The 118,416-nt window shown below is 33.3% G+C and overlaps 16 protein-coding genes and 1 long non-coding RNA gene across 28 annotated transcripts; 9 read left to right on the forward strand and 8 right to left on the reverse strand.

Annotated features, from left to right (window-relative positions):
• The first annotated feature begins 6,396 nt into the window (after positions 1-6,396).
• Positions 6,397-13,179, forward strand: LOC110807126 (transcription factor MYB124). 2 transcript variants are annotated; one of them, XR_002538401.2, is made up of 13 exons: positions 6,397-7,276; positions 7,417-7,463; positions 7,577-7,633; positions 7,783-7,855; positions 8,221-8,276; positions 8,387-8,560; positions 8,645-8,829; positions 9,095-9,240; positions 9,661-9,803; positions 9,890-10,110; positions 10,224-10,372; positions 12,361-12,766; positions 12,906-13,179. XR_002538401.2 is itself a non-coding variant. In XM_022032159.2 (12 exons), the coding sequence occupies exons 1-12, from the start codon at positions 7,196-7,198 to the stop codon at positions 12,469-12,471; spliced, it is 1,443 nt and encodes a 480-aa protein (XP_021887851.2). In that variant the 5' UTR covers positions 6,397-7,195; the 3' UTR covers positions 12,472-13,179. The 2 variants fall into 2 exon arrangements, 1 of the variants encoding a protein (XP_021887851.2); XM_022032159.2 differs by having other exon boundaries at positions 12,361-13,179.
• LOC110807127 (uncharacterized) lies at positions 8,479-13,771 on the reverse strand. 3 transcript variants are annotated; one of them, XR_015816811.1, is made up of 5 exons: positions 13,555-13,771; positions 13,407-13,489; positions 10,237-10,337; positions 9,854-10,094; positions 8,479-8,838 (listed from the first exon to the last, which is right to left on the reverse strand). It is a non-coding gene; the product is annotated as an uncharacterized LOC110807127 (long non-coding RNA). The 3 variants fall into 3 exon arrangements; XR_015816812.1 differs by adding an exon at positions 9,071-9,390 and having other exon boundaries at positions 9,854-10,337; XR_015816810.1 differs by having other exon boundaries at positions 9,854-10,337.
• Positions 13,772-14,387: 616 nt separating this feature from the next.
• Positions 14,388-18,618, reverse strand: LOC110807144 (UDP-galactose/UDP-glucose transporter 3). Its single transcript, XM_022032178.2, has 7 exons — positions 18,350-18,618; positions 17,688-17,785; positions 17,441-17,571; positions 17,095-17,125; positions 16,084-16,187; positions 15,831-15,952; positions 14,388-14,999 (listed from the first exon to the last, which is right to left on the reverse strand). The coding sequence occupies exons 1-7, from the start codon at positions 18,451-18,453 to the stop codon at positions 14,588-14,590; spliced, it is 1,002 nt and encodes a 333-aa protein (XP_021887870.2). The 5' UTR covers positions 18,454-18,618; the 3' UTR covers positions 14,388-14,587.
• Positions 18,619-22,514: 3,896 nt separating this feature from the next.
• LOC110807114 (putative serine/threonine-protein kinase PBL3) lies at positions 22,515-26,651 on the forward strand. Its single transcript, XM_022032142.2, has 6 exons — positions 22,515-22,840; positions 23,885-24,228; positions 24,332-24,467; positions 24,932-25,068; positions 25,191-25,314; positions 26,027-26,651. Exons 1-6 carry the CDS (start codon positions 22,777-22,779, stop codon positions 26,473-26,475), a joined length of 1,254 nt encoding a protein of 417 aa, XP_021887834.1. The 5' UTR covers positions 22,515-22,776; the 3' UTR covers positions 26,476-26,651.
• Positions 26,652-26,793: 142 nt separating this feature from the next.
• On the forward strand, positions 26,794-33,319 carry LOC110807136 (uncharacterized). Its single transcript, XM_022032169.2, has 4 exons — positions 26,794-31,286; positions 31,415-31,860; positions 32,027-32,630; positions 32,754-33,319. Exons 1-4 carry the CDS (start codon positions 31,152-31,154, stop codon positions 32,973-32,975), a joined length of 1,407 nt encoding a protein of 468 aa, XP_021887861.1. The 5' UTR covers positions 26,794-31,151; the 3' UTR covers positions 32,976-33,319.
• Positions 33,320-36,559: 3,240 nt separating this feature from the next.
• LOC110807131 (uncharacterized) lies at positions 36,560-39,305 on the forward strand. Its single transcript, XM_088212609.1, has 4 exons — positions 36,560-37,160; positions 37,282-37,727; positions 37,972-38,575; positions 38,691-39,305. Exons 1-4 carry the CDS (start codon positions 37,092-37,094, stop codon positions 39,150-39,152), a joined length of 1,581 nt encoding a protein of 526 aa, XP_088068735.1. The 5' UTR covers positions 36,560-37,091; the 3' UTR covers positions 39,153-39,305.
• LOC110807130 (protein IQ-DOMAIN 29-like) lies at positions 39,175-47,160 on the reverse strand. 5 transcript variants are annotated; one of them, XM_088212605.1, is made up of 9 exons: positions 47,074-47,160; positions 46,906-46,947; positions 46,106-46,237; positions 45,648-45,923; positions 45,140-45,340; positions 44,855-44,935; positions 41,095-42,130; positions 40,411-40,482; positions 39,175-39,608 (listed from the first exon to the last, which is right to left on the reverse strand). In XM_088212605.1, exons 3-8 carry the CDS (start codon positions 46,190-46,192, stop codon positions 40,451-40,453), a joined length of 1,713 nt encoding a protein of 570 aa, XP_088068731.1. In that variant the 5' UTR covers positions 46,193-46,237; positions 46,906-46,947; positions 47,074-47,160; the 3' UTR covers positions 39,175-39,608; positions 40,411-40,450. The 5 variants fall into 5 exon arrangements, with proteins under 5 accessions (XP_088068731.1, XP_088068733.1, XP_088068730.1 ...); XM_088212607.1 differs by lacking the exon at positions 39,175-39,608 and adding an exon at positions 40,140-40,223; XM_088212604.1 differs by lacking the exon at positions 39,175-39,608 and having other exon boundaries at positions 40,140-40,482.
• A 2,858-nt stretch (positions 47,161-50,018) lies between these two features.
• On the forward strand, positions 50,019-53,686 carry LOC110807110 (Leucine-rich repeat protein kinase family protein). Of its 2 annotated transcripts, none has more exons than XM_022032137.2 (7): positions 50,019-51,752; positions 51,876-52,009; positions 52,089-52,332; positions 52,414-52,607; positions 52,689-52,738; positions 52,828-52,936; positions 53,187-53,686. In XM_022032137.2, the coding sequence occupies exons 1-7, from the start codon at positions 50,555-50,557 to the stop codon at positions 53,418-53,420; spliced, it is 2,163 nt and encodes a 720-aa protein (XP_021887829.2). In that variant the 5' UTR covers positions 50,019-50,554; the 3' UTR covers positions 53,421-53,686. The 2 variants fall into 2 exon arrangements, with proteins under 2 accessions (XP_021887829.2, XP_021887828.2); XM_022032136.2 differs by having other exon boundaries at positions 50,020-51,752; positions 52,825-52,936.
• A 116-nt stretch (positions 53,687-53,802) lies between these two features.
• On the reverse strand, positions 53,803-59,106 carry LOC110807111 (ubiquitin-conjugating enzyme E2 2-like). 2 transcript variants are annotated; one of them, XM_088212611.1, is made up of 6 exons: positions 58,905-59,106; positions 58,044-58,169; positions 57,894-57,919; positions 57,270-57,359; positions 54,816-54,904; positions 53,803-54,078 (listed from the first exon to the last, which is right to left on the reverse strand). In XM_088212611.1, exons 2-6 carry the CDS (start codon positions 58,166-58,168, stop codon positions 53,950-53,952), a joined length of 459 nt encoding a protein of 152 aa, XP_088068737.1. In that variant the 5' UTR covers position 58,169; positions 58,905-59,106; the 3' UTR covers positions 53,803-53,949. The 2 variants fall into 2 exon arrangements, with proteins under 2 accessions (XP_088068737.1, XP_088068736.1); XM_088212610.1 differs by having other exon boundaries at positions 58,044-58,174; positions 58,905-59,105.
• Positions 59,107-61,302: 2,196 nt separating this feature from the next.
• On the reverse strand, positions 61,303-63,851 carry LOC110807141 (Cystathionine beta-synthase (CBS) protein). Its single transcript, XM_022032176.2, has 6 exons — positions 63,811-63,851; positions 63,066-63,236; positions 62,444-62,886; positions 62,079-62,345; positions 61,815-61,987; positions 61,303-61,716 (listed from the first exon to the last, which is right to left on the reverse strand). Exons 2-6 carry the CDS (start codon positions 63,226-63,228, stop codon positions 61,431-61,433), a joined length of 1,332 nt encoding a protein of 443 aa, XP_021887868.2. The 5' UTR covers positions 63,229-63,236; positions 63,811-63,851; the 3' UTR covers positions 61,303-61,430.
• Positions 63,852-66,253: 2,402 nt separating this feature from the next.
• On the forward strand, positions 66,254-80,219 carry LOC110807129 (proline-, glutamic acid/leucine-rich protein). The gene is made up of 13 exons (XM_088212612.1): positions 66,254-66,614; positions 69,032-69,148; positions 71,076-71,140; positions 73,225-73,330; positions 73,869-73,940; positions 75,053-75,112; positions 75,218-75,347; positions 75,427-75,611; positions 75,728-75,912; positions 76,540-76,667; positions 77,250-77,533; positions 78,514-78,757; positions 79,208-80,219. The coding sequence occupies exons 1-13, from the start codon at positions 66,348-66,350 to the stop codon at positions 79,960-79,962; spliced, it is 2,598 nt and encodes an 865-aa protein (XP_088068738.1). The 5' UTR covers positions 66,254-66,347; the 3' UTR covers positions 79,963-80,219.
• Positions 80,220-80,700: 481 nt separating this feature from the next.
• On the forward strand, positions 80,701-83,041 carry LOC110807140 (large ribosomal subunit protein uL6z/uL6y-like). The gene is made up of 3 exons (XM_022032175.2): positions 80,701-81,194; positions 82,520-82,642; positions 82,724-83,041. The coding sequence occupies exons 1-3, from the start codon at positions 80,820-80,822 to the stop codon at positions 82,808-82,810; spliced, it is 585 nt and encodes a 194-aa protein (XP_021887867.1). The 5' UTR covers positions 80,701-80,819; the 3' UTR covers positions 82,811-83,041.
• Positions 83,042-84,023: 982 nt separating this feature from the next.
• LOC110807120 (large ribosomal subunit protein uL6x) lies at positions 84,024-85,979 on the forward strand. The gene is made up of 3 exons (XM_022032148.2): positions 84,024-84,562; positions 85,519-85,641; positions 85,738-85,979. The coding sequence occupies exons 1-3, from the start codon at positions 84,188-84,190 to the stop codon at positions 85,822-85,824; spliced, it is 585 nt and encodes a 194-aa protein (XP_021887840.1). The 5' UTR covers positions 84,024-84,187; the 3' UTR covers positions 85,825-85,979.
• Positions 85,980-87,337: 1,358 nt separating this feature from the next.
• Positions 87,338-93,211, forward strand: LOC110807119 (GHMP kinase family protein). Its single transcript, XM_022032147.2, has 11 exons — positions 87,338-87,355; positions 87,444-87,694; positions 88,771-88,969; positions 90,165-90,228; positions 90,522-90,585; positions 90,675-90,755; positions 91,477-91,563; positions 91,740-91,897; positions 91,979-92,027; positions 92,426-92,550; positions 92,655-93,211. The coding sequence occupies exons 1-11, from the start codon at positions 87,346-87,348 to the stop codon at positions 92,878-92,880; spliced, it is 1,314 nt and encodes a 437-aa protein (XP_021887839.1). The 5' UTR covers positions 87,338-87,345; the 3' UTR covers positions 92,881-93,211.
• Positions 93,212-93,447: 236 nt separating this feature from the next.
• On the reverse strand, positions 93,448-96,530 carry LOC110807139 (uncharacterized). Of its 2 annotated transcripts, XM_022032174.2 has the most exons (5): positions 95,490-96,530; positions 94,998-95,376; positions 94,655-94,866; positions 94,158-94,425; positions 93,448-93,955 (listed from the first exon to the last, which is right to left on the reverse strand). In XM_022032174.2, exons 2-5 carry the CDS (start codon positions 95,250-95,252, stop codon positions 93,659-93,661), a joined length of 1,032 nt encoding a protein of 343 aa, XP_021887866.1. In that variant the 5' UTR covers positions 95,253-95,376; positions 95,490-96,530; the 3' UTR covers positions 93,448-93,658. The 2 variants fall into 2 exon arrangements, with proteins under 2 accessions (XP_021887866.1, XP_088068740.1); XM_088212614.1 differs by lacking the exon at positions 95,490-96,530 and having other exon boundaries at positions 94,998-95,452.
• Positions 96,531-97,333: 803 nt separating this feature from the next.
• LOC110807138 (uncharacterized) lies at positions 97,334-99,442 on the reverse strand. The gene is made up of 4 exons (XM_022032173.2): positions 99,182-99,442; positions 98,521-98,732; positions 98,174-98,438; positions 97,334-97,797 (listed from the first exon to the last, which is right to left on the reverse strand). The coding sequence occupies exons 1-4, from the start codon at positions 99,440-99,442 to the stop codon at positions 97,501-97,503; spliced, it is 1,035 nt and encodes a 344-aa protein (XP_021887865.1). The 3' UTR covers positions 97,334-97,500.
• LOC110807137 (Sodium Bile acid symporter family) lies at positions 99,307-114,128 on the reverse strand. 2 transcript variants are annotated; one of them, XM_022032171.2, is made up of 16 exons: positions 113,823-114,128; positions 113,525-113,624; positions 111,906-112,013; positions 111,757-111,824; positions 111,441-111,519; positions 109,432-109,490; positions 109,182-109,250; positions 107,481-107,594; positions 105,739-105,760; positions 104,471-104,538; positions 102,386-102,471; positions 101,849-101,978; positions 101,617-101,718; positions 101,405-101,539; positions 101,255-101,291; positions 99,344-99,444 (listed from the first exon to the last, which is right to left on the reverse strand). In XM_022032171.2, exons 1-14 carry the CDS (start codon positions 113,997-113,999, stop codon positions 101,465-101,467), a joined length of 1,257 nt encoding a protein of 418 aa, XP_021887863.2. In that variant the 5' UTR covers positions 114,000-114,128; the 3' UTR covers positions 99,344-99,444; positions 101,255-101,291; positions 101,405-101,464. The 2 variants fall into 2 exon arrangements, with proteins under 2 accessions (XP_088068739.1, XP_021887863.2); XM_088212613.1 differs by lacking the exon at positions 101,255-101,291 and having other exon boundaries at positions 99,307-99,444.
• Between the last annotated feature and the right edge of the window lie 4,288 nt (positions 114,129-118,416).

Below are 118,416 nucleotides of genomic sequence, written 5' to 3' on the forward strand. Positions count from 1 at the left end.
CTTACACTAATTAAGTGAGATTAAACTACTAATCAAGCGGCTTCTAGACAACCAACCTTCTCTAATTCTTTCTATACATACATCTTTTGTTAATTTTTTTTTTTTTCTCTTTAATTGGTTTTTTAAATGAGAAACCAGAAGCGTGGATCGTGGACCCTTTAAATGGGGAAGAAGAAGTCATAAATTAACAGATTATAATTAAAGTGTGCATTAACTTTTTTGCTAATCAAAACCCACAAGAGGAATTGGGGGATGAATTTTGAATTACATTGAAGACAAAATGTAACGAAGCAAACAAAAAAAAAAAAGGAGAAAAGTTACATTAATTTTATGTATAGTATAGCAATGTGGTCGGCTAGCTAAAATTACTTTTGATATATCCATATATATATATATATACATATCTATATGCATATGATAAATTTGTAATTTGAACTTTTATATTTGCTCTTGTCATATTCATAGGACATTAACATTGATACTTTAAATTAGTAGTGGTGCTTGATAATTAGTCTAGATCATGCTTCCAATTAGATAATTTAAATTAGAACATACATAAAGTAATCATAATTTAATTTAATTAGATAGTTTTACAATCATAATCAATTAAATTAAATAATTTAAAATTCTTTTGTAATAGTTACCATTCAATCGAATAGTTGACATATCATTTTTTTTTTTTTTACAGAATTTTATAAATTTGAATCAAACTGTGTTTCGGTACGCATCATTGTTTTAAAAAATTTTTTATTATATTATGACTGACGTATACGTATTGCATAATTAACGAACATATATCTTCTTGTGTAATTAATTAATTATTGTATCATTAAATAGAGTTAATTATAGTGGGTAGGAAACAAATTAAGGGAATTAATGGCCTAGAGCCCAACAATTAAGATGTGTATTGCAAGTGAAAGTTAATTAAGCAAGTTATGATAAGATCATTGAATATTTAGAACCCTAAATATAGTCATCATTTCTTCTATAACTACACTTTTAGGAGTCCATAAAAATGGCCCACGTGCTTTTTTTTTTCTTCCAATTTTTGGATTAGGGTTTTTAATTTTTTTGCAGAGGGGACAGATGGCATGTGGTAATTGATTGGATAGGCGCTCTTGTAGGCACAATGAGTTGATATAAAAAGATGAAGATGAAGATGGAGATGAAGATGGAGATGAAAAAAGCTTCACTCTTTCTCATCAATTCATCAATCTCTTTGGGAACTTGGGCCTCTCTCAATTAATCCCATCATTTCTTTTTTTTTAATTTTTACTAATTACGTTTTAATTTTGTTAGCTTTTCACCCCATGAAGCTAATAATCATCTTATCCCATTGTGATAAAAAGTGTTTTCCCACTAATTATTTTTTGCAAATTTTCTCCTACTAATTTGTAAAACACAATCTTTCAATTAGATTTTAGTATGTATGTATGTATGTATATTTATCCTTTTGTTTATATATGTGTGTATGTATATATATATATATATGTAAAATAAGAAATCTCATGTTTTTAGTTCACCCATCTAGGATTTGGGTTTCTCTTTCTTAACATTGGGTTTAACTCGTGGATATAGTATGTGTGTATATATATGAACAAGATGATTAAAATGGTCATTTTTGTGGTAAATGCATGATTTAATTAAATGGGTAATTAAAAAACTTTAAAATTTTATTAGGGTTAGAGAATGATTATAATGGGTCATGAAAAATCTAAATTTTAATATATATATATATATATATATATATATATACATGTATCATATAATTAGCTTTTGTTTTTTCTTCTTTTCTATGTATTATAAAAATTTCATTGTGGAGAGTGGGGGTAAGCAAGCCAATATGCATGTCTAGTCAAAATCATTCCTGCAAAGTCCATGAGGGGTTGGCCATAGCAATTCGAAATTTTATCAATCAGTCTCTTTTGTTAGGGACCCCTATATACATACATACATACATACATACATACATATATATATTATTATTTTCATTATATGTCTAATTCACACTACTAATTATAATTAAACATTATCTTAATCAACATTGTTTAAATTAATATTTGGACCACCACTACACTATACATCGTGTAATGGGTTAAGACTTTGAAATTAGGGTTAGTAGCCATGGCCGAGTTAATTGATTGCTTCAGAATAATTAATTAAAACCTAATTTTAGTGGCAGATCACTCAACCATATTAATATATACATACATATATATATATATATATGTACACCAATATATTAATTAACATTAGTTTTGGAATGCAATTAACATTACTACTATCATAATATTGTCTGTGATGACTGATATGACAAAAATATGATTGCATACATATATATATATATAGAGAGAGAGAGAGAGAGTACAAGATATTTAGGTAAACTAGGACCATCCTGATGCTCACAATGAAGGCAAACTTATTAATTAAGGCCAAAGATTAAATTGTTTCAATTAATTTAATTAATCTAATCACATCATACGGCGACCCTAATTAAAATTAGTGGGTCCAATCATCTTGACAAATAAAAATGTCAAAGATTGCGATCAATTATATACATATATATATATATATATATCATCTTCTGTAATTCATTAGAGAGATATATAGAAACAAAATTATGAAGCAATTTAAAGGGTGGACAACTATAGGTAGGGTAGTATTGGCTTGTGATATAGTCAAATATTAATTGTTGTTTCATTCTCAATTAAAAGAAATAATTGGAGATTAGAAAATATTAATTGGAGATTAATTATGAAACAATTTATCTTTCTTCTCTTTTAAAAGTTTCAGCCCCTCTCGTGGGTGTACTATTTCTTTGTTCTTTGTTCTTTTTTTGAAAAAAAAAAAAAAAGAAAGTTGATTTTCAATTTTATTAAAAGTTGTTTCATTTAAAAAAGTCATATTATATATATATATATATATATGTATATAAAGCCATAAGCAATGGAACTTTTGTTTAGGGTTCCACAGGGTTGATCTTTTTCTGGGTCGATTGTTTTGATATTTGATGGCTGCTTCTGGTTGTGGGACATTTACCACCGACTCTCTCCCATCTCTTGTCTTTAACATTTTCTAGATTCCTTCTTTCAACCAACAAAAGAAAAGTATACATACATACATATATATATATATTTGTATCTATCATTCTTATTACTCTCATTTCTACTTTTATAATTTACATACTACATACTTCTTTCTTAATATCATGCCTAATCATATAATACAATATCTATCTATTAAGTTTAATTTAATGTTTTATAATTGACACACTATATTAAAGTTTCTTAACTCGAAGATTCTATATATCGTATCTATTAACTCAAGCATATATACATAACCTTGTCCTCTTATGAATGTTAAGTACTAGATTGCGACATCAATTCCACTTTATAGCTGTCTAAGCTAAATATATATAATTATATTGCAATAATTTTAGTATAAGTAATTATTTTTTAAACATATTAGTGTAGTATTAAAATAGTGATAAATCGTCATACAAACTTATATAAAATTACCGTAATAGTATGGTAATATCATGACTCTTTAACGTGATGTTAAAAAAGATAACAAATAGTGTTATTTATATGAACATTACTTATATAGAATATGATCATATATATCCCATAAAATGTTTTATACATTCATAAGATCTTCAAATATCAATCGTCTATTTATATAAAATTTCAGTACATTATAGTATATTTCACTCGAGTTGAATAATGAGTGTACAATTCTATTAGTTCAATAACTTTTATAGAAAGAACTCAGATTATATAATTTATTCATTATTATTTTTTATATTAAAATATCTTATTCATATAAAAGTATCTATCGGTCGTAAAGAAAATAAAGTAAATTATTACATAATATAACGAGTTATATTTGAATTAATTTTATGAACTCACTAAACTTAGTTTTATGTATACAAGTTCGAATCCGCTATTGGTCTGGAGCTAATTTACCAAATTATTATTTTTGATTTATTTAGTTTTTGATATACCTCGATTCGACTCGACATGGTCGTATATATATTATATATAAATCAAATTAAATATATTATATATTTTCAATTGAAATTCAAAACATATGTATTGTATATATAATGGTTTGATTTCGAACACATTTTTTGCTTCTAAATTTAAGATCGACCGTTAAATTTAATTAAAATTAACTTAATCTGACCTGACTAACTCCACTAAGTCATAAGTCTTGAGTAACAATTTTATCTCTCATATATATTATAATTATTTTAAAATAAATTATATAGTTTTATTTTTTTTTATATATAGTTTAGTGAATTGGGATTTTTAAATTATACAATAAGATGCAAAATAATTTAAATTAAACAAAAAAAAAATATTTATAAAAATACTTAAAATTAAAGGATCTTAATTAATTATTTTAAAATGTAATTAGTCAAAATCCTCTTTTGGCGGGAGATTTTGCAGAGACGAATGACGTGGGAGTTTTGTAATTAATTAATTATTTAATTATTTATTTTTAATTTTAGTTTTGGGCCCCACCATTTTATCAGCATCTTAAAAAGGTAAATAAGATTGCTTTCATTCATCCATGTCTTTTCAGTCCACGTGGCGTCTCCTCGTCTTGTCCACCTGGCACGCCCAACTGGTAGGTTAAATGTTTACTTAAGCACCTTCGTAAGTCTAAATTTATATGTATATATATATATATATGAATTAATATTTAATATACAATAAATTAATTTAAATTGATTTAAATTAAAAAGGAATTATTTGCATTTTCTAATGGTACACGAAGAAATTAGATTTTCATTACATACTATGTGAATATTATACATATATATGTATGTATGTATGTATGTATGTATGTGCATGGTATGGCCGGCTAGATTAGACCCACATGGCCGTTGATGAAAGTGATTTTTATTCATATTTTTTTGAAAAAGATTGTGAAGTTTATATGTAACAAAAAAAAAGTTTGAAATTAATGGAAGCCGATCGTATGAGGTAACGTTCAATAAGGTTAGGTTTGGGTCACTTTATTGGGAGAATATTTGCTTCGACCAATATTATACATATATATATTATATATTATATTATATATTATATATACACATATATTATATGATTTTCTTTTTATATTTATCATCTTGAATTAATATTATTAATTGGTTATTTGTAGTATGTAATTAATTTTAAGAATATTTAGTTACCAAAAGGGATTTTATTGTTTATTATTAATTTTATTACAATTTATTTATTCATATTTCATTATATTAATTATTAAATTACTTATACAATAACTAATTAATTAATTAATTATTATTAAGTGTTGTGAATTAGTATTAATCACTCTCTTCGGAGGGTATAAATTTTCATTGTATATAAGTCATAAAATTTGACTTTTTGGGACTAAAAAGTTGTGAATTTAATTTTTTAAATTTCTCTGTCTTAATATATATATATATATTTTTTTCAAGGTTCCACACAGTAGAAACCGTGTGATACAACAATGGAATGAAATACCCAAATTATAATATTTTTAATAATACATATGGAAATAAAATTAATTCATAACATATATATATATATATATACATATACATTTAATTTTACTGACAATATTAATAGGGTGGTGCCTACTAAATTTTTTTAAAAATTAAGATAAATGACCCAAAATAAAAAATAGAAAGGAGTAATTTGTACTTGGTACTTGGTACTTAGTACTTAGCCTTAATTTATTTTTGGAAGTTGGTTGAATCCATTAATCAAACATTTCAAATATAATATATTACCAAAATATGTATTTTTAAAAAAAAAAAAATTCCAAAAATTACATTTCAAAGCATTAAAAATTTTATTTTTCTAAATTTATATTTTACTAAAAACCAACTACTACAATACCCAAATATTTCATCTAAAAAATTTATACATGTTTATTTATAAAATTCGTATTTTTGCTTTTAAGTAAAAATTAAATTATAATGTCGACGTTATCAGAAAATATTTTAGATTCCGTTTAGAACTCTCTTGTTATTAGTATTTTTCCATTAAATTCTTACGACGCTTGAATTACAAAATTTAAGTTGGATCATAAAAATATCCAAAACATAAATTGAAGAAGAAAAATTATGAGCATTTAAAATTTAGTGAGTTGGGAAGGTTAGTATATATACATATACATATATATGTATATAGTTCACGAAGATGGTGTTGCACCCTTTTAAAGGAAATTACTTTCAAAAATTTTAAAATTATGGTTCTGTAAATTTTCATAAATATATATATATATAAAAAAATGGATTTTAATTAATAAAAGTTTTGAAGTAAAATATTAATTTGGTTATGATGGAGAGTGTGGGAACAGTCATGAAGAGCATTCATTGAGATGGGGAGGGTGGTGGCATGGAATTCAGCGTTTGGTTTTTCAAACTCGCCTTCATGCCCGCGCACTCAAGCATGAATCCGTTGATTTAAATTAATATATATATATATATATTTTTCCCAGATTAAAATTATTTTCTTTTCATGTGAAGAAAATGAAAATGAATTTAGAGAGAGAAAAGTTTTCAAAAAAAGTTTTCTTTATGAAGAAATTTTAAAATCGGATCATTACATACACTCTACTTTCACTCGTTTCGATTCATAAACTAACAAAAGAACAAAAGCCAAATCCCATTTTCTCCAAACCTTCCTTTCAATCTCTACATTTTTCCATCTCCGTTGAATCTGTATACCCAAAATCTTTAATACACAGATCTACGTCGCTTTTCTCGTCGACCCAGAACGCGGATATATACGCATTAGGTATACGAGATTTCTTGGATTTCGTGATCAGATAGAAAAACACCATCAAAGCTTTCCTGATACCGTCTCCATCGACGACCATTTTTGGGTTAAAAATTTAGAATCCGAGGAATTTTCTTTTGATTTTTTCTTCGTGGGTTTTAATGGGTACGGGGAGGGGGGAGCACGTCGTAGAGATCATGAGAGCAGCTCGTGATTCCGTTTGAACCAAACAGTGGGTTAGTGAGAAAAGTGAGGGGAAAAGATTTAAGCTCCCCCCTTTTTACTGGGTTTTGTTTAAATAATGAGATGAGCATAAAGAGGTGGGCATAGCATGCGAGACTTGGGTTTTAATAAAAGGGAAGGAGCGTCTTAGAAAACCCACAGAGAGCCGAAGGGAATAAGAATAAATAAGTTAGTGGAGGATGCAGGAAGCAAAGAAGAAGAACGGTTCTAGTGAAGATTCCAAGAAGAAGGAACGCCATATAGTTACCTGGACTCAGGAGGTCTCTTTCTCCCTCTATTTGTTTTTCAATGTTTCCTTCTCTTCTATCCGATAATCGATAATCAATAATCGATGATGGATAATCGATATCCGATGCTCTTTTATGAGCTTCTTATCTGATGGGTATATGTGATTCTGCAGGAAGATGATATACTCCGAGAGCAAATTAGTTTGCATGGAACAGACAAGTAAGATTCCGTTTTGATTAAGTTCTTTTATTTTGATTATCTTTGTTGGGTCAAATTTTCTTCTTCTTCTTCTTCTTCTTTCTGGTAGTTTGTTGATTTCATTCTGTATGCAGTTGGGCCATTATTGCTTCCAAATTCAAGGATAAAACAACAAGGCAGTGCAGAAGAAGGTTGGTGAACTGATGATACACAAATCCTTAAAGTTTAATGGTCCTCTGTTTTTAGTCCATTCAATCCTCTTGTTAACATTCAATTTGGCTATTTGGGTATTGGTTAAAACTTTAGTCCGATATGGATTCAACCATATATGATACTGCAGATGGTATACATATTTGAATTCTGACTTCAAGAAAGGTGGATGGTCACCGGAAGAAGACATGCTATTGTGTGAGGTAATTGATTTCACTTCCTTTTGTATATTTATTGATATAATGATTTTGGATAAGTAGCGAACTAGTTCAAAATCTCAATGAATTCATCTGTTTTTGTATTTTTTCTTCTGGAAGAGAATCTGGGTTTCTGTTTTCTTATCAAAAGTCTTATTGCCATTAACCTGTATAGTTTAGTTGCGGTGACAGTATGTGTTTGGGTCCTTGAAACAGTAAAAATGAAAGTAGGCCAGACCTAGAATTAATTGCCACACCCCTTGTCTCTCAAAAGTTCAACACCATAGCAGCCATTAATTTTGAGCTTGCATGAGTGTTTTTATCCCATTATTGAATCTTCTTGGAATATCATGAATTGAGACTCTGTGCAGGCTCAAAAAATATTTGGTAATAGATGGACAGAAATAGCAAAGGTGGTTTCAGGCAGGTACATAAAAGCTTTCCTCTTTTTATTTTTCCCCTCTATAATCTTCTATTTGCGGTATAAAATTTTTGGTAATCCTGAGAGTAACACGTATTTGTCTGCCTTTTACGCAGAACCGATAATGCTGTTAAGAACAGATTCTCAACGCTGTGCAAGAAGAGAGCAAGATATGAAGCCTTGGCAAAGGAAAACAAGAATGTGATCATGAATACAAATAACAAAAGAATTTTATTTCAAAACAATGTTGATGGAACAGCAGAAAATGATGCACCTCTTAAGAAAATGAGGTATCTATTTAATGCCTATTATACATCTGGAGAGGAGAACATTTTGTTTACATATAGTAAGAATCTTTTCTTGTTGCAATGCAGGAGAAGCCACATCTTGGACCTCACAGAAAATGGCGATTCCGGAGACAGATTGCATAAACAAAGTGCAAAGATAATGAATCAACACCCAAGACACCCCTTTGCTGTCATTGTTCAGAACTTTCCCAAGGTTAACAGCTTGGCAGCACAACATCATGCTGGCAATGTCAAGGATGTCACTAGTGATGGTAAATCAACTGAAACAAAGATATTTAAAGTTAGAACTCAGTACAGTGGCTGAAAAATCACGGAAGGAAATAAAAGAAAAAACATTTATAACTGAGGAAACAGATTATTGTTTCTTATTTTTAGTTTTGTATCTTTGGTTTTAATGTGAAAAATTTTAGTTTCTGCGAGTTATTGATCATTCTTTGTTAAGTTCACAGAAAATGCATTTCTTTGTAAAGTTCATATAAAATTTAATGCTACCTTTTCTTGTTGTCCTATTAACAGCTCAGAATAATAAAACTGAAGGAATATATCTCAAGAAAGATGATCCAAAGATAACTGCTTTGATGCAACAAGCAGAACTGCTCAGCTCACTGGCACTGAAAGTTAATACTGAGAACTCAGAGCAGAGTCTAGACAATGCTTGGAAGGTGATAAGAAATTTCCTTTTGTTTGTTTCTTTCGGCTAAGTGCATCCACTGTATTTGTCTGCTTGTGTTTTAACATGGTGATAATAGATAGTTACTTCATGTAAACCTGAAGTTCATTGAGATATTCCAACCATGCAGCGAGACAAAGATCTGTTCACAAGGGAACAAACTTACTCATTTACTAAAATTGATTTAACATTCATGTTTCTCAATTTTCTTGTCTGGCTAAACTGCTAGTCTATCTTCTACTGGAAGAGTGTATAGCTTTATTAATGTCTACATACAATTCCGGAAGTTTAGTACCCAATTTGCAGCACCCTCTCTTTTGAGTACCCAGAATTTTTTTTCCAGATAGAATAATCACAAAATAATCACTTAACAACTTTTGATGGTCTCCAACATTCATATATCTATATCCAGGTTCTCCAAGATTTCTTGAATCGAAACAAAGATAATGAAAGTCTCAAATATAGAATCTCTGGTATTGATTTTCAACTTGAAGATTTTAAGGACCTGATAGAGGACCTAAGGAGCAGTAATGAGGGAAGTCAACGATCTTGGAGGTAACTAAAACAAAGTTGAACAGTAATCTTATTCATTTGGGTTTTCTTACCGAACAATGTCTGAACGATGGACTACTACATTATAGGCAACCTGATCTATATGAGGAGTCCCCCGCTAGCTCTGAATATAGTACAGGATCAACGACAATGCCCCATATTTCTGGTGATAAAACAGAACAAACTCAAGATGAGACGGATCCACTGAATCAGCAAATTGGAACAGAACTACAGTCTGTTCACAGTGGCAAGGGAAATTGCATTGACGAGCAGGAGAGAGAGACTCTTTCCAACCTAAATACAAATGAAGGTACTGGAATTTATAGCATATCTAAAACTTATTTCATTTTCTTACCAATATGGTATAAAATCTCAAAATTATGGCATCTGTTTTTGCTGATGTAATTTCAAAACTTATTACAGTGGAGTTACTCACAACTTGTGATGGACAAGTAAATGAAAATGGAATTGTTTCTGCCTCCTCAAGTACGGAGTTCAGTTCCCCTCTTCATTGTACCCCACTTTTCAGGTCTTTAGCTGCAGGAATTCCAAGCCCAAAATTCTCAGAAAGTGTAAGTCATCTTAAAATATTGGTTTTTTTACTGAATACTGATTGTGTAGTGAAAGTGAAATGCTGTGGAACTGGTACTTGAGCTTACCAGTTACTATATCTCCTGAATACTGATAGTGATATCACTTATCAGTAAGCAGTAGACATGTTTAACAGCTGATTCAGCAGCAATAACAAGAATAGTAATATTGACCCATTTTCAAGACACTAGCACATTAATGAGGGCAAAGATCTAGTATTGAGTTTAGTTTAAATTTAATTTATGAAAATAGAAATGAGAATATAATACAAATGAGATTAAATTTGAATGAGAATAATTCAAGTTATTTCTTGTCTAATTCAATTAGGTGCTTCTGTGATTCTTTCATTAACAAGTGGAAACGCAAATTCATCATTTTGGAATTGAATATATGGATGAAGTGGTTCAATTGTATACATCAAATATGAAATCATAACTAATTATATATATTAAATAAATAAAATAAAATGAAAAGATAATAGAATTGAACTAAAGATACATAAGACTTCAAGAGGATTTGACAATTCTAAGTCTACTAATTATCAAATCTTATGTCATTTCTGCAGGAAGGTGGAATAGATGCCTTATTAATGATAGTTATGAAAATGAGAATACAATAGACTTGAATGATAGTTATGAAAATGAGAATATAATAGACACGAACCAAACATATCGTAGGATCGTGAGAGGGTTTTTGAGGATTCTAAGCCTGCCAATTATTAAGTCTTATGCTTTTCTTTTTGAGGTGGCTTAGATGCCTAATTAACGATAGTGGTGAAAATGAGAATCGAAACTTGAATTAGAAGCAAAATAAAATTTGGAGAGGGTTTTTGAGGATGCTAAGTTTGTTAATTATCAAATCCTCTGCCATTTTTGTAGAGGGTGGTGTTAGATACCTTATCAATGACACGGATGGAAGTTATCGTATTAAGTAGGCATTACCTAGTTATTACCTATTTAGGACTAACATTATGTCTAGCGCCTTTTTAAAGTAGCATATAAATTACCTGACTTATTTTTCTGTTTGGTTATCCAATAAGCATATCACTTAATGATTATTTATAAACAAGGGTAAGCAACAACAAATAAGCACATTTTTGTGAGTTTTTCTGTATTAACCCGAAGTGTTGATTTTATTAGTACTGTTACCCTTGATATTCAGGAATATAGATATTTAATTAACTTATTCAGGAATTAAATATTTAATTAACTTACTTATCAGCACCTATTACTTCTATATATTTTTTTAGAGCAATCCTAAACGTGCTCTCAATATATTCTCCAAGTATATGTCATTGTCAAGGAAAATGAAACCAGTGGTTTTTGGGCCATCAACATTTCAGTTGTAGGAAGACTAAGTTGTGAATTGTGAATGTGAATCCATATTAGTGTTTTTGAAGTTATACACCAGAAGTGGTAGCAATATTAGCCAGCAGTTTGGCTGTTTACTGGCTGAATGGCCATGTTTTTCCAGTTAAAAGCACCTGAAATTCTTTCTTGAACTGTCAAACTAGGGTGGTTTCTGCATTTGGAGTCAGCTGTTCACCCAAAATGTGAGTAATATCTTACAAAAGTAGGAAAATTTAAACCATGGCCTCCTCTGACTCCCTGCTGTAGAAGAAGTTTTTGAATAGTAAAGAAAAGAAAAAACAGCAAGACAAACAAGATGAGGGATTAGGTTGGAACTGCTTGTCTTATGTTATCGTAACTCATCCCATCAAGTGCAAAACATTAGAAATGAAAAATCAAAGCAAAGCAATTTTATATCAGTTCCAAGCGTCAAGAAACAAAGGGGAATTTTTGTTTTATATTTCTCTTTGTACTTTGATATAGGCATAAGAGGACAAAGATTACTGCAATTAGAGATGCTACTGTTTATTGCGTGTATCAAAACATCTATATACATTATATGTTCATTCTCATATTTGAATACAGACTGATGTTTCTTTTTCTTGTTGGTCTTTTTCCAGGAAAGGAACTTCCTATTGAAAACACTTGGGATCGAGTCCCCTTCTCCGAATCCAATTGCTAATCCTTCACAGCCACCACCCTGCAAAAGGGTTCTTCTTCAGAGCCTATAAACAACTTCTCTTATCGATTCACATACAGATTTTACAACCTCCAGACCAATTACATCCTATCTTTCAGTCCCTTGGGTCAATATACCTATATCAAGTTTTATCTTTCCTGTTTGAACATAGTTTCCTAGGTTTGCAGCCATTTCGGCCTGAAGTTTTATAAAGAGGCATGCCATGATCTGCATTCCGAGCTTACTGATCTAGAATGTTACGGTACATTCTAGCATCTCAGACACATCAAACCATGTGTCCTGGGTTCTACCTTTTCCTTCAAATTTCCCTTTCTCCTACTAAGAGGGTACGACCTCAATACTCACATCTAATAGCAGTGTGCTTGTTAATGTGTGTCATTCTTTTGTTTGTCTTCTCACAAGATTTTGGATTCAGATACTGCTTTTGATCCAGTTTTTGGTCTTGATTTTGACATTTTTGTACAGAACCTACTATTTAAATTCCCTAGTGAGATTGTAATTACACATCGGCAACTCGCCCAGTATATGATCAAAAGAAACAGAGATCTCCCCAGAAGAAAAAAACAAGGTTAAAGAGGATTAACCAGTTGATTGAATTCCTATTTATTGTCTTTAAGGTGTGCAAAGGGTATAGAATAAGTTTTCTATCCTTCATTATTTTTTTCTTTGTCCCTGATTTCTAATGTAATAGAACTTAATATGATTTGAGTGGAAATATGTTTTTGACTTGGTGTGGATATATTTCTTCTTTTTCTTTCTGTTTTCCCTTCATATTAAGTTCCAAAGCAGGACAATAAGAGAAATGCTAGAATTCTGCAGCAGTAAGCAGAGATACATAAGCATCGTGTACTTTCATAATCCGAATGGTTATTGCAGAACAAAAGGAGGGTGAAAAAAGAGAATGTCAACGCAGATTTTACTGCAAGTGAAAAAAGAAAGGGAGGAGAAGAAAAAACAAAGCTTTACCCTCTGAATTATATTGCAGTTTCTTCTCTTCCTCATTCCCCTGGATTCTGAAAACGGGATGAGATGCAGAGATGTGGGTTCTCCTGTAAAGTGAAAAGGTGAAGAATTTGGAGAATGTATAAGTGAAGAAGAAAGATAGTAAACTTACAAGGCAATTTCTTTAGCATTTGCAAAAATGACCCCTCTCCCCTCCCCACCCACACATCCTCCACCCCACTTCTCTCTCTTTCTCTCTGTGTTCTCTGATGAGGACAGAGTTGTGGGGAAGAAGGGTACTGGGAAGTGTGTTAAGAAGGGAGGGAAGGGGAGTGGGTGGTGGTGGACGGGCAATTATGAGGAAAGCAAAAAAGCTAATGGGAAAAGAGAAAGAGAGAAAGAGAGAGGGAAACTAATACAAAATAAAGTGCTATTTACTTTTATCTCTCGAGAGTGGTACGGTTTGACTCCCTTCACTATTGGGTTTTGAGTTTTGGTGATTTACAGTTTAAGAAATTTACCATTTTAACTCCCACCCAATTTCTCTTTTGACAAGTAAACACATTTTCCATTTGCCCGTATTAAAAGATTGTAAAACGAATCGTTTTGAGGGCATACCGTCTTAACATCTATTGAGCTGCTTATATATATATAATTTCATTAAAAAATTTACAAATTATAATATAATATCTTCATTTATGATTACGCTCGAAGGGAACTTTTAACTAGTTACTATGAACCCTGGAAGATTTTCTACCTGAAACTGGAAAAAATTTTAGATTTTTGATCAAATACCAAACTGAAATTGTTGGAAAGGTAGAAGGGCATAGATAAAAAACGAAGTGAAATTTTTTTTGTGAAATGTCATCAAATCTTCTTCCCCAAAAAACTTTGGAATTCAGATACAGAATCACAATCCTTTTCTTGAACCCTAACTAAGAAAGAAAAAGATTACAAGAACCATCACCTGAAAATATATAAAAGGAACCAGGAAGAAAAAGCACAAGCGAAGAAAATGCTCTCGTTATACTCAAAATTTACTACTCAATTTAAGGATCTATTCAATTACATTTACCAGTTTCTAAGTATTCCTAAAGTTGGAAACAGGAAGCCTTATGGCTCAGATGATAATAAAACAAGAAGGATGGAGAAACAGAGGGAGAAAATAACTATATAGTGAGGTTTTCTGTCAGAAGCCTCGTACTTTAGGTCTTTTTTTTCTTCTGCTGCTGCAACCTCTGCAGTTTCCTCCATTTGAGGAAGATCTGGTATGATAACCCAGAGAAGACCATGGCCACACATCCCCACTGCTTTGCTGACAGAGGATTGCCACTGAGCAACGAGGAAACCACAATGCTGACAAATTTGCGAGTAGTGGTGATGGTGGTGTTAGCAAGAGAGCCGAATCGACTAATAGTCAGAAAGATGAAATTCTGGCCCACTGCACCGCAGAGGCAATATAGGAAGATATCCCACGCTGCCTCCGGATGTTGCTTGCAGAACTGGACTGCCTCAAATCCGCTACCATGTGGCCAGCCAAACATGTAGATCATATTGTACATGGTACCCCATAAGTTCATTCCTAGCATTATATCCCATGCACTTGTCTTAGGATACCTGAGGATTAAAAAAAACAGAATTTGTTTGAGAAATACATACATAGAGGGTTGTGCAGACATCTACAAGTACTTAATAAAGAACCCTCTTTCAATATAGAAAAAGATAACGGAAAATACAAAATCCATATACCCTGCAAATATGATAAAATAAGAACGCAATTATTTTTAAGACAGAAAAAGAAGAACGTAGTTGAAGTTCAAAAACAGGTAGCATGCTTTAAAGACCTTCGTCAGTTGTATGATGATTGCATACTTATTTTGTGTTGACCATGTGCACTAAATAAAATTACACAGCAGTATTATTCATACATAATTTGGAGGCAAATGATGATTAAGGAATTCTTGAAAATTAGTTCCATACATAAATTAACTAGTGAAAAGTTAATAGAATGGAATGGATGGGGACAGAGATCTCATAATTCAGCTACCCCAGAGTAGCATAGGTATCATTTACAGGTTATCTAGAGAAGTCAGAGCATGAACAGAGGCCATGGCCAAGAAGGATGGGTTTTTATTTAATAGTGTTTACTTTGAGAACAGAATAAGTGGGAAACTGGGAATTTCCTTGTCATATACCTAAATATTACATATGAAAACTACCGAAGCACTCATTAAAAAGGATGGCATATTTTTAGCATGCTATGGCTCTACCCAAAAGTAGAATCTCTGTCAATTGCAAGTTATATTCCTAACATTGTGTACTTACTTTGGTAATAGAACAGAACAAGTGAAAATATTGGGAAATAAACAAATAATCTTAAGTATCAAACACCTAAACTATGCATATCAAACTCGTAAAAGAATTCATCAAGAAAAGGTTTATATTTACCTTGCAGTTATAGAGTCCTGAGTAGCATTTGTAAAGCCATCAAAAGCAAGGTTCAGAAAACAAAGCCCATAACCAAGGGGTGCATTCGGATGTGCTAGCTTGCTAATTGTTTTTGAGCTAGTCTGAGAACCATCAGTGAAAGCAAGAAGTAAACAAGAATCAGGACAACAGAATCTTGGACCTTTACAAGATTAAATGCAAATAATGGCGGAAATAAAAGCAAGGCAGAAAGTTACCATAAAATACATTTTACCTTCATAAGTGCAAATGTGGATACCCCCCCAGCAACAAGGAAAGTACAGACATATTCTGGAATAGTGTACCGAATACCATAAACGAGGGTGCCCATCAACATGACTGAACAACAATAAAACCAGCATGAGTTAATTTTGGAAACATCTGAACCGATAAACATCAAATGAACCACAGCTTGATGAATTCTTAATATTTTGTGAAAAGATAAAGACTTATCACATATATTATAGGTTTTACCACTTAACGAACAAGCTAATTCAATTAGAATTAGCCCAAGTTAGTGGAAGGAAGGGCCATGGTGATCGATGCACTATGCAAACACAACAAAACCATTTTCAACTTGCTCTTGACGAAATGCAACATATTACTCACAGCTTAGAATTCATTGCAAATGAAGATTTCTTGTCCATACTTCTCCATGCAAATCAATTCTCAATTACAAGGAAGAGAAGATAAACAAATAAGCTCTACCAAGGAAGAAAAGTAAAGGATTCTAGATGAAGTTTTCTTTTTGGAGAAAAGAGGTATTATTAGAACAAGAAAAAGGAACTACACGCGAAAGAATTACAAACTACCATCCTCCAACAAAAAGTAAAAACATAAAAACAGTAAAAGTAAGGAGCATGCAGCGGATAGAAGTATCAAAATCGACAATTGCCAGCCCATTTTGTAAAGCAAATTTTGAATGAAGCATCATCAACAATTCAAGGGCTAAAAAATATTATGGTACTGTATCCAAATAAACATCCTTATTTAGAGAACTTTCCACTCATAACCCTAATTCATAATACTATTCCATAAGCAACTTTTCCTTTTTACCACAAGAGATTCAGTCAAAAAGGAATTCCAAATAAGTAGAATTAACCCCGATATGGAATGCAATTCCAACAATAGAACCATGTATAAAAGGAAACAATAATGTCGGCCCATGATGTCAACGGTCATGCTTGGTAAAATGCATGACCCTTACGTAAAAAATGTAAAGCCCACAGACTAATGGCTCTCTCACCTGGAATCATCTTCGATGACTTTGCCAGGACCTGCAAGAAAAGAGAGGAAAATCAATATTAAAAAACTAGAGTAATTAAAAAAGGAACAAAGGACTACATAAAAAAGTCGATCACAACAGAAAAAAAACACTGGAACTTATCAACTACAACATATATAGGTGTTTCACCGACAAGAAAACAGGATTTGAATCACATCAATAATTAATGATCAGTGCAAGACAATGTCAATAAAATAGCTTTAACCATAAAAACGTATTCTTTTTCTCTTGATTTTTTCCTAATAATAAGCAACTAAAAAATGGACAAAAAACAAGCTATTTCAAGAGAATTGGAAGTAAGACATGCCTGGGCTGGGTAACTAATATACTTCAATGCTTCAATACCCATGGCTGGACCGATTGTATTTGTAATGCCTGCACTCCAAAATGTCCACCAGGGCGCACCACCTCCACTGCTTCTTGACCACATCTTTATCACTAGTCATTAATAAACAAAGTTTCAGCTCCATCATGTTCGTCGGCTGTTAAGTGTAGTTAGTTGCAGACAAAAACCAAGCAACAGATCACAACAAAGTGGGTATTATGAGACTCACTTATATACGACCATATTAAACAGACTACATTCTGTGCCAAGTTCAGGAACGCAAGGTGCTCAAACCTCTTCCCGTCTGGGCCAAATCGCTTTGTTGACCTTCAACAAAAGGAAAACGTTATTATTTTGAGAAGAAACAAGGCTAGTTCTGCGGATTCACATTTTAATTGACTAATCCAAGATAAGTATAATATGTTGCCAGGTAATCCTATCTTCAACTTCTGTCGGTTAAACAAAAGTAATAAGAATAATAAACAATTTCGTCTTTCCTCTGAAAATAGATGATAGTTTATCAATGCATTTGAATCAAACCTTGAAACAACAGTGCTCGGTACTCCAAGTACTTACATTTAAATGCATGTAACTCGGAAAAATATTTAGTAAATAAATAATAATCACTGGGATGTCCATTTTAATGGTTGTAGATTTCAGGATAGATAACTGTTAGAACTGTTTCCTAACCTAGATTCTCTTCATTTTCACTTGAACAAAAGTAGAAAACCATAAAATCAGAAAACAAGAATGAAGAATGATCCAGAAATGAAACAAATCACAGCAACCGAAAATGCTTTTTCAAATCAATAATGCTAATAACCAAATTAAACGCCAAAAATCTTTATTTAAGAAAAAAAAAAAAGAGAAGATAGAGATAACATTACTTACAGAGTCTCTTGGAGAACACCTTGATAGATGTAGGCAGCCCAGATTCCAGCGACGCAAAATGCTAAGACCAGCACTCGCCAGATTCCGGCGCCGTGAGCTTCCATCACTTACCCCGGCGACGATTCTCCGATCACAAATTCTCGCAGAATTTTCCAAAGATGGGAAATATAATGAAAGTAAAATTACGGAAAGGAGAGAGATCAAGAGAGGGAGCGAGAGAGAAGACTGGAAACGACGAAATGTTTTAACGGCCTTAACTGCGGTTTGGTCGTAAGTGAACGTCGTTATAACGGTGAAGAGGAGCGCGCCAAGCTACGTCGATTGTCGACGTGGCGAATTCTAATTGGGTAGGTGACATATATCGGTTCTCTGATTGGCGGAAGAAACGCGAAACGAGTATACGGACGTCCGTTTAAGCTTCCGGTTGTTCATCGAATTGGGCTGTCCAGTTTGACAGGGGCCCAACTAACGTTTTCTATATTTTAATTTAAAAGTAATAATATTAAGTATTTATATTATTCTTAAATATTTAAATTATTCTCTATATTAACTTTTTTATTTTTTTTCCCAGTTTAATTATATGCAACAATACCTTTAACAATATTAATGGTATTTAATTAATATAGATTAATACAAATATTTTTGAAAAAATAAATAAATAAAAAGATTAAAAAAATTAATATAAAAATTAATTTGAATATTTTAATATTTGGACCAATAATAAAGCCCAAACCCATGAACACAACTTCTAAAACAAAAGCTAATAATTGAAATGTCAAGCAAAGAAAGGATAAAGTGATTAATAATAAATAAATAAATAAACTCTTAAAGCTTAAAACCATTAGGCTTGGTGGCAATTAAAGTAATTGTTACTTGTCTCTTTGTGCTCTTAATATGTAACTAAGTCAAGAGATTCAAATTTGGTTTTATAAAAGTTCGGTAGAAACATCGACACGTGCTCCGTCTTACAAGTTGAGCTCTAGAACGTCCTCGATGACCTGAAGATGGCATGGAACATGGGCGTGCATAAAGTAATTTTTGAGACAGACATTGTATTTTTCGTTCAAGTTTTGAATAAATTTTTTTACAATGAGTCTCTCCACGTTAACATCAACCCAACCTGATTTAAGATATTAAAATTTAGTTGAATAAAAATTGGATATCGCAGATTTAACTTGTTTTTTTTTTAAAAAAAAACCTGTCGTAATCATACTTTCTCCGTCAATCCTTCGTACGAACTCATTAAAATTGTTAAAGATGATCTCGTCAAGATTCTTCGATTTATAATGTATAACAGGTAAGTCATGTTTTGCTTCTAATCTCTTGTAATTAAAAAAAAAAAAAAAAAAGGAGAGTAGGGTTAGCCAAGCTTCTCTTTTTGTGGTCTTGATAGTTAAATATTTGTGAAGCCCAATTTCAGCTTGAATTCAACTTGGAGAGAATCAATACAAGTTTTGACCATGTCAAGTTTAAATGTTCCAAAATTTGTAGTGTTACATTAAATTTTCAGTGGAAGAAAATGCCGACCCAAATCAATGTATGGAAACCGTGCAAGTGTCAACCCTGCAATTTTCTCCAATGAGAAATTTGAAGTGTGAGGAGACTTGGAGGAAAAGAAACTGAGAAGAGGTGATAGATAGAAGTTAATGGGGGGTGGGGTTTTGGTACACTTCAGTTAGTCAGGTTTCATATATACCCATTAAAGTCAAGGTGTTATATATCTATCTATCTCTATATATCTATATATATATATATATAGTTTCATGAGTGTTTTTGGGTTCAATATTGGGGAAACACCCTCTGAGTTTCTTTTCAGGTTTCTTACATACCCATTTCATAGATATGTAAATATATATATATATATAATTTTATATCAGAATTATTAAGTTTAATCTGAATTTAATTAAAAACAAATTTTCTACGTTGGAACTGCAAAATTCATTTTTTAAAAAAAAAAAAAAATTTCAATATTTAAATATAATAAAATTAAATATCGAATTTAACTTTTGTTTAGTAAAATAATAAATTAAATTAAAATTTACGTCACGTCACATCACTTGTGTTATGTGTGATACTTTTTTCTCTTTTCTTGAGAAAATTGACGAAGAAACCCTTTTCACATTGTATAGCAAATTTATGGTTTCATTTTTTTAGATTCCCATAATTCTAAAATGTAGATGTGCCCGAAATTACTTTTAACCATTAAAAGAAAAAAATTCTTACGTATATATATATATATATATACACACACACGTGTGTGTGTACCAAATTATATATTTAATTTTCAATAACATTTTTGTTTTTTTTTTTTAAAAAAGTTAGGTAAATATTCTCTTTAATCACGACATGATTACCCACTACGAAATGTATCATTTACACAAATATTCATAATTTATTAAAATAAAATTTAATTTAATTATTATAATTTCATCAATAAACTAATAAAATTAACATATAATTTTATTAAATCAAACGTTATAAGAACATTAATCGTTATTTTTTTATAAATTATTTTCAAAACTTTACTATATATATATATATATAAAAGTTTCCCAAATAGTAATATATGTATTAAAGATTAATAAATTAGTTGTAAGGAAAGGTGTTAATAATGACCTTCCATAAGTTTCTCCACATTCCAAATGCTTTCATTTCCGGGTATACACACACACACACACACACATATACATACATACATGCAGAAATATATATAGTTTTTATCTCTACTATTTTCTTTTCTATTAAATTTGGTACAATTTTTAATTTTACTTCTAATTAATTTTAATATTTTAAAAAATATTCAAATTAATTTCTCTCCTTAAGCTAAACGACAACTATTGAAATATAAATTAAATTGAATTAATGTGAAATATTTTTAATTATGTCTTAATGAGACATGAAAAAGTAATTAATTAAAATATAGTTGTCAAAATTTGTGATTATGGGCTAATTCAAATATTTTTGAAAATATGTAAATTAATGTAGAATCAAGATAATGACCAAATAGAAAAAAAAAAGAAAAAAATATACTATTTTAGCATGTGTATAATAGATATAAATATATATATGTATATTTATATGTATATGTATATGTATATGTATACGTGCACCTTTTTTATTTTGAAGAAAATACACATTCATGCACCTTGACTAAATAAAAGATTTTCTTTGAATTAGATAAGAATAATATCTTATACAAATTTCATAAGTAGTAGAAGTATTAGTAAAGACCCTTTCAACGTATAAATAAAAAAAATAATAAAAAAAAAGTTATCTTTTAATATAAAATTCTAAATTTTTTTTTTTAAAAAAAAGGCTTTTATTAAAACCTTTTAGGATTAAAAAATAATTAAATTTAAAATTAATTAATTATAGATATGATGAATCGTTGACCAAGACTACCCGTAGGAAGACAACAGAGAATGGAATTGGAAGCGAACAACGGGGAGGGGGGAGTGGGACCCACAAAAGATGCCCTCTTAATTTGTTTGTCTTTTGTCCACACATGTGCACGCTCTTGGGCCTGGGCCCACTTTACGTTCATTGCTTACCTAATCCTGACGTCTCCTCTTTTAATACCCAAAATCTCCCTACCCTTCCCTTGTTATTTATTATTTAAAAAAAAATTAATTAATTATCGATATTATACTATATAAAAAAAATCAAATAAAAAATAATTAAAATTATTTTATACGAAATATATTAAAATTTTAATAACCCATCACAAATATTATCTTCAACATATAAAAATTCAAGAATTTACTTTGAAGCTAAGAATAAGATTAATTTATTATTTGACTTGTTCTCCTAATTTTAAATAATGATATTATGAATTATGTTGAATTTTATTATAATTTTTTATTTTTATATTAATTTCATTATAGAACAAAATGTTCTCCGTTAATTTAATAAATTATAGAAGCCGTTATTGAATTTTTATAAATTATACGAGGTCGAACTAATTAAAATAAAAAAATAATTTTAATATGCAAAAATATTTGGATAAGAAACTATATTTATGATTAATCATTAAATTACGATAAATACGCGTGTTAAAAAAAACCTAAATTACATTAATAATATAAAACAGGGTGAAAAAAAGGTCAATACAGAGAATTCACTAACACCCATGAACTGAGAGAGTTCATAGATGTGAAAGGTGGTGTTGGTGCACACGTCAATGGTGATCCAAACTCCCAAACGCGTTTGTCTTAAAACGACAAGCAGTAGCAACAGACCTATGCCTGTTTCTCCTCAAATTCCCTGTTGCTTCTCCTCCTTTCTTTATATTATCAGCTCATTCTTCCATTTTTAATTCACTTTCTTCTTCAGTTTCTTTCTGCTTGGATTTATAATGAATTCTTCTTTGAACTAAACCGAGAACGAGAAAACCCGTTGTTTGTAGACCATACCCTTTTCACTGTTCGATGGGGAACTGCTTACATTCTTCCGCCAAAGTAGATAGTACCCAGAGCCTTAATGCTGCTTGTGGTAACCTTACTTGCCTACTACTTCCCTTCCATCAATTTTTCCCCTTTAGTTTTGGCTCTGCTCTTTCTTTATCTGTTTGTCTTTTGATAGCTGAATCTGTTGTTATTTCCTTCTGGGTCCTTCTTATTTTCTGATTATGGCTATATGGTGTTATAATTTAGAGCTGGATTTGCTAGTCTTCCATTGCTGCTGTTGCCTTGTTAGTCCTCGAGCTTGATTTTGTTTTGGGGATTTTAGGGAAGCAATTTTAGGGAAAGATGTTCTCCTCAATTTTCTCTCTGTTTTGTTCTTTGTCTATTACCCTACTTGTGTATAGCTGGTCATTTCCTGTTAAGGGGCTACTGTTTCTGGCTCTGTTATCTTCTTTTTGTCTTTGTATTTGGAAGTGGATTTATGATGGGCTAGATCTATATCATGTTGAATTCAATGATTGTACTTTGCAACCTAGGCTTGGATTGGACACTTGGATTTCAATTAAAAGAAATTTTTTATTTGAATCTTTGAGTTTCTTAATTTGGGTATTGACTGATTGACATCCGGAGAGACGCCATTAATTGTAAGTTCACTTTTCAGATTTTGTAATTAAAAGTGAATATGCTGTTTAAGTTTTATTTAAACCTCCCTTATGGTGGAGCAGAACTGAAAAATGCAGGAAAAAGTTTTGGTGTAAAATTATTGCTAAGTGAACATTATATAAAGTAATAATTGCAAGTAGTATGCTCTTCTGCTCTTCTTGATATTGTATTAGGAGTAAATTTTCAGTTGGGAAATCATTGTCATTGTGATGGAAAAGAGTGAGGAAAAATCAAAATTATTTTTGTGATTGAAGAGAGTAGCTGGTTAAGTTTGAATTCGATGAATTTGTTCATTCTTGTATGTTTCTTGAAAGTACCTGAGTTTAGTAGTAAATGTCTTCTTGCCACTTGTTTTTCTTCCTTTCTCTCCATGGGCTGACTTTGATTTTCAATAATTACTGGGTTAACCACTTTATTTATAATCAATGACTTCTGGTTTGAAACTAATTTTACTCTTCTCTTGCACTAGGGGGCTCCAGGATATCTAGCAAAACTAGCCGATCATGTGCTCCGTCCAGCCTGACCACCACATCATCATACAGTTTAGACAGCAGCTCTGAAAGTCTTTCTACACCAAGGACTGAAGGCGAAATATTGTCTTCCCCACATTTGAAACCTTTTTCCTTCAATGAACTAAGGAATGCAACTAGGAACTTCCGTCCAGATAGTCTTCTTGGTGAAGGTGGATTTGGTTATGTCTTTAAAGGATGGATTGATGAACACACATTGACTGCTTCAAGGCCTGGATCAGGAATGGTTATTGCTGTCAAGAAACTTAAACCTGAAGGTTTTCAAGGCCACAAGGAATGGTTGGTAAGTCCGGTTCCTTTCATCTTAGTCTCCTTTATTTCTTTCCCGTAAAGTTTTCTTCAGATTTTTGTGTCTGGTTCATCAACTGATAGCCCTTTTGTTTCAGACTGAAGTTAATTATCTTGGTCAACTTCATCATCCAAATCTGGTTAAACTAATTGGGTATTGCTTGGAGGGTGAGAATCGGCTTTTGGTCTATGAATTCATGCCAAAAGGGAGTTTGGAGAATCATCTATTCAGAAGTAAGCAATCACTACTTTAAAATGATATAAAGGCACTATCCTCTGTTATTGTCTTCTATATTTGGACTACTTGGAAATCAGTTGTTATGCCAAAAGGGTGGATTCATAAAATTCAGATATTTCTTACTCTGAAGCTCTGGTTTATGGAAACGTAAAATACTCAAATTGGGTTAATTGACTTGTGTGCCGCCAAGGAACTGCATAGCAAACTTAAGCACCTCTATATTGTTTCTCCATTATCCTGTAGGAAACGCATTTTAAGTATAATTTCCATTGCTACTCAGTATCGATGTTTCTATATCATAAAAACAGAAACTACTCCATCCCCCTTCCCCATGGCTATGATGATCAGTCCTCTCAGAGTTTTTCTGTTATTTCTCAGGCAAGATTTTAGATGTACCATCTCAATTTTACTGAAGTTGTAGGGTTCTTAGTCATGTTTGATGTTGTATTTTGGTTTTCAGGAGGACCGCAACCACTTTCTTGGGCAGTAAGGATTAAAGTAGCAATTGGTGCAGCTAGAGGGCTCGCATTCCTTCATGATGAAAAATCACAAGTGATATACCGTGACTTCAAAGCCTCTAATATTCTACTTGATGGGGTATGCTGAAAAAGGAAGATACTGTTTATCTAATCTGGAACTCTTTTCAGATTATATTACATATACTGCTCCTGGAAAAGAAAATTAAAACTTCTCTTATTGTAAATGCATTTTGGATGCAGGAATTCAATGCAAAACTTTCAGATTTTGGTTTAGCAAAAGCAGGGCCCACAGGCGACAATACTCATGTTTCAACTCAAGTGATGGGTACTCATGGCTATGCAGCACCTGAATATGTTGCTACAGGTTTGTTCAATGCCTGTGTTAGAAACATTAATGTCAGTGGCTTGTTTGTGTGTATTGGCTCTCTTGCCCTTGTTAATACTTTTTTTTTGCTTGATAAGTTTGGCTTATGATAGAACGGAGCCTTTTGTTCTGTCTAATAGGTATTTCAAGCTTTAAGTATTTGATTTACTCACATCTGGATTAAGTAGTGGTAGTTATATAAGAAGTATCTTTGTCTATTAATGTGTATAATTGTCAAAAGCCTTACTCATGGTTTCGGACCTGAGAGAAAAAAGAGAGAAAAGATAAAGAAAGAAGATAGATTTCTTGAGAAAATGCCTATTTATAGGCTACAAATGGAAGAGAAAATGAGTGGGAGAGGGGAGCGGGAACCGCCTGGAAATTGCAATGGCCGAACGGGCAGCAGTGTCATTTTAGATCGCTTTCAGTCTGCTTACAGCGAAAAACCATAACTCTAATTCGTTATAAGTGGAAGAGACCCTTTTGCCCCCATTTGCAAATTTACTCTTTTTTGCCTTCTGTTCTGTAGTAAACCGCCAGAGTGGCTTCTTGACAATAATCTTTTAATAGTTCTATTTGTTTCCATGGAACTTTTACATGAATTCATGTTCAAAAAAGTGGGGATCACTAGTTGAACTTGGAGTTGTCTTTTTTCTTTCTTTTTTTTTTTTTGGTGTTGCAATAACATCAAGGGATTCCCATTGCTTTACAGGAAGGTTAACTGCAAAAAGTGACGTCTACAGCTTCGGGGTAGTGTTGCTCGAACTGTTGTCTGGACGGCGTGCTGTTGATAACACAAAATCTGGCGTGGAGAAAAATCTAGTCGACTGGGCAAAACCATACCTGAGTGACAAACGAAAGCTATTCAGGATCATGGACACCAAATTGGAGGGCCAGTACCCTCAGAAAGGAGCCTACAAAGCTGCTACCCTTGCCTCACAGTGCCTAAACATCGAAGCCAAACTCAGGCCACGAATGTCACATGTTTTAGCAGAACTAGAGCAGCTTCAATCGCCCAGAACTGGAACCAGACATTCTGAATCCTTGACAATTTCTACCCCTATCCAGAGGTCCCCCATGAGACAGCAGCAATCTCCTCTGCATTTAACACCCGAAGCATCTCCGTTGCCTTCATATCGAAAATCTCCTCGGTTAAGGTAATCGATTGATGCATTCATTGATCTGGGTAAATTATTTTTGTATTATTCTGTATGCATTGTTGATATAATGTAGTTTTTATGTGTGTCGATGTAATTTGATTCGTACTCTTCATCATGTTATCATCACATCATATTTCATTTATTCCATATTAGCACCCACGTATTTTCTCCGATTCATACTTTGCTGGTCTATAGAGCTAATTGATTGCTATTAAGAATAAATTAAAATATACACAATCATGATTAATCATTTTGCGTGAACTAGATAATTTTATATCACCTATCTTTTTCCAGTTAAATACAGAAGAAGAAGCAAATATGGAACTACCTAAAACTTAAACCGAGTGAAATTCTAAATCCAATAAAGCAGCTATGTCGTTACTTAGAAGTGAACAGTTAAAAGGATGGATCAGACTTCGAACCCATTAGATATTAAGGTGTGAGTGTCAAGTTACAATGTAATTTACAACATGGTGGTTGTATAGATAATGTACTTATTAATTATATGAAGTAATCAGATAATGGAAAATGCTGAAGCAATAAATCATCTTGGAGTATCAAACGAGACTAAGATTTCCTCCAAATGAAGTGTTAATGGAAAATGCTGAAGCAATAAATCATCTTGGAGTATCAAACGAGACTAAGATTTCCTCCAAATGAAGTGTGTAACCAGTTGAGTGCATGTAAGTTCTGTAACAATGAAGAGTTAAGATTTAAGAAAAGAACAGAGAGAGAGAGAGAGAGAGAGAGAAAGGGTAAAAGAGAACGAGAAGAGAAAGGGATGGCTTTGGTAAGTCCTTCTGTCTCTAGCTCTCGTATGAAACTGTTCATCCTTCCAAAAACTTAGACCAGGTTCAATTACCAGCGTGGGAATATTTCAGTCATATGCTAGCTGGTGGTCCTAAAGGCAACTTCTCGCAATGCATGCCCACCATATTGAATTATCCCAAAGTTTACTCTCTCTCTCTCTCTCTCTCTCTCTCTCTCTCTCTCTCTCCCTCTCTCTCTCTCTTTACATGTATATATATATATATATATATATGTACACACATATATGCATATATATACGCCAAATCAAGACAATTGATGTATTAGCATACTGTACCCATGGACTTAGGATATACAAAAGAATTGTGTTTGGGTAACGAGTTGCATAAAAAGCCATGAATGTAATGTAAGTATTCACTGGAATCAAAAGCAAAAGGGTCTTTTTGTGAATTATTCACCTTTTTTTTTGAATAAATTTATTCATTCATTACTTACATGATATACATACACTATTCATAACATGTTATATCAAATGGAGCAAAAGCTAAAACAATTCTGAATAAATTATGATTATAAACACTCGGATAATACTCTAGATATTATCATATTGCTTATTTAGGTTCTTGGATGATCCATTTCCATGTAACCAGGACTTGAAATTTATTTTATTGTTTGAAAAAATTCGAAGTCGACTGCATGATTATGAGACTGAAAACTTTCATACATTTGATTTTGATTAGTCATCATATGATTTATTTGGACCATTCGTAGTTATATCTTAATATCGGTGAAGATAACAACTTAGTTCTTTATCAAGTTTTTAGTAAGTAGGGTTATTTTATTTATGTGACCCCGTAAATTCTTTATCAAATAACACTCGATTGTGATTGTTTGAGTTTTTGATCAACCGTGTAGGTTTAATTGGGTCCGTTTAAGTTATCTGATTCGATTAAAAGTATTTTGAGAACTAAAAATATAATTTTTTATTTTGTGATGGATAAAATTAAAAATAACGAAAAGTTACAGATATAAATAAATAGTTATGTTCCTCAAATAATACGTTAGAGTTTTTTCTATTTTGTCATTCTATCACCAGAAAAGAGTGTGTGTGAAAATTTTAAAGGACCAACGTATTGATTTGCAAGATCCACCGTATGACGTCCAGATTTTTTTCGTTATGAATTCAGTTGTACTTCCGTTTACATATCTAATCTTAATTATTCAATACGAACATGTTTTAGATTCAGTTCTAATTTATTTTGAAATTTCTACGACAACCTCTTATAAAGATGAAATAACTAGAAGCTATATCCAATTAACATTGATGGTTTGTGAGGTTGATTAATTTTGTCACAGTAAAAAATATGTACATATCAGAATTATTGCAAGCATATCCACTCTCCTTGCCTTTGAGGCCCATTACATTGGATTTCTCAAAGCCCATCAAGCCCATTAAGCCCATCAAGTCATCTTCACCATTCTCACTCTTGACTTCACATGTCAACCCATTTCCCCCCCCCCCCATTGACTTACCATTCTTGTTTACAAACCTACCGGCCACAAATTGCCATTAAAGGATAGAAAATGCTTGGAGCAAAATATGGTACTTCAGTATCGAATGACTTCAAGAGTTCCCCCAAACACTTCAGTGGAATGATAACATCCAGTGAAGTGTTTAAGGGAACTCCAGAAGAAACCCGATTCATATTCTTTTCTGCTCACTGAATTGTTTATGGTAGAAAATGAGAGTGCATAGAGGAGTATATAACCAGAGAAACTAAGAACTATGGAAGATGAAGATGATGGAGTGATGTTATATCAAATGACACCAAGAGTTCCCCCAAACACTTCAGTGGAATAATGAAATTCAGTGAAGTGTTTAAGGGAACTCCAGGGGAGACTTGATCTCTATGGCTTCTTTAAGTTTATTACTTGTAGGTCTGGCTTCCATGGCAGGGAATGGGCAAGGTTTTCTCTTTTTATAGTAGAAGATAGAAGAAGGTGTAAAGGATGTTTAGAGCAATAATGAATCTAGACGTAGCTGCTGGCCAGATTTGTTAAATGGGCGTTTAGAGAATTAAATCTTTTCAACTTTTTACATGCATCCAAATGATTCTCATACGTAACTTGATTCTCTCTTTATATATATATTTATGAGCATGTGTGTATATATATATATAGAGAGAGAGATACATACTGATCATCAGAAATGACATATTAAGTTTATGATGTAGTAATACAAAAGACTTTAGGTATTTGACAAAGAGAAAAAAGAAGATAAGGAGTGGCGACCACTTGTGTCTGTGTGTATGTATATATGGAAGTGTGTGTGTGTATACATATACATTTGAAAATTATTCTCTACCTTTCATATTTCCCACAATTCTGACTACGTTCAGTTTCTATAGAAGCTCATCGTCTCTTAAAATGGTCCCTCGTACAGAACCAAATCTTTCTCACACACACAGACATATATATATATATACACACACACACACACAGTAATTGTGCATGTATTGCCTAAGAATTAGTAATTAAGGGATATATACTGGAGGAGGTAGCAGGTGACGATGGTGAAAAAGAAGAAAGTGTAAGGTGTCCCCCGGAGTTTCCCTGACCACTTCATTGCATGAGGGCTGAATTTAGTCCTAATACTGAAGTGTTTGGGGGAACTCTGGTAGCTACCTTACTTGACCTCGATCCACCATTGAAGCTGATCTTAACACCCATGATGGTGGATATATATATATATATATATATTATATCATCATCATCATCATCATCATGAGCTGATCTTAACACCATGACCACTTCTTTTTTTTCCTTTTATTATCTTTGGTGATGCTATGTGTGTACTACGACGTCAGAATATAGAGTTGACAAAGTATATCAGTTCAGTATCATATATACAACTTATTTACAAACTATACATTATATATATAGTTATTTATTAAATTAATTAAAGGGTACTTACAAATCGGCTATATTGTTTATATATATATATATATATATGTATATATATAATTCAAAGCACAAGGATATTTTGTTAATATGATTAGCCTTCAATACCCTGCCATCTCAATCCTAATTCAGTATCATATATATATATATATATAAAATATTTTAATCAACATTGACATTTTTAGACTTTACAAAAGAATTGTTGCAAGAATCTATAAAATGCTTCAAATAATATAGAAGACACTGGTAAAGAGTTCATCACTGCTCATTGATGCTAAAATAATTTATTTCGAGAACACACATACACATACACATACACATACACACACATAGATGTACATATATATGTATGTATATATATATACAAATGCAAATAAAATGAAGTTTTCTCACTATTAATTAATGCTAAAGAAAATTTGAGTTCTAAATATTGCCCTGAAATGGAGGAAAGCCTCCTTGTCAGCTATACCCAGATTTCAAATATGTATCTGTTTTCTTGCCCCATCTAAAGTAGCTGAAAATCAGTCAACTTTAACGCTTCAATTTCTAGCTTGGACAATCTTGTCTTAAGCGTCACCCCATATATATATATATATATATGTATATGTATATGTATATGTGTATATATATTCTTACAAAGTTCCAAAAGAAAATTTATTAATTAAGACAAATATTATGATAAAACTTTATCAAATTCTCTCTTCTTTTTTTCGAATTCTAAAATAAATTAAAACAAATTTGAACTTCTAAGAGTATGTAACGTGTTCTTTAGTCTGTAATTTCATCCTCGGTTCATATATATTAAATCAGAATTTGTATTTCGTATACTACACAAAATTTATAATGAAAATTTACTTTGCAAACTAAAAAAAAGCCGAAATTTTCGAAAAAGAAAACGAAAAATTAAGACCTGTCTGACCAAGCTGCCTACATTTTACTTATAAATTGATGACAAGCGTGAATTGTGAAGAAATAAACTCAGTTAGCTATCTTGCCACAAACAGTTCCATCAAAATGCAGATCATCACAACTTTAGCAGCGATATTCTGTTTATTTGTATCTATAGATTACTCAGCAGCAGATGTAAGTAATTCCCACCTCACTGTTCCTTTGATCATCAACGTTTCTGAATGTATAAATGAACGTACATATATATATATATATAGAGGGCATGATGAAATTTTACTTTTGGTTTGCATGGAATATTCCAGTGGGTGAATCACGGAGGCGATTTAACAAACAGGAGGCATGCTGGCGGAGAACTGTTGCTGAACCCTTTCATGGTAAGAAACTTCTTGAGGCTAAGATGGAGATTCGAAGCCGGAAAAGACATCTCTGCAACTCCGGCGGTGGCGAACGGAGTAGTGTATTTTCCGTCATGGAATGGGTTCTTGTACGCAGTAAACGCGTTCAACGGAGATCTTATATGGCGGCAGAATCTGAGTGAGATAACGGGACTGAGAGGAACAGGGATAGTGGCGAACGTGACGGTGTCAAGATCAACGCCGACGGTCAGTAGTGATAGGCTGATAATCGGAATATATGGACCAGCTTTTGTGATTGCTGTTTCTAGATTGAACGGAAGGCTTCTTTGGTCAACGCAGATTGACGGTCGACCTCGAGCTGTTATTACTGCATCTGGAACTGTTCATTCTGGGTAATTAACCTCTTGTTTTCTCTTTTCTGTTAATGAGATTAAGCATATATATATATATATAAGTTTTGAAAATTCAGAAATACCCATGATTGTCTTTAAATTTCCATGAACTATCTGCATTTTTTATCTCTAATACAAAACTTAAGTTAATTTTTCTTGTTGGTAGGGCCTTCTACGTTGGGGTGTCATCCCTAGAGGTGGGATTGCCCGCAGGTGAATGCTGCACATTTAGAGGCAGTGTAGTCAAACTAAACCTCCAAACAGGTACAATCATCTGGCAAACCTACATGCTTCCCGACAATGGAGGCAAACTGGGAGGATACGCCGGAGCCGCCGTGTGGGGCAGCAGCCCTGCTATTGACATTTTCAGGGGACATGTGTATGTCGCCACGGGGAACCTCTACATAGCTCCCAAAGAAGTTTTGGAATGTCAAGAGAAACAAAACAATCAAACAACTAGACCAACTCATCCTGATCAGTGTATCGGCCCTGATGTCAACTTCAACTCCATTGTAGCTCTTGATCTTGATTCCGGGAGGATTCAATTGAACAGACAACTGGGTGGCTACGACGTTTTCTATTTTGTTTGTTTGATTCCTAACAATCCTGATTGCCCTCCGGGACCTAACTTGGATGCAGATTTTGGTGCGGCTCCTATGTTGCTTACCATCTCTGTTAATGGAACAAGTCGTGATGCTGTGGCTGCTGCACAGAAGAGTGGGTTTGTGTGGTGTTTAGATCGTGACAATGGTAGAATTCTCTGGTCCAAGGTGAGGGATCATCGACTATCTAACAAATCTACCTTAATTCTTTCTGTTGTAATTGGCTCAACATATCTCTTATTTTAATGACGCCAATAGCTCTGGTATGGCCAAAATATGTGGATTTTGCAGAAAGCAGGACCGGGTGGATTGGAGGGAGGAGGGCAATGGGGTGCCGCCACAGATGGGCGAAGAGTGTACACGAACATAGTTAATAGCAACCGCGAAAAGTTCACCCTCAAACCAATGACCCAAACAACAACAGCTGGGGCATGGGTTGCTTTAGATGCTAATTCAGGGGCAATATTATGGTCCACGGCCAACCCCACAACGACACCGCCCATGGCCCTGTGACTGTTGCTAATGGAGTATTATTTGCAGGGTCTGTAGCCCCAAATGGTCCTATTTATGCAATTGACACCAGCAACGGCAAGATTATTTGGGCCTACAACACCGGCGCAACTGTTTATGGGGGTGCCTCAGCCAATTACGGTTGCATTTACATTGGCCATGGATACACATTTGGGGCTGCTAGGTTCCATCCAACTTGGACTCCAGGAACCTCACTGTTTGCATTTTGCATTGTGTGAAGCCTGTACGAAGATCTCTCTGTGTTAAAATTTACATAATATAAGAAAAGAAAGACATAAGATTTGTATTTTGTACTTTTACTCTACATTATATAAAAACTCTATGAAGTTATCTCGTGCCAAAATTTACATAATATATATATAAAAGTTTTGAAGGTTTCTCATCTTAAAGTTTATATAATACGAGGAAAAAAAGACATCATATTTGTCTTTTATGCTTTTCTTTATTCTAATTATGTAAAAATTCTATGATGGTTTTTCGTATTAAAATTTATATAATATAAAAAAAGGACATCAAATTTATCTTTTGTGCTTTTATTTATTATGCATTGTGTGAAAACTTTTTAAAGATTTCTCGTCTTAAAGTTTACATAATATAAGGAAAAAAAGAACTTAGTTTATCTTTTATGCTTTATTCATGCATGTAACTTCCTTTCACATTATAACGTTTTTATTTTGCCACCATTCTCGAGTCTTCTTCTCTTCTTCCTCAGTCGTCAGTCGCCACTCTCTCTTCTCGAGATCCTCTGTTTTTAGCTTCTTTTTCTTCTTCTTTCGTTCACCGCCTAAAGGCTTCTCCAGATCCTTCTTCATTTCTCTATTTTTCATCGCTATACTAGCCGCCCATGCATCACTGCCAAAGAAAATGAACTAAATATTCCAACAAACTCTCCATTTAATTTAGTTTCTTTAGCACATAGGGTACGCCTGTTCTTAAATTCATTCTATGCAAAGTAATTATTTATTTGACTGTCACATGCTCTTGGTGCTTATGTTAAAACATACAAAACTTCATTTAGTTTGTATCATTGTTCTCTCTCCCTTTAACCAAAAATTCTTATGCCTTTCTTGATCCACTATAATTTTCACTAGTAGTTGAACATTAATGGCTCTTTTGCTTCTCCTGATTTATTTTGGGAAATAAACTCGGTCGATCATAGTCCAATCTGATTGTTATCTTTCATATTTTGATATTCTACTATTTTTCTTCAATCTCATCCACCTTTGCATTATCTTTTTCACCTAAAATTTTTCGTTGCTTCTTAACTTCTCTAAAGATTTGTAGGTCAACTAGGGTGAAATTACATGACTCATAAATTTTTAGTAAATTTTTTATCCTTTTTAGAGGTGACTCTGGAGCATTCGATTTTTCTCAAATATTTCTATTGAAACTTGGGCTCGAAGAACTAAACTCATCTTATCTTGAGATACTATTTGGATCATACTCGATTGTCGAAACTAGTAGTTAATTCACTAAAACAGTTGGTGATAACTATTTTTTTAGTCTTATCTTTTATTGCAATAATGCATGTATAAAAAATCTTTTTTGGATTTTCTTTTCATGGCATGTATGAAAAATATATTTTGTATTCTCCTTTCCTTCAGAAAAATTTACTCGATCATGATCTCTAGTTCAACAATGCTTCACAATATGTATGTACTTCTTACATTTGTTGCAATATTTAACGTTTCGACGTACTATATTCGATTTCTTATATATGTTATACTAGATATTTGAGCTACTTGATCCTATTTCTTTTTTAGTTTGATTCTACTGTTTTTGTACATCTTGTTTGCCTTTTTTCTGAAAATTCTTTTGATTTTTTGAAAACTTTTTTCTGTGCTGAAAGCACTTTCAACTAAGTTACTCTCACTCAACTATTCTCTCACCTTGTATGATTCTTAGGAACTAATTAATTATTGAATTGTAAAAGTGAACAAATTTTTTGACTCTTCAATTACAGCAACAATGTATTTATATATTTCAGACAAACTAATCAAAAAATTTTCAATTACTTTTTGGTAAAAAAATTTTTTACTGTAGTTCATCATCTAGTTTACAATCTCAATCACCTTCGAGAAATATTATTCTATTCTCTCTAACTCCTTCATTCGTAAAGTTTGAAATTATTTTCGTAACGTTTACAACTTTATATAATTATCTTTGTTGATCTCCAAAGATATCACTTCGATATGCTTTTTCAATCTTTATGAACATAAATTCACTACTTCAGTAACGTTCGTATTCAAATCAAACTCTAATATCTGTTGTTGGAACTAAGTTAAAAACTTTTATATTACAAAATTTTTAAAGTCTAACCAAATATGTTGCATGTAACAATCAGCATACATGTTGCATTCCAATGTTGTAGCAAGGGTAATTATAAGAGAGGAAGCAGTATGTACAGATCACCAGAAAGTTCATTAAGTAATATTTTAATTGAGGATGATGTGACGGTAGACTATGGAGGTATATATATACATATATGAAAGTGTGTGTGTGTGTGTGTGTACATATGAAAATGATTCTCTATCTTTCATATTTCCCACAATTCTGACTACGTTCAATCTCTATAGAAACTCATCGTCTCTTAAAATGGTCCCTCCCTCATACACAACCAAACCTTTTCCACTCTAAATCTATATATATATATATGTATATATATATGCATGTAAACACACGTACATACACACACACACACACATATATATATATATGTAGTCACTGTGCATGTTACTGGAGGAGGTAGCAGGTGATGGTGATGAAAAAGAAGGAAGTGTGAGGTTCTCCCTGGAGTTTCCCTGACCACTTCAATGCATGCGGGCTCATTTTAGGCCTAATACTGAAGTGTTTGGGGGAACTCTGGTAGCTACCTTACTTTACATCGATCCACCATTGAAGCTGATCTTAACACCATGATGATGGAAATATATATATCATCATCATCATCATCACAAGCTGTGTTTTTTTCCCTTTTATTATCTTTGGTTATGCTACGTATGTACTACGACGACGTCAGAATATAGGGTTGACAAAGTAGTATCAATTCAATCTCATATATATATATATATATATATATATATGTATATTCAACTTATTTATAAACTATATATTATGTATACAGATAACTATTTAATTAATTAGGGTACTTACAAAGTGGCTATTATGTTTGTATATATATATATATATATATATGTATAATTCAAAGCACAAGGATATATTGTTAAATATGCTTAGCCTTCAATACCTTGCCATCTCAATCCTAATTCAGTATCAAATATATATATATATATATATGTATATGTAATTTCTTAATCAAGGATTAATATGTATTTTTCGTTAAAAATTTGACATTTTTAGATTTTACAAAAAAAATTGTTGCAAGAATCTAGAAAATGCTTAAGATAATATAGGAAATACTGGTAGAGTTCATCATTACTCGTTGATGCTGAAATAATTTCTTTCAATAACATACACATACACACATATATGTACATATATATATATGTATATATATATCTTTATATATATAGAACTAGAAATAAAATGTTGTTTTCTCACCATTAATTAATGCAAAAGAAAATTTTAGTACTAACCATTGCCCTGAAATGGAGGACAACCTCCTCAGCCGTACCCAGATTTCAAATACGTATCTGTTTTCTTACCCTATCTAAAGTATCTGAAAATCAGTCAATTTCTAGCTTACACAATTTTGTAAAGCTCCCTTAGGCGTCACCATATATATATATATATATATATACTTTTCTATTTGGAATTTAAAAATTTTTTGTAATTTATCCTTGAAAAACTTTTGAAAATTAATATATCTTTTCTTACGAAGCGTAAAAGAAAATAATAACTTAATTGCTAACCGGATAGTTTGTCATTTCATCCACGACTCATTTATAAAATGTAGATTTAAATCGAAGTAAATCGAATTACGAACTGAAAAAAAGCTGAAATTTTTGAAAAAGAAGACCAAAAATTAGGACGTATATGACCAAACTGCCTACATTTTACCTATAAATTGATGACAAGCATGAGCTGTGAAGAAATTTACTCAGGTTAATTATCTTCCCATAACTAGCTTCAATCAAAATGCAGATCATCATCATTTTAGCAGCGATATTCTGTTTATTTGTATCTATAGATTACTCAGTAGGAGATGTAAGTAATTCCCACTTCCAACCTCACGGCTCCTTTCATCAACTTTCGTGTACATATAGATATATACACATCCGTATTGACATAGTGAAATTTTACTTTTGGTTTGCCTGGAATTTTCCAGTGGGTGAATCACGGACGCGATTTGACAAACAGGAGGCATGCTGGCGGAGAAGTGTTGCTCAACCCTTTTATGGTAAGAAACTTCTTAAGGCTAAGATGGAGATTCGAAGCTGGAAATGATATCTCTGCAACTCCGGCAGTGGTGAACGGAGTCGTGTACTTTCCATCGTGGAATGGGTTTTTGTACGCAGTGAATGCGTTCAATGGAGACCTTATATGGCGGCAGAACCTGAGCGAGATAACGGGACTGAGAGGGACGGGGTTGACGGTGAACGTGACGGTGTCAAGATCAACGCCCACGGTGAGTGGTGATAGGTTGATAGTTGGAATATATGGACCAGCTTTTGTGATTGCTGTTTCCCGATTCAATGGAAGGCTTCTTTGGTCAACGAAAATTGACGGTCGTCCTCGAGCTGTGATTACTGTATCTGGAACTGTTCACTCCGGGTAATTACCCTCTTGTTTTCTCTCTTCTGTTTGATGAGAATAAGCAATATATATTGTTCCAGTGGGACTAAATCAAAAGTATTCAGATACAAATGTACTGAAGATGCATAGCAAAACTAACTTGAACTGAAAATGGGTTTTGAAAATTCAGAAATACCAAATTATCGTCTTTAAATTTCCATGAACTATCTGCATTTTCTTTTCTCTAATGAAAAAACGTAAGTTAAATTTTTCTCGTTGGCAGGGCATTGTATGTGGGAGTGTCATCCCTAGAGGAGGAATTGCCCGCAGGTGAATGCTGCACATTTAGAGGCAGTGTAGTCAAACTAAACCTCCAAACAGGTGCAATCATCTGGCAAACCTACATGATTCCTGACAACGGAGGAAAACTGGGAGGATACCCAGGAGCAGGCGTGTGGGGCAGTAGCCCCGCCATTGACATTTCCAGGAGACACGTGTATGTTGCCACAGGCAACCTCTACATAGCTCCCAAAGACGTTCTGGAATGTCAAGAGAAGCAAAACAATCAAACAACAAGACCCACTCAGCCTGATCAATGTATTGGCCCTGATGTCAACTTCAACTCCATCCTAGCTATTGATCTTGATTCTGGGAGGATTCAATGGAACAGGCAATTGGGTGGCTACGATGTTTTTTATTTTGCTTGTTTAATTCCTAACAATCCTGATTGTCCTCCAGGACCCAACTTGAGTGCAGATTTTGGGGAGGCTCCTATGTTGCTTACCATCTCTGTTAATGGAACAACTCGTGATGCTGTGGCTGCTGTACAGAAGAGTGGATTTGTATGGTGTTTAGATCGTGACAATGGTAGAATTCTCTGGTCCAAGGTGAGGGATCACAACAAATCTATCTTAATTCTTTCTGTTATAATCGACTCAGACAAATCTCTTACTTAAACAATGTCAATAGCTTTACTATGACAAAAATATGTGAATTGTGCAGAAGGCAGGGCCGGGCGGAATTGAGGGAGGAGGACAATGGGGTGCTGCCACAGATGGGCGAAGGGTGTACACAAACATAGTCAACAGCAACCGTGAAAACTTCACCCTCAAACCAACGACCCAAACAACAACAGCTGGGGCATGGGTTGCTTTGGATGCTAATTCAGGGGCAATATTGTGGTCCACGGCCAACCCCAGCAACGACACTGCCCATGGCCCTGTGACGGTTGCCAATGGAGTACTATTTGCAGGGTCTGTAGCCCCAAATGGTCCTATTTATGCAATAGATACCAGCAACGGCAAGATTATTTGGGCCTACAACACTGGTGCAACTGTTTATGGGGGTGCCTCAGCCAACTACGGCTGCATTTACATTGGGCATGGATACAAGGTTGGCCCTGCTGCCCAGTTACATCCAACTTGGACTCCAGGAACCTCATTGTTTGCATTCTGTATTGTGTGAAGACTATGAAAGTTTACATAAATAAGGAAAGAAAGACATCAGAGATGTCTTTTATGGTTTTATTTATTCTGCATTAAGTGAAGACCCTATGAAGGTTTCTCATGTTAAAATTTACATAATACAAGGAAAGAAAGAGATCATATTTGTCTTTTATGCTTTTACTTATACTGGTAACTCCCTTTCATTATGAGTCTGTCCTCCCATCAGGTACTCCTGAACAACTCAAGATGTGGCCTAAATTGTGGAGCAAAATCAGCGTCATGTTATTCACCACATCAACCACGTTAGTCATGCTTCCTCAAAACAAAAGTTAATGTTAGTCATCAACCACACAGCATCAGTTCAGCTGGAAGTCGAAATTCAAAGGATTTGGGTGAACCACTGTCCAATCCAGATTGATAAAAACACAACCAAATCTGCTATGAAAAATCCATGAGATTCCTCCACAATCAACACCTAACCCAATAATTAAAAATGAGACAGCCGGTCGCATTTAAAATTTCAAGCATATCATAGATAAATGCTAAGTTTTTTGGGAATCATAATGCAAATAACCAGATAATCCCGGTGTATAGTTCAAAATGAGTAACCTTTCATATTTGAGTATCTTCTATATGAAAGCAAAGAAGTGCAAAACATAAATTTATACAGCAGACCTAAAAAAGAACCAACTCATTAAGTGAAAAGCCTAGATATATTTACTCACCTACATGCCCAAAGTACCAGGAAAACTAAAGAAAGCGGCTGTAGATGCCAACGACTGATTAGTTGACATAGCATCTAGTTATACAACTATCTTCTAATGAACATAAATAAAATTAAATTTGAAGACAAGCGTAGATATGTTTACTAATCTACATGCCCAAAGTACCAGGAAAATTGAAGAAAGCAGCTATAGATGCCAAAGATTAATTAGTTGACATAGCATCTAGTTATACAACTATCTTCTAATAAACATAAATAAAATTTGAAGATAATCACCATATATAGTTCAAAATGAGAAACCTTTCATATCTTAGTATCTTCTGTATGAAGGCAAAGAAGTACAAAACATAAATTTATACAGCAGACCTGAAAAAGAACCAACTCATTAAGTGAAAAGCCTAGATATATTTACTCACCTACATGCCCAAAGTACCAGGAAACTTAAAGAAAGCGGCTATAGATGCCAAAGACTTAGTTGATGTAGAATATAGTTATACAACAACTTTCTAATGAACATAAATAAAATTTGAAGATAAGTTGCATGTATTTTCACCTCTGAAGGAATGTTAAAAATTGCCTCTGCTACAGCGAAATCACCTCCTCCACTCAGCCCTGATTGTCTTATCTGAAAAATGTAAATTAAAAATGCTGGACAGTCAGAATGACAAACAAGCTTCCAATATTTTTAGTGCCCTCATCAGATTTACCAGTTCTATGTGGAGACAACCTCAATTCAGACGCGGAGGAAAAAACTAATCAACTTGAGGAAACACTACGCTTTCTAACCCATAGGGAAGGTTATTGACTTTCTAACCAAGAGTAAATACTTTGTACATGGGTGGAAAACCCCTTGGTGGCGTATACTTAATATATACTCTTTTTATCTCAAAAAAAAAAAAATTGTAGCGAAGGAGATTAATGCAAGATGATTTTCTGTCCCATCAAATATTCTAAGGTTAATATTCCAAGGCCTATAGCTCCAACATCATGCATACCATTTTCTCACAGTGAAATGAACTAAAAAAAGATTATGTATACATCTAAATGCAAAGAATTACATGCATATATCTATATGCATGCAAATGCAACTATCTGGTGTAACAACTAAACTCTTCCATATTAGTCTTTAGAAGATACCCAGAAAAATAAAAAGAATTATCATCTAGAGAAAAAATTGAAAAGCAGACAAATCCAGTAGAAAGATCAAGGTGCGTGAAAAACTTTATAATGCTCTTACCACAACCATCTCTAGAAGATGATAGTGATCTCTCACTGTTGATCAATCCTTTGCCAGAGCCTTGAACCAACCTCACAGCTCTTGGAGATGATGAACTGAATTTTCCATTGGCCAAAGATGGGAGAGAATGCCGCCGTGTTAAACCATTTTTCTCAAAACCATCTTCTGAAAACCTAGGGGAGTCTTGTCCTCTCAGCTTGGCCTTAGCAGATTCAGTTGGTGCCATATAACTAGGAACTTTCCGAGCGCTATGCAATCCACTGTCTTGATTATCCACCATCTTTGCGGGTAAAGAAGCTCTTCGTTCACTTGCTTGTGAGTTCTCATTGCTGATGCTATCACCTTTAGAGCATAACTCGGTATTTGTCCCTCTGATGCTTCCAATTTTACCAGTGATCTCGACAGTATGCAAGCCAATAGTGTGATTGTCATTTAACTCTTTCAATGAATTATCCGAAACTTCTAATTTCTTATCGGTCTCAACATCAGTCTGTTTTGCTGTTGCCACAATCATACCTTTCCTCTTCTCAGCAGATTCACCAGCAGCCTTCCCAGAAATATCTGAGACTGCAGATTTTGAAACACTCCTAAGACTATACTTTGGTTTCTCATTACTAACCTCAAATAAGTCAGAAGAAACTTCCCTTGTTGAATCTGTACTTTTTCTTGCATGTTGCTTAAGCTTGTAAGTGTCATTTTTAGGATGCTCGCGAACTGAATCTATGGGTTGTTCAGAAACCTTTCTCACATAGCGTTTAGGTTTTTCTTTCCCTGAAGTAGATTGATTTGGACTGCTTTCAGAATTCACACTGGACACCTTCCTAACACCTTGCTTCCGTCTTCCTGGTTGGGTTTCAACTGTCTTAGAATTTCCACTCTTTGTCTTGGAATTTGAACCAACATTCTTATTCACTGGCAAAGAAGGTTCCCAAAAGCGCAATCTTGTCCAACGTTGAAGCCATTCCCAGGCTGAGTTAGGTTCCCCTGGAGTGTATTGAAGCTGTAAAGGTAGTACAGTTGGTGCTGGAGCCAGAAACTGAAAGTGATGGATATACAAACATAATCACACGCTTAGTTTGGAAAACCAGAAAAGAAAAAAAATAATAACAGCATGCCATATAACATGACCTCCCTCCCTTGCGTGAAACTGTAAAGGAATCAGAATCACTTGGTGAGAAAAAGAAGGTTCTAGATAGTAGCTGGAAGGATGCATCAAACATTCATTATAACATGATTTCTACATATTTGGATATGCTATAAAATTTGCTTAATTGGTACAAAATCTCACGATATGTCACTGTCTCATAACATCTAGCTCCATCATGTATTATCTCTTACGATCAAGCAGCTACACAAGCATGTGCCATGCCATTTTGACTGAAATTTACTCCATCAAAAAGGGTAATGCAGAATGGATTTACTGAGATTTCCTAAATAGATCAGAAATTATATTTCTTTCAAATAAAAAATTAATGTGTTACTTAAGAGTCTACAATTATAAACTACTGCATATACATAGGAGTATCTTATTATAGTTTTAGCATTGATATCAATAAAGTACTCTATTGTTATTTGGAAAACATGTATAGGTGGGAAGACGTTGGAAATGTCATAGATACTACTACTACTCTGTAAATACATTGTACATGGGTGGCACCTACTTGGTGCCTATTAATATACTCTTACACTTTTTATTTTAAAAAAAAAAAATTGTTTGGAAAACATAGAAAGCACCATAAATATTTGTGTAAGCTCACTTTTGAGCACAGTCCAGTTATTCAATAAATAGTAGAGAATTTTCTCCATCATTCTGGTCTTGTGATGCAACAAACCTTAAGTATGATACTTAAAGATTCTGAAGTCTAATATCTAAGAAACTCTAAGTGATATGTCTAAGTGATGTTTTTATCCACAAAATTCTCAAGTAGACAAAATCCTTAACTTTTCCCACATCAAAGGGGCTCCTTTCAGGTATAAATGACCAAAGAAAATTGCTGACCATAAAGTAATTCACACACTGCATCTTGCAGATCCCAATGAATATCTAAATATCCTACAAAAATGATTAAAGATGTCTGTTGTGGTTTATTTCCAGGGAAAACAAAAGAAAGAAAGATGTTTGTTGTGGCAAAATTCCCTAAAAATCAGTTTCCAGACCTTTTAAGCATTTCCAGCCGGCAGAAGTATTGAAGGATGGGAGACAGTAGGGCTACAACAGGGCAATAAGAAATGTGGAAAGTTCATTTTGTTAGGAAGGTACCTTAAAAATTGATAGATGGGGACAGCAAGCCTCTTTTTTTGGGCCCTAGACAAGGAAAAAGCTTACCTAGGAACTAATCTCATTAAACCGGCATCCATATGAAGTATGCAGAAAACACCATAGCACAGCTGGATTTAATAGATTTTCCATAGAAAGATGTTTGGAAGAGGAAATGTCCTCCATCATTATCATTTTTGCTCGGGATGCTTCAATGGAAAGGATCCTCACCATCGAGACCTTAAAGAGAAGGAGATAAAAGTTCTTGTAAACAGGATGCAGAAAGGCCTTGCCGCACCCTTTTGCTGTGCTCTTGAACAAGGAGGCTTTAGCAATCATGGGAACAAATTGGGCAGTGGTTGGGATGTTGTTGATGAGCTTGGCACTTGCAATGGAACAGAGGTGGACACCATCAAGAAGAGGGATAGCTAATTCTACTGTATATTCCCCGGCTAACCTAGAGGTAGAGGGAGACAAGCACTTTTGAAGGGGAAAATAACCCCTTTCTATAGGGGTAGGGAATTTCGGCTTCAAAGTCTTTTTCTAAAACATGGTTTCAGACTTTCAAACCATTAGCCTATGCTTAAGTTGTCATAATAACTAGCAAATCTTTGTCTTGTTCCTAGTTATTTTTTAAAAAGAATAAAAAAGTGCGTCTCGTACCTAGTTATTATACTGGCAATAATCCCTCACCTCATACCCAGTAAATAATAAAACTATTTCTACTAAAAAAAGGCTATAGAAAGAGATAAACAGTTACCAGCACACAGATAAAGGTGTAATCTTTTACCCCCCAAAAAAATGAAGGCATAACCAAGTCATGATAATTTGTATTCCCTCTACCATAAGATCCATTAATATAATACGAGGTTAGATTTTTCCAACAGATACATCCTAAAATTTCAATTTCATCATGATCATCATTTTTATGTCAAACCTGCACTGTCACACAGCCCAAATTACAAAAGGATTTCTATATTCGCCAAACTAAATATCCAGGTATGAAAGCTAAGAATGGATCTGATAAGCATCAGAGAGCTAGCTTGACAAAGAATTTCAAAAAGTTGAGATCAATAAAAGTTGAGATCAATATACATATAGGATGGGATGCCATGTCTTGACAGATGAAGTGCTACAAATGGCAAGTCCTAACATCTAGAAATAGTGCAAGTTACGAATACAAGATTGTGAATCAAACTAAAACTAAGCTATCAACCAACATTAAACATTTAAATGCAATGAGTTGAATCCATATTAGAGAGCGAAAACAAATGTCCTACACAATTTCTTTTTTTTTTTTTTGAAATATCAATATCCTACACAAATTTTTGGAATGAAGTAACCTATTGTCATAGCATTAAACAGGAAGCATACTATAAGACTAAAATATCCTGGATTCTTTTACAACACAGATGAAAGATGAATTAGTTATCAGGAAGAGCCCCCCTATAAGGAGATTCTTGCATATGCATCTGTGCCAAGAAAGGAAAAGGCAGCTCATACCTTCTGAACAATGGCATATTTTGACAGCTTCTGCATTTGAGCATTCACATTCGCACCAAAAGGTTCAGAGCATTTACCAGCCTGGTAAAGGAACAAGAAAAAAAAAATCATCACTAAAAAGATGGGAGGAAAAAAAGTACATGAAAAACACAAAAAGCCAAAAACAACCATTTGAGAATTGACACCATCTGTACCATTCCCCACCCCTGGTTCCAAATCACTCCCATCAATTGAAAAACACAATTGAAGAGCTAAGGATCAGGTATCAGTGACCGGAAAAACTACCTGAAGTATTCCTGGATATTTTCTCTGGATCTCATTCCCAACATCTGAAGATCTGACCTTTCTACCTCGGGCAATTGCCTGAAACTTAACAATTCCCCAGATGCAGAATAACGTGGCAACAGCTTGTCTTCTAACCAAGTGACCACGAATAACAGCTTGCAGCCTTATGATACCCTTAAGAGTTTTAAATGCCCTACGAGCCTTTAAAATGATATGCCATTATTAGTGAAATACAAATGGAACAAAAAAGAAAAAGCACCACATATTTTGACGATTAAGAGAAGTATTATAAGGCTAAGGGAAAATGACCTCACATAACACTTCAAAGTGAAGTGAAAACCTGAAGCCACTATCCAAATAATTTTACCTTCAAAAAAGTTACATTTACTTCTCTTTGCAGAATTAACTAAAGATCAAAATCATAAATTCTTTAGCCCTTGCAGTTGCACCAGGTTCTGATTCATAAAAGCCCAAAACAGCAATAAGTCTTACAGCAAGAGGAAATTACCTGATGACCTCTAAAAGTAGCCTGCACTTTTCTTGCAGCTTGCTCATGCTTGGTACTCTCATAATCTTCTGGTGGACCCGAATTTATGTTCAGTTGATCATCTTCATTCTCTTTTGAGGACAAAGGATTTAAATGATCATTTGATAATTTGACAGTCATCCCCTTGTCTGAATCCACCACATCTCTTGCACTCGTCCCAGGAATTTGGGCTGAAACCAATGGAGGATCCACCATTACATGTGATGCGATCAGTGACTCCTCTTCATTTGCAGAATCCTTCATATGAATAATCAAATCACCAATTAAAAATTCACAGTTCCCAAAAATTGAACATCAGTTAAACAGGCAAAGCCCTATAATGATGCTTTGTCAGAGAAAAAGTATATATCTTCTACAATATTCTCTGATAAATAAAACTTAATGCACCTATATTTGGTAAGAAGTTTATGTTTTCTCACCAATTTTGCTCTTCCTTTTGACAAATTTGACTTTGATGACTTCTTCCCAAGTAGGGTCCTGATCCATTTTCCAGGGGTCTTTCCCATCTCAGCAAGACAATAAATAAGACCCCAGGTACTTGAATTAGAAACCTGCTTTTATACATAAAACATTTAACATCATGTAGTGCCAGCACAATTTACAAGAAAATAAACATTCTTAGCACATAGTAATAGGACCCCAAACTTAAATCTTATACCTTATATTGCAGCATTAAAGGAGTTATTACAAACTATGCCAGAATAGCTAACTTATTTGCCAATGTCTTTAAAAATCTCAAATCAAGATATTTTTAGTAGCGTTCTGAGTGTCAAACCCAACTTATGAACCTTATACTCCATCTCGACAATTGCTGCAGCACAAGAGAGGCTGCTTAAGCACCACTAAAATGAAAAATCAAATTCATTTTGGACACACTGAACCAGAAAATGAGCAGCATTGTAGCCGTGAAAAACGTAGACACCAACTTCATCATCGTAACAGCAACGAAAATGAATAGCAATGGGGAAGCTACGAGAAAAACCATCACTAACACCAAGCCGCAATGCGAAACCAACTCCAGCAAAATAAAAAGTTATAAAGAAATAAAAAAAGAAAGAGCCGGTTCAAGAGAAGAAAAGCAGCTAAAATCAGAGAATACCAGTAAACAAGTAAATACGCGAAGCGTGATAGAGATCTAATCCGTACTATATGAACGCATGAACTCTTCAACGCGAAAGGATTACAAAAATGAGATAAAATCAAGTTGAGATATTCTTACCTGAAGAAGCAGTCCTTTGAAAACCCTAATAGGCCGCCTTCACTGCATAACAAATAAAATTTCAAAAAAGAAATGAACAACCACTGTCCAGGACTGTTAACATCTCATTGTTTATCAACTGCAGAAGAGATAAAGAGTGTTGGAGAACTTTACTTCCTCGCTCCTTACCTTTGTCTTTGTTCCACTGGTAGCAGAGCGTGAAGATCTGAGAGGTTGAGTGAGAGGGACTGGAGTCTCTTGGAGAGGAGGAAGAAGGGTTAAAAAGGGAAAGAAGATAAATATCTCTTAAACGGCGCCGTTGAGAAACTAACGTTCTGGGCCTGAGGCCTTTAAAAGCGGGCCCATTTCTGCTCCCCGTAAGATTCAACATTTAAATAAAAACGGCCCCTCGTCCGGTGGGTTCGGTTGAGGATATTTTAGTTTTATCCTTTTTTTCTTAAATGAAAATATTTTGGTTATTATTCAAAATTTTATTATATAATAAAAAAAATATTCCACACAAAAAATGTAGTCAAATTTCAGTCTAAATAAAATTATATTAAATTAAATAATCTAAATCTAATTAAATTAAATAAAATTTGACTTATTTCTCGATCTAAACAAATAAATAAACGATTTATTTTAATTCGAATTATGTAAAATTTATTTAAAAACTTTTATTTTAATAATTGAAAAAAATAATAAAAAAATTTGAGTTGATATAAAATTTTATGTGAAATTAAAAAATATATATATTCAGAAAATAAAGTGAAAAAAATATATTACAGATTTAATTAAAATTAATAAAATTTAAACAATATTTTCTTTAATTAAATACTGCGGAAGGCAGTGTCCGGTTAATGAGGACAACCCTGATTTGACCCGCCACTCATTTAATTATTATCCTCCTAACTAACTTAATCATCATTATAATATCATACCAAACTGCAATTATTATAAAAATATGGTCCAAATGCTCACCCAAGTGGGAATACATATTTATATATATATATATATATATATATATATATATATATACACACAAAAACAAAACACCATTAGTTAATAAAAAAAAATTATTTTAAAATTATAAATTTAAATTTTATTATAGAACTATACTAATTTAATTAAATTAAAAAGTCACCTAATTAAATTAAATATCAATAAATTTTATATTTTTAAATAAAAATAATATTTTATAAAATATGGTCCAAATACTCATCTAAATGAAGATATATAAAATAAACTTATATACATATATAGATATCATGACATTATAAATATTAAGATTTTCGTATTATATTTAAAATTTATGAATTTAAATTTTACTAGTAAATAGTATATTTATATAATTATAATAATTAAATTATATTAAAACCTACTAAATTAAGCTAAATATCATTAAACTTATTACACTTTAAAACAATATATATATAATCACTTAGATTAAAAACTTAATCTATCATTGTTTATTTATAATGTATATATATATGTGTGTGTGTGTGTAGATGGTGACTAAATCAAGGTCTTTTATACTATAATTGTGCATGTATGTATGTATATGTATGTATATATATATATATATAATATATATGGTAAGAGATTATTGTAGGCTTAACAAGAAGATCTTAATTGGCTATATGTGCCAAAAGCAAACCCCTTCCTATAACACAAGATTAAATAAACTATCAAATTAATTCATGTGATCCAACAAATGCGACGACTTTTGTGTTATCATTTTCCATTTTTTGATTACCCATTTTCAATGCAATGCCATATGCAAAAGCCTTATATAAAATTGTAGATATCGTTTTCATATCGAGTTAACAGTAATTAATTTATAATATTTAATAATTAATTTATTAATAAAATTATACGATCAATTAAATTTTAGTATCAACAAATTTATTATATTTTTAGTTTTAATAAAAATATAAAATTTATCATTTTATATAAGTATTATGAATCAGTAATGATCAACTTATATCGTTTGATTTAATAAAATTCATTAGTAAATTTTTACTAGTGAATTAGTGAAACTGTAATATTTTTAGATAAAATGAACATTTTAAACAATCAAATATTGTTAGTCCCGATATAGATATAATAAATTATTCATTTAAACTTTTAATGATATATATATATATATAGTAATGATGTGTGTATTATTGTGGTGTGTGTTTGTGAGTGTGAAAAGCCCTTTTGCTTTTACTTTTTACTCTTTTGTGTGTACTTGGTGAGCAAAGATTCCTAAAAGATTAGGAATTATATCACAAAGAATTAAAATCAATTATGCTCCCACTTAAAATTATATAATAGAGGATTAGGTGAAACTAACACCTCAAAAAAAGCTTTTAATTATTTCCCAACTCGTCACCGACAAATAATCCAAACCCTTAATCCAATCTCGAGCCTTTAAACTTTTCTTAATTGAACATATTTTTGGGTTAATTATTCTAAATTAAAATTACTCTTTTTAATCTTAAATTAGTTTAATCTTTCAAAAAATAGAAATTTATTAAAGATTTTTTTTTTTTAAAAAAAAAGCATACACTCCCACGTAGTGCCAGCCGCCACCATTTGAATGTGTCGAGTCATCTTTTTCAAACATGGAATTTCAGGCCTGGCATTGCCCGGTGGCTTTCCTTTTCTGGGTTCCACCTATTTTAATGAATATAAAATATTATTATTTAAATTTTTGCTTATTTGAAATTTTTAAACACGACCCAATAATATAAATTAGTTTTAAAATATATATTTTATTTTTTAAAAACTTAGATTAACAGTTAAATATAGTGGAAAGTTATTTATAAATTCGATTAAAATCACTTATATGTATTAAAAAATTATATAAATAGAAAATAAAAAAAACGCGGGGACCAAAAGAGCACGTGGGTTATCTGGATTGCACCGCGGAGGCTCACGTGCTCATAGCACGTGCCTATTGCTGGGATACTCGAGGGTCCACAGTAACAAGCGTGGTCAACACCGGAGAGCTTGTAATCTCTGCTGTTCGATTCCGGTGAAGCCAAAAAGTTGACTTTGACTAGTCTGCTTTCTCTTCCCAAACCTGTCTTGTAATTTGATACTGTAGTTCACGTAGTACGCTATTAGGATTTCATAAAGCCATTTAGCACTTTCCTATTTTGTCCTGCATGTTGCTGCTGCTTCACTTTTAATGGAAAATTTTCACTGTGAGGCTGATCGGATCTATTGACTCTCTTCTCTGAAATGGCTTCTTCTCTTCTTCAACAAATGGTCTTATTTTTTGTATGATCTTGCTCACTTCCTCAGTTCTTGACCTTCCGTCACTTTCCCTGGAAAGTTATTTTTTTCTGTTAGTTTATTGTTTAGGCACTCAGACCAAGATATCTTGAACTCTAAAAATTCTGCTCCCTGTAAAGTTCTTTATTTCCTGCTGCTTTTTCTTGTATCCACCTAACCCCTTTTTTTTTTTTTTTTTCAGTTTCTCTTCGCTTAAAGTTTTATGCTTTCTTTCTTTTTTAATCTCTGATGAACAGAGGAAGCATTAATGGCTACTTTGTTCATAAATGGTATTAGGTGAAATTCTTGTCCTTTGTGCTAAACATTCATTTCTTTTTCACTGAACCTGCTTTAATCTGAAAGATACCAATATTACTGTATTTCATTCTCCTTTGAAGTTAAATCAATGGAGGTTTCATGGAGTTTCTTGGTTTCTTCTCTGGTTTTCACTCTGTTAGTTCCAGCTTCAACAGGGCAACTGAGCCCTACTGAAATCAGAATCCTTTTCCAAGTTCAAAAGCTTGTTGAATATCCTCAACCTCTTCAGGGATGGAACAACTGGACCAACTTCTGCTACCTTCCTTACTCTCCTTCTCTCAAGATTGTCTGCACAGATAACCACGTTACAGAGTTGAGTATCACTGGAAACAAGACTTCCCCTAGACTGTCTGATAAGTTCTCCATTGATGCCTTCTTCACCACCCTCACAAAGCTTTCCAGCTTGAAGGTATTATCTCTGGTTTCCTTAGGATTATGGGGTCCTTTACCAGCAAAGATCAACAGGTTTAGGTCACTTGAAGTTCTTAATATCAGCTCAAATTTCATCCATGGTGAGATTCCCCCACAAATTGGTTCCTTCAAGAGCCTAAAAAGCCTTGTTTTGGCTGATAACTTGTTTAATGGCAGTGTCCCAGATCTTCAAGGTTTGTCACTTTTACAAGAGCTAAACTTGGGTGGTAATCATCTGGGTCCTGAGCTTCCCTTGCTGACCCACAATCTTGTGATTCTCAATTTGAGAAACAATTCTTTTAGATCTGAAATTCCTTCACAGTTCAAGAACTTTAATCAGCTACAGCACCTAGACATCTCTTTGAACAAGTTTATAGGGCCAATCCCATCTTTCATCTTCTCTTCGCCTTCAATTCAATATCTGAATTTAGCCAAGAATCAATTGAATGGAGCTTTACCAGGAAACATATTTTGCAGTTCCAAGCTTCTATTTTTAGACATTTCCAGCAACCTTCTTACAGGAAAATTGCCTTCTTGCTTTTCTTCAAAGTCTTCAAATCGAACAGTGATTAGTTCATGGAATTGCTTGTCAAATGTCAACTCAAAGAACCAGCATCCACATTCTTTTTGCCAGAAAGAAGCCCTGGCTGTCAAGCCTCCTATTGAAACCCAGGGGGAGTCCAGCTCCACCGTCAAACTAGGCCTGATACTGGGTATAATTGGAGGTGTTGTTGGCACTGTGGTTCTTCTTGGATTGTTGATTTTAATCGTTGTCAGAAGATCAGACAAGAATAGAACTAAACTGAACAAGTTTAACAGATCTGTTCCAGATAAAATCCCTGTCCGTAGCTCCCCAAAACCCGTTCTTGACACAAGTAAGCCACCTTTCTTCTCTTAGGATATTTTAAAGTTCATTTTTTGAGATCAACCACTTACTCAAGTGTCCCACAGAAAGGGTTTGGAAGGATTAATCTATATGGGTTTTGTATGTACTGCAGGGCGTGTGCCCCACACAATGAGATCAGCAGTAATTGGCCTACCACCATATCGAGTTTTCACTATCGACGAAATCGAGGATGCTACCAACAACTTTGAACCAGAAAATTTGGTGAGGGAAGAGACCCAGGGACAGGTAAAAGATCCGATGATTGCTGTATAAATCACAAAGTGACCTATACAGTAAGGCATTTGCTTCATTTCAATGCTTACAGGTGTATAAAGGTTGGCTAAGAGATGGAACAATGGTGATGGTGAAGTGTGTAAATTTGAAGCAGAAGAATTTGCCTCAAACCATGGTGCAGCAAATGGAAGTATTATCAAAACTGAGGCATCTTCATTTGGTCAGTGTTCTTGGCCACTGCATCGTCACTTACCAGGACCACCCTCATACACCCACCACAATCTTTGTTGTTCTTGAACATATATCCAATGGATCACTACAAGACTATCTTGCTGGTAATAAAGCAAATTACTCCAGAAAGTTTCAATATTTTTTCAAGCTTTGTGCGATAGTAATTTTGATGTTTGGTTTGGCAGACTGGAGGAAGAAGGAGATCCTGAAATGGCCCCAGAGAATGGCAATAACCATTGGGGTTGCAAGGGGGATTCAGTTCTTGCACACAGGAGTGTCACCTGGGATTTTCGGAAATGATTTGAATATCGAAAAGATTTTGTTGGACGAGAGCCTTACTGCAAAAATTAGCGGCTGTAACATTCCCTTGCCATCTAAGGTATGAAGTGGCTATAAATCTTCACTTTATACAGGTTACTCAAGGCAGTCCTTTTATGTTGTTTGGTTTCAAATTTTGCAGACAGGCTCTGAAAGCCCACTTTCCAGACTGAACATGACCAATCATGGGAGGTATGCCATATCTTTTCCATCTTCTCTTCTCCTCCATGTCTTCAAATATACGAGCTAACAGATATCGTTGACATTTTTGTATGCAGCAGCGAGGGCGGAGAAAAGGAAGATGTTTATCAGTTTGGGTTGATCCTCCTTCAGGTTATAACAGGAAAACTGATTGCTTCTGCTACAGAATTGGATGAGCTTAAACTTCAGGTTAACTGTTTGCTTGTTTCTGTTACTAATAGTTTTTTTAATTTGATTGATATATTTTGTTAAATATTACAGCTTTATATATATATATATATATAGATTTTCTAAAATAAAAAATGAAATAGACAAGTAATTACAGATGTGTAACTTACCCTTACACTAAGATTTACTTCCTCTTTTTAACAGTTTCTTAATCAAGAATGAACTTCAGCATCTTTTCCAATTGTAACTGATAATCTGATCTAATTCACAGCTGGAAATAAGCTTAGCCGAAGGACCATCTAAATTACGGAGTGTCACAGATCCCTCCGTCAAGGGAACTTACGCGTATGAATCGCTAAGAACTGCAGTTGAATTCACCATCAACTGTCTCTGCAAAGATCCAAGCAAGCGTCCTTCGATAGAAGATGTTATTTGGAATTTGCAGTACACAATTCAAGTTCAGGACGGATGGACTAGTAGTGGAAACCTCGGTACACAAATGTGAATGTTTTTATTCAATCTTTACATACCCAACAGGTCTTCAAAGGTCTCTTTTGTATCATAGTTGATTTACACATTAACTTCCGTAATAAAACTTTGTATCTCAAATAATCATTTTCTTGTAATTGTAAGTATGTAGTTCATTACTCGTCCACAGAGCCTAGATTTTGCATTTTGGCAAAACCACTGGGATTCTTTCTTCCCCTTTGTCCTGTTTGGGCCAATTTTGTACTCAAATGACTGAAGGAAATGGATCTCGATTATGCACCACCATCGGACTCGCGGCCATGTTCTAATCCAACCATCTATTGAATCCATTGATCCCCAAAATCATTCCATCATTATTAGATTTACCCTAATTGCCCGATACTGTCGAAGCAAAAATATTGACAAACTGCGAATAAGCAGGTACAGCAAACATTTTGATATAAGAGGCCCAACCGTCCTAATAAAAGCAGCGAAGCATATCAAGTCAAAAGAGTTTCAACATAATGTGCAAGTTACATTGTTATTCAGACAGGCTATTGGACAAATCAATCAGCAGTCCAACTCTGCTCAACAATTTCGCGGACTCTCCGATTGTATTCACGCTTGTTCTCGCTAAACATTCTTGCAGCCTCTGAATTTGCAGGAGAGTTTGGATTCGGGTCACAGAGCAAGGACTGCAAATAAAGGCATCATTACCACGTGCAGTTATTCCAATTTTTTTTGAAATAAAAAATACAATTATTTCAATCTCTACATAAAGCATGCAAAGCTTGAGACAACTGGAAATACAAAGAGCAAGGTACTTAAAAACTATGTCTTAATTGTTTGAGGAATCCATTTTCTATCTTCTACAGTGCAATTAGGATTCAACATTATATCATACCGATAATCAACCCAACTAGATGGCCAGAAATGAAAGCTAGAGCATTACTAAACCAGAGTTTCAGTGCTATCCAAAATCTCTGGTCTGCCGGTTATACATGAGAAACACAAAGGCAATGAGACTTGGTAAGTGATTAGCTGCATGCCTCAAGGTGAACGATGAGAGTATTTAAGTTGGGAATAGATTGGAGAAAAAGAATCACAAGGTTATTAGAAATAATTGAGCCTATAATGAATTAATAACCACATGTAACTTGTCAACTACACTCTCATCATGAAGGCTTGGGTCCAAGCCACCCAGAGCTATGCGATTAGTTTAATCGGGTTCTTAGCAAAACAAAGAAACCAGTTACTTCTTCGCAGCACTTCCAGAAAGTGGGGGCAGAAACAAAAGGATGATGTAGGTGGTTTTTACCACAAATTTTCTATAAAAAATTTCTGATATCTAATCTCAGTAATAAAAAAAATTCCTTATAGGAATTTCTATACCTACTTTCAGTAATAAAAAATTCACTAAATAGTTAAGTACCTGGATCGATGTGAGTATAGCTGCAACATCATATATTGGACTCCATTGATTTTGTAGAATGTCCAGACAAATGCTTCCATCTGCATAAACTGGAGGACAGGAAAGGAAAATACAGTAGCTCAGAATCAGAAACTAAAACTAGCATCATCTTATCTTGCAAGCAAAATGGATAATAGTGAGCCAAATACATATACCAACCATGGCTGGGAATTTGTTTTCAGGGGTTACAAATGGGGCATGTCAACTTAAAAGTACAACACAACTACAATAACCTGAATAGAACATAATTAACCAATCATAGTAATCCTCAACCCGAAAGTTATATCAAATGAATATGTTAGACAATATAATACTGCTAAACTACTTAATTAAGCATATCATACTAAACCAAAAAAGAAAAAAATATGATTTAGTTAAACATGTTACTCATAAAAACAACCTGAATACTTTTATTAATAAGTAGGTGATTAGATTGTTCTGTCGGTATTGCTTTTATTTTTCACTAAAAATTACTAAGCAAAAAGAAATTATTTATACTTTGTTACCAGACCAATTTTTCCTATTGACTTTATGTTATCTTATCTCATACCATTCAGAGTTCACCATCACAAATCTTAACTATTGTATATACCATTCATATTAAAAAAAGAAAAAAAAAACTCACTAAATCATACAGAAGAAGTTTACAATATTAAGACATGTTGCCTTGGGGAACATAATGTGATCAAGTGAGCACTCAGCAATCAGTACAAAGAAATACATCAATCAATTCCTGTCTGAATTAAGTGGATCAAATTATTATCATGCCATTTTCAAGTTAATCCATCTATAACCTTGTTTCAGGAGATATGAAGAGAATGAAAATGATGGAAGTTTTTTTTTGAAATATAGAAAAGAATGGAAAATATAAAAGGTTAACAATTTAACCTCGTCTCGGAGAATATTAAATAACCTCATTTGAGAGAAGCTAATAATAGATCAGAAAAGATTCGGCCAAATGCTCCCGCTACCTTTCTAAATTCCACAATTATTCTCCCAAATTAGATAGAGAATAAATAGAAAGTTAATGTAAGTTATACGTTGTCCTTTTATGATCAATTTACTCTCAGTGTTTTCTTTAAACCCAACTATTCCCTGTAACAGCGAGAAGAATATTATTGTCCACTAAACCATAATAACTACCTGTTCGCCTTCCCATCCACCTCTAATCCAAATAAGAAATAACATTTTACTTTAATCTCCTCTTTACTCTTTCCAAGACAAAGTAACATATTTTCCCTTCTAGCAATTTGGATCACATAAAGGATGGGATTCAAACTACAATAACATAACTTCAAATGCAAAGCCTTCTCCCAATCCAGGCTTATGTAGAAGGTATCCTGCCTGTACCATCCCCAGTTAATATATGTTTTGATCATGTTTATTTGAAATATTTGGCTATTTAATGGCAACCAATTTTAAAACTTGGAAGTCTTGGTATTTAAGTAGTTAATTTCATTTTGAATATTTGAACTAAAGTGGTGACTATTCAACTTTAGCGGCGGTCCAATACTTAATATGTTTAAAAAATCTCAAGTACAAATGTTTTCTTCAGATAAAAAGGACTTAAAAAAAAGAAAACAAATCAAAGCCAGTTGAACATAAAATCCTTGTTTGGGAAATAGGGCAAAGTTTTATCCCTTTTCGAGGATGAGAACAAGGCTTTTCCTCATTCAAGAAACAGGAAAATGATAATAACTATTCTCCTATGCAGGAAACAGAGATAGGGAATGTGATTTTTCTCCTCTGAACCTACCCTCTAGCCTTCCTGTCCCTGAGATAGTACTATCCCCACCCTTTCTATGTTTTTTATTTCAAAATAATAATAATAAAAATACTATCCCCACCCTGTTTGTAGATTAGAAAAAAAAATGTACCAATCTCCAATGACGGCAATGACTCTCCATTGATGGTATTTTTATTGCTTAAAAACATTTTAGTATTACCAATTCAAAAATACTAGTTAAGTTTTAAATGTTCAAGAAGCTTTCTATTTAAAACAATTATTGATCGGGGAAAAGAATCCACCATAACAAGTATTACCCAATAGGGTTGGTGCAAATTACCATCCCTACCCATTGCCAGTCCTAACCCTATTCCATTCCCTTCCTTATTTCCTTCCATAATTACTCTACCCCCCTCCTTGCCCAAATAATTATGAAGTTTAATGGGCAGGTCATGTAAAGAAACGGCACCTTATCCACCATAAACCCAATGTGAACCCACCTGATAACCAACTGTGAACAAGTAGGATATATGTCAAATCTTAACTCATATTTTTTATAGCCAAAATTTAATCCATTTTTTACATCTTAAAAGCTCAGCCATACTGCAGGAGCAAATAGAAAGCATCAATTACTGAAAATGCTCATAACATCTTTTCCTTAGAAAAAAGAATTCTTATATGAAACTTACTGTTAGGGTGGAACATCCGAGAAACAAAATGGACAGTTGGCGGTTTATTTGGATAATCTTCCGTAAACTGAAGTGTCAATTTGAACGTACCTGAAGGATTAAAATTATCATAGGATACTTGAGTCTAAACAAGGAAACATATACAAGTATTTCTACAATTGATCATCTATACTTCAATTCTAGTCTTTATTATGACAGAGCAGTAATCAGCATAATAAGAAAACCATTGAAATCTCTCCCAACGGGTCCCCCAGTTACGTAAAATTCTCATGCAGAAAAGAAATATATGTTCCTCTATGAATATGAAGAACCATTTTTGTAAGATATTGTAGTGAAATCTCGTATACTAATATAAAAACTAATAAGTTAATATAAAATAAGATCTAATAAGTTTTTATTTCAATGCGGAATGAAAAGGACAACATATAGGATAGGTAGAAGAAGTTATGATACTTGGCTTGACTCATGAATCGAAACTCGAGATGTAAAAGAATATACCAATCCTAACAAGAATAAGATTACGATACCCTCCAAACATACATGGCTCACAAATTGCAGAACATAAAAATGAAAACATTACACTACATATTGTGCCCGTAGATAATGAACAGAAGTTGTTCTTACCTCCATCCCATGGGGTGTCATCAGGCCTGTAAGTTAATAATAAAAGGTGTAAGTAACATTCTGCTGGATCCTTATAAACCATCTGAGCATAAAATTCAACAAATATAAAGAACAAAGATATATCCAATATGATTTTCACTCTCCACATACCCAAATATAACTGCATTCCAGAGCATAATATTAGAGTCTTGAGGAGCACCACTAATTCCAGCAGGCGGGTCTTGCTGCAACCTCTTAAAATCTCTCATCAATCTCTTCCTTGCAGGAGTCGACATCCTTCACTTTCGTATATGTTCAACACGAGCCCAAAACAATAATAAACCAATCAGTACAGTCACATGCAAGCCTATGCGCATAGCACATGGTCAAAGATGAACGAATTAAAGTAAAATGAAATTGGAGGGACGTCTTGTTAAGTCGTTATAGAGAGAACAAGATTTAACACAAGAAGTAGTATTAGGTTGAAGTTCTGTAAGACAAGAAGTTGAAAGAACCCAATTGTAATTAGCCAACCTCTCATGGAGCCTAGATCAGCAGGTTGACAACTATAATGGAACAAAATACTGAGGGATGGGGAACAATATAATTGACGACACAAAGAAGTAAAAAATCTTGACCCCTAAAGAGAGTATACGAATTCATGCCTTTACTTTTGCCTCAATGCTCTAAGAGCAGATAACAAGGATTCGGTGCCAAACAATAAACGTATAAGCAACAATATGATTGCGAAACTGATTGGAGGAGATAACCAACAGTAAAAGCACTCTTCAAATTAAACCTAAAAGCAACAGAACTTGAAACCATAATTAAATTCTTGACGAAAAATCATAACCCTAGATCCATTTGAAAATGAACAAACCAGAAGCCTCTTTACATGTTTCGCAAGGAAAAGATAGGGTTCCACCATATACGATTCCAATAAACATAAATCGGAGAGCATGAACAAAAAATGATTCCCCAGTGCTAAAACGAAGAGAACAAAACAGCACCAGCGTAAGAGAGAATTCTCACCTGAAAATAAACGCAAACGAGTAGCTTCGACTCGGAAAAACTTTTATCGGCGCCCCAAGTTTTCTCAGGAAACAATCACGAAGAAAGAAAATATCAGAGAAGCATTATACCGAAATCAATCGCGAGTAGAGAGGAATTTTATTCTACTTCAAGAGATTATAGAGAAGGAAGGAGCCCGGGTGGACGTGGCTCAGGTCAGCCGACTCACACATATATATATATATATGTAACAAAAATTATATAATATATGTTTAATTAACATTATATTATATGAATAAAAAATGTATATTACCTTCCAAAAAATTAAATATGTATTAATATAATATAATAAGAATATGATATATATATATATATATAAATATTAAAATTCCAGTTGCAATCTTCTGTTTTATGCTTTATTTGCAAATTGCATGGCTGTCTTTATCCCCTATATTTATATAATATTAAAAATCATTTTAAAATAATATAATTTTTTTTCCTAAATTTTTTTTTTCGATTTTCAGTATAAAAATTAATTTAAAAATAAAAATTTGTCATAATAAAAAGTATTTACTAAAATATAAAGTGTAAATAATAGGGAATAAAGACGTTATTGTGTGACCCCTGCGTTATTTCACGAAGAAGTTGTGGGACAAATACATCCTTTAAAATTTAAACTACAAATATTTTAATTTTTATATTATAAAATTCAATTAAATAAAATTTTAGTCTAATTTTGTAACTTAAAAAAAAATTAAATTATAAATTAAGTGCGAAAACGAAATATTCTTTACACAATAATTCAGAATATCCAATAAGGTTACGTGAATTATCAATCTAAAAAAATAAAAATAAATAAAAAGTAAACAACTAAACATTATATTCGCAATCCCCTTGTGGATTGTGATTTAGATCTTGATTATATTGATCTGAAATGGTTAATGAAATAGTGAACTACACTATTCTAATAAGAATGTCAGACTACTCACCGATACAAAAATAAAGGTTGGTAAAAATTATAAAAATAACTAATTAATCTCTTAATTTAAGTAAATTTATTTATCATAAATAAAATCATTTATTGTACACTTAACGTAGCGAAATTTTTAAAATTGACCTATAGAGTCAATAGCACAAACAATATCATAATCTTATATTCAATTAACTAGAATAATAAATTTTCCTTTTTTATCTGCCTACTGGTATCCATGGGGGTTTATAGGAATGTCCCCACTACGTATGAACCCTTATTTAATATTTTCAAGTAATCGATCATCCCTATACTCCATCTGGTATGAGTGTCAAAATACCAATTCTCGATACCTCGTCTGGTATGAGGCAACATTCAAGGTAGGATTCTCTATGTATCCGGTCCGTCTACCATCTCTCATGATATATAGTAAGACTACCATTCATTCATTTACTAAATCAAACAATTCTCCGTTTACATTTAATTTATAGTTTCACAATTTAACTGTAAATGACACAGAACAATCAATATATGCATTAAGAAAACATCACTGAATCATCATACCAACTCCAGTGTAATATTATGCATTTGAAACAGTAAAATCATTCAAACAGGATCAACAGTGAATAATAACCGGTTCCGACTCTATTAGTAACCTGTTATCAATTATCGAGATTTTTTAAATCGTATAAAATACCACATTATTTATAATTAAACTTCAATTTCATAACAAATAATATGATGAGGGATTCTTATCCAAATCGGTGTCCGAACGCTAAACTTTTGGTTGCACTTACTGAAGGTCCCCAGATTCTTTAAATTTTTCTTTGGAAATTAAAACACGCTCAAAGTATCTAGAAATACCCCAAAAAAATCAAAAATCATTGTTAGAACTATTTTCTAGCAAATTTCGGGATTCCAGCATCACGACGCCGCTATGCTCTAGCAACGGCAGCGCCGCCTGTGGCGGTGGTTTACCTCACGTGGGCCGTTTTTGACCAGTTTTGTACTTATTCATGCAAGAAAACAAAACCTTACCTGCGGTTGGATTTTCCGGTGCAGTGACTCCGTCGGCTCACCTTTGCGGTTGGACATTTTTCTTCAGTCAACCTGTGAGAAACAAAATAGTGAATACAATGGTAGAAAAATTACACGAAACGAAAATCGAAAAAGGTCTCATCGGATGCAATTTTTAATTTTTTATATGATTCTATAAAATATCTATATTTACAAATAAAATTAATAAAAAAATATTTCACTATAATTAATAAAAATACATCCCCCATAAATTAATAAACCTATATATATTTCTATAATATACATAAAATTAATCGTTAAAATAATTGTAAAAATATCCTTATAATTAAAATTATCAAAATTTAAACTGCATCAACATTTATTTATTTTAGTTATAAAATATTTAAATTATTTTTGTGCACAAACATCTACTCACCAACAATTAAATTACAGTAATGAAATTATTGAATATAAATATTTTCTGGGGTACAATTTATTTCCAACTGGTCTTAATTTTTCTCTCCTTTATTCTTTACAATTTGAAAAGCACTGGAGAAATTTCAGTAATTCAACATTTCTCTAACCGAGAACCCTAGATAGTCATCAAAATAATTTGGAGGTTCAGATATAAAGCAAGATATTACATCTCTCAGGGTAATCACCCCTACAACTTCATCGTTATCACTCCCTGCAACGATGTAGATTCGATGAACCGAGTTCGAAGCAAGACTCGATATCACGCTGCCTAAACTCGAATCCAGCTTGCACGTTATTGGTGGTATCATTCTCCCGTAGTCTTCTCTTGTTGTAACAATCGTATCCATAAATTCTTTGACGGTTAGTTTCCTAACAATTAAAAATATTATTAAGAAAAGAAAATATTCTTAACGAGAAAATAATCAAACAGTACAAGAATTATTATTAGTAAGATCGTAAGATAATACCTAAAATTGGAGAATAATTCGGATTTGAGGAGCAAATGTCGAATGTCTCTCATGCTCAAGTTCCCAATGATCTTATTCTTTGGTCCCTCGACGACCGGGAGACCACCAATATCGTGTTCTTTCATTTGTTTAAAAGCTTCGAGAATTAATTCATCGCTTCGAATGCTAATCAACTAATCGAGAATACCAACAATTGTTTTTCAAATGTCAAGTTAGGAAATTTAAAAAAATAATTATCTCAATAGTGAAAATTTACTCAATTACCTTATCAGAAGACATGAAAGGAAGTCCTAAATCAGAAATTGGACGTGAAGAGATAGAATCAAACCAATCTCTTCCTCTACATCCATCAAGTCCATGAACAATTGCAGATTGAGTTATATAGTTTTTGATCTTCGGATTATGCGGTTCGATCACGGGCACATTTCTCAATCGATATTTTGATAGTAACAATAATACAGTAAGCATCGAACTGTCTGTTGCCACAGGAACAAAAGGAGCCCAACGAAACGATTTCAGGATCGATTTTACCTTAACAGGACAAGTAACTAAATTAGTCTCCAAGTATACTAAGTGTATAGTTCGAAAACTAAATAGTGTAAATATAAGTAAAGTGGGAGGTGAGTTACAGGGGTTGACTTGAATGGTTCTTCTTGCAAGAGTAGCTTGTAGAAATCCCTGCCTAAGTTGTCTGCAGCAGTGGGAGCATCTTTAGCTGCGCCTTCCTCTGCGACAACGCCTCCGGCCACAGCTGCGCCGACAGCAAATGCCGTAAGACCGGCTACGGCAGCAGGACCTGTGACACCTAATGCCAATGCTCCGAGAGCACCAACGGCTCCGGCACCGACACCGGCTGCAGCCGCTGAGCTAGCTGATAAGGCAACAGCAGCGAGTTGAGCATTTTCCAGCACCCATAGAACAATTGCTGAGTAATCTATGATTCCTAAGTAGCTTTCTCTCCAGTCTAGACTTTTTTCAGCTTCTGGGTTTCTCACCGGAGCTGACATAATATTGCATTCTGATAGAATCTTAACAGCATCTCCAATGGAGGTGTCTGCTAGGATTTCAATTACTGTACAAATAAACAAGTTATGTTTGTTCTAAAAGGGTTTGTATTCTGAATTCATAATTTTTTATTAAAAACAAAAAATGGCTCAAATACTGAATCTTAATTTGGTAAAGGACTGACTCTGTGTGTGTATATATATATATATATATATATGTGGATGTATATTATATTTGTTTAGTCACCTTGGGGAACTTGTTGGAAGGATGAAACTGGGATCTCTGAGAAGGCAGATGTTAGTCTCTCCTGCATGGCCTGGGGCAATTTCTTCCTGGTTTGAATTTCTTCAAAGTAGGCATCGCAGCTTGCAAGTGTTTGACTCTCTTTCAATTCTGTCGCTTGTGCCATGTCCAACACTGAAAAAATTTCAACTCTTAATTATAACCATACACATATACAATATATGTGTAATATATATTTACACGTGTCCACGAGTATTTTACAAAAATACCCTCTCAACTTACTCTCGATTACTAAAATACCCTCTTAACTATATACATATATATAAATATTTAAAATACAAAATTAGAATACAAGTATAATTATATTTTTATGTGATTTATTTTTACACAAAATTAGAATATAATAATCACATTATATCTTATATAATTATAGAAATTATATGAGAATCTAATTTTATAAATAATCATAATCAGCATTTTCCAACAAAAAAAAAATCAAAATTTTTTAAACACAATAAAACAAAGAATTACTAATCCAGAATAATAATAATTATTATTATTAAAAAAAAATCTAACAGAATATCAAATTTTCATTCTCACAGACTCATATAATTTTTAAATAAATCAATTCTATAATAATAATAATTAATTTCAACAATAATAAAAATAAAGCAAAGAAAAATAGGGAAGAAAATAAAAATTCAGATTTCAGGAATGAAAATGTGAAAAAATACAACTAACGGAGTACCTGAATCTTCAAGAACGTAGAACGGAATTCTCTTCCTTGTTTCAGCTTCAGAGATCGGTTACATCTATTTCTTTTATGCACCGAACTTACCTTTGCCACGTGTCCCGTAAACAAACGTGGCATTATTACAGGAAGACACGTGTCAGCGTCATATGTCGACTGCGTGTGGGCCTCTTAATTATTACCTAAAAATAGACTCATTACATTACTCTCCGTTCTACCACTAATTTTTTTTTAAACCTAAATTATTAATTAATTAATTTTAATTATAATTTAGTTTCTGAATTAAATAATTTAAAATGTAATTTATTTTGATATTTCTTTAAATTAAAAACCCGTAAATTTTCTTGGTGTATTGCTTAAAATGACATTAAATTTCTCAAATAAATTATTGTTCTATTTTAGTATTATAAATTTAAAAAAAAAAATTCATTTTAAATTTAAAAATAATTAAAAAGTAAAAAAATGTAATTTCCCTTTCTTTTTTATTTTTATTTTTAAAATTTAAAATGAACTGTTTTATAACCTAACTATTTTATTTTTTTTCCCTTAAAGAATTAATGAAAATTATATTTTTAAAACATATGCAAAACACTAAAAACAAAATTGTAACATAAAAAAAAATATTAACTATCAAACTATTACAAATATTAAATTTTAGAGACTAATATAAAAATTTATTCTAAATAATTTTAAATATATTATAAAAGTTATAATAAATTCTCTCTCGAATTCTGTTTACTTCTTTTATTTTAGATGATACTCTTTATTTTCATATTCTTATAACGTTCCGTATATTTTTTTTAGTTATTCTTTATATCGCTTAAACTATAACTAATTGTTCGAGATAAACTTAAATAAGATAAGTCCGGTATGAACTATAATTTAATATGTAAATTTACCTTCCATTGCATCACTCCACACATATAAGCTTTTTTAAAATGCTAACTCGATCAAAGTTTCGTTAAATAAAATAATTATATGTTGATTTCTATCGAGTCATAACATATTAATAAAATGATAAATTTTACGTTCATAAATAATATTTACTTTTATGATAATTATAATGATTAGGCTCGGTCGTACATATCGAATACAGTACTTACTGCAATTTATTGTTTTACGTTATATATTACTTGTATCAATGGTATTGAAATTAAATTATGATTTTATTACTTAATTAATTTATTTTTTCAATTGTTTAAATAAAATAAATTAATTATTTTTGTTAAATTTATTGTAGTTAATATCTAATTACTATATAACTTTCGTATGGATAAAAGAAAGTAAAATACAATGTAAAATCAATTTACTTTTTAGAGACAAGATGTGTGGTAAAATTTAAATTGAAATAATTAATTTATAATAAAAATATTATATCGGTCGAACTATATACTTTTTTATAAATTTTATTCTATTACTCAATAAAATCATCTACCTATAATATTACAACATAACTTTAATTGATAATATAAGATTATATTATTTTAGTTCTAAAATGTTATATACAACAAAAACAAATAGTATTATATTATTAATCCAATTTTATGATTAAATTTAGTTTTAAGTAAAATAGTATATTCCTTCACCGTGTAGAATGAAAAATAGAATGAGAATGATAATAAATTGGGTTCGAGATTAACGGAGTTTTGTTCTTTGCAAATTAAATAAATTTTGTCATTTTTAAAATTAAAATTATTTCAAATAAATAAGGTAAAAACTATTTTTATCTCATCATTATGCAATTAATTAATTGTTCAAATTAAGCTAGAAGAATTATTACCCATTTAGTATTAACTAAACTATTCCTTAAAAATGGGTAAAAATTGAGTTTATATATATATATATATATGTATAACAATTGTTTTTTAAATTAAGGTAATTTATTTCGAATTATATTCTATAAAAGATTATAATATTTAAGATGTATTATCTAAATTTTCATCACATGGAATTATCTAATAACTCAATTTTAATTATGTTGTAAGCAATTATTGATATTTTCATAGATTATATTTAAATATGATATATGATATATGAGTAAACAATTCATATTTGTAAGATATATCTACTTTTATTAAAAAGTAAATATTTATATTAAGAATAAATGATAATTTAGAATTTTTTTTTTCAAAATTTCAAGAATTTTAGTTTTATACCAAAATTGGAACAAATTTATTATCCAAAAACATAAAAATTATTTGCTAAATATTTTTTTAAAAATATTTAAAGAATTAATTAATACTTAATAAATTATGATAAAGTATAACTTAAAATAATATTTAAATATAATTAAAACTATAAACACTTTGTATTTCTACCAAATTTATAATTTTTTATTTATATTCGTCATATATTTTATTTATTATGTCTAATTTGAACTTTCCGGTTTAGTCCGGTTTGAATCCAATTTTCTTAAAATTGGTCCGGCCTGTTTTTGGACCAACGTCCCGGGAAACGTCAGCAGAGAAACCCTCCCTAAAACCCGTTTTCGTATCGTTCTCCAGTTCTGCAACTTGAGCTCGAACTCTGCTTCAATGGCTACCTTGGAGCGGCTCAAGGACATGCACGACGTCGTTTTGAAACCTCGCATGCTTCGGACTCTTCTTAGAGAATATGTTCCAGATGTGAAACAGCTTCCATCTAACCCTTTTGGATTATCAAAGATTGTCTCTGTTATCCAGACTCACAAACTCTTGTCAGAATCTTTCACGGAAGAGATGGACCAAAAGCTAGTGGAGAACTGGAAATCTGCGGTCAATGATTGGGTTAATCGGTTGTTGGCACTGGTTTCTACCAATATGGTAAACGCTAATGCTTTACATATAGTATTCATGCATTGGACCAATTTGTATGGTTTTCTTGGGATTTAGATTAATGGATGTTTTGCGTCTGGTGTTTTTGGATGTCCTGTGGAGGATAATTAGGCTATGTTTTTATTAATGTCCTGAACTGGAATAGATAATTTTTTCCTAGGAAACTTCTTAGAACTTTTGAGAAAGGTAAAACTGCAAATTTAGGTTAAAATCCTTTTCTGTCAAAGTACTTCTAGTGCTTACAGACCTGCTTTTCATCAATTAACTATGTCAGTTGGTTGCTTGTCCTCTTCTCTTCAATCAGTCCAAGAGAAAATAGAAGAAGGAAAGCCTTCAGCAAAACACCTTAGAGTTCAAAAGTTGATATGACTTACTTATGTGTTTTCTTGTAGAGAAGATATGAATTAAGTATGCATTGTTGCAGGATATTTTTCTTTTCATTTAAATTGATGTGCTAGATACTATCAACGTAAACTAAGCTGGAAGAGCAACATAGCAGGTCCTTGGAAGCTACTTTGATGAAAATGGCTCAGGATGTCTTAATCATTTGTAGCATGAGAGGAACTAAAGGTTTTCATAAAGAAACTTGTACCAATTTAGAAAAATGTGTAGGATGATATCATGGATGATCTCAGGGGACCAGATCGTAGCCTTTTGAAGCTTAGAGACAGATTTTTGCAGTAACTTCTCGGTGGATTGGGGGATTAGTTCTTAACTTATGGTACCTCTTTTGTTTAATGTGAAAAAGAAAAAATTATTCATATAGAAGGATCTCCATCCACATGGTGAAGTTAAAGGAATCTCCTGATGAAAGAGGAGACCATCCTCGTTTCCAAATAAGATAGGAGCACCTAAAGGACAATACTTGACTTGGATTCAACATAAGCTTAGGCCACATTCATTTTACTCATAGGAACTTGGCCATTGACGATCTGTCTATAATGGTGCAGTGTAGAAGGTTATATATATGATAATCCTAAGTGTCTAAACATCCTTTATTTCTTTTGTCTTTATTAATGTCCAAGGCTTAAGCACAACTAGTCCAACAACTTTTTGAATCCAAATCATTAGCCTTCAAAACCTTTAGTTCAAGTTATTAATAATATGTACCTTGAACTCTTTATATGGAGTTCACCAATCACATATTTTTTGATGTTGGATTTTGGGAGTCGCAATCTCCATTAGTCAATTTTTTGACGTTCTTATCAAGGCCACACATTACACATTCACCAATCACAATCCCAAAGCCCATAAGGTCCAAGATTGTACTAGCCGAAGTCATCAAACATGCTTTGACAATATTTGTTATGCCTCGGGCCCAAACACCACTAGCCCAACAATTTTTTGGAGTCAAACCACTCGCTCTTAAAATTTTAAGCTCAAGTTATTAATAGTATGTGATTTGAGATCTTAGATTAAGGTTAACACTCACATGTTTTTTTGCTGTGGAACTTGGATATCTCAGTTTAAGTGTAAATATTTTAATTTTTACTATAGATATGCACCTTTGTGATGCTTATTTGTAAAATTTTTTCATTTAATAGGTTAGATATCTAATAAAATAATGGTTCTGAACTATTTTAAGAAATTAAAAGATTTCACACTCATAGCTAGGTGTCATTTTTTTGAGACTCTTAGAGATGCTTGGCATTTGAGATGTTTGTAACTGCTGCTTCAACCTTCAGACATCAAGATGAGAGGAAGAGGTTAAACTCATTTTTGGAAGAGGTTGGTAGAGAAGTAGGAGATTTGAAGGTTTTGCTTAAAGTTTCCTATTTTGCTGCTGTTTTGGTCTTCTATAGCTTAGTTTTGTTTCTGGAAGACCATTGTATGGCATAGAATTTCAACCTCCCATGTTGAACTTTGGTTGTGGAAAAGATGTATGCGTCCACGTACGAGAAGGAATTTACATCAGATGTGAGTTAAAAAGTCTATAATGTCTCGTAAGTCTTTCACTAGAGATAGGATGACTGGAAACAAAGTACTCGAAGGGAAACCAACTAACTATTCTTGATTCTATTGAAAACACTCCTCCAATACCTGTATTCTATTGTTTTGGGTCAAATTATCGGGAAAGCTGTAAGAAGGGTGAGGAATAAACATCTGGTTTTAATTTCAAGCATTTGGGAGTTTCCTCATAACAGAGTTCCTGGTTATGTACTTGATTCATCTCAATTTTTTTTTTTGAGAATTACGTAAAGTCAGGGAATCGGAAGGAATTCATAGGACAAAATAAACAAACCTAAAATTTCTTTTGAGGTTGATTCTTATTGCAATTGAAACATTATGTGGAGGTATCATTCAGTATTATGTAATATTTAATGTTTTACACCGTCTATTTGACTTCAGAATTTTAGAATTCTCACTCCAATGTTTTTTAACTTGAAAATATTATTTTATTCTAGCCAGATAAATGCTGGGCAGGAATCTCTCTGCTTGGGTTGACTTGTCAAGATTGCAGTTCGGATCGTTTCTTGGCATCATACTCTAATTGGTTCCACAAGGTTCTGGCACACATTCAGGTGAATGGAACTAAACTTCTATTGTGTGTTAAGACTGTCAGCTTTAGGTTATGATCATTATGTACGATCAGTATTTTCTTCACATGGGTTCTTGTTGTTTGTTTTTATTTGATTGAATGGAATTTTGAATGTAACAGTGGATATCTTGATAAATTACTAGCTGTCCTGGAATTGAAATATTGCTGCACTCATACAATAATAAAATGATGAAAACTACCAGTCATCTTATCATCTCTTCATGACTGCTAATAGATGTCTATGGTTGATAGTTTTTTCTTTTTCCAGATTCTCATGTTTTAATAGTTGAACAGAAAATAATTAATGAAGCTTATTCAGTAGTCTGGTTTCATACTGCAAGCTGCTTCTGGAATGGTCTGAGTGACCTCATTATGACTGTCATTGGAGTGTAACAACTAAGATGGAATTTCAACTGGCTGGTTCGGAAGCTAAGGAAGTCTGCTAGTTGTGGACCACTACTTAGGCACCTAGGCTTTGAAGAATTTATTGAAAAAAGAAAGGTTTTTTATTCTTGTTTTTCCTCCGCCAGTAATAGTTTTCTCATTTAAAAACTTTTGATGCAATAGAAGACCAATAAGTGTTAGCAGTAAAAACATTAGAAGGTATTCAACCATTAGAAAAGCAACAACTTCGCGGACATAAAATAAACGGGAACAATATGTTCTGCTTGGGGACATCGATTGCTTGCTTCTTATAAATGGCACTAGATTCCCAGTGCAGTTATGCCTGAAGGATTTCCTCTTTCTTTAAGTTTGAAGATTTAAATTCTTCTCGGAACTGTTACTCATTGAATTTTCCTTTGAAGAGCATCTAAAACAGTGTCATTTTCCTTTCTTGCAGTTTAAATCTTTAGCCTGCATGTTGAGAGCTGACTCTCGAGTATATATATATTTTTTGAAATAAAAACTCTCCGGTAGATTAAATTTATACTAATTCTCTGTTTTAAATGTAGATTATCTAGTTTATATTTGTAATTGTTGCCCCAACTGGCTGTTTATAACTGTTTCCAATTCAATTTTTCTCATGGTACAAGAAGAAGATCAACATATTTGAGTTCATTTCATTCTCATAGTTGTGGCTGCAGCTGCCAGCTGTTGTTTTCATTGTTGAGTATAGTTTATTTGGGTCTTTTTCTAATGATTCTGTTATCTATATTTTTAATTGTTTTATCCCAAGAATTGCGAGAGCTAAATTTGGTCCAATGATATAATATAATACATAATGGTTATTTATGTTTTTGTTGTGATGGAAAACCTTCAACTTTAATCACTTTTTTCCTCTTTGGCCTAAAGCCATCAAGGGGATTTATATGCACAGATGTGATAAAAACTATAGATCTCAAGTTCTGTTGTCTGAACGGTGGATTGTATTGAGGATCAGTACCATTGCATCTTAGTATAAAACTATGACGTAAAAGAATGTGGCAGCTGCTCTGTATAATGTTGTTCAAAATTTTTCATTTTCTATTCTCTATCATTTAGTGCATGTTCTCTCACAAAGAAACATCTCTCAAAAAAATCTTTTAGTGCATCTTATCCAACTAAAATATTTTAATTAGATTTTCCAGTGTAAGTTGTACATCCCTTTTCTTTTGTTTCTTGTAAATAAAGGAGCCAGAGTGAAAGATCTAGTCCATCTATTCTGTAGGTTATCTGTTCTTCTGAATGTGGACAAGACCTTATGAGTTATTTTCTTTGTTGATCCAATCTCAAAATGCCATGTTATTTCAATTTTTTTTTTTAAATTCTATGATAGCATTTTTTGTTTAGAGATGCTATTCAGTTAAAGATGTAACGATGTTTTTGAATGTATTGCAAAATTAAGTTTCATCATAAGTTTGATGGTTCAGCTCTTTTTAGATGGTTATCTCCAATGTAACGTTGTTTTGTGGTATCGATGTTTCAAACAGCCTCCAGCAGATTCTCAAATTGTAAAGGTGGCTGCTTGTACCTCTTTATCAGATCTATTCACAAGGTTAGGTGCCTGTTGTTTTCAGCCTTGTGCATTTATATGGCATGCATATGCATATAACTTTTACATATAACTCTTTAAAGTATATGTCCATAGATACTAATATATGTACTTTTATTGTTATAGACATGAATTACGTATGTGAGCTTGATAAACTATAGGTGTATCTAATTATTATGTATCTTCCAACATTTCATTCAAATGTTCAATGTGTCAAGAAGTGGGTGTATTTCTTCTGATGCTTCCTTTTCGTTGGTCTGTGGGTTCTGTGATTGGGACGTAACATGAGGATCTTTAATTGGTGTTCCTAGTTCGTTGCAGGCTTTGGGTTAGTGATGTTGTTGCTTCTTTTTGGGCCAATGCTCATTGGTCTTTCAGGAGAATTTCTTTGTTCATCATGCATAGAGATTGTATTGTTTTATTATGTTGTTTTATCTATGTTTTTTTCTCTTCATTTCAGTACTTTTTTTATGTTGAAGGGAGAGATCATATCATTCCTTTTACACGTCCTATGTTTCTAATAAATCTTCTTTTCTTATACAATGGTATTCATTATGATGTTTCAACTTCAAAGGAGTTGAGATGGCGAGATGGGAGTGTATGCATGAACACATGGATTGGAAGCAATATATTTCATCTCTTCTTCCTCTTATTATGGATGGGAATCAATATTTATCTCTTTTTTGATATAAAAGGGAAAATATATATTAACAAGCACGGGTACCACCCATCTCCAAGGGATTAGAAGATATTAAAAACCAAGTATCTGATGTTATCCAAAATCGTCTCTGTGAAGAATAGGATCTCCTAAAGACAGAGAACACTCGGGTATAGGAGAAAACGTATCTAATTTTGTCACAAGAAAATCAAGTTCTCTAAAAACTCTCCTGTTTCTTTCTTTCTACATGACCCAAAAGATGAACATAGGAATGAGAAATGAGAACTTTTCTCAGTTTACATGGTCTAATCCCCAACCAAGCTCATAACAACAATGCTACTGACATGAAGACACCACAAGAGAAATTAGGAAGATCTAATGCAATTGCTACGTTCTCGCCTCTAAACACCAAAGAAGAAAATGGTTGGGGGAATTCATTCCCCGAAGGCACGTAGGACACACATTAACAATGATCTCTCCTCTCTTCCTCAAGTTTTCCATTGTCAATATTGTGCCGTAATAAAGATTCAGCAAACCAAAGATTTCAACTTGTAAACGGAGGAGGATAGTTTTGACGTTTAAAAACTTTGCTTTTATTCTTTAGCTAATGTTGTTTTACTATGTTTTTTTGTTGCATCACTTTGTGCGATATCCTAAATTTGGCAGCCATTTGTTTTTTTGTTTTTGAGAAAGAACGAAACACATAGTAAACAAAGGCCCCAAGAGGGTGCCACCCATGTTAATCACCATAAACAAAATTTACACAAGTGAGTTGGTCAAGATGTCAATGATATATACCCAAGATCTCCCCAAAAGAGTGCGGCACTTTTTAGCAAAATACATAAGGTTTTAAGCCAATGGCCTTAATGTAGCCAAGTTAGATCGAACATCCCCAAGCACTCTGCTGTTTCTTTCTTTTCAGATGGACCAGAATATGGCATTGGGGATGAGTGTGAGGAACTTATCTTTTTCCTCATCCCCATGGCATGGGGGATTAGTGTTAGGCCATTGCTTTTTCAGTTAAAGGCATCTTCTCAACTGCTGCTATGGCTTTGTTGGCATCGATGCCTCATTGCTTGGTTTTGTTAAAGTATAATGGTGCTAACTTCTAGGTAAAAAGGCATGTATAATTTGCAAGAGATAGGACATGGGTGTGGGACCATATGTGCATGCATCCTCCAAGTTGCTTGCTAAAAATCTATATTATCTACCCAAAAAAAGTCCATGGTGAATAGTTTTTTGAGTTAAATTTTCTATTGATAAGTACTGGTAAGTGGCTTTGATGGCAGTAATGGCTTTTATTTTGTTTTGTGCTGAAAAGTTATTGATGTAGTTTCAATTTGAGATTGTAGCCAATGCTTATATCAGCTATGAAACGTCAACTATAACATAATGATAATAATATCAGTGACTTTCTTTCCTGATGTAGATTGGGGAATTTTCCAAATATAAAGAAAGACTCATCTTCTCTCGCTGGGAAGCTCGTTCAGCCCATTTTGAAACTGTTGAATGAGGATACTTCAGAAGCTGTATGGGTAAGTGGTATCTCAATGGAGATCGTTTTTTTTTTGTTTTTGAGATAAATCTCGATGGAGATCGTAGGCTTGCTTTCCCCCTCCTCACGCCATAGTCAAATATTCTACTTTTTAATAGATTTGTTTCTTTTGTTTCGATAATTTAGTTGTATCATCTTTGGTGATCAAGACCACATCAAGGAAATTTTCAGGATCTGACCATGATAATTCTCATTTTTTTTAAATAGTTAATTTTGTGAACTTTTGATAACGAAATATAAGATGTATCAATTGATGAGATATACTTCAGTTATGTTACTTAATGCTCAATGTGGTGTAAAAAGGATCATCCAGTCATTTAAAGCAGGATATCTGTGAAGAAACCAGTGACAGCATTCAGTAGTGTCATTTTCATCCTCTCTCTCTCTTTGCATGCTGACTAACTCACATATGAAGACTGATTCCCTTAAACACCAAGCTTCACTAGGTCATGAAAAAGGATTGAATGGAAGAATTCTTTTCTTTCCAAGGTTAATTTGTTTCTCTGCTGGATGTGCAGGAAGGAGCAATTCATCTGTTATGTAGGATTATTACTTTATTTCCAGCTTCTCTTCATCGTTATTATGACAATGTAAGCTTCTTATTTTCTCATCAAAATTGGGGCTTCCTCTATTGGTGGAAATATTTTTGCATAATAATATGGCATAGTTATAACTTGTGTACAAAAGAAAATACTTGGAAGTTTAAGGAAAGAAGTAAAATAGGAATTCTTTAAGTAAGGGAAAAGAAAGTAGAAAAGAGTAGAGTAAAGATTGTAGTCAATCTTTGTTTAAGAGCTAATTATGATAAAGAAGGTAAAATGAAGTTTTCAATCCTTGTTGAAGGTAAATGTAAGACTGAGAATTTGCTGGGTGTGATAAAAATAACTTTCTATATCATAAAGAGAATGTCATAAATTATGGCAAAATCGATAATTAAATAGCAACATAATGTTAAGGGAAATGTGAAACTATCTTAATCCCCCAATTTGGGGGGTTGAATAATTGAGGTTCGGAAGGTTCAGTTGGCCTGTCTGTTGCTTGTGTTGCAGGTTACTAAAAGAGTCGTATAATTGCTGTCAATAAAATCAGTGTACTTTGAAAGACGTGTATTATTACCTTGTGGTGTTGGAACTCTAGAGCTTTTGAGGGGAAGGAAAACGATTTTGTCTCTATCAAGGATAAATAGTTTCATTTTTTTGGTTCTATTACGTTAGGACATAATCTTGATAGCATTGAAGGTTTTACATCTATTGCAGATACACTAATTGACATCTAAATCTTTTGTACATGGATGGCGCTCCCTTGGCGCCAACACTTAATACACTTACACTTTTATTTCAAAAAAATTATTACCTTGTGGTGTTCAGATATTACATTTTTGAAATTTGCAACTGATACAATATGATATAACACGGGTTACATCATAGACATACATGCTAATAACCATGATGTGAAAGCTATTCCAAACTAGACGTGTTATTACTGTTGTTTATCAAAGGATCTTACGTAAGTAGAAAACTAAATTTAGCAGTAACATATTAATGCAGTAGCAGGTTTTAGCAAAGTATAATACCTGAGAGCCAATAATATTGGTTGAGAGATATATCTTTTATGATATTGGTACCCGATGTTTGATTGATGCCTGGCAAAGATTAACCTCAACTTAATTTGATAGTTAACGCTTTTACTGATGTCATTGCAGATTGAAACTGCTATTGCTTCAAAGATTTTATCTGCAAAATGCAGTGATGATATTTTAAAGGTAATGAGTTTCTTTTCTGAATCAGTATGGTGGTTAGCTCTACAAGCAAGCTACGTCAGGAACAAAAACTGGCATTATAAACATCATGTTTTTGTTCTATTTCAGAAACTTGCTCATTGTCTGGCATTGCTCCCTAGATTAAGGGGAGATGAAGAAAGCTGGTCCTTAATGATACAGAAGGTTTTATTATCTATAAATTCACACTTGAATGATTTATTTCAAGGTCTAGAAGAAGGTATTTGTTAGCACTATCTATGCTATTCACTTTGCTAATCCAAGGGCTAAAAATGATACAATTAATACATGTCTTGCAGAGAACAAACGCAATGAGGCGATTAGATTATTGGTTCCACCTGGTAAGGATCCACCACCTTCCTTAGGAGGTCAAACTGGAGCTTCAGTTGATGCCACACTGAGGCCGGAGCGATTGGTCATATCAAGGGTCTCTATCCTCATGTTCTGCTGTTGTACAATGCTTACGAGCCCTTACCCTGTTCAGGTATTGTTGTATTATACAAGCCATGAAAATACTTCTTCTGTTGGAAGAGGAAGCCAGAATCCTTTATATATTTTGTCTCTTATTCTTCTAAAAGTATCTTATGTTTTGACTGGTAGGTAACTGTTCCCATTCAATCATTGTTAGCACTTGTTGAGAGAGTACTGATGGTGGATGGCTCTTTGCCTCGCACTATGTTTCCCTTCATGACCTCCACGCAACAAGAGTTTATTTGTTCAGAACTTCCAGTTTTGCACTTATGCAGCTTGGAGCTCCTAAGTGCAATCATAAAAAGTATCCGTAGGTAGACTATTTTTTTTTTCTTTTCTTCCTCATATTAATTTAAATGGAAACTGTTTTTTCAGAGACTTTTTCATTTGTAGTGCCAATCGGACTTCAATTCACCTGTCAATTGTTATGGATAATTTACCTGCAATCCAATTCAACATTTTTTAGTTAGACTCTCTGAAGCATGACAGGTGCAACTTATAAGTCATAAAATGTATCTGAAATTCAAGGTGAACAAAGTGGGCATGAAGTTTCACACAATTGATTTCATAAAGCCTCACATGGTGAGGGCAGTGATACAAGAATGAATTTGGAGATAAGCTTGAACTAAGTTCGAAAGTTAAATACCGAGGCTTTAACTCTAGGAGGGAAGGGGTAACAACATGAAAATATAGGTTTGGTATAGGTTTCAGTAATATAAAGGCAAAGCCCTTAAGGTCTAGGGTATATGAAGACCAACCTTAATAGTAAGAAATACAGTTAACTGTATTTTATATAGGTGTGCTAAGACAATATATTTGAAATTGGTCCCAGTTTTAATATCTAATTCCAACTGTGTGCCTGTGTTTTCTTGATTGTATGTCATTTCTGTTCTCTTGTCTTATCACATCCAGTCTTCCACTCATTTATGTTCTTTTTGCAGTCAGCTTCTTCCGTATGCTGCATGTATAGTAAGACTCATTACAAGGTACTTCAGGAAATGTGCACTTCCAGAGTTGAGGATAAGGGTCTACTCGATCACGAGGATGTTGCTGATATCCACGGGCGTTGGTAGTTCTTAGAATCTCTTATTTTTTCTTTTTTGAACTTTTGAAAATATCTGGCAAGCAATTATCTTCAAGCTTGTATGCATGCCTTTGTATCTATTGTTGTTGTTTCTCTTGATTGAATAGACCATTGAGAATATCCTTTGGCATTTTCATTTCTTTTTTAAATTCTTTGGCATGTTGCACTATGGAGTTCTTTCTGCCAAACTTCGGCAATAATATCTTCATGATACAATATTAAAATTGCAATATGGAGTTCTTCCTGCCAAAGTTATGTTTGGCTTGTTGTGAGGCTATTATGTCTTCTGTTTATTCTTCAATGTGTCAGATATTATCTTGTTTGTCCAACATAGGACCCAAAATGCAGTTGGAAGTTGGAAATACATCCTGGAATAATATTTGTGAGATTCCCTGTCAAAAAATGAAAGAGAAAAGTACAATTACATATTATGGGATCTTATTCTACATGCATACTTGAAATATGAGACTGTTGAGAGTATATTTTTTCGTTTTTCATTGCTTTCTTCGATTTATGTCACGGAAGCCTGATCTGTTAGTGTTACTAATTTAGTCACTTTCCGATCAGGAATGGCGATACATCTTGCACAGGAAGTTATTGACAATGCATCTGCAGATTTGAAGCTGATTAGTGATGATAGTTGTGGGAAGCCCTCTGGTGGAAGTTCCAAGACTTCTACTGGAACATTAGTGCAGTCTAGACGGAGAAAAAGAAAGCATCGTAATGACTCTGGACTTGAGTCACAACTAGATACAACTGCTTTGGAATCAGAAGCACCCAATAACAACCTAGCGAGTCCAATTTCTGTGAAGATAGCTGCGCTTGAGGCATTAGAAGCTGTTCTTACAGTGGTATGTATGTTGATTGTAGGTGTATAAAGATATTTTTCATCTCACTTGGTAATTCATGGAAATTGTTCTCTATCTGAAATTATGGTTGCCTTTTCCTTTCACTTATCGATCCACCAATTCTGTTGTTATTAGTTCATGGTTGCTATTAGTTAGAAGAATTTTGGTTATGGGGATTACTAGCCAAACAACTGAGTTTATATACAAGAATGCTAACGTCATATGCTATATCTCAGTATAGTTGAGCATTTGTTGTTGAGAAGTATATTAGAGTCAACTAACAACTACTTCCTATGATCATGGATTGTAAGTTCTGTTTTAATGATTTCTAGTAGTGCACTGGTCATCCATTCACATGCTGTGACATCACTTCTGTATATAACTGGAAATCCTGTTACATTGTTGATTACTGATTGATTTAATGTAAACTTGTTAGCTGCTAGTTGTTTAGCTCTAAGACAAATGAAATGGAGCCAATGTGCCAGACAGGCCAAGGATGTAATGGGCTCCCAAGGTCTAGTGTCTTAACAGGGTCATGATATTTGTGATGCTGCAAATAGCTTGTGCAACTTTTACCCTAGCCCGGCCCTTTTATTCACTTACGAGCTTAGCTCTTAAAACCCTGTATATTCTTGCCCTAGCTCACTACTACTGTATAGTCAGGGAAGCAAACAAATCATCCTTGAACTGTTATGGGATTTTTTTTTTTTGGAAATAAAAAGTATAAGTTATATATACTAATATTGGCACCAAAGGAATATCCGCCTATGTACAAAAAATTTCCTGAACTGTTATGGGATTAATCTTAACAGGAACAAATTTGCATTTATTTATGGATGGGCCTGGGTTACACCCTTAATTCTCAGATTCATGGAACTCCATCAATTCCTTGGTTGTTTGTGCTCATTTTTCTTTTAGTTAAAAGGTAATGATACTTTTAATTGAAATCAACTAACGAGTGCAATGCATTAATCTTTTTGCAGGGTGGTTCTCTGAGATCTGAGGGTTGGCGTTCAGACATTGATATTCTTCTGGTAAAAACAGCAATGAATTGTTGCAAAGGAGGATATGCAAATCAGGAAATTAGTCAATTCCTGCCATATGAATCAACCGCAATTTGGGCTGATTTTCAGCTTGCAGCATTTCGTGCACTTCTGGCATCTCTTCTTTCCCCATCTCGTGTTCGACCTGCATATTTAGCCCAATCTCTTGAGCTTTTCCGTAGAGGTAATCATTATTGCCAATTAGTTTTGTGTCTTCTGTTTTTCATTGTAATTTGAGGACAACAGCTGCAAGTGGAGGTGCCGTTAAACTAATAATGAGCTTAAACAATTTCTGTAATTTCTTCTAGTAAGCTTCAGATAGAGATCTTTTGCTGATTCTCTTGATTAATCTAGGAAACTAGGCAGGTTAAAGCATCATCTAAGAGGATATTCATTGAACAAACCTCACAGTGAACTATGAAGCATTTGCGTTGTATAAATATCAGATGCTAATTAGGAAAGAAAAGCCAGTTGAACATAATTTTAGGCCCGAGCTTGTCAAGTAAAGACAACTGTAACATCTGGCATTGGATGATCTTTGTCAAACTGATGCTGTTCAATAGCCTGCCCTTTAGATTTTTCATGTACTTTTTTCCCATTCTTCTTATAAACCACTGAAAATGGGTTACTGCAGGCAAACAAGAGACTGGAACAAAGCTGGCTGAATTCTGTGCACACGCTCTTTTAGCCTTGGAGCTCCTCATACATCCCAGGGCACTTCCAATTGATGATTTGCCTGCTGCAGATCAAAAGCCGGGTTATTTAGTTAGCCACAAATTCCCAGACAATATATATTCTAGTGATCAGCAAAATTCCACCCGATTTCCAAGTGGCATAAAAGGAACAGGATATATCCATCCTGATTCAGACGATGACGACCTGTACAATAGGTGGTTGGAAGATGGCAATGATCCAGGTATTCCTTTGAGTAGTGAGGATAAGAACACCCCAGAAGTGGCAGAGTCTTCTGAAGCTATAGAAGTTCATTATGCAGAAAAATCTTCAGTTCCCAGTTCATCCGGCACAATAGTTCCAGAGACAACCGAGCAGGAGGCAGCAGCAGCCAATGCAGTTGCAGAAACAAGTAAAGAAGATGAAACTATGGTTGACACCCAGCAAATTCAAGAATCCACGGTACCACTTCAGGAACTTGTTTCGGCCAAAGTTGCTTCCAGTAATGGGGACTTAAATCAAACAGGTCATGCAGTGGCATCAAGAAAGACCATCTTGGTAGAGAAAGGCAACGAGGTTACTTCTGCTGGTGGAAATGCTGAGGAAGTTAAGGCATCGGCATCTGTATCTGATGATGACTCATCGTTGGCTTCACTTCCTGACATATTAGATGATATGCAGACAGACTCTGATGATGAATTGAGTTCTGGTAACTAGCATTCCCATGTTGGGAGAGCATTATTGTATAACATATTTATAGAAAGGGCTTTGGTATCTATATCTATGTACAAACCATTGACAAACTAGGCATTTCATGAGGATTAGCTTCTACTTCTTAACCCACAACTGTAGGCTGCGGCTGATGTAGTTGGAGAATTGTTGCTATTTTTGGCTCCCTCTTCTTCTCTTCCAAAATTCTGGAGGACAAATTTTTTTTTTTATTTAATTATTAAGTTATATATCTTTTTATTTAATATTCATGGTACATTTTGTAGAGGCATAAATTATAAAGAAATTATAATGCATGTAAAATATAAGTGATCTTGTGTTATTATTCGCCATTCAAAAAACAAAAATTGAAAATAAAAAAATAGTAAGTTATATACGAATATAATCATATGCTAATTTTGAATATAATTACAGATAAAAGTTATTGATGAATATATTTATCAATTGGGTCTATTCTTCTAATAAAAATTAAGTATAATTTAATATGCTTCATGTTATAATTTTTTGACATTTTTTTAATTTATTAAGGTAAAATAATTTTTTTGGGAAAATACCAAAAAAAAAAAAAAAATTGGAGTTTTAATTTAAATTATTGAAAATATATAAAAAAAATAATAAATATTTTAATTTCTTAAATATTTTCTAATAATAAGATGAAAAAAATAAATAAATTGCTTTTTAGAAATACATATACAATTGGGCTTACAGCCCGATTCTACTAGTTTACATATAGAAGGAAAGGAGATTAGGGTTTGGGGTGGTGCAGATTCTACCTACAATACCTCTGAAACTGAAGCCGGAGCCGCTCTGCGCATTCGTATACAGGCGTTAGCAGAGATCTCGAAATGAAGACCATCCAGTCATCAGAGACGATGGATATCCCTGACGGGGTCACCATCAAAGTGCATGCCAAGCTGATACAGGTGGAAGGTCCCCGTGGGAAGCTGACTCGCAACTTCAAGCATCTGAACCTCGACTTCCAGCTGATCAAGGATGAGGCCACCGGCAAGCGCAAGCTCAAGATCGAGGCGTGGTTCGGGTCCAGGAAAACCAGTGCTGCCATCCGCACCGCCCTCAGCCACGTTGAGAATCTTATCACTGGCGTCACCAAGGGATACCGATACAAGATGCGATTTGTCTACGCTCATTTTCCTATTAACGCCTCCATTACCAACTCTAACAAGTCCATTGAGATCCGTAATTTCCTTGGCGAGAAAAAGGTGCGTTCTCTTTCCTTTTTAGGTTTACTTGTTGCTTATTTAGAACTTATTGGGAAGCATTATAAGTTTATTTTTCTGCGTATTATATTTTGAAATTTCGGTATTTACCGTTTTAGTGTTTAATTCTTTAACTGTTTGGAATTTTGGGTATTTAATCGCTGAAACTCATTCAAAATTTGTGTCGTTAATTGTTGAAACTGTTTGAGTTCTTGGGTTTTAACTGTTGGGTTTGGTTGAATTAATTCAATGTTTGAATAATTTTAGAAATTTTGTGGAATTTGTTTAGATATTCGCACTTGGTTAATTTAGTTCAGCTAGTAAATTTTGACAATTCTACTTGAAATGAGTGAAATTTCGCATGAAAGTAGAGAAATATATTTAAAATGCGTTAGTCTTGTTGAAGTATATTATCCTAATTTTATATGAAACTTGATATAAGCTCAATTTGTTGTTAACGTAATGTAATTTATGCAGTCTCCTTCTTATGTGAGAACTAAGTAATGAATCCTGAATTTGTTTAAGATAGAGTTTAACTGACCGAAGTGAAAGACTGAAAGTTTCATTTTTCGGAATAGGAATAGGAACTTAGTATACTTGGATAATCAAATGGTACTTCAAAAAAGAAAAACTTTGATTATCATAGCTGTCTGAGAGTCTTTAAGTGTTGACATTGTTTCGATTCCTGGGGTTTTAACTGTTGGGTTTGTCCGAACTACTCTAATGTCGAAAAATATTGGAAATTTTGGGGAATTTCATTTACATATCTTACTTTTTTAATTTGTTTAAATTAGAAGATTCTGAAAATTCTACCACAATGAAAGAAGAACAGACTGAAATTCCACGTAAAAGTAGAACAAAATATTCAAAATTGCTTTAGTTTTGGTAGAATTTGAAATGTGGTATCCTTATTTTTCATGAAGTCTGATACAAGATCAGTTATTTGCTAATGTAATATAATTTGCATCATTTCTTAATTAAATTAAGTGATGTTTTATTAATGACTTCTCTAAACTTTTTGAATTTGTTTAACTATAGTTTAACTGATCTGAGTGAAAGACTGAAAGTTTCATTTATTTGGAATAGGAACAGAAATAGGAACTAAAATAATCTATTTGGATAATGAAAACACATCTAAAAAAAAGAACCTTGGATAATCAAAGCTGGCTTGATCTTAGCTATAAGATGAGTTTGATATAAATTGTAAAGAGACATACTTATATATCCCCTTCCAGTGTTAGTTGTATATAGGTTTAATATAAAATATAAAAGTAGTTGATTATAGACTGCATTTAAGAGCACAACTGGAGATAACATTGCAACAACAGGTGCGGAAAGTGGATATGCTTGAAGGTGTAACAATTGTCCGGTCTGATAAGGTTAAGGATGAACTTGTCCTAGATGGGAACGACATTGAACTCGTTTCTCGGTCAGCGGCCCTCATTAACCAGGTTCGTGTATTTGATTTTTGAGCATATAAACAAATATTTGATCTCTAATTTGACAACTCTAATTTCTCATGTTTTCAACAGAAATGCCATGTCAAGAACAAGGATATTAGGAAGTTCCTCGATGGTATCTACGTAAGTGAGAGGGGCAAAATAGCTGAAGAGGAGTAATTTCCTATTTTTTTTTTTTTTCCAGAAACTGATATTGTAATCTTAGGTTTTTTGTGACATTAATATCGCTCCGATTTCTTTTTCATTTGTCTTTCCTTAATCTTAAACTGTTATAAGTGAGAAGGGCAAAAGAGCTGAAGAAGTTGATATACTATTTTTTTTTTTTTGCCAGAAACTGATATTGTACTCCTTAGGTTTTTTGTGACAGAAATATCATTGCCATTTCTTTTTCGTTTGTTTTTCCTTAATCTTAGGTCATATATTCCATCACACCTATCTTGGGTTATTAATATTTGGTTGGGAATCTTCATGGGTTTGTTTGCTCTCCTTGATGATTCTATTTTTCCAAGGTGCTTACGAGTTTACCATGTAGTTCTGCTACTTTTCCAGATGTGTTTCATATGTTAACTTTCTTTCATTTTGGTTTTCCACTCATATGTTATGGTAATGTAAGAAAATTATTCTCCTTGAATCTTCCAAGTCATTTTACAAAATCATTTTGGCTCGCTGCTCGATGATTGAATAAAACTGTAACGTGATAATTATTCTATAGGAATTGAATAAAGATATATTATAGATCCGTGGTGTGAGGTTTATAATATTTGATTCAACGGATTAATATTTGAATTTTGGTTTCAGTATGTTATGACTGTTCAGACGAAAAGAACATTTGATCATACATGACAATGCATACTACATGTGGTAGATGATCCAAAGGATAATTGACAACTATATCAGTCAGATCTATTTCCTTACTTTAAGTATTATATTACTCTATTCGTACTTATAAACTATAAATACATGATAACACCCTACTTATCAATTGAATTTAGTTGTAATACCTAATTAATCCAGTGTGAGTAGGATTTAACTCAAGTTTGTAAGACCAATTTGTCATGTTAGTTTCTGTAATTCCTAATTACCCTATCAATCTTTAAAGCATTATTAAATCGATAGAAGGGGTTTTCGGAATTAATATATACATATTTCTACTTTAAAAAAAAAAAATTTAATTGATGTAATTATTGTGATAATTACTACTCTTTAGTATTAAATTTTGCAAAATTTGTAAGTATATATATGGTGCTAACTGATTAAAATTAAAATTATAAGGAGTAAATTGATCAAATATATTTATAAGGTTGTAAAAATTGAGATAAACATTAAAATACAGAGTGGTGTTTGTAAATTTCTCTTTTTTCACTAAACCTAAAAAAAAAAAATCCGCTAGATATAAATCAGCAGCCCTCTCTTCGCCGTCAGCCACCGTTGAAAACCCAGAACCCTCCCTGATTCTCCGCTTTCCCTTCTTCTTCCTTTCCAGGAAGAAGACTCCACGGCTCTGCACTACTTGGATTTGCGCGAAGAGAGGTCGAAATGAAGACCATCCTGTCATCGGAGACGATGGATATCCCTGACGGGGTCACCATCAAAGTGAACGCCAAGCTGATAGAGGTGGAGGGTCCCCGTGGAAAGCTCACTCGCAACTTCAAGCATCTGAACCTCGACTTCCAGCTGATCAAGGATGAGACGACCGGCAAGCGCAAGCTCAAGATCGAGGCATGGTTCGGGTCCAGGAAAACCAGTGCTGCCATCCGCACCGCCCTCAGCCACGTCGAGAACCTTATCACTGGCGTCACCAAGGGATACCGCTACAAAATGCGATTTGTCTACGCTCATTTTCCTATTAATGCCTCCATTACCAACTCTAACAAGTCCATCGAGATCCGCAATTTTCTTGGAGAAAAAAAGGTGCCGAATCTTTCTTTTCTAGGTTTAGTTGTTGCCTGTTTACAACTCATTGAAAGGCGTATCTTGCATTTTGGAGATTTGAAACTGTTTGAATTTTTGTGTATTGAGGGTTTAAAGCCACATATTTTATTGAATGATCCTAGCGAAAATGAGTTAAATTAATTTACTGAGATAAGCAAAACTGACTATGATCTTAGTTAAAGTAGATTTTCATATAAATTGTTCAGAGACATGATTATATACTACCTTTTGATATTGATTATTATATGGGTTTAATGTGAAGTGTGAAAAGATGATTAAGTACTGCATCTCAGCGTATGACTGGAAATGATGCTGCATTTAGAGCCACATATTGGTTGATGGGAGTGAATTTTGATCTTAGTTATATATAGAGCTTGATATAAATTGTGAAGGGACATGATTATATATTGCCTTTTGATGTTGATTATTATATGGGTTTAACGTGAAGTGTAAGAAGAAGATGATTATACACTGCATCTTAGAGTGTAACTGGAGATGATGCTTCATTTAGAGCCCACATATTGATTGATCCTAGCGAAAATGAGTTAAATTAATTTACAAAGATAAGTAAAACTGAGTGTGATCATAATAGAGTTTGTTATAAATTGTGCGGAGACATGATTATATATTGCCTTTTGATGCTGATTATTATACGGGTTTAACGTGAAGTGTAAGAAGAAGATGATTATATACTGCATCTTAGAGTATAACTGGAGATGATGCTTCATTTAGACTCTGGAGATATTGCCCACATATTGATTGATCCTAGTGAAAATGAGTTAAATTAATTTACCAAGATAAGTAAAACTGAGTATGATCATAATAGAGTTGCCTTTTGATATTGATTATCATATGGATTTAATGTGAAGTGTAAAAAGACGATGATTATATACTGAATCTTAAGAGCATAACTAGAGATGATGCTGTGACAACAGGTTCGGAAAGTGGAAATGCTTGAAGGTGTAACCATCCTTCGCTCTGACAAGGTTAAGGATGAACTTATCCTTGATGGAAATGACATTGAACTTGTTTCACGTTCAGCAGCTCTCATTAATCAGGTGAATTTGTGCGTGTCTTTTGATTTTTTTGACATCCAACAAAGATATTTCGTTTCCATTAATTTTGACTATTGGTTTTTCCTGTCTTTTGAACAGAAATGCCATGTGAAGAACAAGGATATTAGGAAGTTCCTTGATGGTATTTATGTTAGTGAGAAGGGCAAAATTGCCGAAGAGGATTGATTACTAGCATTTCCAGAATTGGTATAGTGCTCCTTTGGGCTTTTTGGTAGTAATATCCATAACCCTGCAATTTCTTTTTCTCTTGTTTTTCATTCATCTTAGACTGCTCTTATGAGAATCATAAATCACACCATTTCTCTTTTCGAGTTATTTAATTTTCGGAATGGCAGTCTCGGTGACTAGCGTATCTGTTTGCTCTCCATGAATGATCTAAACCTTATTTATTCTACCTAGAAGAGTTAGCACTGGATTAGAAAGAAGGATTACACATAGCAATTTACTGGAAGAATCTCATTTGATTAAGAAAGCTTTCCAATTGAGTATATATTTTATATGTTTAATTAAATTTCAGCATGTTACATATATATATGCAGAACCAGATCATTTGCTGGGAGTGGGATAAGAGCTGAAATGTGCATTCATATAGAACCAGTTTGATTGTATTTGTTGTAAATTATAGAATCAGAACCAGTAAACTTATGGAGCTATAAAATAGATGAAAAACTGTGCTTCTTAATCTTAATGCGAATATAGGACTCATTGACTTAGTGAAGTTCCTACCTTATATATATATGTATATGTATATGTATATGTATATGCAGATACACACACGTGTGAATTCTGAATATTATATGCGGTGTTTATTTTATACAAGCAAATTTTCCCAAATTTTTATTAGAGTATATTAAATAGACTTAACATGCAAGAAAGTTATATATATAAATATATTATGAAACTTCATAGTGATATATGTGTATTACTTATTAAACTTAATTAATAAGTATATAAACATGCTAAAAAAATTAATAAAGAATTATTATTATTATTTTTTTTTGAAAAATTGGGTGATTATAAAGTAAAAAATTTATATATTTTATTAATTAAATAATATTTTTATATTAAAGTACTATCATAATACTGTAATATAAAAATCTATATTTCTCAACTGTATAAATAAATAAATAAATAAATAAAATATATAATTCCTTGTTAATAATATTAAAGGTGGGATTAGTACATAAAATAACAATTTATTTGGATTAATCTAAGACAACGTAAACCATTTTCTCGGAAAATTAATGCTGTAATATCCTAATTCTTCATTATCAAAATATTTAATTAAATAAACATATTATTTTGACAAATTGGATAATTAATATATATATATATATACACACACATACACGTATAGTCATTTATTATATTGTAGGTTGTGCATATATATCATATTAAATTCCATGTTGGAGATCACAAATTTCAACTTCTAAGTTCTCTAAAATAAAATAATTTTGCTGAAAATATCCAAAATCTTTTTTTAAATTAATATTGTTAAAATATAGTCAAATAATTCAATAAAAATTCATATATTTTTAAAATTTAATTTACAAAAAATATTATTATTATTATTATTTAAATAAGATATATTCTCCCTCCCTGGTTCCGGCCAATCCCGTAACAGTCAAAGGCCTAATTTTTAAACACAGGTTAGGTGGGACCCACCGCAACCTCTTCAGATCCTCCATGTTCTCAGGCACAGACTCCATCTAAGCTCCTCTTTATGTATAAATAAACTCAGATCAATTTTTTGGTCTCCTGGTTCATTTTCAAGTAAATTTCAGATCCTCAAGGTGATCAACGGATTCCCGGAGGTCGTCTCGTGGAAATGGCGGACAAGTGGGTGCTGATGGTCACGGCACAGACGCCGACCAATATAGCTGTTATCAAGTACTGGGGGAAGAGAGACGAAACCCTAATCTTGCCCATCAATGATAGCATTAGTGTCACGCTTGATCCCGATCATCTATGCACCACCACCACTGTTGCTGTCAGCCCTGTCTTTGACCAGGATCGAATGTGGCTCAATGGCAAGGTAAATTCTTCTTTTTTGGATTTTGATTTGAGTGCTTGGTTGACTGGAGAATCTGGGAAAGTGAGGAGAAGCTTTTGGATCAGATATTAATGTTCTTTCTTGATATTGGAAGGTTGGTTTTTTTTTTCTTTGTTCTTTTTTCTGGGTGCTTGATCTTTATTTATGATAACTATTATCTTCAAATGGAGCTTACTAAATGCCAACTTTGATCGGGTTTAACTCAAAGCTAGATGAGTTTGGTTTGTTTATTTATGAATTTTCCTTCTCGTTTGAATACTCATGTAGTAACTCTGATAAGTATGAGAGATTGAGCCCGAAAAACTGCGGTTTTGAGTTTCAAAAGTGCTTTTGCAACAAAACGGATAAAATGTAAAGTGTTTTTTGACAAAAGACAAGACTAAAATATGTTTTTGATAGATTTAAAACGAAAAGTTACAGTGCTTAGCTTTTAGAAAATCGCTTTGGTTTTTATTAAAAAGTTACAGTTCAAATTTCAAACATCAATTTCAGTTAACACAAACTTCTGTTTTTTAAAGTGAGACACTTTCTATATCTATTTCTATCAAACACTAAATAATTTTTGAATAAAAGTGTTTTTAGTTGACAACTAATTTAACAGCACTTTTAAGGCTCAAATCATAAAGTACGGTTCACCTAAATGCGTACTGAGACAATCTGGCTCATTTCACTATTTAATTTTGAGGCAGAAAGAGCCTTGGTTAAAAGCGTGTGCATGTGTGTATTAACTTCTTTTTCCCCTCTCTTTTTGGATTTTATATATTGTCTTCGGATTGCTGAGGAAGTGCTCAAAAGATGATTTATGCTCCATTGAAGTTGGTTTTTTCTTTTTAATTTCTAGTTCATATTTCTCTGTGCGTTTTTTTGAAATTTAGAGATGATGAATTTGAGCTAGTCCGTATATGAGTGATCCAGTCAAGTGTCTCTTTGTCCACTATTTAGCTTTCTAGATGATTATTTTTTTATTTAGACTTAAAATGGTAATTAGATGTCTTCTCCGATAATCATTTTGGATTTTACTCAATTTTTTGGTGGTTTGTTTTTCCTGGCTAGTGTAGGAAATTTCCCTTTCTGGAGGTAGGTACCAAAATTGTTTGCGGGAAATCCGTAGTCGTGCTGGCGATGTTGAGGATAAAGAGAAGGGAATCAAGATAGTAAAAGAGGACTGGAAGAAATTGCATGTGCACATTGCTTCTTATAACAACTTCCCAACTGCAGCTGGGTTGGCTTCTTCGGCTGCTGGTTTTGCTTGTCTTGGTAATATAGCATTTTCTATAATTATCTTGTCTTCTCGCAATATATTTATAATATATTAATATCATTTTTTTTGTCTTGTAAAATTTTATTTGGAATTAAATTTTGTGCCTCATGTTTGAATTAAATATAAAAACTAAAATTTTCCAATTGAGTTCCATGAAAGTAATTAATTTGTTCTAGTCATACCATAGAAATCGAATCTTCTCCTAGATGCACTTGTAATGGTCCTGGGTTTGGAGTCTGGTCACAAGTCTATTCTCCACAAAATCCTGCAACAAATCACATGCTTGTTTATTTGATTTCAATCTTGATGACCAATAGTAGGGGCTTGTTAGAAAGAATGCTTGATCTCGGGAGAAACCCTCTAATTTAGAGGATATTTAGATTGCTTATTTGGTACTTTATAAGCTGCTTTAAGCATCCTTCTTCCTGTATTTGCATTTAGGTTTTTATTTTTTTAACTAATTAACTTAATTAATTTCTTGATATCTTCTTAAAATGAACAAAATAGACATAAAAAATACTAGCAATAATATACTTCTGATAAATATATATTTTTTTAGTAATATTTTTATAAAATACAACTGCATTTTTTTTTTTTAAAAAATAAGCACTTTACCTAAATGTGTGATTGTTTATTTTTTAAATAAGAACTTATTTGCTTTAAGTAACTAAAAAGACCCTCCTGCTTAAGTACATTTTCTCTTTAGTAATCCAAACACCCTTTTAGTAATGATTCTAGATGCTTTATTCTCTCTTTGGAGTATGTATTATTCCCCAGCCGAAGCCAAATACAACAGAGTATGAAATTGTTAAAAAAGATATACTGAAAATCTAGCAAAAGAGAATCCTTGGGTTGGATCAGAGGAGCTTAAGAATTCTAGAGAGAAGCAACTAAAGTTGCTTTCTTGTTTTGGTTCCAGTGGATCCTGTGGCTGTATAACAAAATACCAGTCTGGGTTATTGTTCTTGGCCATAAATGCCCGTACAGGAAGAAAGAGGGTAACCTTGTCTGCATATTTTGATTGCTCATTCAAACCGCAAGACTCCATATATCATACAAGTTGATTCCTATCCAACCATAAGAGTTGAGAAAATCTTCTATTTGTCAGAGTTCTTTCTTTTTTCTTAATTTCTTATCATATGTAAAAATGTCTAGTAGGGAATATTTTAAAATTTAATTTTCTAAATGCAGTATTTGCCCTAGCAAATCTGATGAACGTAAAAGAAGATCAAAGCAAGCTTTCTGCTATAGCTAGGTATGGTTGTTGTGTATTTTTTCTTAAAAATTTTAATTTTCAAGTTGCTAATGAAAATATTTTGTGCTTTTGTTCCCATTTGTTTAACGGCACAGTGCATGGATCTTCATTCTCTTTATTGCTATCTTACAGCTAAAGTTTTTTGCGAGTACAGAATATAGTTGGTGGTTTTGCTAATACAATCTTGAGCTTCTATAATTTGTTTTCCTTTTTTTTTCTTTTGCATGTATGGTTGGATATTTCATTTTAGTCAATCAAAGATTTCATAGAATTGTATACATTTTACTATGTAGGCAAGGTTCAGGAAGTGCTTGTCGCAGTTTATTTGGTGGATTTGTCAAGTGGATCATGGGACAGGTGAGTTTCACGTTTTGTACATTTAGATAAGTGATCACAAGTTCGTTTTGAATGACTGATTCTAGTGCTTTATTTTCTGCCACATATAGGATGAGAATGGAAGTGACAGCATTGCAGTTCAGCTAGCAGATGAGAAACACTGGGATGATCTTGTTATTATCATTGCTGTGGTATGTATCTTCTTTTGCCTTTCCGAATACATTTACATTTATATCCACAGCTTGGGCATTTCTGGAAGTTTTTTTCCTAGTTGTTCTTGATCTTGTAGTACCTCTTTAAGTTGGTTACAGTTAAATCTTTTGTGCGGATATCTACTATCATAGGAAGAACTTGAAAATTGACCCTGCTTATGCATTACAGGGCAATGACTGTCTTGTGTTGGAATTTTCTCTGGAAAGTATATTTCTTTATCCTTAGTATATTGGTTAATTGAGCTTGTTACTAAAGATTTCATTTTCTTGACAATATGCAGTTTATCTAGATATCCTGGCTTATTTTTCTTATGCTCCCAAATTTAGGTGGCATTTTGTTTTTGGTGATAAAATATGTCCAGGAATATGTTTTATGAATAGTTTAACTATTGTTTGTTGTGTGAATATTAGTAGAAGCCAAGGGATAAGCCTGAGAAGGGAGTTGATCATGATCTGTGATGAGTGGTTTCTTTTATCATCTGCCATGGACATAGTGATGCGGCAAATTCATTAGATTTACAACTTTAAATATTATTGGGAGCCAATCATAAAATGAAAATGCTAAAATGATTCAATAGTAATGCTGCATTTTTCAAGGGATTATAACTACATTATAGAATCCTCAGAAAGATTTCTCATGTTATGGTTTTTCTTCAGCCTTACTGTGTTTCGTAATCCAAATGAACTGTTTTGGTTCTAGGTAAGTTCACGGCAGAAGGAAACAAGTAGCACTTCAGGAATGCGCGAGAGTGTTGAAACAAGTTTACTCTTGCAGCATAGAGCAAAGGTACTCACTGGTTTTCTTTATTTAAATTGCTCTTCTCTTAGTTTCACCTGGAAGTAATTTTGGATTCAGTCATGGAAAATTATTTGAAAGACTAGTTGTAGCTTTCGGGTATGTTTGATTATGTGAAGTTGGATTTAGCTTCAACTACTTTCTCATGCCTCTTTCCAAATTGTTAGGAAATTGTACCAAAACGCATTCAAGAAATGGAAGAAGCTATCAAAAGTTGTGATTTTGCATCCTTTGCACAGTTGACCTGTGCTGATAGTAATCAGTTTCATGCTGTCTGCTTGGATACTTGTCCTCCCATATTCTACATGAACAATACATCCCACAGGCAACTCCTTTCTCTGTCATATATATGTGATTGAACTACCAAACTCTTGGATTAGATGTTGATATAGTGACTATATTCCAGGATAATCAGCATCGTCGAAAAGTGGAATCGATCTGAAGGAACACCACAGGTTTGCATATTTTTCCTTGTTTGGAGAATGTTTTTTGGGCTAATGAGTTTAAGATATATTCACTGATTTTTGAATTTTACTGTCACTGTTGAGGACCGAAATATCTGTCACATTCATTTTTTCTATGGCAATCCATTTTCTTGTTGAAGCTTGAGACACATTTGTAATATGATGGCAGCATTGGTACAACTAGTCAATCATCTCTCCTCTAGCTTTCTGGTCTTTGTTGAGCGCTGCATTTGGGCAGTCTATCATTATGAATTTCTCAACTCTCCGCATGCTTAGACATTTATAGTTTGTGTTGATATAAATATATGAGCATATTGTTTGTTGCTCAGCCCTCAATTACTTGGTTGTGATTCTTCAAAATAGATGACTAATGATAAAAGATCTTACAGGTGGCTTACACTTTTGATGCTGGGCCGAATGCAGTTTTAATTGCACGAGATCGAAATGTTGCTACCCAATTGCTTCAACGGCTGCTTTTCTACTTCCCTCCAACATCTGATACTGATTTGAGCAGGTATTTTTATTTTATGATGTTAAGCCAAAATGGCTGGTTGATGAAGGATGAGTTTCTGGTGATACCTTTAATGTTTTGTTTTTCCTATGCTTATATTTGGTCAGTTATGTTCTCGGTGATAAATCAATATTGGGAGAAGCTGGGCTTGAAGGAATAAAGGATGTAGAAGCTCTGCAACCTCCTCCTGAAACTAAGGATAATAGCATATCAGCCCAGAAATACAAAGGCGATGTTAGCTATTTCATCTGTACTAGACCTGGGAGAGGTCCTGTGCTGCTTTCTGATTCAAATCACGCCCTTTTAAACCCGGAAACCGGACTCCCAAAATAGTTCTAGACCATTACTTTTCGTTAGAAGTTGCCCTTCTCAGGCCAAATTTATCGAAGTACGAGAGTGTTCTGCTGAGATAATCTCTTAAAGCATTGAAGGTAGCTATCGTGGATCTCTCTAATACATGTTGAATTCCATTACTTGTACCTTGTGTTTGTAATTCTTTTCTTTTTCTTGTAGTCTTGATCCCTCAGGATTCTATTTACTTACAGTTTCTTTCACAGAATAAACAATAATTGTTGTAAGTTTTCTCAAACTCAGGAGCTTGTTTGTGTCATTGTGAACCATTTATTAAAGATTTCAAGATGTCATACGAGAGTATAGTTTTATAGGTGTTGTTTGTTGTGTAAATTAGGTACGTGTCATGACATATTAAGTTAGTCTGGGTCGTACTACTTTATGTTACAGCTAGAGAACAGACCTGTATAAAGTTAGGCTGGGCCAGATTCGTACCGGGCTAGCCTCTGATTGCAAGAAATCAACCCAATAATTTGGTTCAACCGGTCTAATTATTTGGGCCTAATGGTCTACACAAAACAAAAAGATGCCGTATATGAATCACTTACATATATATATATCCGCAGGGTTTGTTTAGAAAATCAGTAAGAATATGCAAGAACAATACTTCTGTTCATTCCATCGTTTTCATGACTGATAACAGCCACTTGAACTAGAATACTTTGAGGCATGTTCTAAATATATAAACCCAAATAAGGATTCATAAAGTACCTCAAGAAAGAGAAAAGAAAAAGATAAGTGAAAGTATATATGTATTGTGCTACTTCCGTCCATATAACAGGGTCCTTATGATAGCTTCAGCCATCCCCTCTGCATCCGAAAAATAGTGTCCACCACCGCGGACCTCATGGAACTCAATCCACGGGAGTCTTTTAGCAATGTACTTTTGCAGGATGAATGGCACAAAACCATCTTCATCTCCATGCCATAAGTGAACAGATCCTTCCTTGTTTGGAAATGGATTCTGCAGTTCCATGGGATCAAATTCCCATCGCCCAAATCCAATCATCATCGCTCGATGCATGGATTCATACACTCCTTGCTGAGTTACCTCTGCCTGCAAATAATCAGAGAACTAATCCGTTTGAGCTACAGACATCACAAGTTGATCATCATCAACACGTAAGTTTTAATAGGACTCCATCACTTCCTAGTTATTTGAAGGTTGAGGCATCAGTTTTAAATGCTACTTTCTAGTAGATTATTTGCAAAGCAGAAAGTTAAAACATATACCAAATATGAAAGAAAAGAACAGGCACCTTGTATTTTTTCCTCTGATCGGCAAATTTCGACAGAAGTTCCTTATCCCGACGTGAGAAAATTTCAGGCCTACGAGCAAAAACTGCAGATGCTGGAAATAATTTCTGGGTGTTCCACCAGTAGACAAGCCATGGAGCATAGTGAGCAACCCGCAGCGCCCATTGATCCTGGGGTAGCTGTTGGTAGTAAGCTGCTTTCGACAAACTTGCAGGAAACCCAGGCCACCAATAGTTCACAACAGGGCAGAGTAATGCTGCTCCTGCTAGCCTGAAGCCCTTCACACATTCCCCAACTTCAGACATTTGTTCCAACTTCACCCTATGATTGCTTAACATTTTGATTGAAACTTCTATATGAATTTTAAGTTTTTAGGAATCCTGGTTCAATCTATTATCTAACATTATATAGTTGTATATAAGGCGTGTGCTAGATTATGTCCATAAGCCATTTACTGAATTCTTTTCAGAGAGGAATGTAAGTATATGTATTATATTACCTGTGCGGAATGTATTTGAGAGTACCCCAAACAGTTTGGCCTCCCATAGATCTGCCAACCACAAAGAATTTGGATCCAAGCTCCAGCTTATCAGCCAAATCTTGTATATCCAAAGCTAGACTCTTCACAGTTTGTTTTGGATCAGGATCACTTTCTCCATACCCTGGTTTGTCAAATGACACAATATACACCCCTAGTTCCTCAATCAATTCCTGAAATAAATGATTTAAACAGAGCAATTCGGAAGTTTAATTACTTCACCAACACACACCTTTTGAAATTTGGTGAATAACAAAAAAAACCCAATTGAAGTAAACAAGTAATAATCCATAACAAGCAGTACCGGAGAAAGTTGAGTTGCAATGACCGCATCGTGTCTGCAAGACGAAATGCCATGAACGAAGATGATCTTGTGTTTTGCTAATTCTCTTGGTACGCCGTGTTCTTTGTAAGCCAAATGCCTGCCATCTCTCAACTTTACTCTTGGCGCCGCGACAGGAGGACCACCGGGAGAGCCACAAATTTTCGGAGGTGGAGCACGGATCATGGCACGAATTCCCCATGCCAGAAATCCCATTAATGTGATCTCCTTAAGCATCGATTCACTGTCAAGCTCCAAAATGCAGATGCTATTAACCTAAATTCAGACTCTCTCAACCTCAATGAAGAAGACCGAATCTCAAGGAACGGAATCGTCGGATTCAATTCACAGTATAATCGCTCTAAGATGAAGTGATCGAGTTGGAGCACAAAATAAAGTTGATGAGAAAGAATATGTACGAAATCAAATTTAAATATACCTATACATATATATACATTTTAATAATCGACGTACCAGGGAATCGATCGTCGCTTTAGTTGGATCAATCCCCAATACGGTAGCCACGACAAGAATAGGGGCAGATTGAAGACAGCTAGCTCGCAACACATGCAGAGTGTTTAGCTTTCTTGAATAAACTCTACCCACAGGGACAAACACAAAAAGTAAACTTCATAATGAAAATATTATGAAAAGATTGCAGTATGTTTGTTTTGGAAGCTTCATGTGTCCACCATTTCAGATCTTAATTGATTTTTTAAAAGTAAAAGAACAAGAAAATTTTCACACGAATGGACTAACACTGAAGGCCAAGTGCTGCACGTCTGCTACAACCCAAGACATTTTCCAAGGTTAGAAACTCTCCAGAGTTGATTATAAACGTCATTTACAAGGATTCGATTTTATTTATAATTTTATTACGATTTCAAAGTTTGGGTGAAGGTTTGAATTATTTAGTAAAACTTCATAGTTTGATGGGACATGCACTTCAGTCTGTCAAGTGAGACAATTTCACATATAGTTTTCGTCAAATCTAAAAGCAAGACCTCTTGCTTTCATGAATTCCATCTTTCTCTTTCTCTTTAGCTTTTCTTCTTCTTCTCAAAATTCACAAACTGGTTCCAGCTTTATTCTTTCAAGCCTGGCTTATCAGCTTCGTGTCTCTCTCTGGCTTTTGCATTCCACTTTCCAACCATCTTCGTCAAAGGCCACACCCCTTATTTTGACGTACGTGCCTCTACAACCAACTCTAGAAGTCTTAAAACAACTTCTTTCCTAATTGACTCATCTTTCAAATGGTGGCAGTTGGAGCAATTAAAAAAGCAAACAAATTCTCTCTTAATTTTCATCGCCATTGTTCAGGTATTTGACGTATCAAACCACATGTAAATGGGTTTTAAATTTACTAACACGGGCGCCATGTCAACATTCACATCAGCACCTACTCAGCTTTTCTTTTCCCCTTCTTCTACCTCTTCACTTGGCACCTTGAGGGTTGAACTTCTTCTGCTACAGAGCAATAAATAACTAACCTATTCAGTAACTTGCCAGGCTTATGAAAATTAGCGTTAGATATTGGACTATAAGCTCCATTTATGAAAATTTGAAAGACGCTTGTTACTTATTCTACCAAGATCCAAACCACCAAAAGTAAAAGTATCTGCATTTGTTATGGTAAGGCTTGTATTTTGCTTCAACAGATCCACCATGATCTTGTACTATTTTGCTTTGGGATAAATGGACAAAATGCTAGTATAGTTACAAAATTTAAGAGAGTTAAGCTATCACCTCTTGAAGGGTATACAGACTATACTTTTAATAATTTATATTTTATGAATATACTAATCTGTACTAAATGTATATACCAAACAAACTTTATTTGTTATTTTCCTATAAGTAAACCTCGTAGTTAATATAGATTCAAAATTAGTCACTATCAATGAGCTTTTTTATCAACTATTTTCTACTAGTAATGTGAAGAAAGTTCATGAGAAAGAACTCATCTCTATTCTATTTCTGGTTTGGCCTTTTGAAATGACTTTACCCCTTCATAAAAATCTCTTTCACATTTCAACTCCCAACTTCTAATCACAACCTACCCAACCACTCCCTCTTGAAATTGATTTTACCAGCACTCCAATTTTCTAAGTGGAAAATTTTAAGAATGGAAACTTCTAATCTAGAGAACATTTCTTTAACCCATTTGTTAAAAATTCCCAGTTCTTCTTTTGGAGAGAACACAATTTTCAGGACTTTGAATTTGAGAACAAAGATGTTTGTATTTCGCAGTGCTTCAAGATGGTGTTTTCTTATCTTATTTTTTAATAAATTATAAGTTGTTAAGAATAATATGCTGATGATTTGAGAAAAAGAAAACACTACTCCCCAGTTGTGGTTTTTTTTTTCTTTTCATTTTTCCATAGAAACAAACATGTACCAAAATCAACCTCAACAAACAAGACGTAAAAGATGGGTGAAAATGACCCAGAAAAGGGAAATACAGAGTAGTTGAAGCATGAAGAAGAAACTACTGCTCTCCAAGTAAAAGGGTTTTTATAATAGCTTCAGCCATTCCATCTGCATAAGGAAACATGTGTCCTGCACCGGGTAATTCATGGTATTTAATCCATGGAAGTTTTTTAGCAATGTATTGTTGCAGAATTGTTGGCACAATACCATCTTCATCTCCTTGCCATAGATGAACTGACCCTTCATTGTTTGGAAATGGGTTCTGCAGATCCATGGGATCAAATTCCCAACTCCCGAATCCAACTATCATCTCCCGATTTAAAGATTCGTGTATCCCTTGCTGCATTGCCATTGACTGCAACACATAGCATAATCAATTGTATAATATGTCAATAGCATTTCCATCTAGTGAATATTTCTACCATAAATTAACTATCTATTTGTTAAATAGTTCGAACTTCTATTTCTCTTTATGAAATTATGATACCGGTTGGATCCTGTCTCATGTATGTACATGTTATGAGGTTTATTGTGTCATTTTTTTTTTATAAAAAATTATGTTATTATTAGTGGACATGTACCACCTAATGATTAAGATGTATAAAAATTTTTACTTAAAAAAAAATTTATCCAGAGATTGTCTGGTTAACTATGCAACATTATCGAACTTTTTGAACTTCATACAAGGACATAAAAATGAGAAAATGAAACAGAAGTAAAGAGATATCTACCATTAGATCTTGTCTCCTAGCAATTTTTAGCAGAATTTGCTTATCCTGTGGGGAAAAGATCTCCAGCCTACGAGCAATAACAGCGGATGCAGGGAATAATTTCTGGGTATTCCACCAGTAGAGAAGCCATGGAGCATAGTGAGCAACTCTCAGCGCCCATTGATCCTGTGGCAGCTGCTGGTAGTAAGCTGCTTTCGATAAATTTGCAGGAAATCCAGGCCACCAGTAATTCACAACAGGGCAAAGCAATGTGGCTCCTGCTAGCCTGAATATTACTACTTTTTAATTAACTTTTGAACAACTAATAAATTAAAGATCCCAACATATAGATATATAATTATATATACCTGTGAGGGATATATTTAAGAATTCCCCAAATAGCTTGGCCTCCCATAGAGTGTCCAGCCACATAGAATCTGGGTCCAAGACCCAACTTATCTGCAACTTCTTCCACATCTAAAGCTAAGCTTTTCGTGGTTCTATTTGGGTCAGGATCACTTTCTCCATACCCTGGTTTGTCAATTGCCAAAACGTACAGTCCTAGTTCCTCAATGACCTCCTGCAACATAACAAGCACATACATGTAAATATGTGTATAATATACAGAAAACATGAACATATTATATGAAAAAAAGAAAGAAAAGGGAAGACCCAATTGAACTAAAATAGCATATAATATACAGAAAACATGAATATGTTATATGAAAAAAAATGAAGAAAAGGGAAGACCCAATTGATCTAAAATAGCATATAACATACAGAAAACATGAATATATTATATGAAAAAATGAAGAAAAAGGAAGACCCAATTGACGAAGAAGAGCGTATAATATAGAGAAAACGTGTATATGTTATATGAAAAAAAATGAAGAAAAGGGAAGCCACAATTGAAGTAAAATAGCATATAATATCCAGAAAACATGTATATATTATATGAAAAAAAATGAAGAAAAGGGAAAACCCAATTGAACTTAAAGAGCATATATATATATATATATGTATATGTACAGGAGATAGTTGTGTTATAACGACTGCATCATGTCTAGAAGAGGAGAAGGCATGTATATATATGATTCTGTGTTTGGCAGATTCTATAGGTACTCCATGTTCTTTGTAAGCTAAATGTCTGCCGTCCCTCAGCTTGATTCTGGGCGCCGTGACCGGCGGACCGCCGGGAGAGCCGCAGAGGTTTTGTGGCAGAGGACGGATGGACTGATAACACCATGCCAAAACTCCAATCAACAAGATTACTGCAACCTTCCCCACCATCCCTGTCATTGAGAACGCAGAAAAAGATAAATCTTTATTACACCCCTTACATCAATATTTACGCCTACAACCGCACACACACATATATATATATATAAGGACATCTATTTATTATTATTTTTTAGGGATAAATTTTTAGTTCAATTTCTTTTTTTTTTTTTAAAAGAAGATAATTTCTTTGCATGGTAAAGGTGTGAATCATGAACTATACAGCATGACATGTTCTTATTTGATTCTGTCTACACTGACCTCTGTACAGTTCGCTAATAACTATAACACACGTATATATTTTAGAAAAGTGAAAAATTTGACGACAAGTAAAACCCATTTGAATTTCTTGATTAAAAAGAACACCCACTTGAATTTGTGGCCGAAGCAAACAAACTTCGAGAGCTTTCAAACCGGTGCAAGTCAATTTTATTAGCTCTTTTTTTTTTTTTTTTGTCAGTTTTATAAGTTCACTGGAAACAGAAAACGTTTGGGTGAAGTCACCAGCTTATATATATATATATATATATATATACCCACTAATAGTTTATGATTATTTTCTCACAACAAAACTATGGTTTTGTAAATTCAAAGAAAAAAGAGAAATGGGATGCACTTCACTTTTTAAGTTTCTACATTTCATGATTTATATATAATTAATAACATAATTCTTTAAGAAATATAACACATTCAAATCCATATTTTTATAAAAATATATGAAAATACAATCTATATCTTTACAGAAATACTCACCATATACTAAGAAATTACTTAAGAGTGCAAGAAAAATTTATGTGGCTGTATATTTATGGGGAAAAGAAATTATTTTTCTTGATTTCTTTCTAAATTGACAATATTTCTTGGTAACGTAATAATTTCAAACGACAAATTAAGTGGGGCAAACTATCAATTTCACGTTTTGGGCCACCAGGTAGAGATGGCTTCATGAAAATGATGAGGAGTAGATGTATTAGAATGGTAGTTAAGAATGTATTGTGTTCTTTGCGGACACCTTTGTGAATTTGCATGCACATATTTGTTATAATTATAATTGGGTGAACTAACCCTACCTATATATATCATCTCTAACCATTCAGGTGCCATCAAAACTTGGGATTTTATTATATTTTTTTTTTGAGTGAATCAACAAGAATTGAACTATGATGTGAGATTTTTTTTGTTTTTTTCTTTGGGTTGATTAAATTTCTTCTAATCAAATTAGATTCAAAGTTTTAATCAGCTTTCGAGAATTCTACTACGAGTAAATTCCTAAATTAGGAAGAGTTTTGTTTCGTTTTTGTCATTGTAGACTACGATTATATTGAATTAACTCTGAATTTTTTCTTTTTTTTTTTTAAGAGACTAAGAAAAGAAAAAGAGTCTTATTCTTTTGTGCACAAAAGTCAAAACCAAGATCAACAAGAAAAGAGGAAAAGAGAAAGAATTGATATCACAAGTATTGGATTTAGTCCACATAGAGATACATACATGTTTCAATTTTCTGGAACAAGTAAAAAAAATTGTTCAATAAATAAACAGGTCATTTTCAACTTGTTGGTCAATAGTTTTTAGAAAGAACAAACCCACATAATTTTTCATTTAATGAAATTAGATGGAAAATAAAGTTATTGAAAAATGCAGCATTAATAATAATAATAATAATAATAAATATAATTTTAGTTCATATGTAAATATTAAGAATTCCCTTGTAAACTGTATATTAAGAAAACTGATGTTGCGGCAGATGATGGGTTTCTGAACAGCTCTAAGCATTTCTTTCATTTTTTAAAAAGAACAAGTAATTCCACTTAGCAACTGACTTACCACTGAATGAATAAACTTTGTTCATGAATAACTTGACCTGAATTATTCAACAACAATGCAATGATAAGCCCAACATGAAGGGAAAATGTAGCTAAAAACAGGCTGAAAAACCCTATTGAAGAAGGCAAAATCAAATTTTCACTAATTTACCTGCACCATAACGCAGTTTTGTCCCTCTGTATCTAAGAAGCCCAGCAGCATTCGGACTCTTCAGGCCAATTTGGCCTTTGTAGATGAGCGATCCTTCCGAAGAAAAATGTTGACAAGAAAAGAGTCCATGACAATCTGCATAATTTGTTTGTCAAAACTATATTAATGGAGTTCAAGCATGAGAAAACAAATGGAGATAGTCCAGAAATAACCTGAAGTATATGAGCAGCAACACAAGGAAGAACCAATAAACCAGATTCACCTAATGCTCCACCAAGTTGCTCCACAACTGCCACCATAACAGGTAGAGTTTTCTACCCAGGAACAACAGCGAAATAACAACAATATTCAGGACAATATATAGAAAATGGTGAAGCACTTAATAAAAGAAAATTTCTCTTCTATTGCATTAAGTCAAGGTTAAGTATGTAATATGATCATCACCTGACTTGCAACAAGCAGCAACGCACTGAAATTTTCTTCCTTGGCAAAAACAGATTTACTACCTCCAGAAAGAGCTGAAAGGGCTCTAATGGCAAGAGAATTGAAAGCTAATAGGAACAGATGCAGCATTCTGAAACATAATTGTAGAATCCTGTCAGTTAGGGGTACTGCATTGGAGGCTATTTCAATTTTGTCAAAATTCTACATAAATGGTCTAAAGATTTTTGGTCCATTTTGCAACCAGCGTGATTCGCAAGTATGATTAGGCATGAGTTTATCTTAGTTCCACATACACAGTAAATCCCACCCATGGAAATAGAGGATCCGTACTCCTGTATTGAGAATATATTGATAAAATTACCAGATTTCTTTATTCAGTGCTGCACCAAATGAAGGCCGATTATCTCAAATTTTGCACAGCTTAATACAACAAGTAAAGTGGTCTTACAGCAGAAAACACTTTTTTTTCGAAAGAAGTCTCAAAGTAGAAAACACTATCAAACTAATCAATTCAAAAGAACCAGGTTGAAAACATACATTCCCATCCCAATGGCCACAAGAAAAATCTTAGGCTCAACCATCAGCAGCAGTGACCTTGACCTGCTCACTTGTATCCACGGTACCTGAAAAGCCAGTATATCATTTGAATATTAATATATCTTAAGTTCCAAAATCTAAGAAGCATATAAGCATAGAAAAGAAAAACCATTTGCTTCTTCAGGAACTTGGTTAAAAATTGGAGCAGTTTAGGAGAAACATTGAACCTATCTTGCAAGAGCTTGCACATGTACATGGAATAAACAAAAAGGGTGTATAGCAAATTTAGTTTGAATTATGTGGAAAACAGAGTCAAGAATATCAAATATCTGGGGCTTGTTTAGTACACTTTCCTCTTTCATCGCAAATAATATTAGATGACAGTAACATTTTTAACAAATTTTGTCGTCCAAAAATGATAATAATGAAAACAAGACAATTATTATTTTTTAAATGAAAAATAAGACGATTATAGGACCAAGTAAGTGCAACTTGAAAGTTATTATGTATATCATTTGAACATTAATATCTCTTAAGTTCCAAAATCTAAGAAGCATATAAGCATAGAAAAAAAAAACCATTTGCTTCTTCAGGAACTTGGTTAAAAATTGGAGCAGTTTAGGAGAAACATTGAACCTATCTTGCAAGAGCTTGCACATTTACATGGAATAAACAAAAAGGGTGTATAGCAAATTTAGTTTGAATTATGTGGAAAACAGAGTCAAGAATATCAAATATCTGGGGCTTGTTTAGTACACTTTCCTCTTTCATCGCAAATAATATTAGATGACAGTAACATTTTTAACAAATTTTGTCGTCCAAAAATGATAATAATGAAAACAAGACAATTATTATTTTTTAAATGAAAAATAAGATGATTATAGGACCAAGTAAGTGTAACTTGAAAGTTATTATGTATATCATTTGAACATTAATATCTCTTAAGTTCCAAAATCTAAGAAGCATATAAGCATAGAAAAAAAAAACCATTTGCTTCTTCAGGAACTTGGTTAAAAATTGGAGCAGTTTAGGAGAAACATTGAACCTATCTTGCAAGAGCTTGCACATGTACATGGAATAAACAAAAAGGGTGTATAGCAAATTTAGTTTGAATTATGTGGAAAACAGAGTCAAGAATATCAAATATCTGGGGCTTGTTTAGTACACTTTCCTCTTTCATCGCAAATAATATTAGATGACAGTAACATTTTTAACAAATTTTGTCGTCCGAAAATGATAATAATGAAAACAAGACAATTATTATTTTTTAAATGAACAATAAGACGATTATAGGACCAAGTAAGTGTAACTTGAAAGTTATTATGATAGCAATGATGACAATGAAAGGCATCTATGACATGCATGGTTCAAACAGTACCAATAATTCCTTCCCCCGGGGTGATGACACAACAAATCTAGCTGAAGTAAAGATATGCTGCAGATCTCATTGTGAAACCCAAATCCACCATGATGTTTTATGAGATCTTGATCAAATAAATATCATCCTATGATAAGTTGTTAATCACAATCAAGGAATGAGTTCGTCTGCTTGGGCAGTTGAAATCCGTTTTCCTGTGAAACTAATACCAATGTAGCAAAACAAAAAAATTATGCCTGAATCTGATAGAGGCAAGAAATTAGAATATTTGTTTGAAAATGATAGAAAATGGAATAAACCATTATTAAATAGCAAGTTGAAAGACAATACACTGACAGATTGAAAGACCATTCACTTAAATAAGATTTAAACATCTTCGGCAAGAATGATACATATGCACAAGGCATGAAGTTGTTCCAGCCAGTCTGTTTTTTTTTTTTGGCAGAAGCCTTTAAACCAGACATATTTGCTACTGTAGAACATGATAAAACCCAGAATCAAATGGACTTAGGATACAATCAATGTCTTCAAACTCTAAACCAAAAATCTGAATTTGGATGATGACATACTGATGTATTTTCATGGTAGTTCTCCAATAAAAGAAAGAACATAGATCATCATTGCTTAAGCTGGGATAAGAATATTCCCAAATAAAAACTTCTAAGAGGTAAAAGTTTCAAGGGAAAAAGGCAAGATTCTGATCTTACTAAACTGAGGAACAACGCACTGATCTTTGAGAAAAGCTTAGAGTTTTTATCAACAGAGTCCGCCAAGCCTGTATTGTAAAGTGAATCTATAATTAATTCATGAAGTCATCTGACGGTACCAAGTAAATGCAACAGACCTCTAACTACTACTACTATTATTTTTTGATAAAAGAAGAGCTATTATTACAAATAGAGAAATCTATTACACAATAAACATTGAATAAATAAAATACCACCCAACCAAAATAGGAAAGTACAAGGAAACAAAAGAAAGACCGAACAAGATAGCAACTAAATCACCTTGCCATATAAGTAAAGGTGCTCTCAAACAAACCATTAATCTTCATCGAGAGAGAAGCAAAGAACACCACTTTATCCCTAAGCATGTGCAGCAGCTGAAATTCCTAATATCCTAACATTTTGTTCTAACCATAAGACCCATAACCCAACAAAACTTACACTCCTTGCACTCTCAAAGTTACTGTTAGAGTATAAATAATAAATTAGACATTTTTTTTTAACTTTAAGCTTTTAGATAATTTGTCACCTACCTAATTATCTCACATAGTAGCAAAGTTATAGGTCTTAAGATCAAATCCTAATTACAACTCCATTTCTTTTGGTTAAATTACATACAAGGTATAGTAGATCAATATATGATCTGCTTTCCAACAAGCTTTAGCATGATGTAGTATTTTAGAGTATGAACGATATATTGTATTATTTCCTGTTAGCTTAAACTTTTTGAAAAACTACTCATCAAACTTAATTATTTTACAACCACGTAAAGAAAAAAATATGAAAATATTTAAGGGACACACTAAAAAAATTCCAAATGCGAAAAATAATTTAGAGCAAACACTCCACACCGCATCACAGAGAACGAAAAGATGATTATTACCCTCTAAGCTCCAAAAGCACATCAAATAAATGCAGGGAATAAAGGTTTATGAGGTCTCGAAGCCTAGAGCATGTCATTGATGATATTCCTGTTTGAGACTGTGGTCCAGAAAAACCTTTTTTTTTTTTTAAATAGTGGTCCAGGAAAACTATCCCCATATAATGACCTTTTCACCTTCCAGAAGGAATACAGTAAAACCATTCTTGAATAATAGGGCAACGCAGTAAGAAACTCAAACATAGATTTGCAAGTAAACACCCAATGAATCAGTAGGAAAACTTCCATTATTAGCTCTATGAGAAGGAAACAAGGCGTTATTCCGTTATTTTTACTCACTATTCAAGGGATAAGAGAATAACGGACACACCTTTGGAGGATTCTCGTAAGACCTGTAGATTATGAAGCATTGATCACCATTAAAACAACAAAAAGGCAACAAAGATATCGGATAAAAAATGGTAAACAATCATCCAAAGGATTAGGTTTACATGCAAGAACTAGCATGATATATTGTTACTATTGAAAGATATGTTGTCCCCACTAGAAGTTGATAAGGAAAAAAAGTAACAAGCCATGTCCACATGCGCATGCACATTCAGGCACACAAGATGTATTATAAAAATGTATGAGTGCCACATGCTATGTTATTCATATTAAAGAAAAGGCAATTTAAGTTGAGGGATATAAGGATAAAATACATCCTATGTTATCGATTGCAATCAATTATCTATTTTTTTTGCATTTTAGATAATTTGTATATATAAGATTGTTATGTTTAATAAAATATACATAAAAAATCACTCTTAATGTGGTATCAGAGCTCTAAGTTAATAAATCTTATACTCTTTTACAAACCATATTCGATCTTTATTGCCGAAATAAGAAACCGTAAAAGGGACCAGCCTTCATTACTGGCCATCACAACCCTACCCCTCAGCAACACAAACCAGCCATCTCCACCACAAGCCAACATCGTAGCCAGCCATCTCCACCAAGACCAGCCTTCATCATCAGATCCAGCTCCTCAATCACACCCTAGCCATGATCGTCCTCAGTCATGCAGTTTGCCCATACATGGACAGCCAAATCACGGTCACTCTTAGTCGCACAGTTCGCCTAGATGTGCAACTCGGCCACCACTCTCTTCTGCCACGCCTATTTGCATCTATCTGGGAGCCGCTGTATCTCCCACCACAACCAAGACAGTCGCATCTTTTGACAGCATAGTACAGCCACATCTGTTGCTGCCAGGAATGAAAGCTGGTTTTGGCTGCTGGTGGCCGCCAGCTGCAGTGGCCGGCAACTAGGCTAAGGTGGCTAGTTATGAAGGCCGGTATCATCTCTTTAGGGCTTTTCTTATTTCGACAATGAAAACCGAATATGATATGTAAAAGAGTTTATGATTTTTTAACTTAAACCTCTGATACCATGTGAATGAAATATGAATTTTATTGAATAATAAGGCCCTATATATACAGATTTTATAAACAATATAAAGAAAGACTATTAATTATATGAGAGGAGTACATTACTAATATACTTTTTACCATACTTATTATACAAATACACTTCCCAACAAAATCCACTGCATTACTAATAATCCACAGTTGTGGCCCTAGACGACAGTTGTTCACCAGATCATGGACCTCTATCATTCTTGGAAAATGAAAAAGATGTTAGCCTCCCTTCCTTCTGAACCCACATTAAAGGTCTCCTCTCAATCACCAAGAGCTTTGACGATAAGATCAGTATCACCCAATATAACTACTCTCAAACTCTCTCTTTAGAAGACGGATTTCACTACAGTTTGCTTCTTCTCCATTTTCTGCCCACCTCTTTCTTGGCAGTATTTGGACAACTCCTTTCCTTTTAGAGAGATAGACTTTACTATGATTTGCTTCTTATCCATTTTCTGTCCTTTTTTTTGGCATTCTTTTGATAACTCATTTTTCTTTTCCTCTAATTTCCACTTCTTTTTCTAGTTATCCTGTATAACTATTTCCTTTTCTACAAAAGCTCTTGCAAACTTATTCTTGGGCCCTTTTGAGACAACAAATGCTTAACCATGTAAAGAAATAAAATAAATATAAGAAGATAAAAGAGTATTACCTTTCCCACAACTAGAGGGATTAAAAGTGTGAGGATAAGACTTCTGAACAATTGCTTAGTTGGAACAGAGACACCGACTCCATCAGCTATGAACTTCGCAATAGAAAATGGAACCTGAAATCATTTAAATCTTACAGACCTTTATACTAATCAAAACAAAAGTTTCATTCAGTTACTTGAATTGCAAAAGATTATTAGATACATGTGAATACAGCTAAGAGATTGAGGGCCTACGAGAAAGAGGAGAGAGATTTCAATAAGACCATCTCATCATGCAGAACAGTAAGATTTTTTTTAAAATATATGCAGAGTAGTAAGATACTAATCCAAAATATAAAAATTTCGTCACATAAATGAGACTTGGGAGCATAAATGCCTTTTGCAAGGATGACAAAAATGCAACTGTTAGAAAACCATTTGCCAGTCACATGTTCAAATTCACTAATTCTGGCTCAACTAAAATGTCGCCTACACATTGTGAAGTATATTAGTGCAATATCATCCAGGAAAAAGGATACTAGTAAGCTGCCAAGCAGCCTTTCCTACTAAAAGTTGGGAAGGAAGACACAGGGGGGAAACAAGTCTTATACCACCATAATTTTTGTGTATAGTTGGATATTATTTTTAACGAATAGTTGGATATAGCTGTCCATAAATACAGATAATATACACCATTAAATTTATCAAATATTTTTAAGTATCTTATTCCAGGTTACTATATCTTAATCCTGAAAAAGTTCAATTTAGAAAGCTAGTGGTATAAGTGTGTGTGTATAGACAGACACATAATATATCAGTAAATGATCAAACCGATTTTCGCCTTTCTCAAATCAATAAGAAAATCAAATTCAATTGTCCTGTTTATAACATTATCAGCACTGTAAGTCATCATTCCAGCAGCAGTATAAATGGATTCACTCTCAACCAGATGTACTATACGTATATGTATCTAATTTTTTGAGAAGAAAAAGGAAAGAAGTGTGCACACACAGGCACAATTTTACATATATATATATATTTCTTGAAAAAGCTGAAAGAGGCTATAAAGGAAGATGATAAAGATTATTCTCACTATTTTCTTTGTGAAAGAAGAAAAACTATCAAGGAGAGAAAAAAGAAAAGTACAGCAATTGAGGATAAGAGGTCCTCATAATTAAAGAACAGGAAAGGACAAGGAAAGAGAAACTAAAAACAAAAAAATTAGTAGATAACCACGCCCGGTCTTTTTGCAAAGTAGATGAAGAGCATCCCTAAAACACACACATGAACATTAGCCCAAAGAGAAGCTCGAAAGTTATTCTATCTCATAGAACCAAAGGAGGAAAAAAATCGGTTAAAGAGCCTAGTTGACATAGGACAACCGATGGCATGACAACAATTATTCTACAATATAAAGAAATAAAAGATAATATGGGAAGAGAACAGAAGTATAAAGAGAAAGAGGAAAAAAGGGATAAAGATAAAGATTTTAGAGGGAGAAGAAGAGGAATGTTAGGCAGCCATGAAGGGAAGAGAGAGAGAGAGAGACAGAGAGAGAGAGAGAGAATAAAGTCGGAAAGCCAAGTTTAGAATGATACCCAGCTTTTGCTGGTCAATACTTCCTCACTTTTGCAGTCAGTATGCAAAAACTTTTTGGCATTTCTAATCACCATGTACTTTGAAGGCCAAAATCTAGAATGCCAACAGTATGTTGCCACTTACTATTAGAATTCCTAACAAATTAGATATGACTGTCATAGCAAGAGCAAGTGCAGAATTCCCACCAGCAAGCTGCATTTGATGAATATAAAACACTATATTAAGAGTAAGAATAAAACATATTAAGAAATATAAGTGACGCAAATAGCTTTGTATAGAATGAATGAGGGTTGACAACCTCCTCTATACCTTTATCCATTAGTAGATCTATATATAGAAAAATAATTTTAAAAAATACAAAGTATCAGCATACTTGAGTAAGCGCTATCCCACTTGATAAAGTAGTTGGCATACAACTAAATATAGCAAGCCCTGCAAATAACAGAATGATCATGAAAAGCTTCCAATTAAGCAAGATGAAATACTATATGAATCTCAGTGAATAATGCTTTCAACTCTGTTAAAGCTGTTAGGATATTAGCATATCAGGATAATATTTTTCCTATGTTATATTGATCCATATTATAGTCTTTTGCTTCACACTTATTTTCCAATTATTAGTTCTCCTTGGAGCTTAGCATTTTCTAAGTAGTTTAGTGTTTTCTCATTGGTTTATTTTTTCAGGCATGGATTACTCATAAATATTCATGTACAAGTTTTCCATAAACATAACAAACAATTTAAGTCAAAGTTTAACAATTTAATTTTCTTCATCTTCATCACATCAGCATCCTCCTGCATCAAGAACAGTGAGATTGCTACCACAAAGAGAAGCAATTGAAGACATCACTACATATTACCCAAAATCAGCTAACCAGAAAAAGAAATAGATGTAGAAGACAATGATATTCTGACCAAGGGAATGTCAAGTCACCATAGAAAACCACTGTAATGAATGCATGGCTCACACACCAATGATCCAAACAGCGTGTTGAACTGCAGAGAAAAGTGAAATGTTGGAAAAGAGCTTGCACAGAACTGTTAAATCTCTTCCTTGGATAGGAATGCTGTAACAGAAATTGAGTGGCAAACTCAATTCTATCTCCTGGTTCTCATAAGCAACATGATTTTTTCTTCCAGGTTCAATGCAATTGACTCGTCTTTAATCTAATTTGCCACCATGCTGAATAACATGATGTTATTGCGCCTTAAAGCAACACCATATAAAAGTCATAGACTGCTGCTTTTTCGTTTGGTAACTAGTGTTTACAAGATTACTCCTGAAGTACTTTCTTTGAAATTGGGTCGGGTGTTGAATGACACCTTTCTATCATTCAAAGTTCTTTTGTGGGTAGTAGGAAAACCGTTGACACTTCTCACGCTGCTAATAAAGTAGTAGAGCAAGTTAAGAGATCAACAGATAAGGTGTTGATCTTTAAAGTAGATTTTGAGAAGGTTACGATTGGTGTAACAGGGACTTTATGGAAAAGTATGATAGGTTTAATAGAGGCTTTATGGACAAGGTTATATTGAGGAAAAGTTTTGGTGGTAGATGGAAGAGAGAGAAAAATTCCCCATTACCATCAGCCGAGTTAAAACTACCATCACTGTTCACCATTGAAAGTAGCGACACGCTGGAAATTGTTGCTCAAGTTCATGGTCAAAGACCATATGGAGTTCACCTAGCTCTCGCTCTACAATCCTTCTTCCCCAATTCAAATATGGGTGTCACCTAGTTAACAAAAGATTCAAAATCCTCCATTCTGTTTTGCTGATAGAATTCAACAATTTTTTTCCAGCAAAAAGCAAGCACAGGAAAGAAACTCTTGATATTTTCTTGATTCTAAACAGGAAAAAGACTCTTGATACTTTCTTGATTAAACCTATGGAGCTTCTGTTCTCGGAAGTGCTGTAAGTTCTTGCTTCTAGGATTCAAGGAAAGCTTAGAGTAGTGGAATGGAATCGGTTACAAAAAACAAGAATGAAACCATCTGCTGACTCTTCGACTTTGTCCATTTCTTTCAAACCCACTATTCAACAATCAACACTATCACACCACTCATCAGCCATCAAAGACTTTGTTGCTAGAGTTTCATTTGATCCAATGACCAGACGGTGAAATATGATTAGGTCAGGTTAATGCCTAAAGGGATCCATTGATCAAGAAGTTATATCTAATATTTTGTGAATCACAAACCTCAGGATCATTCAATGAGTTGACTTTCATACTTGACCATCGATCAAAGTTGTGAAAGTGCTCGTGCAACAGTCACATAATAAGGTGAAAACAACAGAAGAAGAGAGAACCAACTAAGAAGTCTACGGAAATGTTGCTTCCTCAAGGGACAGAAACAAGCAAAAGAAGAAGTTTAGTAAGCAAACCTGTTACGAATTCTTGAGGTTGGAGCTGAACTTGCAAAATTAGCCTTGAGAAATATGGTGTAAATAAGAGAATGGAGCACTGGATCAAAAAGAGGGGAAACAATTTAATAACATAAATGCTAATGTTGACTAAATGCTATTGAAGATGATATACACAAATTCCCAAAACTTGAGAATATGACCTGAGGAAACAGAAACATAAGCAATAAGAAAAAGGTAAAAAAAAAAAAGAAAAAGAGGAAAGAATGGGAAACAAAACTGTGGGAAATAAACCTACAAAATGAATAATGGCACAGAAGGGAATTCAAGACCATACTAGCCCAAACATTCCTACAGACCAAGCTTCTACAGCAGCACCAATTGCTTCACTACGCAGAGTCAAACCTACACCACATGTAAAAGGAGATTAAATAGGCATTAGAGAACATAATAGCATGGAAATTTGCTAAAATCTAACCCAATTACCTGAGATGATAAATATTCCTACTGTGCTAAATTTTGACAGAGAATATCTATCAGCAAGACAGCCAAGACTTGGATTTGCAAATCCAATTGCCACTCCACTGACAAGAGCTGCAAACAACATCAGACTTTCAACAGAATGATAATGATTGCCTAAGATGTGTAATTTCATGATCTCAATGAAGCTAACACCGTGCTTTCAACAGAACTCTAATAATCACCCAATGCAGGCAATTTCATTATCTTAATTAAGCAAACAAAAGAAAAAAAATGAAATAACTCATTCAGGAACAACTTATGGGAGACAATGAGAAGTATGATACTTTTTAATTGCCAAATAATTGATAATTTTTACTTGATTCATCTGCCAACCAGAAACTTTATTGTTCAGTTTGCTGGGTTTTCATTACAAAAGTTCATCCAAATAGATCCTATGATCATCTCAAGGTTAAATTGGTAGCCAAGGGCTACAGTCAAGTATATGGATGTAAATCCCTCAAAAAAAATGTATATGGGTGTAAATGCATTAGTGTGGTTTGGTTTACACCTATAACCAAAAGATAACACTAAATTTGATTTCTCAAAAAATCAAAGCAAACCAAACTATTTTAGCATAAAAACCAGACTGGACCAAATAATTCAGTTTGGTTTAGTTTGATTAAGCCGATCTTTTTTATATATTATTCTATAATTTCCACTATACAGCACTACCTTACATTCATAATAATTAGGGGTATCAATTGTTTAGTGAAAATTAAAAAACAAAACAAAACAAAACCGCCAAATAGCTTAGTTTGGTTTGGTTTTTGACCCTACAAATTTTAGTTTGGATTGGAAACTAAAACCAAAATTTTTAATTTGGTTTAAGTTTACTCTGGAAAATTTTTAAACCAAACCAGTCCAAAAAATCCGAATTTTCTGTACAATAATTAGAAAATAATATATATGATCAAGCTAAAAAGTGAAAATGAGTTGGATTTCATACTTCTTAATAACTAATTTATGTTGCAAAGTCATTTATTTTGTGAATATTAGATATATACATAACTTTCTTTTGTTTTGCAAAATTGTACAAGTCAATATTGTCAATATTGTTTTACGATAAGTATTTATTTTATAAGAAATGTAGTTTTAAGATACATTGTTATGAATATAAGTCAGTATTGCCTATTGGAACAAAATTCTCAAAATTGCATTAGAAAACAAATTCAAGGTTCAGTTATAGGGTGTAAACGAAAACAAACCAATTCATTTACACCCTTACAAGTAGCATTGACATTCCATACACATGTATAAGAATTTTTAGCTCTTTATTTATAAAAATATTCTAACTATTAAAGGAATTAAAATAAGATCTGGAGCGGGTATTCTTCAACAGCTCATTTGGTTCAGTGAGATGTTTGTTGTCCTGCAGAAGAGAATAGCGATATGGGAATTGTGAATCTTATATCTAAAAACATGTATCCATAATGGTTTGAATAATCTTAGAGAGAGAATGCTCTTGTCGTCAATTAAACATTCTGGCAAAATAGCAACTATAAATTAGATATGTACGTGCAAATTAAAGTTTAAGTTTATAGCTTCAATAAGCAACAGAAGTAGAAAGCATAAAAATACCATACCGAAAGGAAGAAAATTATTCGAGGCGAAATCCAAAAATTGTTTTGTCAATCCCTTCGCAGGACCTGAAGTGATATCAGCTTGACCTCCGTTTCCACCTACCTGCAGCGCAACCAAAATTCTTTTAACACGACATAGGGAACTTCCATTTCCACGAAAATTAAGCTACATAAGACTAGGAAATTACATTCTTCGGCTACCAACATTCAAGTAACATCTGGATAAATTTAAATTTTCAATTCCCCTCCTAATTTTCTAAATAAACAGAAAATGCGAACGTAAGAAGCTAATTGGCTGGACCTTATCTGGCTGTTGACAGGCTCTTGTTGGTCTTGAAATCAAGCGATTGCAATTGAACGAAACAGAGCGACTCACGAGGAGTGAAGAGCTTGCCAGGAAACGGGGAGTCGGGAAACAAAACGGTGACGTCTTGGCGTGCCGAGGTGAGAGAACTAGAGAGTGAATGGTTCCCGCCATGAGAGCAAGCCTGTGTGCAGTATGCACAGAACTATTCCCGGCGTCGACCAGAGGTCAGTCGGGGAAGAATTGAAGATATTTGACCAAATGTTTTGCCGGCCGAATTCCTCAAGGCAGTATTTTTAATTATTTAGTTTCATTTTTTTTTCAATCGAATATTTATTTTATTTTTATTAAAAAATATATTTTTTATCAATATTACAGCCACTTAATAATTAAAATTATTTTATTTTATTTAAAGACTATAAATTTTAATTTTATTAAAAATATAAAATTTTCGATTCCATACAATTAATAATTTAATTTTTTATACAAAAAAAAGTGTTTAATAAATTTTATTAATGAAAATAATTACATAAAATTAAAAATTTGATTTAATTTTTTTAAACTATATATTTCTTATTTCTCTAGTCAGAGTGCAACTCACTGGTGATTATGTTGATGAATTAATTATGTTTTCAATTGTTTATTTTAATATATAAATATATTTGTTAGAAATATTCTCAAAAAATATTTATTAAAAATATTATTTCCCCCAACAGTAAAAATTATGTTTTATAGACATTTATCAGTAATTTTTTTCAACAATTTAAAGTAAATTTGCTTATATGTATATATTATACATATAATCTTCTTAAATCGAATATATATTATTTACTGAGACAAGTTGGAAATTATATATATTCCAATTAATTTCTTTTATATAAAGTGTAAATTTTATTAAATATAGGCAATAAGTGAACGTCACCCGTATACAAAAATTTACAAATCAATTAAAATATCAATAAGTTCCGATAAATCTTCCATAAAACAAAGAGGATGACCCGTAACAAAAAAAACTAAGAGTTTGTAATCATATATTTTTAAGAATATCAAAACCATTTACATTCTCAACCACATCCGAAACATCAGATGACCCATCGCAGTAGAGCATAAAATTGATAGGAATTGCAGAGTATTTATCAGATCAGGAAATCCCTGCTTAAGAACATGAAATAGACTGTTCTCAAGGCAGTCAATCAAAATCTAGAGAGGAACTATACAGATTCCAATTTCTTGAGCATCAAAATAACCCACCAAAGCTATTAGTTGAACAAACTCACTACATTCAAGATATGGGTTGGGAGCATTTACTATACGTATTGAGGTAAGTTTAGTTACATATATCCACGAATTTTTTTTTCCAACAACACGAACATCCACAAAAATGCAGCGATTTATTACAAATTTCTCCAAAAAAAAAACTAGAACTGCAAGATAGAGAGAGTTAATAGTATTATTAAGTACCAAAAAGTAACAGGATTTCAATAGCAAGAATTCAAAATTTTATTACCTAAACAATTAATATCAATTATCTCTACTGAACAAATGTTAAAATTTAAACTAACTAGTTACAATTTCTAAAAGGAAAATTAATGCACTACAGGGTCCAAAATTTACTATAGGATTCAAAAAGATATAAATGATGTTCAGAGTTTTTAAGACTAACCTTAGTAGCATTGAGATGGATTCCCAGGTAGTCTAGCTCTTCATCTTGAACTCTTACCAAAGAAGTACAAGTAGTTTCGACTTCAGAGACATAAAGGTTTAAGTTATCCATCTTTCAGAATATATTCAACCTTCCACCAATTCATTGTCCACTCTATATTGTTTTCTTCTCTATCATTCCTATCTCTCAATTTCAGAAAGACATCATCTTCTATCTTTTCTCCCTACAAATTGCATCAGGTCAGAATCATAGTACCAGAATCAATGCTTTTTGGCGAAATCTCAGAATCTACTGTTCCTCACTTCTTCCCTTTAACATTTACAGATCTTAGATAATCATGGTCTTTCTATTCTGGAATATCTCTACAAAACAAATGAAAATGAACCTTCTTTCTTGACTCTAAATCCCATCCCAATACAGTTCAAGCCCTTCCTGGGCTATCTCATCTTATCTCAAAATTTTAATCCAACATTAACCAAGGTGATTTTGAACCATGATACCAGTCAAAATTTGCCGTAAGCAGATCAAGCTGGTGCTAAGCAATGTAGCTGTTATATGGGTGTATAAAATTGGAAAAAGTTTATTAACATAGATCCTAGTAATTATTAGTCCAGGTAAAAATGTATCAGTTTACTGATGCAAAACCATCTAAGCCTAAATAAGAAGGATGATTTTAGGACTTTTTTTAAGATATCTTATTTCTTCTATTTAGGAAGTGATACTTTTTTTAATGTTTGAGTTTATTTAAAAACTTAAAGACTTTTAGAAAATTTAGATTTGTTTTCATATTAGTTGGTTTCCTTTTTAGTTAAAGGTTTGAACCTATATGAAGCCTTCTAATTAACAATTCGTATTACTTTTGGACTCGGTTATTTTTTTTTTGAAATTATTTCACTATTCTACCTAGATTTTTTCATTCTTTCTTCTTCACCTGTCTAATGTTGTTCTTTTCTCCATTTAAAGTCTTCCCCTTTATCTGCATTTGTCCGATTTATCTATTCTTTTGTTCTCTTTCCCATATTTTTCTACATTTCTTGATCGTAGGATAATTTTGGTTCTACTGTTAGTTGTTCTACATCAAATGGTAGTAGAGCTAAAAACCTACCCCCATATTGTTGCCAAAATGTTATATCCCATAACAGTGGAATAAGAAAGAGCAGAGGACTTATAATTCTCGAAATAATGAATTTAAATTTAGGAATTCCGAAAATAATCAATTATTTACATGTTTAATTATTTTTTTATAGACTATGTCTGTTGTATTAATAGTATTATGTAAGTCTTAGGTAAGAATAAGTTTAGATTAAGACAAAGGTAGTTACTAAATCATGGATAGGAAGAAAACTTCCAGAAACTAACAACTTTCTCCTTCATGTGATAAATACAGAACTTTCGTCTCTGAACAGAGAGGTATGAAAAAATTTTTATCACTTGTCTTACTCAGAGATCGAGGAGTTCTATCTTAACAAGTCCATACATTTAGATCAAAACAGGTAAAGGAACAAGAACATAATGACACCCTTTAATACCTAATAATTTTTGAGTTCATCCTCCCACAACAAGATCCATAAGCAGGGACCATAACACAAACTTTCTATTTCAAAAAAAGGGACACTTAATATGGAAACAAACTTGGCTGCCACTACTACTTCATCCTTCAATTTCTTTCACCATTGAGCCGCCACCACCATGCAAATTGGAGCAGGGGCCTCTGACCAGCCTCCTACTGAAACATCATTGCCCAGTACCATCAGAAGCCCCCACAAAATATTCTTTTTTTGAAATATCAAGTGTGTAGTATAATATTAATAGTGGCATCAAGGAGGTGCCAAACCCATGTACAAGAAATTTACATTTCAATCAAATTATTAATAAGGTCACTTTAACTCCCCCATCAAATAAGGAGAATGACTCATTAACAAAAAATTAAGGGTTTAGAACCATCTATTCTTAAGTACGTTAAAACCATCCACATCATCTGCTCTCCCAAAATCCCTCATATTCGTTTCCTTCCACACAATCCAAAAAATTGTAAGCCGAATTAAATCCAAATGCTTCCTCCTACCCCTAACACTTTCATGCCCAAATTTGATCTCACACGATCCTGCCATCACCTAATTTATGCCAAAAAACCCCTAAACCATGGTCTGAAGCTTGGACACGACCAGACACCAAAGCAAAACATGATTGCAAGTCTCCTCTGCCCTCTTATACAAAAAACAAGTGTTAACCAAAATCTTACCCATTTTCCTCAAATTATAATAGTCAGAATCCAATCCTTGCTGGCTTTCCAAGAAAAAAAGGAAACACGAAACTCCCACAAAATTGAACTAAGCCCTATTCGTCGTGGCTGCCTTCATTGTTGCAACTCCTGAGCACGTCAGCATTATTTGACTCCAGGACCAGGAAAAGGAGCTGCAGATCTACCTTTGGTTAGAAACCCAGTAAATAAGTCACTAGAAAGCTGTATATGAGCAGCAACACCATTTTCTAATAATTTCTTTAAAAAAAAAAACACCATTTTCTAATAATGAAACTGGGCTAGCCAAGCATAGAATCATCTGAGCCAGGCTGACCAAATTGAGCTAAGCCAAGCCAAGTGGCCAGGCAGAACTGAGTCGCTAGAGATTAGCCAAGTTGATTTTTCAAGCTGACTTGAAAATTTGTTGTAAAAAATAGAATTTCTTTCCAAGGTACTAAATATTCCCTTTGATTCTTGGTTTTTATCCATTGGCTAGCATCAATGGACTTGCTAGTCTTATTTTATCATCCAATTCCTACCATAGAGTGCACTTCCTCTTCTGCTTCTCCCAACAACCAAGATTCTAGACATACTAAGTTGAAGCTACAAATAGCTCAAGTCCTTAAATGCTTGGGAATCTGGCTTGAAGAAACCGAAACCAACCAACCCTCTACAAAGCAACCAGA

This window comes from Carica papaya, chromosome 2 (assembly GCF_054855325.1).
Source record: "Carica papaya isolate Zhongbai chromosome 2, ASM5485532v1, whole genome shotgun sequence".
NCBI lineage: Eukaryota > Viridiplantae > Streptophyta > Magnoliopsida > Brassicales > Caricaceae > Carica > Carica papaya.

Excerpts from the sequence above, each read along its gene's own strand:
- LOC110807139 (XM_022032174.2), bottom strand. The coding sequence starts at position 95,252 with ATGCTTAAGGAGATCACATTAATGGGATTTCTGGCATGGGGAATTCGT. Across the intron at positions 94,426-94,654 it reads CTCAAATACATTCCGCACAG|GCTAGCAGGAGCAGCATTAC; the intron begins GTAATATAATAC and ends GAAGGGCTTCAG. Across the intron at positions 93,956-94,157 it reads ATCAGAGGAAAAAATACAAG|GCAGAGGTAACTCAGCAAGG; the intron begins GTGCCTGTTCTT and ends GATTATTTGCAG.
- LOC110807129 (XM_088212612.1), top strand. The coding sequence starts at position 66,348 with ATGGCTACCTTGGAGCGGCTCAAGGACATGCACGACGTCGTTTTGAAA. Across the intron at positions 73,941-75,052 it reads TTCATCGTTATTATGACAAT|ATTGAAACTGCTATTGCTTC; the intron begins GTAAGCTTCTTA and ends ATGTCATTGCAG. Across the intron at positions 75,348-75,426 it reads ATTTCAAGGTCTAGAAGAAG|AGAACAAACGCAATGAGGCG; the intron begins GTATTTGTTAGC and ends CATGTCTTGCAG.
- LOC110807110 (XM_022032136.2), top strand. The coding sequence starts at position 50,555 with ATGGAGGTTTCATGGAGTTTCTTGGTTTCTTCTCTGGTTTTCACTCTG. Across the intron at positions 52,333-52,413 it reads ACTACAAGACTATCTTGCTG|ACTGGAGGAAGAAGGAGATC; the intron begins GTAATAAAGCAA and ends TTGGTTTGGCAG. Across the intron at positions 52,937-53,186 it reads TGGATGAGCTTAAACTTCAG|CTGGAAATAAGCTTAGCCGA; the intron begins GTTAACTGTTTG and ends TCTAATTCACAG.
- LOC110807144 (XM_022032178.2), bottom strand. The coding sequence starts at position 18,453 with ATGGAAGCTCACGGCGCCGGAATCTGGCGAGTGCTGGTCTTAGCATTT. Across the intron at positions 16,188-17,094 it reads GTCATCGAAGATGATTCCAG|TCATGTTGATGGGCACCCTC; the intron begins GTGAGAGAGCCA and ends ATTGTTGTTCAG. Across the intron at positions 15,953-16,083 it reads CCACATTTGCACTTATGAAG|ACTAGCTCAAAAACAATTAG; the intron begins GTAAAATGTATT and ends GATGGTTCTCAG.
- LOC110807114 (XM_022032142.2), top strand. The coding sequence starts at position 22,777 with ATGGGGAACTGCTTACATTCTTCCGCCAAAGTAGATAGTACCCAGAGC. Across the intron at positions 24,229-24,331 it reads AAGGCCACAAGGAATGGTTG|ACTGAAGTTAATTATCTTGG; the intron begins GTAAGTCCGGTT and ends CTTTTGTTTCAG. Across the intron at positions 24,468-24,931 it reads GGAGAATCATCTATTCAGAA|GAGGACCGCAACCACTTTCT; the intron begins GTAAGCAATCAC and ends TTTGGTTTTCAG.
- LOC110807138 (XM_022032173.2), bottom strand. The coding sequence starts at position 99,442 with ATGGTGGGGAAGGTTGCAGTAATCTTGTTGATTGGAGTTTTGGCATGG. Across the intron at positions 98,733-99,181 it reads TTATAACACAACTATCTCCT|GAGGTCATTGAGGAACTAGG; the intron begins GTACATATACAT and ends GTTATGTTGCAG. Across the intron at positions 97,798-98,173 it reads CTAGGAGACAAGATCTAATG|TCAATGGCAATGCAGCAAGG; the intron begins GTAGATATCTCT and ends TATGTGTTGCAG.
- LOC110807136 (XM_022032169.2), top strand. The coding sequence starts at position 31,152 with ATGACAAGCGTGAATTGTGAAGAAATAAACTCAGTTAGCTATCTTGCC. Across the intron at positions 31,861-32,026 it reads TCTGGAACTGTTCATTCTGG|GGCCTTCTACGTTGGGGTGT; the intron begins GTAATTAACCTC and ends TCTTGTTGGTAG. Across the intron at positions 32,631-32,753 it reads GTAGAATTCTCTGGTCCAAG|AAAGCAGGACCGGGTGGATT; the intron begins GTGAGGGATCAT and ends TGGATTTTGCAG.
- LOC110807130 (XM_088212605.1), bottom strand. The coding sequence starts at position 46,192 with ATGGGAAAGACCCCTGGAAAATGGATCAGGACCCTACTTGGGAAGAAG. Across the intron at positions 44,936-45,139 it reads AATATCCAGGAATACTTCAG|GCTGGTAAATGCTCTGAACC; the intron begins GTAGTTTTTCCG and ends TTCCTTTACCAG. Across the intron at positions 40,483-41,094 it reads ATCTTCTAGAGATGGTTGTG|ATAAGACAATCAGGGCTGAG; the intron begins GTAAGAGCATTA and ends TACATTTTTCAG.
- LOC110807119 (XM_022032147.2), top strand. Across the intron at positions 91,564-91,739 it reads TCTTGCAGCATAGAGCAAAG|GAAATTGTACCAAAACGCAT; the intron begins GTACTCACTGGT and ends CCAAATTGTTAG. Across the intron at positions 91,898-91,978 it reads ATGAACAATACATCCCACAG|GATAATCAGCATCGTCGAAA; the intron begins GCAACTCCTTTC and ends ACTATATTCCAG.
- LOC110807111 (XM_088212611.1), bottom strand. The coding sequence starts at position 58,168 with ATGTCGACTCCTGCAAGGAAGAGATTGATGAGAGATTTTAAGAGGTTG. Across the intron at positions 54,905-57,269 it reads TCGGATGTTCCACCCTAACA|TTTATGCAGATGGAAGCATT; the intron begins GTAAGTTTCATA and ends CCTGTCCTCCAG. Across the intron at positions 54,079-54,815 it reads CTATACTCACATCGATCCAG|TCCTTGCTCTGTGACCCGAA; the intron begins GTACTTAACTAT and ends CTTTATTTGCAG.
- LOC110807140 (XM_022032175.2), top strand. The coding sequence starts at position 80,820 with ATGAAGACCATCCAGTCATCAGAGACGATGGATATCCCTGACGGGGTC. Across the intron at positions 81,195-82,519 it reads ATTTCCTTGGCGAGAAAAAG|GTGCGGAAAGTGGATATGCT; the intron begins GTGCGTTCTCTT and ends TTGCAACAACAG. Across the intron at positions 82,643-82,723 it reads CAGCGGCCCTCATTAACCAG|AAATGCCATGTCAAGAACAA; the intron begins GTTCGTGTATTT and ends TGTTTTCAACAG.
- LOC110807120 (XM_022032148.2), top strand. The coding sequence starts at position 84,188 with ATGAAGACCATCCTGTCATCGGAGACGATGGATATCCCTGACGGGGTC. Across the intron at positions 84,563-85,518 it reads ATTTTCTTGGAGAAAAAAAG|GTTCGGAAAGTGGAAATGCT; the intron begins GTGCCGAATCTT and ends CTGTGACAACAG. Across the intron at positions 85,642-85,737 it reads CAGCAGCTCTCATTAATCAG|AAATGCCATGTGAAGAACAA; the intron begins GTGAATTTGTGC and ends TCTTTTGAACAG.
- LOC110807126 (XM_022032159.2), top strand. The coding sequence starts at position 7,196 with ATGCAGGAAGCAAAGAAGAAGAACGGTTCTAGTGAAGATTCCAAGAAG. Across the intron at positions 7,277-7,416 it reads TAGTTACCTGGACTCAGGAG|GAAGATGATATACTCCGAGA; the intron begins GTCTCTTTCTCC and ends GTGATTCTGCAG. Across the intron at positions 10,111-10,223 it reads CAACCTAAATACAAATGAAG|TGGAGTTACTCACAACTTGT; the intron begins GTACTGGAATTT and ends AACTTATTACAG.
- LOC110807141 (XM_022032176.2), bottom strand. The coding sequence starts at position 63,228 with ATGGCACAAGCGACAGAATTGAAAGAGAGTCAAACACTTGCAAGCTGC. Across the intron at positions 62,887-63,065 it reads CTTCCAACAAGTTCCCCAAG|TAATTGAAATCCTAGCAGAC; the intron begins GTGACTAAACAA and ends TTATTTGTACAG. Across the intron at positions 61,988-62,078 it reads CTTTCATGTCTTCTGATAAG|TTGATTAGCATTCGAAGCGA; the intron begins GTAATTGAGTAA and ends ATTCTCGATTAG.
- LOC110807137 (XM_088212613.1), bottom strand. The coding sequence starts at position 113,999 with ATGGCGGGAACCATTCACTCTCTAGTTCTCTCACCTCGGCACGCCAAG. Across the intron at positions 109,251-109,431 it reads GTGGGATAGCGCTTACTCAA|CTTGCTGGTGGGAATTCTGC; the intron begins GTATGCTGATAC and ends CATCAAATGCAG. Across the intron at positions 101,979-102,385 it reads GTGGCCATTGGGATGGGAAT|AATGCTGCATCTGTTCCTAT; the intron begins GTATGTTTTCAA and ends ATTATGTTTCAG.
- LOC110807131 (XM_088212609.1), top strand. The coding sequence starts at position 37,092 with ATGCAGATCATCATCATTTTAGCAGCGATATTCTGTTTATTTGTATCT. Across the intron at positions 37,728-37,971 it reads TCTGGAACTGTTCACTCCGG|GGCATTGTATGTGGGAGTGT; the intron begins GTAATTACCCTC and ends TCTCGTTGGCAG. Across the intron at positions 38,576-38,690 it reads GTAGAATTCTCTGGTCCAAG|AAGGCAGGGCCGGGCGGAAT; the intron begins GTGAGGGATCAC and ends TGAATTGTGCAG.